The sequence below is a fragment of the Pinus tabuliformis genome, chromosome 5_2, assembly GCF_031772625.1.
Source record: "Pinus tabuliformis cultivar Carrire ecotype Pingquan chromosome 5_2, CPIR1, whole genome shotgun sequence".
Taxonomy (NCBI): Eukaryota; Viridiplantae; Streptophyta; class Pinopsida; order Pinales; family Pinaceae; genus Pinus; species Pinus tabuliformis.
This window is the reverse complement of record NC_142306.1, coordinates 342,193,914-342,338,092: the sequence shown is the minus strand read 5'-3', so window position 1 is coordinate 342,338,092 and position 144,179 is coordinate 342,193,914. Positions and strand designations below refer to the sequence as shown.

The window sequence follows — 144,179 nt, the reverse complement described above, 5'->3', positions numbered from 1 at the left end:
TAGGGTTTTTGCAAAGGTGATCTCAATGTTCCTTACTTCATTTACCAAAACTCTGATACCATGTTGATTTTCTAGTGCAATTAGGGTTAGTACAATATTTATGAAATTATGATAATCGCTTTTGATGTGGATATTCTTTTACTTGTTCTAATATATCATTCAACAATTATACTTCATAAATTCAACAATAAAGAGCAATAAAACAATAGATATCACAATTCACAATAAAGAGACAAGATTTACCCTGGGAAAACCCACTACAAGGAAAAACCCAGCAACCCTTTTCAATATAGAAATTATTCTTGTGCAATGAGAGACATGCCTAGACCTATGGTCAAACCCGGTCTTCTCCTCCAAGTCAAGTCACCCAAATTGGTCTTGTAATTTTTTCTTGATCCTACACTTCTCAAATTTCAGCCCTCCAACGATAGCCAGTTGCCCCAGAATTTCAGCCCTATAGCAATTACCCCAGTAACCCACAAATTTTGGCCCCCTGCAATAGTTTCCCCAGGAAAATGTGGACCACAAATAGATAGATTCATTCACATGTGTAAGTTTCTAGAGAGAGAGAGAGAGAGAAGAGAGAAAACTCATCCTTCTTTTTCATCCTTCTTTGTCCTTATTTTCCTTCGCTCACTTGCCCAGAAATCGTCTTGTGTGGGGAATGAAAATTTCCCAAACGAGGAGGTCAAGTTGCCTTTATATAGTAGTTTTTCTAGGGTGAGTGGACATGCCTCTTGGCTAGGGACAACTTGACTTGGAGGGAAGTCGACTTGTCACTTTTGGAGCCAAAATTTTCATTTGAAAATTTCAAATTTACATCTTTTAAAAGTCGCAATGGGAATTTGACTCAAAATAAATTTTCCTTTGACTCAAGCACTTGGAAATATGCTTTACAATGATAATATAATTAAATAAAGTTACCAAATGTATATTATGAAGAACAGTCATATTTATAAATTCAACAAAAATTGGGTGCAACAATTGTAACCAACAATTTGAGTCCCTTCAATAGGAAATCCTGGATATTAATTGGAAGATGCAACAACAAATGAGGACCTTTATCAATATTATGGAGGAAATATAGGTTTTGAAATACAAATTACCCTGTCATGTTGACGAGATGGATGCTCTTCATTAGCAAATTGAAGGACTGCAAGTGCATCTCTCTGCCAAAGACAATCAAACTTCGAACTCCAATGTTTCCAATAGGCATGTTCATCGATCTCTCCTGGATCTCAACCAACCTTTTAGTGATGTTACTTTCCCCATACTCTAATATATTCCCATTGTAAGTGTGGTCTGTTATTGGGTCAGTTTTGCAAGCTCTACTTGTTTTGTCATACAATAATAGTAAAGAAGTTATACATGATGATATTTGTCTTGATATCAACCATACTCATATCCCCATCATTGATCTCCACCATAAAACAATTACAACTACTATATCCAATACTATTTATGATCATTCCCTTAACCCTTCATTATTGCTCATTACTCATAAAGGAGGTTGGGTTTACAAAGTCAACTTTAATCTTTTGATGAAGGACCGATTGATACAATCAACCGTAATCCCTCTTTACTAGGTTTAATCAATCAATTAATAGAACCCCTTCCAATAAGGTTGTTTCTACACCAAACACTTATCCAACCTTGAAATGTTTGGTAAAATGCTTGAGTATCTTTAGTTTCACAATTTTCTCATTGGCTTTTTTCTTGTCAAGTTTACTAACTTATCAAATATATGAGGTCATACCCTTAGGATGACAACTTACTAAAATAAATCCACAGAAGGTACAATTTAACCCATAGGAAGTATCATACCTTTTGGAATAAATTAAAAAGGGAGGAAAATTATTTATCCACTATGTATAAGTATTGTATATACCCTAGGATTAGACTCCAAAAAAAGTCTTTGATTACCCACTTGGAATTCCCATAGATCCTTAATGGCCACACCAATCTTCTATAATTCAGTAGATACAAACTGGTAATGACAATAGCAATTTGTGTAGTCACATCTTAAACCACACATTTAATTGGAGGTCAATGGTGCCCAACCATGTTAATATTTTGATATAATAAATTTGTCATTGGCCTTTTTGAAATGAATGGAGGAAGAATTGGACACCATTTCACAAATATTATAGCAGTTGGTGGAAATCCAGAAGGAAAACCTATCGAGAAAGCATAGTGAATGACTAAAATTGAAAGTTTATAATTTTTGTTTAAAACAATGAAAAGGAGATAAACCATAATTTGCTTTGTATATGTTATTTTCCTTAAGCAACATTGAGATTTTACTTTTGTAAGACCAAACAAAAATAATATTAGAGTGTAAATGTATTAATGATTGCCTCGTGGTATTTTGATTAAGTTATTCTTCAATAACTCACAACATTGTAAAAAGTTTTTATCCCACATGTATCGCAGGATTTGTTTCCCTTTCACACCCCAATATTTAATAAAGGTGAAGGAGAATCTATTGAGAGTGGGGTGAATGAATGTACACCAATGGAGTGTGATGTGGACATATATAATTTGCTCTAATGCATACTTGGGGGTGCAACCTTATACAGTTGGTCGTTTACATAGAGAATAAAGGAGTTACTTCCATGGATGTTTCCCCAAACTAGGGTTTTATCGCATAACCCCTGTCTCTCCCTTATTTTGTCTAGCATTGTCTATTTACTATTTTTTTATGCTTCCATAGGAGATTAGATCATGTAGATTTTTATCATATGTGAATGCATATTTGTGAAATATAACATGGTATCAAAGCAGGTTATCAAGCTATATCTCCTTAAATAAGTTCATCATTGATTTTTTGCATCGAACTTCAGTAGATCTATGATTTTTGGATCTCCTCTCTTATAGATATGCATTCATATCTAGACAACCACCTAGATTTTCACCAAACTTGAGCAAATCTCACTATTGCAAGACATTTTTTTGTGATTTTGACCTCACCATCAACTTTGGAATAGGGAAATCGGTCAAAATTAATTATTCACTAACTATATTTGGATTATGTTTGCTTGAAATTTAACTAATTTTCCTAGCCTAGCTTAGGTAATTACCAAGCCTATTTTGTTTACTAGGTCTGTGTTTTATTTTGAATCTCATAACTTTTGAACTAAGAGATGCTTTTGGGTGGATTTTTTTTGTTACGTTTGTTTTCTCCCAATTTACATTCTCAACCATTTACAACTCATATTACAACATTATATTGACTTGTACAATTCCATGTAGTCTCACATAGTCATGTACAACCACCATTTCTATGTAACTCCAATTTTTCTAAACAATTTCAAAGGTTCCTTTGCAATTTCACTCAATTTTCCTTGAATCTATGGTTGATTTTCCCCTGAGGGGAAATTTCTATTTTCCTAAACTATGTATAGAATGTACAACATCCAATTTGTAGCGTACAATCCCATTTTTTCTTCAATGGGCCAATTTCTCTACTATATGGCCACATTTGCTCTTTGTAGGGTAATTTCTTTGTTGTAAACCACATTTTCTCCTTGTTGGAATTATTTCTTAGTTGTACTTTCAGTTTCCTTACTACTATGATAATTTATCTACTTTATAGATGCATTTCTCAATATATGGATCAAATTTGCAGTGTAAATATCGGATATTTACAATTGTACGATTATGGGTTCTCTTAGACTAACTATGTATTCAGCCAATTTATCTCTTTGTGATGTTGGTAACCATATGGGAGTTTCTCTCTATCAATTAGTGTGCAACAAGACAAATTGCAGGGATTTAGAAACATTGTATCGATATAGCAGTTTCTCTTTGACTATATGGGAACCTTCATTTAGAACTATGGCTTGCCACCTTTGATTGGCTCTTTCAAAACTTGCACACTAAGATCTAGCCATATTTTGTTGCTAGGCATTTACATTTGGGGATTTTTTACCACAATTGTGATTATTTTTGTAGTCATAATGTAGATATTCCTTGTAGATTCAAACTGCTAATTGTAATATGCTAAAACAATAGACTTGAATCTACTCTACTCATTAGCGGAAACAATTAAATGATTGCGAAATCATGAAGCATACAGGAGAAAGAATTCAATAAACACATTAAACAATGATTTCCCAGGGAAAGCCACAACCAAAAACCCCTACTATCTATATATTGCATAATTCAGAAAATATGAGATGATTAAAATGCTTTTCTCAAGCCGGAGCAACCTTTGCACTATCTCTATTTGTCTCACAGCTTCCTAGACAAGCCTAGGCCAATACTTAACCAATTTTTTGTTTTCCCAAGTCCATATTTCCTTGCATTGTTTCCTTGGGAATTAGCCCCCTATTAATTAGGGAAATTCCTCAATATTAATTGCACAGTCCTCATTGGCCTTCCGCTGACTACATGCACTAATTGTACAATTCAGATGATTATACAACTAATAGTACATTATCCCTGAACTCCAATATCAACTGGGTAACTCTCATATATGACATGCATGATTTATTTATGAGTGAATCATCAGTTAACTGGTTGATCACTGCAAGCAGCACCCCACTCCTAGACCTCCTACTAGTTCCTCCAACATTTGTTACTAGTTTAACTCACTTTAACTCATTTAAACTGAATTAATTAATTACAACTCCAAAGAAACTCAACCAGGGCTCCTATAAAGTAGGAGACACTCTACATGACTCAAGTTAGACCCTCAACTCAAATTAACTAAGCAACCTAAGTCAAATTAACTTAGTTAACTAATACAAGTTGGCATGAGATGTGGAATTACAATTTTATTCCCAATTTAATTCAAGGACAAAATTAAATTAAATTAGGATCCCACCTCTATGAAACTCAAATTTTCATCTTGACAATGCCTTTGTCAAAATATTTGCGTCATGTTCCTTTGTAGGAATGTACTCCAGCAACATGATTCTCCTCTGCACAAAATCTCGTAGATGGTAATACTGGATGTCGATATGCTTTTACCGATCATGAAAAACTAGATTGTCAGAGAGTTTGATACAACTATGATTGTCACATTGTAGGATCCATCTGCTAACCAAATAACCCAACAAGGATATTCCTCATCTAGATAGCCTCACAAGTTGCTTGACTAGAAGCCATGTACTATGCTTCTGTCGAATTGAGTGCAACTGATATTTGCTTCATGTTGTACCAAGAAACTATTGTTGACCCAATATTGAAGATTCCCCATGATGTGATATTTTTGTCGGACGGAATCCCTGCCCAATATGCATATGTGAAACCTTGAAACTTCACTCCCTCTGTCTATTTGTACCAAAGACAAAACTGATTGGTGCATTTGAGGTATCTCAACACATGTTTAGTTTCCTTCTAATAGAGTTTTGTTGGCTTAGCCATTGCTTGACTAAGTTGGTTAACAACAAAACATATGTCTAGTCGTGTGTTCACCAAATACATAAGTGAACCAACAAGATACCTGTAAATAGTAGCCTCCACTACTTCACCTAAAGTAGCATCTTCATTCCTCCAGTTCCCTGCTAGAGGAGTCTCTATGGGTTTGTTGCTCTCCATGTGGAACTTCTTCAGTATCTCGTTGGCATACTTGCCCTGAGAGACAAATAGTTCCTCATCTCCTTGCCATACTTCCCATGTAAGGAAATAATCCATGAGCCCTAGGTCCTTCATATTGAATTCTCTTGCAAGATCCTCTTTGCAAGATTTTATCATCTTCTCATCACCTGTTAGAATTAAATCATTGACATATAAAACTATAATCAACAATTTACCTTCAACCACAATATGGTAAAGGTTCACATCTGCTTCACTTTTGGTGAAGCCCAACCTGGTGAAATAGTTGTCAATCCTGGTGTACCAAGCACGAGGTGCTTGTTTCAATCCATACAATGCTCGCTTGAGTCTGCACACATGTGACTCTCTGTTGAAGGTCTCAAATCCTTTTGGCTGCTCAATATACACCTCTTCCTCAATCACACCATTGAGGAATGTTGTCTTCACATCCATCTGATGTATCTTCCATCCCATCTGCATTGAAAGTGCTAGAATAGATTTGATTGAAGAGTACCTTGATACTGGAGAAAAGGTCTCCTCGTATTCAATTCCCTCCACATTAGAGAACCCTCTGGCCACAAATTTGGCCTTGTGTTTCTCCACTCTCCCATATGTCACTTGCTTTACCTTATAAATCCATATGGAACTCACCACTCAATTGTTTGTTGGTCTTGAAACCACTTCCCAAACATTGTTTCTGATAATGGAGTCACACTCCTACACCATGGCATCAACCCAAAATGATTTCTGCATTGCTTCCTCGAATGAGGATGGCTCAATCTCTACACTCTCGCTTATCAGATCCATGTAGCCAGTGGACTGATATGGTGACCTCCTATGCCTGCGTTGTGATGTGGGCGCTCCCACATTCTCTCTAGCATCATGCATCAATATTTTAACCTCTCTGGTGTGCTTCCTTCAATCTCTAGAAATCTCTACATGAGTGGGTGCTTCCATTGTATGCTCCTCTATATTTGGCTACTCCACATCATCTTGAGGTTCTTCCTTTGGAGCTAAAAGCTCCTCTTCTTCATGCAACTAAAGCTCCCTCTCAAGGGAACATCTCATGGCCATCTCTTCATCAAAATTCACATCTCTACGAACCACTGTCATCCTGTGAGATGGAAATTACACTTGATAGTTGTGAGGTGTATCAGTGTACCCCACAAATATGCCCAACTCAGTTTTTGGCTCTACATTTTTCCTTGCATCCTCGGTAACATGACAGTAAATTGATGAACCAAAGATCCAGAAGTGTGCCACATCTGTTTTCTTACCTGAAAAAAGATTCTTCTAGTGTACTCATCATGATAATCTAATGAGGACTCTTGTTCTGCACATATACAGTTGTGTTGCATGCTTCAACCCACAAGTGCAACGGTAGGCCCTAATCATGTAACATTGCTCATGCAACTCCCACAATATTTTTGCTCTTCCTTTCAACGACCCCACTCTGTTATGGGTTATGGGGTGCTATTAACTCTCATTGAATGCCTTCTGATACACAAAAGTTCTTGAATTCATTCGACACATATTCTCCATCGTTATCGCTCCTGAAATCTTTAAATTTCCTACTAGTGTCTTTCTCAACAAGTGCTTTAAATTCACAAAAATTAGCAAACGTCTAATCTTTCTTCTGCATGAATAAAATCCATAACTTATGAGAAAAATCATCTACATATATTACATAATACATGTGCTTGGTCGTGGAGGTTGTCGAGAATGGTCCACACATGTATGAGTGAACCCTTTCAAGAATTGCTTACGCTCGACTGTCCTTATCATGAAATGTAGCTTTGGTGTACTTCCCTAATGTACACCCTTTTCATGTGTATCTCTACTCAAGTGTACCCTTGGGAAGTCCTATAGAAATTTGTTGCATGATCTTCAAAGCTCCGTGGTGCAACTAATCCAATCTTCTATGCCACAACTCACCAATGTCTCGGATTTGAACCTTCTCTACTTTTGTGCTCAAAGTAGAAAAATCTTCTACATTCAATTTGTAGAGGTGCTTCACCTAAACCTCAATCCACTTCACTTGTCCCGAGGCTATATGACGAAGGAAATCCTTTCCTTTGTTAAATATCACATTATAGCCACTATCCTCCAACATGGAAACTGAAACCAAATTCTTCTTCAAACCCGGAACATACATGACATCTTTTAATGTGAGAGGAGAACCAGACTCCCTCTGAAAGGTAACAATACAAATTTCGGTCGTGTTATACCTCCCATCATCTCCCATTTCAATGTGCATCTGGAGGTCCTTCTCCTCTAAGTCACTGAAGAACTCTTTGTTTTCGATCATATGGAATGACGCTCCGTTATCCAGATACCACACACTACCCATCATTGATGTCACCAAGCAAGAAATAAGGGTGAAATCCAGCTCGAATTATGAAGCAAGGGCTTCACCTGCCGCTCCTCCTAAGGGATTTTTTTCGGCCTTCTTGTGCGGACACTTCGTGGCATAGTGTCCCAACTCGTAACATTGAAAACATTTAATCTTCAACATTGTCCTTATTCTTGCTGCCCTAACTGGAATCTGATTTGGAATGGAATGACTTCCCTTTCCCTTTATCTGCCATTCCAGCTAAGGCACGATTCTCCTCATCATCGTGCTTGGATGAGGATCCATCTCTAGCGTTCCGCAGAATCTCTTTTTGCACCAAGTCAGACCACAAATGCTCCCACTTTGGTAGCTTCTCCCTCCCATTTATTGAGTCCTAGTAGTTGTGCTATCTCTTGGGAAGGCCTAGAAGTGCTCGGCTCACCAAATTATCTTAAGCAACTATAACACCAACACTTCCAAGCTCATCCCGACATCGGGTGAACTTGGTCAAGTACTTTGGTATTGTGTCGCCCTTCTCCATCTTGATTTTCCTAAGTTTTTTCTTCAATGCTATCTTCCTGTAGAGTCTCCACTTTACACTTGGTTATCCATCATTTCCTACAGTTTTCCCTCACTCATCTCTCCCTTTTGCTCTATTTTGCTGCATAAACTCACCCAGATCATTACATATGATGGCATTAAGCATGATTTAGGGATTTTGCTAATGTGTGACTGTTTTGTTTAGATTTTGACATACTTACAGGCATTCCGCAGCCATCTGCTAATTCCGCAGCCATCTGCTGATTCCGCAGCCATCTGATGATCCCGCAGCTTTTTTGTTAATCTCAAGGTTCCACGTGTCATTTTGCCAAATGAGCCACATGGGCACTTAGGAATCAAGGTGCTCGAGGTTCCTGTGCTATCTGTTCAGCCATCCACGTCATCTGTACCTCCGGTCAACGAGGGTCAAGTTACGGTCAATAAAGGCAGCTTAACGGTGATACATAAGCTGTTGGGTCACGTCAGTTCAAACGGTGACTTGTCCGTCTTATGCAGGCCGTGGGGGACATAATCCAACTCTGGATTCAATGCCCATAACGACCAGAACCTCCAGCTCATCCACGCAGACTTATGACGTGTTTTGATCCTTAATTACGCATGACAGTTAGTTAGTTTTCCAGTTTCAGCTGTACGCATTAGGCCGTCTTTCAGATGCCTATAAAACTAGCGTTTGCATACGCTGAAGGTTACTTTTTAATTGCTGCATTTTATAAACTTGTTGTTAATTTAGAGCATTCGAAGACTCTGTTTTTATAGTGTTGTTCTAGCACTCTGGACTGTATTTTTCTGCACATGGAGTAATAGAAACAGTGTTGTTTTGAAGTTTCCAATTCCTTGAGTCTCTTTTGGATGATATGAATGGAGGGACCCTATTCATGTTAGCCTTGTAAAGTATTTTATGTGCAGCATTTCCTTATTTCTATTCAGCATTTCTTTTAGTTGAAACATGTACAGCGTAATTTACTTTCTTGTTATTTCATTTCCAGCCTTTCTTTTTAGCTGATCAGCATTGTTCTTTTGCAGGTTTTTAAGCCCGGGATTGATTTTGTGTTTGTGTATTTGCTTAAATATCTAGTGGTAGTTTCAGTTGACAGATTCAAGTTGCTGCCTTTACTTTATTTTCATAGCTGATTTTTAGTTTTATTTCTCAAAGTGGTTTGCTAACATGTGAATGATCTCTTTATCATAAATTGTCTATCTTTTAGAGATCAGAATATTAATAACTTGCAGCTGGCTTTGGGTGCTTTTTTAGACTAATCCTTAACTACTTTCTAATCGTGTCTTACACAGTACTATGTGTTAGAGGCAGAGAGTTAGAGAGAGCTGAACACCATAACTAGTCTTTAAAGTAGATTTTTCTCATTTTTATCATTTCTTAGACTTATCTTTAGCTACTTCCTAATCGTGTCTTACACAGTACTATGTGTTAGAGGCAGAGAGTTAGGAAGAGATAAACTTTATCATTGGTCTTTTAAGTGATTTTCTTACCTTTTATTTGCAGCAGCATGAATGGTGTCTAATGCCATTAGAAAGTGGTTCTTTGCTTTCAAGTCATTTCAAGTTATTTATTTCATTCAAGCTTTTCCTTTTCAGCAAGTAGTTAGAAATCACTAATCACACACTCTCACTCATCTAGAATTCACTTTACACACACCATCACTCATCTGTTTATAAATCACCACTCCATTTTAGGAAGATAAATCAACCACAAACAACACCCCCAAACGACAAAAACTCTAAGAGGTTGCTTAAGTACATATAGTACACCTTCACTTCATCAGCTTACGAGCCCCGGGTTGACAATTAATGACATCAATTTAGGAACACTAAATTGACTAAACATTTTGGCGCCGTTGCCGGGGAAGTGAAATTAAGTAGCCATATTCTTAGAAAAAAAAAACATAAAAATTTCAAGGAAAGAAGTTGATAACCTATCAAAGTATGCTCTCCTCTTGCACTGCAAGGTGATCTGGAGGATCAGAAAAGAGAAAGTTATTAACTCGGTAGTTTCTTGAGTATGCTCTCTTCTTGCACCTAGAGTGAACTGGAAGATCAGAAAAAGAACTATTAACTTGACTTGAAGAAAATAATAAAAAATGACATGCATAGAGCTAGAGATTCTAGGGGAAGGTTTTTAGCTAGAGCTCGAAGTTCAATTTTTACAAGTCCATCTGCTTCAAGGGATAGACAAGAGACACCCCCCTTATCTCCAACCGAAACTCCTAGTCCTAGAATTCCTGAAATTCAAGAGCCAAGAGTTGACTCTCCTACACCTTCTATTGAGTTTGAACCAGGAAGAGACTCTTCTCTTTCTCCTACAGGAAGACCAATTGTAATTGAGGAAATAGAATCATCTGAAGAAGAAGGAGAAATCTCTTCTCATTCACCTTTTGTAGAGGAACCAGAAGATTTTGAAATCCCTAGGAGAATCATCATGGCAGAAGAAGAAGGAGGTGGTAGGGGTAGAGGTAGAGGTAGAGGAGGAGGAGGAAACAACAATAACAATAATGGAGGTAGAGGTCCCCTTGGAGGAGGAAATAGAGATGGGGATAATTCATTTGGGTTTCCCATTGTTAATGAGGATTCCCGAGCCACCATGAAAAACATATCACCATCTGTCCTCCCTAACTTCCATGGGTTAAGAACTGAGGACCCTGAAACATTCTTATTTGAGTTTGAAGTTGTGTGTCGAACTTATGACTATCTGGATGATACTCAGAAACTCAAATTGTTCCCCTCAACATTAAAAGATCAAGCTTTGAAATGGTTCATGGGGTTACTCACTCAATCCATTAGGACTTGGGATGAGATGAAACAGACATTTTTGGATAGGTATTTGGACTATTGTATGCCTACTAATCACAAGGACGAGGTTTTTAAAATGATACAAAAAGAAGATGAGAGTTTAGAAGATTTACTTGAAAGATTTCAATATAACTTGAAGAGAGCAAAAATGAGTACCTTGGATGAAGAGACCTTAAAAGCCCTCTTATTAAAAGCCATTAGGGATGAATGGATAGACATCTTAAACATGATGGGGAAAGGGGATATTTCTCAACTTTCTCTCAATGATATAGCAGAACTTTGTATCCATCTCTCAAGGGGCAAATCAAAAACTCAAAAAGGGCCTAGAGATCCTTCTCTCCTTAGGGCAAATAAATCTGCAACAGGATCAGTGAGTAGGGCTGAAATCGGCAGTATGCTTGATGAATTTAAAACTGACATCTTAGGGAGTCTCAGTGAACAACTTGATACCCTTAAGATTCACAATAAACAAAAAGCAGAAGCTGAGGCTTTGGCTATCTTTTGCCCGAAGTGTAGAAAGAAACATGCTTTAAGGGAATGTCCCTTAGATGCACACGTTGTAGAAACATGTGTAATTTGCTCAGAAACTCATGAGACCAAGGATTGTCCTTCAATTCCTGGCCTCAAAGCAGTCTTTCAAGAGGATCCAGATACACTTGAATCTCTCTGTTTTATTGCAAGGAGACCTTGGCAAGGACAACAGAATCAAGGGTTTAACAACTCTATGAATTTTCAATCTCAACCAAATTGGAATCCTTGGCAACAACCTTGGCCTCAACCTCAAAATGCTTTTCAAGCATGGATGCAAAGCATGCAAAATCCTTATGCGAGACTTGCTCAATTCTATCAATATCCTCCATCATTTCAGAATCAGCAAGCTCCACAACTTCCAAATCAAGGTCAACAACTATCATTGCCATACCCTCAACAACAACAACCTCCTCCACAAAATCAAAATTCTCAACTCTCCCAGCAGAAGTCAAATCAACTTCCCTCTCAGCCATTACCAAATCCAAATAATAGGAACCCTCAAAATGCTTACATGATGGAAGGTCAACCATTCCCTACCTATATGGTTGTTCCTCTCAATGAAGTACAACTCAGATCAGGTAGAATCCTAGACCAACCTTCTACAAGTGTTCAACAACCAAGCATTTTTGAGGAAGAATCTCTCAAAGCCAATAAAGGTTCTGAAGTATCACTTCAAAACCAAAATATCCAAAAAGAAAAAGAAAAAGAATCAACCTCTACAACTCCCATAGTTGAGCAACCTACATCTTTAGCTACACCTCCTTTTCCTGAAAGGTTACAAATTGACAAAGGAGTGGAAAAGCAGATATGGGTGCCTGACTATAATTTCCTAGATGAATTGAAGAATGTCTGTATCAAGATCCCCTTGTTACAAGCCATTAAGGAAATTCCCATTCTAGCGAAGACAATAAAGGAGTTGAGTTTGAAGAAAACAGTAAAAAGAACCAGAGATACCAAAAGGATACATCTAGTTGGAAAAATCGCAGACATAATGATGGGTAAGATTACCATGCAAAAATATGTGGATCCTAGTAGCCCTATTGTCAAAACTCATATTAATGGGGTTGAAATCCCAAATACTTTGATTGACTTAGGAGCCGCGATCAACATCATGAGTAGACAGACCATGGATCAGTTAAAGCTTCCTAACCTTCTCTTTACACCTACTTTGCTGCAGCTTGCAGATAGATCAATCATTAAACCTGATGGTGTATTGGAAGATATTCCAGTCTCTCTAGATTCTTGGGAATATCCAGTTGATTTTATGATTTTAACTCCCAAGAATAATCTAGGAGGACATCCTCTTATTTTAGGAAGACCTTGGCTGGCCACAGCTGATGCTTTCATAAGTTGTAGGTCTGGGGACATGTATATCTCAGATGGTAATTCCACCAAGAAATTCAACTTGTATCCCCCAGCAAAAGCTATAACAGAAATAGGAGAAGATGAATGGGTAGAGGATGAAGATACTATTCAACCTGTTCTAACCATCTCTGAGATTAGTGAAGACAGTCAAATTCTAAATACATTAGAAAATTTTGAAGTATCTTTAGAATATGACTCTACACATTTTCAGATGGATGCAGATATTGAATATCTCTCCTCTAGACAGATGTCTCTCTTCTCAATGGAAGAGTTTGGTAGTTCTACAGTTGAAATCTTCCAGGAAAAACATTGAACATTAACAAAAACATGGGAAGACCACAACAAGAAGAATTAACTAAACTGTTGCAAAAACATTCCACTGCTTTTGCATGGGAATACACTGACATGAAAGGAATCGATCCTAAGACTTGTATTCATCACATCTACATTGAAGAAAATAGCAGACCTATTAGGCAACCACAAAGAAGGATGAATCCAAACCTTAGGGAAATCGTGAAAGAAGAACTCCAGAAATTGCTCAAGGTAAACTTCATTTACCCCATTTCAGATAGCCAATGGGTTTCTCCCTTGGTTATAGTGCCCAAAAAGAATGGTAAATGGAGAGTTTGCATTGATTATCGAGAATTGAACAAGGCAACCTTAAAGGATCATTTCCCTCTACCTTTTATTGATCAGGTACTAGACACTTTAGCAAGTAAAAAGTATTTCTCATTCTTGGATGGTTTTAGTGGGTACAATCAAATTCAGGTAGCACCTGAAGATCAAGACAAAACCACATTCACTTGTCCTTGGGGAACTTTTGCTTACCGAGTACTCCCTTTTGGATTGTGCAATGCACCCGCTACATTTCAAAGGGCTGTACTAGGAATCTTTTCAGATCTGATTCATGATTGTGTAGAGGTATACATGGACGATTTCACAGTTTATGGTAATACATTTGAAGAAGCTTTGGAAAATTTGGAAAAAGTACTGGTAAGATGTAAGGAAACAAATCTTTCTTTAAGTCATGAAAAGTGTTTTATGATGTTTACTGAAGGGATTGTTTTAGGACATCATATTTCAGGAGATGGGATTAAGGTTGATAGATCCAAAGTTGAAGTCATCTCTAAGTTACCTGTTCCAAATTGCCAAAAGGATGTTAGGAGTTTTCTTGGGTTTACTGGGTATTACAGAAGATTTATTGAAAACTTCACTAAGATAGCATCCCCTCTTTTCAAATTGCTTACCAAGGACTGTGAGTTCAAATGGGATCCTGAGTGTCAATCTGCCTTTGAAGCTTTAAAGACTAGAATATCTGAAGCACCCATCTTAAGGGGGCCAAATTGGAAACTCCCTTTCCACATTTCTATTGATGCTTCAGATACAGCTCTAGGAGCTGTTTTGGGACAAAAGGATTTGATCCCTTATGCCATTTATTACACAAGTAAAAATTTGACTCCCACTGAGTTAAATTATACTGTTACAGAAAAAGAATTCTTAGCTGTGGTACATGCAATCAACAAGTTTAGACACTACATAACCGGCTATGAAACCTTTGTCCATACTGATCACTCTGCCATAAGATATTTAATGAACAAACCTGTCACTAATGGTAGAGTTACAAGATGGCTTTTACTTTTACAAGAATTCAACATTACTGTGTTAGATAGACCTGGAAAACAAAACACAGTAGCTGATTTATTGTCTAGAATCCAAAACACTAATGAAGATTCTCCAGTAGAAGATAAGTTTCCAGATGAATACTTGTTTGCAGTGACTACCAAGACTCCTTGGTATGCAGATATGGCTAATTATCTTGTTACAGGGAAGCTTCCTCTACACTTATTTCCTAATGAGAAAAGGAAAATCATTCGGGAGAGTGCACATTATTCTTGGATTTCTAATGAATTGTTCAAAACAGGGCCAGATTGTATAATCAGAAGGTGTGTTCGGGAAGATGAAATGCCTGACATCCTTAAGGCATGTCATGATAAACCATGCGGCAGGCACTTTGCTGACAAGAGGACAGCCTATAAAATCCTTTCTCTAGGATATTATTGGCCTTCTCTCTTTAAAGATGCAAAGCAGTATGTTAAAAGGTGTGACAGCCGCCAAAGAGTTGGGAAACCAACTCCTTCAAATGAAATGCCTCTACAGCCTCAGGTATGCATCGAACCCTTTGAGAAATGGGCTCTAGATTTCGTTGGACCAATTAATCCACCATCAAAGCAAAAGAAGTATATACTGGTTTGTACTGATTATGTTACTAAGTGGGTAGAAGCAAAAGCATTGCCTTCTGCCACTGAAAATTCAGTTGTTCAATTTCTTTTTGAGGATATTTTCACTCGTTTTGGTGTCCCAAGGGAAATTGTAACAGATCAGGGCAGCCAGTTCACATCTAAATTGATGGAGAAGCTGATGGAGGAATATAAGATCAAGCACAGAACATCTACTCCATACCATCCGCAGTCAAATGGCCAAGTGGAATCTACCAATAAAGTTCTTGAAGGCATTATCACCAAGACTGTTCATCTTCATAGAAGAGATTGGGCGGAAAGGCTCCCTGAAGCCTTATGGGCCTATAGAACTACATGGAAGAACACAACAGGACATTCTCCCTATGAACTTGTTTATGGGAAGGAAGTCCTGCTCCCCATTGAGTTCCAAATCAAGACCTTCAAGATGGCAGTCCAATTGGGAATGAGCCTCTCAGAAGCTCAAAGACACAAAATGGACCAGCTAAATGAGCTAGATGAAATAAGACAAGATGCAATTCTAAGGACCGATCTAGTTCAGCACCAAAGATCTAAATGGCATGATCGTCATATCAAAGAAAGAAAGTTTCAGAAAGGAGATTGGGCTCTATTGTTTGATTCAAAGTTCAAAGACTTCAAAGGAAAGTTTCAAACTCATTGGCTTGGGCCATATGAGATTGATGAAGTCTTTAATAATGGAGCAGTTCAAGTGAAAACTATTGATGAATTTCATACTCCTCTTATTGTGAATGGACATCGCTTGAAAATCTACCAAAAGCCATTCTCAAAAGAAGAGTTTGTCAAGTTGTTTAAAGAAGATTCTGCAATCAGGTTGGTGGAGAAGGATTCTTCTCCTCCATCAGCCTAATCTTTGGTTTTTGAAAAAAAAAAAAAAAAAAGAATAAATGTATGAGCCTGAAAACCAATCCCTGATTGGCAGTCTCATGCAGAAAACCTGAGGTGAAAATCAGGGTCACCTGACACCTCATGTTTTCCAAAAGAAAAAAAAAATTCTCTTTCTCTCCTTATTCCATCTCATTTTCATCATTACCACCATTTCATCCACCATTTCATTCATTTTCACTCCACTTCATTTTTTTCATCCATCCATCCGTTCACTACATTCCATTCCATCAATAAAGTCATTTTTAGATAGCTAAAGTTGTTTTTGTGCAGCCGGAGGTTACCACTGCAGTTTCCGCAGCTGTTTGGCAATTCTGCAGCCATTTAGCCATTCCGCAGCCCTCTGCACCTGCATAAGAAAAACACAGTCTGTTTGAAAAAAAAATTTACAGTTCAGAAGTCATCAACAATAAATGGGAAAGAGTCATGCAACAGCAATAAATCAATGAAGGGTTAGTGGCAAATCATCAAAAGCAAATCCAAGCACGGATCTGAGGTATGATTTAAATCCTAAACTTACGGTTATCTCATTTTGCAAAGTTTTCTGGGTTATGTTTTTTGCCACTAAATGTAATGATTACCAGTTTCCCCTATCATGCGACCATACATCCACGTATTTCCCAAATCTATCAGTCCTTGATTACCACGATTTTGAAATTCACTTACGGCTGCTTCTTTCATTAAGGCTTTCGTACCTAAGTGACGTAGCCTACTGTACTACGTCTCTCTATGACATAATCCCGCAGCCAAGTGTAAATCTACGCCCGAAACCTAAGGACCTAGCCGTTTCTACTCATCATTTCATAACCCTTCTACCCTCCTACGCTCATACCATTCCATTCATGCTGTTTCATTTCCACGTTGTTTCATTCCATTCACGCTGTGCTCACTACGCTGCCACCATTAATCATACTCTGTTTTATTCCTCTCTGCTAATTCTGATCACCAGTGAAAGTCTGTTACGGCTGTATCAAGAGTCAAGAGCCGTAATCCTCTGTGTTAAGGCCGTAAATCCACTATGTCAAGGCCGTAAATTTACTGTGTTAAGGCTATTGCTGAAGCCGTGTAACCTCCTTTTCCACAAAGTTCTAGAACAGAGCCGTGAATTTACTGTGTTAAGGCCACTATTGAAGCCGTGTTTTAGAACAGAGCCATAGAGCCAATGGGGAAACTCTTAAGGGCAGAACCAGAGGGTTCAAAATTTATGGAGGGATATCCTCAGGTTAAAGAAGCGTTGCAAAAAGCAAACTGGCTACAATGCATCCAGAAGTTCAGAGGTTACCACAAAGAAGTTACGAAGGCCTTTGCACGCTCCTTCAGAGATAAAGATAATCAAGTGGAGATAGGGGATTTAAAGTTCACAGTCACTGAGAGCAGCATAGCACAAGCTACCTCACTTCCACAAACTGGAGAAATATGGTTTAAAAACCGATCAGTACAAGACCAACAGTGGAAGCAAATCTTGAAGAACCCAGGTATGGATACCAGCATCTTTACAAAAGGGATTCCTGTTTCTTATGTTAAGGAAGAATGGACAACTTTACTCTTATTAGTGCAAAAATTCTTCACTTGTGAGGGAAGGTTTGGAGTCTTATATGTTTACCATGCCAAAGTCATGATGCATTTCTTAGGAGATGATATTAACCTTCCATATTTTCTACTCTCAAGTCTTAGAAAAATGTGTTCAATGGCCCAAAAGAACCCAACAAACATTGAATCACATCTATGTCATCATGGTCTTGTTAAAATGCTAGTTGAGGAACAGTTGAAAGCAAAAAGAGATACCTGGGAGAAATTTCTTGTGAGAAACCATTTTGAGGAAGCAGGAGAAACCTCTGTGCCTAGAAAGAGTAGAAGAAAACGAAAGGAGGCTACCCCTGAAACTGTTGTCCAAGAGGAAACTGTTCAAGAGCAGATTGTAGAAGAAACTGATGTACATCATTCTGAACATGATATTGATCCTGAGCCTGCTGTGGACATTGGTCAAACAGCTCAAGGAATTATCACAGAAACTCTTTCAGAACTTGCCCAAGAAATTGCTCAAAAGAGAAAAGAGAGTAAGAAGAAACAAAAGAAAGATAAAGGGAAATCCATAGCTCAAGAAACTTACCTCACTCCTGAGAATTCTAGTGAGGAAGACACTCAGCCCTTAGCACAAAGATTGGCTCAACTCCATAAAACTGCCCTTTCCAAAAAGGTGGAAAAACAAAAGCAAAAAGTACCAAAAGAAAAACAGAGTACCACCTCTGTGAGAAGGAGCAGCAGATTACAAAACAGAAAAATAGGGGCCACAAAGGGTAAACAGTCATTCTTCATTGACTTGAGCACACCTCAAAAAGGTGCTACAAGTCTTGACTTGGAGAAAAGTCCTTCACACGCTGAGTATGTAGAGACCAGTCCTCCACATGAGGAAAGTCCATTTGAGCATGGGCCTGAATTTGAACAAGGATCTGAATTTCAGTATGAGCATAGCCCAAGGAGGTCACCTGAGGTTGACCCTGATCAACAAGAAGTTTATAATTACCTGGAGACGCTGGAACAAGCAGTGGCTGGGCCAAGCACTGCTTAACCCTTGGAGCAACAAATCCAATCACTGAAGCAGGAAATATTTGAACTAGAGGTACTAAATCGCCACATCAAACAAGAAAATGAAAAACTGAAGATACAGAGCAATGTGGACAAGATGGTCCAAGATAACACCATGCTTCATATGGGCTTGTGGCAAAAGGAAAACAAAAAGCTCAAGAAGAGATGCAGAAAATTAAACAGAGCTTTAATCAATCTGAAATTCAGGTGTTTGATGAAAAGACCAAGGGTCAATGTGGCCACACAGAGAAAGAAGAGAAGGCTGGATGTCCTAGCAGAGGCATCCCAGCAGGTGGACTGAACCATGTTTTTGATTGCATGAGGACATGCAATACCCTCGCAGTGGGGGTATGTAGAGTCTCCACTTTACACTTGGTTATCCATCATTTCCTACAGTTTTCCCTCACTCATCTCTCCCTTTTGCTCTATTTTGCTGCATAAACTCACCCAGATCATTACATATGATGGCATTAAGCATGATTTAGGGATTTTGCTAATGTGTGACTGTTTTGTTTAGATTTTGACATACTTACAGGCATTCCGCAGCCATCTGCTGATTCCGCAGCCATCTGCTGATTCCGCAGCCATCTGATGATCCCGCAGCCTTTTTGTTAATCTCAAGGTTCCACGTGTCATTTTGCCAAATGAGCCACATGGGCACTTAGGAATCAAGGTGCTCGAGGTTCCTGTGCTATCTGTTCAGCCATCCACGTCATCTGTACCTCCGGTCAACGAGGGTCAAGTTACGGTCAATAAAGGCAGCTTAACGGTGATACGTAAGCTGTTGGGTCACGTCAGTTCAAACGGTGACTTGTCCGTCTTATGCAGGCCGTGGGGGACATAATCCAACTCTGGATTCAATGCCCATAACGACCAGAACCTCCAGCTCATCCACGCAGACTTATGACGTGTTTTGATCCTTAATTACGCATGACAGTTAGTTAGTTTTCCAGTTTCAGCTGTACGCATTAGGCCGTCTTTCAGATGCCTATAAAACTAGCGTTTGCATACGCTGAAGGTTACTTTTTAGTTGCTGCATTTTATAAACTTGTTGTTAATTTAGAGCATTCGAAGACTCTGTTTTTATAGTGTTGTTCTAGCACTCTGGACTGTATTTTTCTGCACATGGAGTAATAGAAACAGTGCTGTTTTGAAGTTTCCAATTCCTTGAGTCTCTTTTGGATGATATGAATGGAGGGCCCCTGTTCATGTTAGCCTTGTAAAGTATTTTATGTGCAGCATTTCCTTATTTCTATTCAGCATTTCTTTTAGTTGAAACATGTACAGCGTAATTTACTTTCTTGTTATTTCATTTCCAGCCTTTCTTTTTAGCTGATCAGCATTGTTCTTTTGCAGGTTTTTAAGCCCGGGATTGATTTTGTGTTTGTGTATTTGCTTAAATATCTAGTGGTAGTTTCAGTTGACTGATTCAAGTTGCTGCCTTTACTTTATTTTCATAGCTGATTTTTAGTTTTATTTCTCAAAGTGGTTTGCTAACATGTGAATGATCTCTTTATCATAAATTGTCTATCTTTTAGAGATCAGAATATTAATAACTTGCAGCTGGCTTTGGGTGCTTTTTAGACTAATCCTTAACTACTTTCTAATCGTGTCTTACACAGTACTATGTGTTAGAGGCAGAGAGTTAGAGAGAGCTGAACATCATAACTAGTCTTTAAAGTAGATTTTTCTCATTTTTATCATTTCTTAGACTTATCTTTAGCTACTTCCTAATCGTGTCTTACACAGTACTATGTGTTAGAGGCAGAGAGTTAGGAAGAGATAAACTTTATCATTGGTCTTTTAAGTGATTTTCTTACCTTTTATTTGCAGCAGCATGAATGGTGTCTAATGCCATTAGAAAGTGGTTCTTTGCTTTCAAGTCATTTCAAGTTATTTATTTCATTCAAGCTTTTCCTTTTCAGCAAGTAGTTAGAAATCACTAATCACACACTCTCACTCATCTAGAATTCACTTTACACACACCATCACTCATCTGTTTATAAATCACCACTCCATTTTAGGAAGATAAATCAACCACAAACAACACCCCCAAACGACAAAAACTCTAAGAGGTTGCTTAAGTACATATAGTACACCTTCACTTCATCAGCTTACGAGCCACGGGTTGACAATTCATGACATCAATTTAGGAACACTAAATTGACTAAACACTTCCTATGGTCATTGTTGTTTTCAAACAAGTATGTCAAGGCCTTCCAAATTTCATATGGAGTCTTCTTACCGTGGAGGTTTGAGACAATATGATCTCGAACTCCTTCTAGGATAACCCTTCTCACCTTGGCAACATATTTTATCCACTCTGCCAGATCTTGAGCATAAACTGCTGGAGGCTTAGGAATATCTTTGTCTATGAATTCCTTAAGCACGTTGTCTTCCAACATTGCCTCTATCTTGTCCTTCCAAGCAATATAGTTTTAACTACCCTCAAGGGAATGCTCAAGTCTTAATTCGTAGAATGACATCCTGTTGGCTCTGAAGTATGATACTGCAAATTTAGTTTCACCTACAAAATACAAACTCGTATTCTCCTCTTCTAGAGTGATTTCTACTCTGATACCATGTAGAAATTCCTTGTAGATTCAAACTGGTAATTATAATATTCTAAAACAATAGGCTTGAATCTACTCTACTCATCAGTGGAGACAAGCTCAGGCCAATAATTAACCAATTTTATGCTTTCCAAAGTCCCTATTTCCTTGCGTTGTTTCCTCAGGAATTAGCCCCCTATTAATTAGGGAAATTCTTCAATATGAATTGCACGATCCTCATAGGCCTTCCTCCAACTGCATGCACCACCTATACAATTCATATGATTATACAATTGATAGTACATTATCCCTGAACTCCAATCTCAAATAGGTGACTCTCAAATCTAACATGCATGAATTATTTATGAGTGAATCATCAGCTAACTGGTTTATCACTGCAGGCAACACCCCACTCCTAGACCTCCCACTAGTTCCTCCAACAGTTGGAACTAGTTTAACTCACTTTAACTCAGTTAAACTGAATTAATTAATTACAACTCAAAATAAACTCAACCAGGGCTCCTATAAAGTAGGAGACACTCTACATGACTCAAGTTAGACCCTCAACTCGAATTAACTAACCCAACTAAGTCAAATTAACTTAGTTAACTAATGCAAGTTGTCATGAGATGTGGAATTACAATTTTATTCCCAATTTAATTCAAGGAAAAAATAAAATTAGGATTTTCTTGCTGCATTTTCAACACATAGTGATATATTCAATTCTTTTTAGATTAAGAGGAGTTCTTTTGCTATGATCTCTCACATCTTTTGCAAATCTGGCTTGTTGGGCATTCTTTTTTTGTGAGAACTTGAATTCTTCATAGAAGTTTCTTGAGATGAGTGGTTGATTTATTTTCCCTAGAGCCATAGGAAGTTGTTATCTCGCCTTATTATTGCAAATATGATAACTCATTAGATGCATCCTTCATTGGATTATGGGATTGTTTCAATATATCCATGCATGATGCTTCAACCTTGACAATTTGTTTGGTTACTAACTCTATGTGGGTGTTTCACTTATTGATTGTAAACCTAGTACAAAATTATTGAACAAGAGCACATTTATGAGTATTTTCAATACTAGTAATGGTACTTCTCTCAAATTGTTTAGCTATGTATGATGTTGACAAATTTACTTAGAAGTCTTTCTTTGTTATTGGTGACAATGTTTAGACTTCTTTAGAAATGTTTCTTGTTGTTGGTGAGATTGTTTAAGCTTCTTCACGGGTGTTGCTTATTGTTGGGGACAATGTTTAGACTTCTTTAGGAATGTTTCTTGTTGTTAATGCTAGTGTTCATACTTCATTAGAAGTGTTGCTTTATTATTGGAATTAATGCTCAGACTTCTTTACAATTGTTGCTTGTTGCTAGTGACCATGTTTAGTCTTCCTTAGAAGTGTTGCTTGATTACTGGTGATAGTGTTTAGAATTATTTGGGAGTGTTGCTTGTTGTTGGTGATAATGTTTATACTTCTTCAAGAGTGTTGTTGTATTGTGGTTGATTAGCCTTTACAGTTAGAACAACTTAAGGGAGAAATTTTTGTTGTGTACTTATCTTTTCCTCTAGGCTAAGTTTATAGAGGGGTGTTTGAACCAAAGGTTCATTGAGAAGCTAAAGAAGCAATGTCGCCCCATCTCATTTAAATTTCTCCCACTAAGCTAAGATGTAGTAATCAAGGGGCTTGCTTGAAATTTGATATATTACTATAAGACCAAACACATTAAACTTAATACTAATTCGAGATCTGGTAGCTAATGATGTATTTTGTCTCTGAGAACGAATACATTGATCTTGATACCCATTCATGATATGATAGATGATGGTTTTTTTTATCTCGGGATTGTCCTACTGTAATAGAAAGTTGTGAATACCTTCACCAAATCCGTCATAGTGATGAAGTATCTTTGACTTTGTAACTTCTTGGGGATGCAAGAAGTTGCCATCAAGGGGGAATGTTAGTTAATGAAATCTTCCTCCTCTTATTCTAGCCCTCTAGTCATCATTAAGGGGGAATGTTAGAATGTAAATGCATTAATGATTAAATAGTGGTATTTTTTATTCTTCAATATCTCATACCATTCTAAAAAGGTTTTATCCCACGTGTATCATCGATTTGTTTTCCTTTCACTCTCTAATATACAATAGAGGTGAAGGAGATTCTATTGAGTGTGAGGTGAGTGATTGTACACTGATGGAGTGTGATGTGTACATATTTAATGTGCTCTAATGCATATGTGATGGTGTAACCTTGTATCATTGGGAGTATACCTGAAAATTAAAGGAGTTTTTTCCGTGGATGTTTCCCCACACTAGGGTTTTACCATGTAATCCCTATTTCTCCCTTCTTTTATCTTGCATTGTTTATTTACTATTTTTTATGCTTTCATAAGAGATTAGATCATGTATATCTTTATCATAGGTTAATGCATAAATTCCTTTATCCCTGTTTTTTCTTGCATGTTTAATTGTTGTGTTTTCTAATGTTGTCATAGAAGTTTAGACCATGTATATCTTTATCATATGTTAATGCATATTTGTAAAATCTTAAAAATTAATACAAATAATAGTTGGATGAAACCATTTTGAAATGCAATCTCTATCTTTGATTTATGTTATATGGTTTGTTTGTTTGTTTTGGTATAAACAAAATATAAATAAAATAAATCCTTTGAAATTATTATTATCACAATAAAATATAATATTAAAAACTTTTTGACAATTTGGGTGTTCTCCATCTCCCTATTAAACCAAGTAGACACTAGTATTATCACATTATCAAAAGGATGAAGAGAAAATAACACTTATCTTGCCTAAAATTTATGGTTATTTGACCTAGTTGTTCCTAATATGGATTTTATATTGTTTATAGGATGATTCTTGGATGGTCGAAAGCATAGCCACTTAATCTCGATATCCCTAAAAAGATATTAGGTATCAAGTAGCTATTGGCTCGTACTAACATTAGTTTGAAAAATATTTCTAGTCGGAAAGGGCCCATAATGAGATTCTTGATGAAAATAGATAGTTATATGGTATTCCTTTGACATATTCTTGGTATATCCAAACAAAGGAGTTACATAATGGTTCTTAGTTCATTAAATTGTTTTAAGATATCTGATCAATGTTGTATGTAGCAAGGTCTTCGTTATATATAGCTTGATATATTTTGTATCATATGGCTAGATTAGTAATCTTGTATGACTAACTTTTCATGCTAATAAATAATTTTCATTACGAGAAGGCCTATTTCAAAGAATAGTTAAGGCATAATATGAAGGGACTTACATAAAATTCCACTAAACATATAAGAAATATCATCTAACCCAAAAAACAAGCTTACACACACAATATACTTGTCATGAGTTCTTTTGGTAGTCACTATATGCAACAACAATATGAAATATTGTGAAACTAGGTCGTTTAACAAAATGAATAAGCACGATGTTTTTGAAATAACCCAACGTCTAATAAGTTGAGTAAGTGTTTATGTGGCTTGAATGGGTGCAATTATCATGCTTGTCATAAGCATGACCTTGATTCACCAAACCAAGATTGAATCGATAACATTGTTCGCATAGGTGTGACTATCATAAATGAGACATGTGTTATAACCTAGATTTGCCTCAAGCTGAAGAAGGCAAGCTTCTAGGGTAACCACAAACCACTTAACCTCGTAGCTAGCCCTACAAGTGATCAGGAGCTCATGACCAAGTGTCGTAAAATGGTCAAAATTTAAAGTGTGTAGAACTGGTTCAAATTTAAATGAATGGAAAGTGCTCGTCTTCCCGATTCCGGTGCCGCAAACGGTTTGAAAAACGGTCGTCGTATGAGGAAGTTATGGCAAAAAGAAGAATTTGTCCATAACATTAGAAATTTTAATTTTTCAAAAAAAAATTAAAAAAGGAATATTCCGCCTGGCACGAAATCCAAGGCAACCACCAAACATTAAATGTAACTGCAGTTAAGTTGGCATAATTTTGGTAGGAGCGCCAAATTTGGCGGACCCGCCATAATTGGCGGAGCTATCTAGAGTTAACTAAAGTTAGCTGGAGTTTTTCTAGGGAAAAACTGGAGAAACTTTAAATGGCCATAACTTTGGCTAGGAAAGTCGGTTTTGGACGAATTTTTTTTTTTTTTGGGTATTTTTGACCTTCTGAAGCCATGGGCATAGGTTTGATAGCCATCTGAGGTCATTTGTAGGTGTTTTTGCTTCGTGGAAGTTCCAGGAGCCACTAGGGCCAAATCAGTTTGGGAGCTGCATTGGGAATTGTGCAGCCAGTGAATGTGGAACGAAGGTCATTCCTGAAGTTTTCCAGCCTTCTAAATCCATTTATTCATCTCGTTTTTCCATTTGAGGCATTCTTTTCACTGTTTAGCTTCAGGGAAGCTTTCAGGGCCACCAGGGCCATTTCAGTGTTGGAGCTGTTTGGGGGCTATATTCATCCATTTTCGGTGATTCAAAAGCCTATGTCTGCTATTTTCGACCTTCTGAGTCTAATGGTAGAGGTTTCAGAACCAATTGAGGTCATATTCACCTCTAAATTCTCCATGCAAGTTTAAAGGGCCACCAGGGCCAATTGGGGAAAGTACTCTATAAGGTACAAAATTCACTGTTTAGTGTTTGGGAAAGAGCATGTTTGGCTAATTCCTATCTTCTGATTCTGTATTTACAGTCAGATCAGATGGTATCAGAGCACTAGGTTTGCTTGACTGACATCACTAGCTTGATTGTGTAGCTTGAAAGGTGTCTTAAGCAGTGTTGAAGATTGACTGCTTTACTACTTTTTGTTTGAGTTTGTTGAAGCTCTTTTGTTCATTTCTATAATGACAACTTCCATAAGTGAGTTCTCAAAATCGTCCTCCTTCACAAGATTCTTTTATGAAGGCTTGAAGAAGAATTTTTCATCATGATGAATATGGTGAGAGAAATGTATGAGGATGAAAGAAAGAGCTCTAGACTTCAAGAGCAGTTGAATTCCATGAGGGAAGAGAAGCAGTTGCTTTCTAACCAATTGCAGGAAATGGAAGGCCAACTTCATATTGCAAACATGAAGCTGGAAAGGATGCATGAGTTGAAGACACAACTCCTTGTTGACAAAGAAGCCTTAGCCAAGTATCAGCTTGAAGAAGAGGTAAAAAATTCTAGTTTGTCTTCAAATTCTGATAAGAATGTTTATGTTGGTTCTTTTGAGAAACATACCAGAGGCATAGGGTCCAAGTTGATGTCCAAAATGGGATATGAAGGAAAAGGATTGGGCAAACATGCACAGGGTATAGTTGAGCCAATAATGGTTGAGGTAAGGCCTAAGAATTTGGGTCTTGGCTATGGACAATCTTATGGAGAATGTTCTAAAGCAGCCATGAAGGCAATTGAAACAGTTCCTAGAAGGAGTTTCATTTCAGGTTCTCTATCTCAAGGTTGTAAAGGTTGTATCCTTGAGGAATGCAATAGTTTGAAACATGCGTTGCAGGAAGAAGGTGTGCATAAGCATGCACTTGAACAAGGAAGTGGTGAACGCTCTAAAACCATTGAAGGGATTGATGGTGTTCCAAAAGGAGCTTCTTCTTCGTTTGATTCACCTCCTCATGAAGGTAATGAAGGTGAAAGGGAAAGGTATAAATCTGATTTCAATCATATTTCCTTTGATCATGTAAAGCATGGAAAATTTCCACACAAGCATTGGAAAAGAATTGCATGTTCTTTTTGTGGTTTGGTTAACCATAGTGTTTCTAGATGTTGGAAAAGAATGGCAACATACAGGAAACTTTTGAAGGAAAGGAGGCAAGAAGCCAAAGTTCCAAGGAACAATGCAAATCATGCTATCAAGAAGATGAACATGTGTTGCACTTATTGCCATAAGCAAGGACATACTGTTGAAAGGTGTTGGACTCTGAATCCAACAATGCTTCCACGAAAATTGAAGAAATGGGAGAAAGAGTATAGCAAGAATAGGAAGGAAGTTTCCATCATTGATATGTGTCAGGATGATACACATGTTGATATTGATGTGGAGTTAAAGGAAGCGCCTTTGAAATGGATTGGTAAGAAATGGTTAGAATTCTTATCCAATTAAAGTTGCATGTCTTTTGATTGAATGCATTTCTTTGTTACGGGAATGCAAGTTGCAGGATGGAAAAGCTGAGTATGAGACTCACTCTATTGCAGCGAAAGTTATATTCATTTCAGCTTTGAAAGTACATGTACATGTGATCGAGGATCTTGTACTTATGATTGTACTTAATAGAAAGTTGAAAGATAAACTGCATGCATGAGAATGATATGCATGAGCACAGGGATCATGATGATTTCCTTGTATTTTAAACATGTATGTGTGATTAACTTGAAGGGTTGATTACTTTGTTTTTAACCATGCATGTAATGTAATATTGACTTGGAAAAAGTTAATTTGATCTCCAAGATTGTAAAGAGGAGAAATGATGAGGTGTTTCATCTTTGTAAAAGCCTTCTCATTTGGGAGGCAGCTCTTCTTCTGGAGTGGAGGTGCCATGGATGGGCATCGTGACAGTTGGCAAGCCCACATGTTCAGGAGAATATTTCAGCTCATATATCAGCAATTTTCATTGCTGGTTTCTGCAAACTTTCAGTTTGTCTGGCGAACAAGCTTGGTCGGGACTCGACGAGTACTTGGTTTATGCAGCGACATTCGCCATGACGACAGTTGATAAGGCAGGACATTTTGGCATCAGTATGCTCTTTTGGCTGAATGGAAGAGGATATTTCTGTTCCTCAAGTGCTGTACAGTTCAGTTCAGAAATTCAGTGAGCTTTTGGGGACCAAAAGCCTTCTCATTTGGGAGGTGTGATCAGGAGCTCAGGACCAAGTGTCGTAAAATGGTTAAAATTTAAAGTGCATAGAACTGTTTCAAAGTTAAATGAATGGAAATTGCTCGTCTTCCTGATTCCGGTGCCACAAACGGTTCGAAAAACGGTCGCCGTATGAGGAAGTTATGGCAAAAAGAAGAATTTGTCCATAACATTAGAAATTTTAATTTTTCAAAAAAAAAAAAAAAAAGGAATATTCCGCCTGGCACGAAATCCGAGGAAACCACCAAACATTAAATGTAATTGCAGTTAAGTTGGCATAATTTTGGCAGGAGCGCCAAATTTGGCGGACCCGCCATAATTGGCGGAGCTATCTGGTGTTAACTAAAGTTAGCTGGAGTTTTTTTAGGGAAAAACTGGAGAAACTTTAAATGGCCATAACTTTGACTAGGAAAGTTGGTTTTGGACGAATTTTTTTTTGATTTTGGGTATTTTCGACCTTATGAAGCCTTGGGCACAGGTTTGACAGCCATCTGAGGTAATTTGCAGGTGTTTTTGCTTCGTGGAAGTTCCAGGAGCCACTAGTGCCAAATCAGTTTGGGAGCTGCATTGGGAATTGTGCAACCAGTGAATGTGGAACGAAGGTCATTCCTGAAGTTTTCCAGCCTTATGAATCCATTTCTGCAGCTCGTTTTTCCTTTTGAGGCATTCTTTTCACTGTTTAGCTTCAGGGAAGCTTTCAGGGCCACCAGGGCCATTTCAGTGTTGGAGTTGTCTGGGGGCTATATTCATCCATTTTCGGTGATTCAAAAGCCTATGTCTACTATTTTCGACCTTCTGAGTCTAATGGCAGAGGTTTCAAAACCAATTGAGGTCATCTTCACCTCGAAATTCTCCATGCAAGTTTAAAGGGCCACCAGGGCCAATTGGGGAAAGTATTGTATAAGGTACAAAATTCACTGTTTAGTGTTTGGGAAAGAGCATGTTTGGCTAATTCCTATCTTCTGATTATGTATTTACAGTCAGATCTGTCCTTTGAGACACCCATATTCTTGTATTAGCCTTTGTTGCAATTTTAATACAAGAGGACAAGCCTAGTTGGAGAGGTTTGGTCCAGCAGATGTAGCCGAGAGGGGGGGTGAACTGCTTTATTATTTTGATGTCTTTATTTGCTGAAGATGATATGCTAAACAAAACTGATATAAAGTATTAAAGAGCAAATAAATATAACTTTCATACACACATAATCACTTATTCAGCTACAGAAAGTTACTTGTCTTATTCCGCAAGACCTTAACCTTCAAGTATGTGTATGTCAAAGACTCTAAGTGTTTACTTTGTTATTTCTTTAGGCAGAGCCTGTAGAGGGCCAGGTAGCCTCTAGAACTCATCCTCTTTTTAGAGGTGACATGTCCGGTGAATGCCCCTACAGTCTATCTCTGTATAAGAAATAAGAAGTTTATACATTTTTAGAGGTCATTTGGAGTGTCTAGCTCACAATTGAAATTATTGGAAATGGATACCTTGCACCCTTAAACAAGTACATTCCATTTTCAGATCAACAAGGTCGGGAGAGGGCTCTCTCATTTAGAATCTCAGTCAAGGTGATTGGATTAGATAGGGATTTTAGGCTAGGTAGAGTATCTTGAAAGGTTTTGATTGAATTTGTTGGTGTTTGCTGGATCAAATGGAGCTGGGCAGTTTAGGTCTTGGAAATTAGGTCAGAATGCAAGATGTTCTATGGCGTAAGGAAGGTATAGGCATTAGCACTTGAAATTAAGTGAGATGAGGTGTCTAAGACCAGTGAGGAGCTGAGGAGGGCATGTGGAGGAGGGCATGTGGCAATCATGGATCCTTCTCAAACAACAGAAAACATAGAATATTGAATGATTTCCCAAGGTAGAGCACTGCAAACAATGGATTCTACCTATCTATCTTGATATCATTCAATTAGAAGCAGTGAAATAGATGATGACATACATAAAATATGTAAACAACCGATAACAAAAGAAGAAACCATGCTAAAACACCATACCACATGGATCCCATAAAAATAGTTGCAATTCCTATTAATTTCCTTGCTAAACCACTTACAATGGTGTACAATCAAACTCAGAGCATCCAAGTGAATCCAACCTCACCAAATGACCAAGAAAACACATAATATAGACATCTAAACTACTCATCCTAACCTTCAAGGGTCGAATCCATGAGAAGAGGGGCTATTTCAGCCATTTCCCAACTAAGAACTCGAATAGTCAAACAACCTGCCTCTAAAAGAGTGGAAACAGATTCATTTGCCTCAAAACCACCTCTAACTAATGAATATACCCTCTAATACTATTTTACTATTACATTTACATTCCATGTCATCAATTACATCAGTGAAATCATCCATGAGGAGAGAGAAATCCAATTCACAGTCAAAACAGGTGAATTTTGGTTTCCTGAGCAAAAAAGGCCATAAGCGCAGTGCCACTGGCCAGAAGCATAGCGCCACTTTCAGGTCACTTTTGGAGGCCTTCCCGGCATCCAAATTGAGCCCATGATAGCTCATTGGAAAGGTCTTCAAGTCTAGTTTCTGGAACACTTGGAATTTTTGAATTTGGAGGTCATTTCCCCCCTCAAAATTTGAATCATCCAAGACTACTTCTATGTGTCCAAAAAGAGGCAGAAAGGTCATTTTTTGGTAGTTTTTGGACCTTTTGGTGAACCAGATCTACTCCAAAACTTCTGAAAATTGCTAGGGTGCATGTCCTCATCATTTTGAATCCAAAAATTTCAACCTTTTCTCCAATGGATGCCTTAAGAAAAAGCGCAGCGCCGGTGGCACTGTGCTTCTGGGCAAATTTTCTATGTTAAGAATTTCAAATTTTCAAAAATGCAAAAACTCCTCAAAATTTGCCCAAATTTGGCATGGAGCACCACCATCAAGTGCTTTGGTTGGCCAAGGAGGCTTCAGCCAACATCTTCAACCTATCTTGCTCTTTCTTGCCCTCTAAGGCTCTCCTCAACCTAGCTTTTAGCTTCCTGATCCTCATGTTACAAATTTTGTTACGAGCCATGTAATGGTATGCCATGTGTCAAAGCATTTTCTTATCCCTATTGGCCTTATCAATGAGCCCTTTGAGATGTAGGTTGACTCTTTCAAGCCAAGTTTTCCTATCTTGTTCAATTCTTGCTCAATGGGAGTCAAAGTGACATGAGCCTCTTTGTCACTTTGCCTCTTTATCTTCAGTAGCTCAAGTTCCATGAGGACCTGTTTATGACTTAGTTGTTTATTTTCTTGCTCCAGGTAAGTGATGAAAAACTTATCTCTCTCTAAGTTGTCCATCAAAGCTTGTATTTGGGCTTCTTTCTCCTGAATAATGACATCTTTGACATTTTCCCTCTCTTGAGCCTCTCGGTCAATGATCTCAGTGTCATGCTGCTCGGGCTCATCATCATGCTCCTCCAACTGAAATTCCCTTTCTTGGTCATCATCCAAGTCATCTTCTTGTACCTTTCCTTGCCTTTGCTCAGCTGCTCAACCTGTACCTATTTTGTCAATGTAGAAGGCAAAGCACCTTCCACACCTTGTGGAGATAACATTTGCCTGTGGACTGATGAAGAAGGCAAGGTCCCTTCCACTTCCCATGGAGCAAACACTTGCCTGGCAGCTGCAAACAACTTCTTCGACTCTCTCTGATATGTTAAGAACACCGGTATCTCAGTAGTTCTAGTCTCTTTGGTCTTCTCATTTGTCTTCACCTGAGCACTGCTAGAAGGTCTTCCTTGTCCATGTTTGCTAAGTTTTGAAGTTATGTACCCCTAGAGAAGGTATGGAAGGAGTGAGTATGGGTGATTTAGGAGTGAGGGGATGGGAGATGACCTTATGGGCTGGAAAATGAATGAGGGAGTAGGAATGATAAAAATAAAAGGGAGGGCTTGTTTTGTTTGAGAAATTGCCCTTTGGGAAGAGGGATAAAGGGATAGGAATGATATGGAATAAGGATAAAGGAATAAATGGATAGGGAAATAGGGATAGGGAAAGAGTTTAGAGTTTTAGTGATAGATGATAGGAGGAACAATGAGGGTTTAGGGTTTTAGGCATACTAGGGGCAAATTTAGGGTTTCATATTTACCATGGGAAATGATGCTTAAAAGTTTGATTTGCAAACCAAAATTGAAGTGAGGGAGGTCAAATTACTTGAAATGAAGGTAAGAGAGAGAAATTTTTAAGTTTCTTGAAGTTTTGAGGGTTTTTAAGCTCTCCTACCAAAAGTGCAGCGCCACTACCAAAAGTGCAGCGCCACTACCAAAAGCGCAGTGCCACTATCAAAAGCACAGTGCCACCCTGCCAAAAGCACAGCACTACCTTCAAGACAACTTTTGACTGCCTTACCGGTGTCCAAATTAGTAGTGGGATAGCTCATTGGAAATCTTGTCGAGTCTAATTTCCAAAACATCTTGAATTTTTAAATTTGGAGTTCATTTTCCCTATCAAAAGCTCAATCTCCCAAGACTGGTCAAAATGTGCAGAATGAGGCTGCCAAAATGCATAGTGTTGTTGCAGTCAACTTTTTAAGGTCTTCCTCAACTCCAAATTGAGCTCATGATAGCTCATTGGAAATATATTTGTGTCTACTTATGAGTTGACTCATCAAGCTAGTCATTTAGTCATTACATCTAGGAGAAAATTTGATTTTTCCAAGGTCACTCCAGAGGTGCATTAACCCTCCTGAGGCAAATGATGTTTTCGACATTTCTCCCAAACCATGAAACTTGTGTAAAAACTGAAAGAGTTTTTTCTTCTTGGGTCAATTATGGACAAAAACCTCTCTCATGTTTGTCAAATTCATCTTTTCTTGCTCAAAAACACAGTTTGAAGAAAAATTGTCCCTTATGTGTGGTGAATGACTTGTTCCTTGGAATGACTTCTCGACAAATGATGGAGACCTAATGTTTGATGATATGAAATGGACTCATACCTTCTGATATCCCTTATGCCTCCTCTACTTATATATCTCTGATCCCATAGCCAACCCTAGCTCAGTGGGAGAGGAATTTATGGTTTTAGTGCTAGTTTCTCTTTTGCTTTTGTAGGTGAATTGGTGCTCATGATGACCTGATTTTTGCAGTGGCAAGTGCTTGGCAACATCATTAGATGCTTAGGAGCAGTTGGGAACCAATATTACATATGGAAACATAAAATTACGTAAGAAATGAAGATAAAAACAAAATACTCTGTTTTCACCTCAAAACAAGTTTTGAGGTGAGAACTACATTAGGCTTTTCAATATCATAAATTATGGCTTTACCTATCATTATTGGCCTCCTCATGTCCTTGTTAAGCATTATTGGCATGTAATTATTGGATTTAACCATGGTGGGACCCTAAAACCTAATGAGACCAAACCCTAAGACCTAATGAAATGAATTGCAAAGTGAACATGAGCCATGACTGAAATATATGAAAGAGGATCAACAAGTACAGATCATGAGGGAAAAATTTGAAGAAAACCCTACCATCATTGAATCCATGACCTAATGGAATGCAAACTCATCAGTATGGGACTCCTACTATGAAAAGCAAAAGAGTAGATTTTGATCATTGATGGCAATGTGAAGACACTGACACTAACAACATGCAAACAAATTTAGTGAATAAAATGATTAGAGTCATGGAGGATCAGGATTTTAACTCATGAAAAAGTGAACTCCAATTAAGGTGACTATGACACGAAGTAATCACAAATGTTCAAAATATATGAGACTTCCATCAAAACCAACTTGGAAGAAGCTAATAGAAGTAGGGGAAAAGGAAATTCATATCCAATGGAATGGGATTTGATGGGTGAACATGGTCACATAATAGTTTAGACATAGAGGTTGTTGATGGAGGAAAATTTGAGTTAGAGTAAACTATTAGCCCAATGAATTGTCCTCCATCATACAAAATCAACCATGGGCATTATTAAACCTCCATTACATGAAATAATCCTAGAAGAATCCATGGTTTAAATATAAAAAGGATCCCAACACATAGTACATGGGGGGTTATCCTTGGAGGACATATGTTGACGCATGGATTGTCATTAGCTAGAGACACCTAGATGATTCCATTGCAAATATTTAGATAGATGTTGATGGACAACACTATGGTTTACGTAGACATGGCCCTACAAAATTGATAAACATACTTGGAAGGTCAAAGTGTTGAAATTTAAAAGCAAAAGACTAGTAAGGGAAAGGCCCATGGCACAAATAAGGCATTGATTACATCATGCTAGGGTGTACCATAAAAATAGGATTAGAATTGCATATGTTTTCCTGCAAGTATTCCTTTCATGAAAACTTATTAAGGGACATAGTAAAACAAACTAAGTGTCAATCAAACCCACCAAAAAATAAAGGAACTAAATATTTCATTATTTGTTAAAGCAATGAGATATCCTTTGGCATCCATGCATAGATTCAAAAACTTAGGAAAAGATAGAGAAGTCCTGCTATGAATAAAGCCTTGATAGGCCTAAGAATGATGACAAATGCACCAGGTGACCAAGGCTCCATTCCAACTAAGAGATGTATTAATGAAAATAGCCTATGACGTGTGAGGACAAAAGCTAATGATGAAGACTGCAAAGGGGACATTCCTTATGTGAAGGTATAAGAAGGAGGTTGATATAAAAAACAATAAGAACAAGTTTTTGTATATTAATTGTAAGGGGAGTGAGAGTGATGGTGTAGTTTACTAGGGTTCATCTAGGATGCAATGACAAACTATGTGTTGTCGCTCTGTGCATGGGATGTGTGAGTCTCTTTTAGCTAATAACATCGGCTATGGAGGTTATCAGTCAGTCCCTATGGATACGTTTTTTATTTCCCTATATGTAGGGTCAAAGGAGCATAATGCCTATGGGAGACTCAACCCTTTGAAAGTTTTCTCTAAATTGGTTCGCTCAAATTTTGAACCTGGACTCAAAACCGACCTAAGGAGAAGCACCAACGATATTAATGGAGTACCTCTTTCCCTGGCGTGGATAAAGGAAGAATATCCCATAGGTATAAAGTCATCCTCTTACACTGCCTATGGATATTTTCCTCTGACTATATCATTTCTCCAATACACCTTGTTCTCTCAGACCCTGTGGTAATGGGGCCTATGCTGAAGTTGCGATCATTTACCCTCCAAGGTCTGCCCCCCTATTGCCTAATCCCATTTATTCAAACAGAGTGGGTATAGAATGAAACTTTTGAAATTTTTGTATAAAACTTTAGTGGGAAAATTCTCTCTTTTTAGATCAAAAATACAAATTCAGTCTCCTCTCTAATGCAATCTATAATTTTGAAATAGGGCATACTCACATCATATCAATGTATGCAATTCGATGGGAAGGTCCTACAAGATTTTGCTCAGATACAAAATGACAATATCACCAAGGTTATGTGGGGGTGCTCCTGGTGCCAAGACATAAAATGGAACCTCAGTTTCCTTTAAGAAATCAATACAAGGGAAGGCTACTGCCCCTGAAAATCTAAGCCAAAATATTCCAGGACCCTACATAGTGGGAAAAAAGGAGAAAGCTCCATCCATGGAGATAAATAACTCAAAGGTATCTTCCCTCTTTTTGTTTTCAATCTAAAGCCATTATTTGCATATTAAATGGATATTGGCCTAAACCTGATGCTTTATTTCAGTGGGTGTTCACCTCTTGGACACCAAATTGTGACATTTTTCTATGTTCTAAAGGATTCTTCATAGTCCAATTTGAAGCTCAAAAGGATCTGGATTTTGTACAAAATGAAGGACCATGGTTTTGGGGTAGAGATAGTTTATCTATCACTCCATGGTTCCCTAGTTTTGACTCCACATCTATGGTGGTCATAACCATGCCAATATGGGTAAGGCTTCCAAGCCTCCCTCTTCCTTTCTGACGTCACAAAGTTCTTGAAGACGTAGCAAATACACTGGGAAAAAAATTAAAAGATGGATCTGGAGAGAACATAGAATGGCCTCTTCACCTTTGCCAGAATTTGTGTGGAGATAGACCTAAGTAAGGGGCTACTAGATCACATAACATTAAAACATGGAGACTTTCAGTGATCTCAATTTTTAGATTATGAGAACATGACACTCTGATGTCGAGTATGTTTTCAAATGGGTCACTTGTAGAACACATGTCCATTGGCTAATAAGATTCCAAAAAATAAATAGGCCAAAAGGATGGATTTTTTTTTCGAGCTTCCCCCTTGAGATGATGAAGAGGAAGAAAACAAAGAGACTCAACAAGTTCAGTCATATGTTAAAATGGATGAGAACATCATGGCAAAGAAAGAGGTAAACAATCTTATTCAGACGGGTTATGTACCAGATTGTCTTGAGAACTCGTCATATCATCAAATAAATATGACATATAAAGACAATGGCATGGTGGGCACAAAACATTCAGACAGGGAGCATCCTTCCAAGGTTTTTGTGAGCGACTTGGATCTGGTTCTAGTGGATCACAAAGCTGGGGAATGGCTATAGGTCCAAAAAAAGAAAGGAAAGAAGGACAATTGTCTCCATTACTGGATCTTCCCCCTTGTATTTTAATTTTTTCTTATTAGTTTTTAGTTTTTTTCTCCTTTATTTGGCTCTTGGCTACTTTTTCTGAATTCTTTTATGCATATTTAAATGGAAAATTTTGCCACAAAAGGATCTAAGCATATTCTTAATGAATTCTTGATGAATGCACGCAATTTTAGTTTGCATATACAAAATTTATTTTATTTTCAATTATGAATGAAAGTACGAGTTTCTTTTCACATAAAAAAAAATGAGAATCATTGCTTGTATATGGAAAAAGTAAGGAATATTACCTGAAGCCAATTTGAGATCATATACAGTTGTATAGGTGTTGGATGGAGTAAGATGATAGCACTAGAGCATAACAAATACTCTCAAAATAATTGTAGTTAACTCCAATACCATGGGACAAATAAATTTAGAACTCTTACATGGTTAACTGTGGGTTGGATATACCCACATAATGTAACCGCAAATGACATGGATAGAAAAGGGCTTTAGATATTGTGTATACACATAATGGTTTGATACAATAATTCAACTACACAAAAAATTATATATGTGTCCCAACAAATGAAATCAACACCCAACTCAAGTGAAGCAACTAAAAAGAGGTATAAAAATACATATTTTCATGATATTGCATATAATAAGATCCCATGTAACCATGTAGGGGTTGGATTAAGTAACCAAACAATATTCCCAAATAAAAATGTGTTTTTAATGGTATGTCCAACATGTCACATGCTATGATAGTTCAAGATAAACCAATAAAACATGAAATCATAAAGGAACCAGTCAAAGGAATAATATTGATTTATTTAAGAAGCAATGAATGAGAGTTCTATGAGATATCAAATTTCATACATGAGTATAATATATTAACAAGACCCCCTTAGAAGAGGCAATTCTTGTGGTTAAGGAAGTGGCTAATCTAGCAATAGCCAAACTTACTGAAGTTTTCCTAAGATCTACATTTTTTAGCTTTAGAAAGGAATTTTATGAAAAAACTAGTGGGGTGGCAATGGGATCTCCGCTCTCACCAGTTGTGGCCAACCTTTACATGGAAATTTTTGAAAGCAAGGCCCTTAATATTTATCATATCAAACCTAAGATTTGGAAAATATTTTTGGAAGTTACTAATGCAATATGGCCTCATGGAAAGGAGGAACTAGCTAATTTCTACATCATCCTAATAACATCTCAAAAGACATTCAATTCATTGTGGAGGAAGAAGAAAATGGATGCATTCCTTTCCTTGATATTATTATCATAAGGAAACCTAATGGAAATCTTGATTACAAGGTCTATCGAAAGAAAACACACACTGAGAACTACCTTCATGCAGACTTTCATCATCATCCCTCACAAAATATTGGGGTCATTAAGACTTTGGCTTTTATAGCTCTTAGAATTTATGGAATGGATCATAAAGATGATGAAAAGGAGCACCTTATTAAATTCTTCAAAAACCTTGGATATAGCATGAAAGATATTAAGGATTCCTTCCAAAAAGCTCTTATTCATGACAATAATCCTCCTAATTCTAACATCCATAACCCTGGGAAGATTGCATACCTACCTTACCTTAAGGGAACCACTCACAATATTGCCAAAGTCTTGAAGAAAAAGGAGATTAGAACATGTTTTAAACCCCATACCACCATCATACAAATGATGAGATTTATAAAAGATGACATGGACCACTTTCAGTGCGTACAAGATAGAATGTTCTTGTGGTAAATGCTACACCAGAGAAACTGGACATTCCTTGAAAGAAAGAATTAAAGAGAACAATGCAGACATAAGACATGAAAGGACATAAAACTCAACTATTGCAGAACATGCTAAGAACACCAAACATCATGTCTGCATAGAGAATGCAAAAATCCTTGCTACTGAAAACCTTTCTTACATGTGCAAGATAAGGGAGACTCTCGAGATTAAAAAGAACCCTAACAATGTTAATGGAGACAATAACATAGAAATCAATAAAAATTGGTGGCCCCTTCTAAACACAAATAAAATAAAAAATAATATATTAATATTTTTTCACATATAATCTATATATTATATTATTATTCTATATGAACATTCTCATATACATAATATATAAGGCCATATATTATAATTTAATAAATAGTTACATTATAGAAAATTTATTTATTATTAATATTATTAATAACTATTATAGCTTGTCTAATAATTTAATATATATTAGTCATATTATCTATATATATATATATATATAACTTAGTTTATAGATTAAATCATTACATTGTTTAAATTGTGACTATTAAACTATAATATCCACTTTACATTAATTATTTTTTATATATTAATTAGTGATCAAAACACTAATTAATTAATTAATTAATTAATTTTATATATATATATATATATATATTTGATCACTAATTAATTAATTAATTAATTATAGACATATATAACTTACTTTAAAGATTAAAACATTACATTATTTAAATTATTAAAGTATAATATATAAATCAATTTTCACATAAATTATTTTATTTGTCACTGTGAGTCGTTCAGGGTTTCACCTATCTTTATTTATTACTCTTCGTGATCTTCTCATATTCATTAAGTCTTGAAGATAGATTTGGCTGGAGGTTTTGAAATATTGACTACAATACTTAAATTTGTGGATCTTCCTTTATATATCAACAATCCAAACCACAAAAATATTAATACAATATTAACAAGATCTATGAACCAATCAAAATCATTAAGGATGATGATAATCGGAAAGAACATGATCAAAAGAAGATTAGGGGAAGACATAGAAAGAGAAACATAGTAACATGGTAAAGAAGCCACCCAACAACATAGAGTCCACACAAGGTTGATAACATAAGCTTCAAATGTACATAGGAAAGCATATCAATCTAAGGTAAATAATGATGAATTAAGAAATGACAAAAGATGATCAAGCCAAAACCACCGTCATGAAAGCCACTTTAACTATCTCCTGGAAAGAGTTGGATAATAGCAAGGAAGAGAATAAACCAATTAGGCCATCTTCCAAAATGGTTAATCATCAGAAAGGATTAAGACTATATTAAAAATGATAATACAAAACTAAAAACATTCACATGCTATAACAAAGTATTTGATGGCATGGGTAGTAGTGCAAATTTACAAACAAAGGAACACGGCAAATCTGATTTGAAATGTAAAGGAAACTCAAAAGAAACCAACTAAAATGAAATGACTACCAAAGGAAAGGAAGGAGAATAGTGTTTCAAAGATATCTTTAAGTGGCATGTACAAATAAAAAAAAACAAGGAACAATTAGTAAATAATAGTCAAGGAGGCCCACGGGGCTTTGGATTGACGGTGAATGGGTGCGTTGTTAAGGCACTCCTTGCGATAGGTCACCGGTTCAAATCCCCCGTGGGTACTTAGGTTAGTCTTAACTAAAAATAATAATAATAATAATAGTCAAGGAGAAAGATAACCAATCAATAAACAAGGTACTTAGGTGGAAGTCGAAACTAAGTAAAAAATAGTGATTGATAAACCAAAAGACAAAGAAACAAAGGTACTTGTGACAATAGTTGATAGATGAAATGGATAAGAAAGAAAGTAAAGGAAAAATTAAGAAGACAAAAAAAGCAATAAGAAGGTCATATTAACTTAACAGAGAAAATATATTGAATAAGAAGACAAGGCGAGAGGAAGTATTTGCCAAGTTGAAAAGTAGCACTTGGGATAAAAATAACAATTAAAGAAACACATCATTAGAAGGCAAGACAATAGTAAAAGTTAAGGAAGATAGTAGTTTAAGCTAAGGAAGTTGGAGGAGTCCAAAGAGCTAAAATCAATAGTCAAGGCTAATAGAATTGAAGCCATTGAAAATACAACACGAAACATGGATGAGGTCGAATAAGGCAACAAATAAAGGCAAAATAAAAAAGCTTATAAATATATACTCATGTAACAACTAAGGAAAAAGAGATAATCCAAGAAAAAGAAAGACACTCAAATCTTAGATTGTAAGGGCAAAAAAGGCAAAGAAAGACAATAGACTAGGAAATCGATTAATGAGAAAATTACAAACACAAAGACACTTAAGAATTTACTTGCCTTCATTTGATTAAAAATGTGTAGCCAAAAGGCTATTACAAATTTTATTGTTACATAAATCATGTAAAATGTCGAAAGATCTTCATTGTTAATTATTATATTAATTGTTAATGAGAATTATCGGGAAATTGGAGGGTGTGCTTTATGAAATATGGTTGTCGGCAGCTAGGGTTTACTTAGCCATTGAAGGTTTCTTGCATGTCTGAAGTAGGATTCGAGCTAGTTTGAATGGTGACACCGCAGATGTGTGGATCATTGTGTTGGATGTGACTCTGTTGCTTTGTGTCCCCTCAAACCCGTAGCTCCACTCGTTTCCACTTTCAATCTCTGCTCTTTGGTTGAGTGTTTACAAGGAAGCTATAGCAATTAGAGCGACTCATGCAAAATCATGCATGGGAGATAATGTTGAAAAATCCTTCTCCTCGAATGCAGTGGAACCACCTCTCACAAGCGGCCAGAAATCTAATAAAGAAAAGTGATAATGCGAAACAAATTCTAACTTGGCTTTAGGATCCCAACTCCGCGTGGATTCTGTACTCCAAAAGCCTCCCAAATAACTCAATGCATTGTTTTTGCATCCTCTTATGCTCGCAATACATAAGATTTTACTCTTGTAAACATGTAAAAGGACTTAGTTGCACTACCTACAGAAAACACTGAGATTCGTCACCCATGAATTTAGTCATTACATTAATAGAAGATCCCATAGAAAAATGACATGTATTAAATTCCCTGTATATTTTTATGACTAAGCGCAAATCTAATAAATTCACTACACATTTGTGTTAAAAAAATTATATTAATTAATTTAATTAACTATAATGAAAAACAATAATAATAAAAAATGATTAATTAATTTGATTAAATGAATAGATCTCTTACTAAATAATCAAAATTAACTATGTCAACCCTACTTTGTTAATTAAGTGTTAAGAGAGTGATCGCAAATAACAAACTACATAGCAGTTGTAGTTGCATGCCAAAGATTAACAATGGATATTTGAGCATGGTTGATATTGTCACGGATATAAGTGTTCCTTTTGATAGAGGAGAGAGAGTTACTTATTGTGCCATGCTTTTTCATCTCGTTTATGTGATGCATATGTACAGATTTCACAAATATCTGGTTGATCATATTAGCATCGTTTATAATCACTATGAACTGAACTAATACATAACCATTTAATCTAAAATGCATGAGTTAATAAGTTGTTTATTTAATCTAAGTAGAAAGTATGGTTTATGTTGGGTTAACGAGTCAGGTTAAGGTACGTTAGGAAAGAAATAACTACATAATATGGTTTAGTTCAGTTGGAAGTACTTTTAGTCCTCGGCTTTTAGTCCTAGGCATTGATCATAATGAATGTGGATGATTGGTTCCTCAATCCATGGAATCAAAGTAGGTAGGGTGCATGTTGGGTCTTTTTAATTTGATTATTGGTGTGTATAGTTTAAACTTAACTAATCAACTTTAATTACCTTGAGGTTACTTGAAGTGTGTGTTGAACCTTTTAATTTTGACATATCATTGAGATAGGTGTGATTTTATTCCCATAAGCAAATTAGAGAACATCTTTAATAGATTGAGATTTGATTAAGTTAAAGATGGGAAAGCATAATGAGAATGAAGTAAATAAAATATGTAAAAGTAATTTTAAAAGTAACAAAGTTTGTATTATTATGTAAAAGTTATATATAATGTTTTACGATTAAGGAGAATAAAAAAATATAGTTTTTATTTATATATATATATTAAGGTGGAAAAGGTTATCATAATTTAGTTTTTAATTGGTAATGGGAACACCCATTATTCGTTGTTATCTGTAAATGTAAGTTGATTCATCATTATTATTTATAGAAAATCATGCCACTTGAAATAACTTGTTAGTGGTTGGTAATGAGTTAGACTTTTGCTCCTATTAGATGTCTCTAGGTCTTGGTCCATTGACTTATTTTCTTGCATTTGAGGAAAGTGAGCTCTTAGCCAATCAAAATTATGTTTAAGTCTTACTCCAGGAACAAAAATGTGGTTTTGGCATAAACAATATTCATAAGAAAGCTAATATCCCTTGTGGTTATCTTTAAAGCTACCTCCAATGGGATCACTTGTTGTCTAGTAATATCTAAACTCAATCCCATATATGAAAGTAGATATTACCCCAATTACAACTTGATCTCTTACCCTTATGTGTGTGTATGTGTGTGTGTGTATATTTATTATGCATAATATACACAATTCATAATAATGTTGTGAAGAACCAATACAAGTAGGTCGGTGTTTTAGTTTTGAATATAACATAATCCTTATATTATAATAATAATTTAATTTTAAGGTCACAACGAGACTAGATAATAATTTGGTATATGAGACCCCTTGTTTGTGGGACAAGGGACTTGCCTCCTCACACAAGTTTGATTGTCGAAGCCTATGGAGGTGTACATATTCTAACCCCCTCTAGATTTGAACTTGTGACTTAGTAGTATGAAACACATGTTCTTAATCATTAGGCCCATTAGGCCCACTAAAACTAAGCTAGACACCAAATTGGTGTATGAGACCTCTTTGTTTGTGGACAATGGACCCCCCTCCTTGCAATGATTTGATTGTTAAAGTCCACATATGTGTACATACTCTAGCCCCCTCTAGATTTGAACATGTGACCTTTTAAAAGGAAACACATGTTCTTGACCATTAGGCCCACTCAAGTTGTACAAATAATCATTTATTTTTAAGATTATAACCAAGCTAAATATCAAATTGATGTATGAGACCCCCTTGTTTGTGGGACAACGGACTCTTTTCTGTGCAACAATTTGACTACTAAAGTCTAAATAGGTGTACATGCTCTACCCCTTTAGATTTAGACCTGTAACCTCTTACAAAGAAACATATATTCTTTACCATTACGCCTACCCAAACTATAATAGACAAAATAATAAAAAAACACAAACCAATCAAACATTAAATTTGTGTGTAACCAAATAATTTATATCACAAGGAATTAAAAGATAAGAACACCTTGTATATAACATTTTATAAAAATGTAAATAATATTCAAAGTGAATAGCCATTCCAAGTAGGTGACTTGGTTTAGAATATACCCTCGTTGACTTTTTTTAATAAGAGTAACCTGCAATATCTCTAATGTATAGCGTTATCACGCTTTATGGATAAGAATACGACCCGGTAAATTAAAGATAAAGAGTTGTATGGACCTAACAATTATTTGTAAAACTGTGGTGTGATCAAGGGGTTGTTCTAGAGGAACCATGATGGTGTCCCCACAAATTGATTGTGAAAGAGAGTTGGAATAAGGCATAGAGTAGACATCTTTTAATTTTAACTAAATCGGTATTAGTGTTAAATATAAAATGAATTGAGTTCTTCTCCACTCAATCAAAAATGCTTCACGAGTGATTCATTATAATGCTTAACAACCTTTCTATATCTCATCACGGATATGAAAGCTATTTACGATGATTATAAATATGAGAATGACGAAATCATAAATGCGAGAATGACGTTGTTTATCATCTTTATTGATGTTTAACGATTTATTTATTTATGGTTATAAATAATATATTTGCAATGATCTTTATTTTTTAAAATACTATAAGCTAAAGAATAGTAAAGTATTTTTTATTTTTTATTTTTTTTTAAGAATATCTTATTTATATTTTGAAAATGATATTTAATATAAAATAAGTGATGTAAATTTAATACCAAGTAAATCACATGAATTTTAAGACGATATTTTGGTGGTAAAGATATTTATCAATTAAATTAATTTTTAAAATTATAATATTTTTTTTGTATTTTTGTGATTTCATAATGAATTAAGCAAAGTCTTTTGGTAGAAATCACATAAGAGAAATTTTTGGTCCACACTTTTTGAACTAATAAGTGTGGTTCATCATGGCAAAGGTAGACCATGGCAAAGGCTTATTTTTATTTTTTTTAAGAATATCTTATTTATATTTTGAAAATGATATTTAATATAAAATAAGTGATGTAAATTTAATACCAAGTAAATCACATGAATTTTAAGACGATATTTTGGTGGTAAAGATATTTATCAATTAAATTAATTTTTAAAATTATAATATTTTTTTTTGTATTTTTGTGATTTCATAATGAATTAAGCAAAGTCTTTTGGTAGAAATCACATAAGAGAAATTTTTGGTCGACACTTTTCGAACTAATAAGTGTGGTTCATCATGGCAAAGGTAGACCATGGCAAAGGCTTAAATAAAGAGTAATTTAGAGACATAATTTTAAGTAACGGCTATATTTGAACAATAATATTTAAATTATGATATTAATTTATTAATACATTAAAAACAAATATTATTAAGTAATGGCTATATTAAACGACTAGTTTTTGAAAAATAATATTTAAATAATGATATTAGTTTATTAATTTATTAAAAATATTAATAGGTAATGGCTATATTAAATGGCTAGTTTTTGAAAATTAATATTTAAATTAATTTATTAAAACCAAATATTATTAGTTTTTGAAAAATAATATTTAAATAATGATATTAGTTTATTAATTTATTAAAAAATATTAATAAATAATAGCTATATTAAACCGCTAATTTTTGAAAAATAATATTTAAATTAATTTATTAAAACCAAATATTACTAGTTTTTTAAAACAAAAATTTAGTGTATTGAAAACAAAAATTTCCAAATTATAATTAGTTTTGTAAATGAAGGAATATTGAAAAGTAGTCCACGATTTATATAATAGGTGGCGGTATGGTGTTTTGTTAGGGCACTCTATGGCGAAAAAATACTAGTTCAAAACCTCATGGGCATAAATCCAACCATGAGTTGGGTTGGTGTGGCCCTAGTTGGGTACAATCCTCGAATGATTTTAATGACATAGATGTCTTTCGGTCATGGCTTTAATCTCACCGATTTCCAGAGAAACTAACAAAAAAGGGGAAAATTAAATAATTATATTTTTCTTTTGTAAGTTGGACAACATTTATATTACTTCGCTACTAAAATATATATAGAGTTAGCTATGCATACTAGTTTACCACTTTGGAAACGAAACCAATAGCAAAACTTTTGTCTATATAAAAGTTTGAATTTGATGACAAAACTAATCAGACGATTTAGTCTGTGTTTATCTAACACTTTACTATAAAACATATGGTTAACTTCATCCATGATTGCAACTTGTTACTAGAACTATATTAACAAAAATGCATCTATTTGGGTGGACTATCAACCTAAATAGTATCAAGGAATGCATCCTCCTATCTGGAGGTAGAAAAATCCAAATATGCAAGCTTCTGTAGAAATTTTGAATAATAAACACTTATTCACAGAGATTATCCCGATTATACACTATTGCGGAATACATGCACAATACATAATCTCCTCTACGTTGATCATCAATTTAGCAGCATTAAAAACAATGAAACATCAATCGCATGCACACATTAACACAGTATGTAACCCGGGAAAGCATACAGCTGAAAACCCCACACTATCTGTATATTATAATGATTGAGAACATGTAACAATACTCCTCTCAAGTATCCATCACTATCTCCACCTATTACACACAAAACTAGCTCAGATCCGAACAAGTCACAGGTTCAAATCTTCTCCACTGTTATGCCTGCCTCCACTGCACAATCCTGCAAGAGAATCACGTGAGCACAAGCTACAATTGCCTTGATATTGGCCCACACTGCGCAATCCTCATTGGCATTACTCAATCCCATGCATGTGCAAATCTCATGCACAATTGATAGTCACAATTCACCCTTTCACTTACCTTTAACACCTGTCTCTGTTGAACTGTCCATGCACTGAGTTAACTGATGTATTCTTTAGTTTCTTTATGAGTTAATAATTAGTGAATTAATTAACAATCAATTCACACAACTCATCACTAGTGTATTCTTTAGTTAGACTAAATACAACTAGTTCAACTAAGTCAAACTGAACACAACTCCATCAACTCCACATCCAACTCCACAGAACTCACATGCATGAGTTCTAACTGAAGTCCTCCATGCAATAGCTCAACTAACACATAAGAAACCACGTGATTCCTTTTGTCAGCTGCATGTGCCACATCCGTAGCTTGAACTGAAGTACTCCAAGAGAATAATTTAATGTTTATAGTCTAAATATTATTATGAGACAATAATATTTGACTTTTCTATTTTTTTAGCCTGGCAGTCTAAAAATAGACTCTGATCACTCCGTTGTGAACCAAAAATAGAAGTCCATCTATTTTTCCCAACATGACCAATCATCCATAAATAACATCTTGCAACTCATAGACCATGATCCATATGTCTACAAATAGACATAGTCTAAAAATAGACTGTGCGCCAAAAATAGCCTGCGGGCCCACTTAGTGAAGGCAACTCCTTTCCACTAAGCTACATAATCTTGTTGCATTTTCAACACTCCCTCTCAACAAGATATGGATTATCTGCAACCCCTATCCTGCCTCTAGAATGTTCTGCATGCAACACATTTGCCTGGTCCACTTGCTCCAACAACACTCCCAACTGACCACTCTGTTGGGCTAGGAACATACTCTGATGTTGAAGCTCTACCTGCTGCTAACAAGTGCTCCCTCTCTGACATCTGCGCTACTGCAACATCTCCATGCATCTCGCACCATTGCATACTTCTCTGTGCCACCTAGCACTGTGCAAAACACTTGTGCCTCTCGCATTACTGCAGCCTGCTAGCTATGCGTTGTCATGGGATTCCCTACATTGTCGCTCTCTCTGCCGCTCCATCTGCATCTATCTCTACCCAATCAGTCAATTCCTGCTACTCCACATCGAGGCTCCCGTAGCAAGGTCTCATCCAAGAGGTTGGGTACCTCAAGGATCCTGCCCCTCCTCCTTGGGACGATCAATCCACATCACCCCACCTCCTACCTGGAGGTATGGCTGCATGCGATCCCTCAGCCCACCTGGCTCGAAGTTTCCCCCTACTGGAGGTCTCTGCATGAGTAGATGTCTCTACTCGATCTCCTCTCAACTTCCCTTGTTGTGGCTGCTCCACAACCTCCTGAAGCTGTTGCACCAATCGTGGCTCCTCCACAATCGTTTGAGACTTCTTCTGGCTCTGCATGTTGAGAGGTAATATACGCTTCCTCTCAACCACCAAGTCTCCATCAATTGCCTTGCTGCTCAAGGCTTTTCATGCATCTACATGCAACTGATAAAGGTTCCTGACTTGAACCCCTATCTTCCGGGTTTCTCCAGTTGTCTTGCTGCGCAGGATAGCCTTTCCCTCGCTGAAGACAACATCATATCCCTTGTCTTCTAACATCGCCACAGAGATCAAATTCTTCTTCAATCTTGGAACATGCATCACTTCCTTCAATCTGAAGGGTTTACCAGACTCCCTCTCAAAGGAAATGGTACCGATACCGGTCGCACTGTATCTACCATCATCGCTCATCTCGATGTGCACTCCAAGATCTTTCTCATCCAGATCAGAAAACAAATCTCGATCTCTTGTCATGTGAAAAGACGCACCACTGTCCAAGAACCATACCGATCCCATCACACTTGAAACCAAGCATGCGATCAATGAAAAATCAAGCTCAAACTGCGAGGCTAGAGCCTCTCCTGTTGCAGATCCAGCAGCTTGCTTGTTCATCTTCTTCTGCGGACAATCTATGGCATCTCCATTCTCAGCTTTGATGTTTTTGAGTTCATCCTTGAGCACCATTCCACCAGCTCAAAAAACTCAACCGCCTCTGATCTAGAATTCGTGAGAACTAAGTATTTCTCGTACAGAGATTGACTGTATGGGCATTCACCGGATATCTCACCTTCCAAAAGAAGGATGAATCCAGAGGCTACCTGGCCCGATTACAGACTCTGCCTGAAGAAATAAAATGTAAACACTTTCTGAATAGTAGATTTGATGATCAACAGCTCTGATACCATGTAGAAATTTTGAATAATAAACACTTATTCACAGAGATTATCCTGATTATACACTATTGCGGAATACATGCACAATACATAATCTCCTCTACGTTGATCATCAATTTAGCAGCATTAAAAACAATGAAACATCAATCGCATGCACACATTAACACAGTATGTAACCCGGGGAAAGCATACAGCTGAAAACCCCACACTATCTGTATATTATAATGATTGAGAACATGTAACAATACATAGTACAATACTCCTCTCAAGTATCCAGCACTATCTCCACCTGTTACACACAAAACTAGCTCAGATCCGAACAAGTCACAGGTTCAAATCTTCTCCACTGCTTTGCCTGCCTCCACTGCACAATCCTGCAAGAGAATCACGTGAGCACAAGCTACAATTGCCTTGATATTGGCCCACACTGCGCAATCCTCATTGGCATTACTCAATCCCATGCATGTGCAAATCTCATGCACAACTGATAGTCACAACTCACCCTTTCACTTACCTCTAACACCTGTCTCTGTTGAACTGTCCATGCACTGAGTTAACTGATGTATTCTTTAGTTTCTTTATGAGTTAATAATTAGTGAATTAATTAACAATCAATTCACACAACTCATCACTAGTGTATTCTTTAGTTAGACTAAATACAACTAGTTCAACTAAGTCAAACTGAACACAACTCCATCAACTCCACATCCAACTCCACAGAACTCACATGCATGAGTTCTAACTGAAGTCCTCCATGCAATAGCTCAACTAACACATAAGAAACCACGTGATTCCTTTTGTCAGCTGCATGTGCCACATCCGTAGCTTGAACTGAAGTGCTCCAAGAGAATAAGATAATGTTTATAGTCTAAATATTATTATGAGACAATAATATTTGACTTTTCTATTTTTTTAGCCTGGCAGTCTAAAAATAGACTCTGATCACTCCGCTATGAACCAAAAATAGAAGTCCATCTATTTTTCCCAACATGACCAATCATCCATAAACAACATCCTGCAACTCATAGACCATGATCCATATGTCTAAAAATAGACATAGTCTAAAAATAGACTGTGCGCCAAAAATAGCCTGCGGGCCCACTTAGTGAAGGCGACTCCTTTCCACTAAGCTCCATAATCTTGTTGCATTTTCAACAGCTTCTTGGTCTAGATGGAGACCCTATCAGTGAATTTCCTCATCCGTTTTTGCATCTCATTTATGCACAAAAGTATCTCCTACTCAGTTTTGGAGCACATGACTAAAAGTTTTCCCATGATGGCCTTTGATTGCTAGTAAATCTAAGTAGTTTGTATATCTCTAACCTGCCCAGTCCTTGCATTTCCTATGTCAAGGTCCCAACCTCCAACCTCCTCCTTCGTAGGTTTTAGCCCTATATAGATAAACATGTAAACAAATTCTTGAAACTAACAAAAAAAATATAACAACAATCACAAAAAATATAGACAAAGATTTTTCTCCTAGAACCCAAAATCGAGAAAACCAGATTGATTTTTCATTATGTTCCTTTATAATGTTACAATACATTATGTACATGCATTCATAGTAGCACTCGACTAAAAGTTTGCCCATAATGATCTTGACCTCCCTTTTAACATCTTGTATCTCTTGCTTAACTTTAAGTGAGATGGATTGAAAATAAATAGTTACTAAGCATTCTACAAGGGAGAGTGATGTTTTCTTCTCCCTTTACGACCCCCCAAGCGAGTTGTGGGAACTATATTAACAAGGATGAAAACGAAAGGCACTAAGCTTGAAGTTTTGAAAGGCACTAAGATATTTGTTTGGCAACTAGACATGAATGGAGGAAGATTGGGGTGAGAAGGGGAGAGAAGATTATTAATAGGAGAGGCAAGATCACACAAAACCAAGGAACTCAAACCCAGGGCTAGAGATCTCCCACCAAAACCGAACTCAACCACAACTCTAACAAACCCAGTCATAGTGTAGACAACAAATCACAAATGCTGGGAGATAAAAGGGAAGGTTAATTTATAGAAGGAAACAACCTTGACTATTGCAAACACCTCCTATAATATAGAGACTAAACAACACCAAGGAAAGGAAAAAATAATAACATTAAGATTAACTTGCATGAGGAGATCATAGTAATAGCTAACCCGAAACACAAAGCATTTTTTATGTGTTTGAGACTTCGCTATCACCAAAAATCTCGAGATCATATTAATGTCATTAATAGAATTGCTAAATATTTTGTTGACCCTTCTAACTGAGCTTCTTGTCTGCATAAGTGAGGTGTCAACCCAACTACATGTATCCAAAGTTAAAGATATCACCAACTAGCCTGTAGAACCACCATAGCATGAAAATGAAATAGAACTGAAAAATCAAAGAGTTCTTGTTACCAAAAGGTCTTCCAAATATATACACAATGAACCTATTAATGATAACCCACAAGCACTTGATTACTAAGGAATTCTAGAAAATTCCATGTACTTCTGTTCGCACCCCTTCTTCTACCATGGAAAAATAAAAATGCTTTAGATAGACATTCCCCTCTTCACAATTATGGTGCGTTGATGGGAAAGCCACCAACGTAACCCACCACACCATGCCTACTAATTCCCTCCACCTTCTCTCGCTTGCATGGGAATCACATAAACATTATTACCAAATGAGAGCTGGCACAAATCTTCACCACCCCATCCATCCCATCTCATAAATACTCTACATCCCTTTTCCATGATCACCCATAAATACTCTACATCCTTTTCCATGATCAACCATCTTAGGGAGAAAAATAATTAATTATAAACTTTAATAAAATTATATTTTTTACTATTAAAAATAAAATGATGTTTATTTTAAATTTTTTATTATAAATTTTGAAAAGTATTTATTTTATAATATTATTTTTACATAATATAATTATTGATTTTATTATAAATTTATAAATTTATTATTTATAATATCAGCAAAATTTGCTATAAAATTATATAAATTATGAATATTAGATTTTATATTTCTAATAAATAATATTGAAAAAAATTAAGTATAACTTAAAAAATAAAAATAAAATTATTAATTTATAATTTATAATATCAATAAAATTATATAAATTATAAATATTGATTTTATATTTCCAATAAATAATATTGAAAAAATAAATTATAACTTAAAAAATAAAACTAATAATGTAATATTTTAACCCACTCATCGATTTATAATAAAATAGCTTATTTGTAAAAAATAATTAAAAAACATAATAAATTTAAAGCCATAAACAAAATACTTCGTAAATGAAAGGTCCTTCTTTGTATAAACAAGGGAAGCTGCGAGGCAGCAAGTCCCTACATCAAGTTAAAACTAGTTACTTGTGCTGAAGCGAAAGCATCTAAGCTTTAATACAGTCATAGGATCTGTTGAAAACAAGTGAGTCCCCTGTGCATAAAGGAAACTAAGTTGTGCGTAAAGGAGACTAAGTTGAGCCAACTAATTGCAAACTACTAATAAGCAACGATAAGGGCAACTTTAGTGAGCTTTAAATTCTTGGCATGGTGAGCTGCGAATTTAGTTAAACATCTTGGCAACACGGGTCATTAAAATTGCCATCCAAAGACATTGAATGTACATGCTATAAACTCCAAGCAAAATCCTGATAGCTGCAGTGACTAATTGAAAAACAGTACCCACAGAAATAGTCTTCAAATCTTGAGCAAATGGATTAACTTAAGCTCCACTTCCTGCTGTCCAGTCAAAAACAATAGCATATTACTGCCTGAATTTGTCATTCTTAGAATGTGGTTATTGTATGTTTTTTAAATTTTTTCCAAAAACAATTATGGCATGCTTTGACATCAATATTTCAACTATTCCATTAACCTTGCTATTTTAAATTCAGACAAAATGTTTGAAGTTTAATAGTGGAATGTTTTGCTAATAAACAGGTTAGAAATGTTATCGGAGACAAAGGGTTAGAAGTTGTTGCTAATACTTGCAAAAAACTGAAAAGACTTAGAGTGGAACGAGGAGCAGATGACCCAACTTTGGAGGACGAACAAGGTTGGATTTCCTACAAAGGGCTTTCCTTGGTAGCTCAAGGCTGCCCCCTTCTTGAGTACATTGTCGTCTATGTTTCAGATATATGCAACTCAACCTTGGAGACTTTTGGTCAATGTTGCAAAAATCTCAAGGATTTCCGGTTGGTCTTGTTAGATAAAGAAGAGCACATCACTGATTTACCGCTGGACAATGGAGTCAGGGCTTTGCTTTTCTTTTCATTTGGGCAATTACACCAGCATCTGCAAGCAGCATCTCTAAAGAAAAAAAAGCACACTGTAGCAACATATGTAATATTTAGAGAAGGTGAGGGTAGTGTGTCCGCTATGGTGTGCCAATATTTGCAGGTAGTTTGTTCATCATTAGTGCCACTCCTTCATGGATTTATATCACGAATCAATACCTTGAATAAATCTATTGAGGGACTGTTGTTGCGTATCATCTCGGCTATCAAGTTCTTCTGCTCGGTCAATTGGCACATTCACTGCTCCAGAAAAAAGGAGCACAAGAATGGCGCAAAGAGAAAGTAAAATCATCCTAGCAATATACGTATAATTACTTAGCAGTATTGCATGTGATAACTTTACACTTGAGATGTTATATGTGATGGCATTCAAGAAAATATATTCACTCGTTGATTTCCCTTTCAACATGATTTTGTGATTGCTATTTGGTCACAAATTACAACGTGTTTTCATCATTTGGTTATTGTATTTATGTCACCATTCATCACAATATCAACATTTTTTGACATGCATTTTACCGCAATATAAACATTTATCATCACATTTTTGGTGTTATTAATGCGAGGTTAATCCTAGTTGCAATTCCAATATCTGTCAACTGGAATAATCACTAAAGTAGTGCTTACACACCACTCCACCATAGCATTCTCGTAAATTGAGAATGTTGTTTTAATAATAATGTATAAATGAAGAATTAAACAAAATTAACTTTCCTGCTACCTCTTTTTTCATGATTTTTGCTTATGGTTGCAGAATCCCAGAGATCTTGACGCAAATAAATTAGACTCCCGCTGGCAGAAGAAACCACATGGTCAGAGAAAGAAAATGAAACGTGGCATGCTCATAGAAAACGAAACATGTCTTCATGCGCCTAAGGAAAATGAAACATGTCGAATGAAAATGAAAACTGTCTTCATCTCTCTGAAGAAGACGACCACGTGGTAAGAGAAAATAAGAACCGTAAAAACATCAGCGTATCAAAATCGCAACACCAACAGTTGTTTCAACTTGCCTGCCCTGGCATTTTTTCAGCTGGATATTTAGGATCTGCGCTTGGAATTCGATCATGGCATTTCTATGTCTGGATATTTAGGACCTGCGCTTGGAATTTGACCAAGCATTTTTGCCTGTGGATATTTAGGATTCGCGCTTGGAATTCGATCAAGGACTGGGAATAGGACCTTCAGGGACTGGGAATAGGACCAGAAAATACGGGATTTGCCACCTTTGTTTATGCCACTCCTCCTCTTGTGTAAGGTTTTGCAAGCTGGCTGGTTATTGCCTTGCTTCCAAAAACACTCCTCATCTAGACAACCACTCGCGCAGCCGCAGTAAAGGCAACAACAGAGACAGCCTCACCAGCAACAAAGATAGACACAGAGCAGCGTCAGAGGCCTGCACAACAAGAACCCCCGAGGAATCGTGGCCAGCAGAGGCAAGCTCACTAAGGGCGCTTGACCGAAGGGAGAGGTGGTTTGGTAGTTTCTTTTATATTTTAAATGCATCCCTGTATGTAAAGTTCAATTAACACATACTTACAATGAGATTGCAGTTCAAATTCAATTGTTGAATTTGAGTGTATTAATCTAAGACGCAAATACTTACAGTGAGATAGCGGTTCAAATTTAATTGTTGAATTTGAGTGTATTAATCTAAAACACCGAGACAGTGCTGAAACAGGCTGATATTTATGTAGAAATTTTGAATAATATGACACATATTCAACAGAGATTATCCTGATCATACAATTTAAGCGGAACATGTATAATACATAATCTCCTCTACGTTGATCATCAAATTACAGAAGCAGAAACATCCACAGGCACACATAGAAGCATCAATCAAACTCATCAACACAGTATGTATCCTGGGGAAAGCATCTCGCTAAAAACCCCACACTATCTGTATATTATATTGATTGAATCATGTAACAATACAAAGCATAATACTTCTCACGAGTATCTCCACCTGTTACACACAATACAGCTCAGATTTGATCTCCAAATCTCTCCCGCTGCTTGCATGCCTCCACTGCTCAAACCTGCTCGAGAACTGATGAGAATAGCTTCCCAAACTCGATTTTACACTGCAAAATAGTCACCCACACTATGTTGGACGTGAGCAACAGCTATAATATCATGAAGATATGTGAGCAAACTCATTGGCATACTCAATCCTTTGATTGTGCAAATCATCATGCACAGCTATAGTCACAACTGATAGCAATCTGATCCTCTAACACCTGTCCCTGCTGAACTGAACATGCACTGACATGCAACTGAGTTAACTGATGTATTCTATAGTTGCATTATGAATTAATAACTTGTGAATTAATTAATAACTAATTCACCCAACTCATCTTTAGTCTATTGATCAGTTAGACTAAATACAACCAGTTTAACAAAGCTAAACTGAACACAACTCCATCAACTGTACCTCCAGTCCACTAAACTCAACTCACTTGAGTTCTAATTGAAGTCATGCATGCAACAACTCAACTGACTCATAAGAAAAACGAATTTCCTTCTGACAGCTGCATGTGCCACTTCCGTAGCTCAAACTGAAGTGCTCCAAGAGAATAAGATTAAGTTTATAGTCCAAATATTATTATGAGACAATAATATTTGACTTTTCTATTTTTGACAGCCAGTCTAAAAATAGACTTTGATCACTCACACTGTGATCATTCACATTTTGATCAAAAATAGAAGTCCATCTATTTTTCCCAACTTGACCAATCATCCATAAACAGCAACCTGCAATCCATAGACATGATCCATATGTCTAAAAATAGACATAGTCTAAAAATAGACTTGCGCCAAAAATAGCCTGCGGGCCCACTTAGTGAAGGCGACTCTTTTCACTAAGCTCCATCATCTTGTTGCACTCTCAACAAGCATTTCTTGTTGCACACTTTTCAACACTCCCTCTCAACAAGAAAGGCTACCTCTCAAACCCGATCCTGTAACTCTGGAATGTTCTCCATGCAACACATTTGGCCGGTTCACTTGCTCTGTCATCAAAGTCTCTGACTGCTATTGCCTCTGTCAACTGAAACTCTGCATCTCTGTGCTCTTCAGTATCTGACTGCTCTAGCCTCTGTCACTTTGATCTCTGACTGCATCTGTGCTGCTGTTGGTTCTATCTCCCAGCATTGCATCCGCACTGCACCTCCCAACTGACCTCCCTGTTGGGATAGAAACATCCTCTGATGCTGAAGCTCTACCTGCTGCTGACAAGTGCTCCCTCTCTGACATCTGCGCTACTGCAACATCTCCATGCATCTCGCACCATTGCACACCTCTTTGTGCCACCTAACACTGTGCAAAACACTTGTGCCTCTCACATTGCTACAGCCTGCTAGCTATGCGATGTCCTGGGATTCCCTGCACTGTCGCTCTCTCTGCCGCTCCATCCGCATCTGTCTCTACCCAATCAGTCAGTTCCTGCTACTACACATCGGGGCTCCCGTAACAAGGTCTCATCCGAGAGGTTGGGTACCTCAAGGATCCTGCCCCTCCTCCTTGGGACAATCAATCCACATCACCCCACCTCCTACCTGGAGGTATGGCTGCATGCGATCCCTCAGCCCACCTGGCTTGAAGTTTCCCCCTACTGGAGGTCTCTGGATGAGTAGATGTCTCTACTCGATCTCCTTTCAGCTTCCCCTGTTGTGGCTCCTCCACAACCTCCTGAAGCTGCTGCACCAATCGTGGCTCCTCCACAATCGTCTGAGACTTCTTCTGGCTCTGCATGTTGAGAGGTAATATACGCTCCCTCTCAACCACCAAGTCTCCATCAGTTGCCTCACTACTCAAGGCTTCGCATGCATCTTGAACCTCAAGAGCATACAGGTTCCTGACTCGTGAACCAATCTCTTGACAACGAAAGCATCTCACCTTCGACTTGTCAACCTTCTTCCCATCACTGGAAGAACAAGATTCGAAAAGAGAAACCTTCTCCTTCCCCTTCTTCGCCTTACTCGCTAAGGCACAGTTCTCCTCATCATGCATAGATGAAGAACTGTCTCTGGTGCTTCGTCTAATCTCCTCCTGCATCAAATCCGACCATGGTCGTTCCCAATTTGGCAGTTTCTCCCTTCCATTCACCGAGTCCTGGTAGCTATGCCAACTCTTAGGAAGGTCAAGGAGTCCTAGACTCACCATCCTCATCCGACAGTCACCCCCACACTTCCTAGCTCATCCCGGCATTGGGTGAACTTCGTGAGATACTGGGGCATACTGTCTCCATTCTCACACTGAATGTTTCTGAGTTTCGCTCTTGCTTTGGAATTAAATTCGAATTCCACCAGCTCAAAACTCAACTGCTTCTGATCTAGAATTCGTGAGAACAAAGTATTTCTTGTACAGAGATCGACTGTATGGGCATTCACCGGATATCTCACCTTCCAAAGGAAGGATGAATCCAGAGGCTACCTGGCCCGATTACAGACTCTGCCTGAAGAAATAGAATGTAAATACTTCCTGAATAGTAGATCTGATGATCAATCCTCGCTTGATATCCTGTAAAAATCTCTTCTACAAATCAAGTAGCTCTGATACCATGTAGAAATTATTTCTACAAATCATATAGCTCTGATACCATGTAGAAATTTTGAATAATATGACACATATTCAACAGAGATTATCCTGATCATACAATTTAAGCGGAACATGTATAATACATAATCTCCTCTACGTTGATCATCAAATTACAGAAGCAGAAACATCCACAGGCACACATAGAAGCATCAATCAAACTCATCAACACAGTATGTATCCTGGGGAAAGCATCTCGCTAAAAACCCCACACTATCTGTATATTATATTGATTGAATCATGTAACAATACAAAGCATAATACTTCTCACAAGTATCTCCACCTGTTACACACAATACAGCTCAGATTTGATCTCCAAATCTCTCCCGCTGCTTGCCTGCCTCCACTGCTCAAACCTGCTCGAGAACTGATGAGAATAGCTTCCCAAACTCGATTTTACACTGCAAAATAGTCACCCACACTATGTTGGACGTGAGCAACAGCTATAATATCATGAAGATACGTGAGCAAACTCATTGGCATACTCAATCCTTTGATTGTGCAAATCATCATGCACAGCTATAGTCACAACTGATAGCAATCTGATCCTCTAACACCTGTCCCTGCTGAACTGAACATGCACTGACATGCAACTGAGTTAACTGATGTATTCTATAGTTGCATTATGAGTTAATAACTTGTGAATTAATTAATAACTAATTCACCCAACTCATCTTTAGTCTATTGATCAGTTAGACTAAATACAACCAGTTTAACAAAGCTAAACTGAACACAACTCCATCAACTGTACCTCCAGTCCACTAAACTCAACTCACTTGAGTTCTAACTGAAGTCATGCATGCAACAACTCAACTGACTCATAAGAAAAACGAATTTCCTTCTGACAGCTGCATGTGCCACTTCCGTAGCTCAAACTGAAGTGCTCCAAGAGAATAAGATTAAGTTTATAGTCCAAATATTATTATGAGACAATAATATTTGACTTTTCTATTTTTGACAGCCAGTCTAAAAATAGACTTTGATCACTCACACTGTGATCATTCACATTTTGATCAAAAATAGAAGTCCATCTATTTTTCCCAACTTGACCAATCATCCATAAACAGCAACCTGCAATCCATAGACATGATCCATATGTCTAAAAATAGACATAGTCTAAAAATAGACTTGCGCCAAAAATAGCCTGCGGGCCCACTTAGTGAAGGCGACTCTTTTCACTAAGCTCCATCATCTTGTTGCACTCTCAACAAGCATTTCTTGTTGCACACTTTTCAACAATTTAGGCTTTCGCTCTGGGGCCTTAAGTTCTGGGGATGAGTTGCCAACAGCTCCATATCCGGGTGCTCTGCCAACAACACCGTAGCTCTTGGACGAAGTCCATGTGCTGGTCCGTAACTGTAGTTCCTGAAAAACACAAAGCAAAACGAAATTATGCAAAGGAAGAGGTCAACTCGTTCTGTGTCTTTGTATTGCATTAATACTTTCTATGTCTCAAGCCCAATTGGAGTGCTTAATAAGGTCTTCACCTGGAGTTCCCCTTTGGTAAGCCCTGTAAATGTAGGGCCAGTTTCCTGTAAGGCAATGGAAGATCTAGTACCTGTTGCAGAAAAAGGCTTCTTCCTGCCATCCAACCGCAGCTAAGCCCATTAAGTTCCAGTCTTCTTTTGGTCGGGAGTCCTAAGCCCTGGGAGCAGTCTCAGGGTAAGCCCCATAAGTTGCAGCAAACAAGTCAAATGGCAAAGCAGGAAAGACGGCAAGCGAAGCAGCACCATAAGAACCCGTTCAGGGTAAGCCCCATAAGTTGCAGCAAACAAGTCAAATGGCAAAGCAGGAAAAACGGCAAGCGAAGCAGCACCATAAGAACCCGTTCAAGGCTGTGAAATGGGGACGAAACATGACACCTCCCGTGAAATGGGGACGAAACATGACACCTCCCGCCATGCATGGACACCTGCAGCACCTGCTGCACAACACCTGGTAACATGCTCAAATAGCCTAACCTGCAAACCATTGTGCTAATAATTTAGCCTAACCTGCAAACCATTGTGCTGATAATCCAAACTAATGTCAACATTAACATGAAACCGTTGACGGTTAGTAATAATAAACAGGGCCTAAAGCAAAATAGGCTATGCTCCAGCCTCTTCCGCCTCGGGAAGAGGCCAAATAAGATGGAAAACTAGAATAACTTCGAAGACTTTGGTTATCCCGGCACAGCGCGTTTGAGAACTTTGTAATAATCACCGTATAACAGAGTTGAACAAATTGAAACTAATGCTAAAGCAAGGCTTTTCGATTACTATAGTCCCTGCCCATTGCCAGATGGCAGGGACTAATAAGGATAAAAGAATGTCTATGTTGGGAGATATGCATAATCTATAGTGGATCGATTTTCAATCAATCAAATTGTTTGATGAGGCAACACTAAATACAAAATGTTTAGTTATATATATATATATATATATAGAGAGAGAGAGAGAGAGAGAGAGAGAGAGAGAGAGGGACATATTTATTTTTTTTGGAATCAAATCTTAAGTTCATTCATGAGTTTTTCCAAATTTTTTTTCTTTTAAACATATATCCATCACGAAGGGTTATCATGAAAAGATGTAGATGAAGCAATAATGGTATTTACTTGAGACATTTCCATAGTGGAATGCTCTAGCATATTTGTTGTTTCCTTGTCACTATTTGAATGATATGATTCGTGGGTACGTTTGTGCCCACTCATTGATGTTGCCAAAATTATTGTTAAGTCACTTTACATATTGATCAAAGGGTGAGCTTCCTCCATTGAGGGTTGAGATGACTCAACATGAGGCTAAGATGAGTTTTAAGGTGCATATTTAGCAGTAGGTGATTGTTGTTTCTGTGAGTTATTCTGATAGTGAGCCACGGTGGTCTTAGATCCTTTGGTTCCTTGTCAATCTTGCCATCCATGATATTTTTCTTAAAATTCGGGTGTGAATAAGGTCCTTGCGAATAGGGCAGACATTCTAAAGGTGATTGGGCTACTAACAAGTCTTACGACGAAAAGCAGTGTTTTCATTATCCACATATTGTGAATAAACCCTACCTCTCCATTTGAGGTTAATCTTCTCCGGCTATCATTCACTGAGGTCCACTTCAACACATATCCCAACAAATGAGAGGATGCCTTTAGTAATCCTATCATAGTCGATTTTGATGAAGTGGCCTAGTAAGTTTCCCACATCTTTTAAGATATATGGGTGTGTCAAACGTATGGGCAGATTGGGGAGCCTTACCCATACCAAAGTTGCTAGAGCCGACATAGAGAGAGGATTAAAATTTGGAAACCAAGGTTGAAAGGAGACACTAGATCAACCCCAAAACCAAGGTCCTTGATCAAAACATTCAATTGATCCTCTAAATGGCTGAAGAGCACAACAAATAACTTTTTTGAGTAAAAATGAAGCACAATATTCTGAGACCAATTCTGGTGTGCCTAGTCTTGAAGAGTAGATGTTGTAGGCCAAAAACCATTGAAATGACAAATAATTGCTTGATGTTCATAATCTGCAGTTATGACTCTACTTATAACATTTTCCGCTCCAAGACAAGGGGTTTTTGTTTCCCGCTGCACCACAAATGTTGGTTGAGAGAGATCTTTAACGTTTGGAAGTGGAGGTCTTGGTTGTAGAACATCCATAAAGGATTTAGGTTGGGATGAGTGTTGAAAAATGCAGCAAGAAATTCTCAATTTGATTTTACCTTGATTAAATTCATTAAATTTGAATTTCCACATCAGCATACAACTTGGATATAGTTAACTTGTGTGACATGGATTGTCTCACCCAGTTTCCTTAGTAAATTCGAGTTGGAGTTCAATTAAGCATGTGTGATTTCTAATTTCTAGCAACCAAAGTCAATTATCTCAAATTGTTTTCAGTTAAACTAGTTCCAACTGTTGGAGGAGCTAGTGGAAGGTCATTTGTGTAGTGGGACTTCAGTCAAACTCAATGATCATCTAGTTAACTGATCCATCAACCCAAAATAGCTAGTGCATGCAAAGAATTTGAGTTCTCCAGCTGTGGTGGAGATTCCAAGGCAGTGTAACATCAGTTGTAGTCTAGTCTTGAGTGTAGAGGCATTGCATGCAGTCAAATGATCAACCTTGGGAATTGGGCAATCTATTTTGGAAAAATTCCTAAATAATAGGGGCCTAATTTCACAAGGAATTGCGCAAGGAAATAGGGGCTCAAGCAAAGTAAAAAATTGACTAAGTCTAGGTCATAACTTCTTAGTGAGAAAAGAGATAGGTTATTGACTTGCAAGGTGTGCTTAGTTGAGTAAATCAATTGTAATACATCTCTATTCATCAGATTAATCCAAGCGAGCATTGAGTTTTTTAGTAGATTGCTTTCCCCAAGAAAAATAATTTGTGCATGTGTGTTATTTCTCATTGCATGTCTGAATTTTCTGTTCTGAATTGTGAATTAACTTCCAGAGAGCAATAAAGTATGTTTGCGTCTTGTGATTTTGATTAAAACTTCATGAACAGTTGCAAATCTACACCATAATTTCTACATGGTATCAAAGCAAGATTCACATTAGAGGAGGAATTTCGAAGTTGTTTCTTATGAGGTTCAAATTTGGAGTTCAATGCAGCAGGATCTCTTCAGAGTTGAGAAGATGTCCTTTAATGGACTTAGGCTAGAGCATGCCTCGGAAGGGAGCTCTAATTTCATCACATGGAAGGATCACATGGAGGCGGTATTGGATGACAATGGATTGCTAGAATACATCAAGACAAATGTTGCAAACCCACCAAAATCTGATGCCTAGAACCTTGCTTAGTGGAATAAAGATATATCCAAGGTGAGGAGAATAATCTTGAAGGGAGTACAAGATCACATTGTCCCAAATATCCACGAAAAAAAACTTTGTTTGCAGTGCGGAAATAATTTAACAGAATTGTTCGAGAATAGTAGTGACCACAGGAAGCTGGCACTCAAGGATAAACTTTGAAGTATCAAGATGCAGAAGAATGACATTATTTCACAATATTTGAGCAAGTTCACACACGTGATGAACTTGGCATGGTTGGTGTTAATGTTATAGAAGATGACTTGGTAAGCCTATCCCTTCTAGGCCTTCCCAAGAGTTGGCATAGCTACCAAGATTCAGTGAACGGAAGGGAGAAACTACCGAATTAGGAATGCTTATGGTCTGTTTTGGTACAGATGGAAATAAGGTGGAATACCATAGATGGGACTTCATCCAAGGGTGAGGATGAAGAAAATTTTGGATTGGTTGGAAAGGGAAAGAAGGGAAAAGGGAAGAAATCTCAATCCAAACCAGAGTCCAGCCAAGGGGGAAAGAAGACAAGTTTTTCCAAAATTAAATGCTTCCATTGTCATGAATTCTGGCATTGTGCCACAAAGTTTCCACACAAAAAGGAAATCAATAATACCTCAAGAGGAGCAGTAGGTGAAGCCTTGGATTCATATTCTGAGCTTGACTTTACCCTTATCGCATGCATGGCCAGCGCAGTGATGGGGAGTGTGTGGTACTTGGCCTCAGGTGCATCGTTCCACTTGACATGGTGTAGAGAGTTTTTCAGTGACCTGGAGGAGAAATACTTGGAGATTCACATTGAGTTTGGGGACAACATAAGGTACAACACAGTTGGGATTGGTACAGTCATCCTTCAGAGGGATTCGAACTCCCCTCTCAGGCTTAAGGATGTCATGTTCGTTCCAGTCCTAAAGAAAATTCTCAACTTTGTTGCAGTTTTGGAAGACCTTGGTTATGATGTGATCTTCAGAAAAGGAAAATCATTCCTGAGACACATAGCCATGAGATAGGTGAAGCAGATCAGTTTTCGTGTGAAGAACCTGTATAAGCTAGATGTGGAAGATTGTGTTGCATTAAGCACAAAGGAAGAGAAGGTGCAGAGCTGTGATGTCGGTGAACTTTGGCATAGAAGACTTGTCCATTTTCATCATGGAAAACTGAAGATTATGTAGCAAATAACCATAGGCCTCCCCAAAGGAGCACTTGAGCAGCATTATGTATGCAAAGGATGTACTTTGGGGAAGTACACAAAATCCACATTCCATGATCGGGACAACAAAGCATATGCAGTCCTTGAAAGGATCCACTCTGATGTCTATGGACCTTTCTCGACAGCCTCCACTGATAGACACAAATATTTACTTCTCACTGAAGTGTTGGATCTTCTTCATGCGGAAGAAAGATGAGACATTCTCCAAGCTCGTAGAATTCAAGGCACTGTTTGAGAAAGAAACCGACAAGAAGGTGAATGATCTTAGGAGCGATAATGGAGGTGGGTACATGTTGAATGAATTTAAAAATTTATGTGCAAAATAAGGCATTTGACGAGAGTTGACAGCACCCCACAAACCACAATAGAATGGGCTAGTTGAGATAAAGAACTGTAGCATTGTGGGAGCAGAAAAGGTGATGTTAAATGACCAAGGCCTACCTCTATGTTTGTGGGCTGAAGCATGCAACACAAAAGTCTATTTGCAGAACCAGAGTCCTCATCAGATTCTTGCCATGATTACACCGGAGGAGACTCTCTCAGGGATAAAGTCAGATGTGTCGAACTTCAAGATTTTTGGAACCTCTGTTTATTGCCATGTCTCTAAAGAATCAAGGAAGAAGCTTGAGCTAATTGCATAATTGGGGGTATTTGTGGGTTACACAAAAACTCCACACAACTACCGTGTGTACTTGCAATCCCTAAGAATGAAAGTTGTGTGAAGGGATGTAAAGTTTGATGAGGAGAAAGTGATGTGGTTCTCTCTTGAGAGGGAGCTTCAAGTCCCACCGGAAGAGGAGCTTTTAGCTCCAAAGGAGGAACTTCAAGAAATTGTGGAGCAACCAAAAATTGAGGAGCAAAGAGTGGAGACAACCACTCAAGCAAAATCATCCAAAGATGGAAGAAAAATAACCAGGGAAGCTGAAAGACTTGTGCAGAATGCGAGGGAGAATGTGGGTGCTCCTTCAAATTAGAGCAGGCAAAGAAGATCTCCTGATCGGTACACTGGCTACATGGCTCTAATGACTAAGCTTGTAGAGATTGAGCCATCCTCTTTTGAGGAAGCAATATAGAAACTTGTATGGGTTAATGCAACGGTGGAGGAATACAAATAGATTGTAAAGAACAATGTTTGGGATGTGGTCTCAAGACCAATAGATAAATTAATTTTGGGTTCTAAATGGATCTTCAAGATGAAGCAGGCAGAAAAAAAAAGCATAGAGAAGTATAAGGCCATAGTTTTGGCCAAGGGGTACTCTCAAGTTGAGGGAAATGACTATGAGGAGACATTTTCTCATGTAGCAAGGTACTCATCCATTAAATCAATTCTTTCACTGGCTACACAGATGGGGTGGAAGATCCACCAGATGGATGTAAAAACAACCTTCCTCAATGGAGTTATCTAGGAGGAGGTGTACATCGAGCAACCAGAAGCTTTTAAGACATTTGATCAGGAGTCTCATGTGTGCAGACTCAAATGAGTGTTGTTTAGTCTCAAACAAGCACCCCGTGCTTCGTATACCAAGATCAATAGCTATCTCACCAGTTTGGGCTTCATCAAAAGTGAAGTGGATGCAAACCTTTATCATATCTTGGTAGAAGGTAAATTGTTTATTATTGTCTTATATGTTGATGATTTGATTTTAACTAGTGATGAGCAGTTGATCAGATCTTTTAAGGAGGACCTTGCGAGGGAGTTTCAAATGAAGGACATGAGCCTTATGCACTACTTCGTTGGGTTGGAAGTATGGCAAGGTGATGGGGAATTGTTTGTCTCTCAAGAAAACTATGCAAGTGGGATACTACAAAGATTCTGCATGGAGAGTTGTAAACCCATGGAGACACTTCTAGCAACCAACTAGAGGAAGGAGGATGCCACTTCAGGTGAGGAAGTGGATGTTACCATTTATCGATAGCTAGTGGGTTCACTCATGTATCCTGTGAACACACAACCTGATATGTGATATGCGATCAACCAATTGAGTCAATCTATGGTTAGGCCAACCAAATTATTTTGTAAGGAAACTAAGCATGTTTTATGGTATCTAAAAGGCACTACCCAGTTTGGAATATGGTACAGACAGACAGAGGGGGTGAAGCTATTTGGCTTCACAGATGCAAATTAGGCGGAGGGTCAATTAGACCGAAAGAGTACATCAGGTGGAATTTTCAATGTTGGGTTCGCAGTTTTTTCCTGGTACAACATGAAGCAAATATCTGTGGTGCTCAGCTCGACAGAAGTAGAATACATGGTTTTAAGTCAAGCAACATGTGAGGCGATCTAGATGAGAAAGATACTTGTTAGATTGTTTGGTCAGATGATGGATCCAACTGTGATCTACTGTGATAATCAGATTTGCATCAATCTCTTTGAGAATCCTGTATTTCACGATCAATCCAAGTATATAGATATATGGTATCACCATTTATGGGACTGTGTGCATAGGCACATAATGTTGCTTCAGTACATTCTGACAGAGGAACAAGATGTTGAAATTTTGGCAAAGCCCTTGTCAAGAGGGATGTTCAAGTTCCACGAGTGTAGGATAGGGATGGTTGATAATCCCTATCTTGCTGAGACGGAGTGTTGAAAAATGCAACAAGAAATTATAGATTTGATTTTGCCTTGATTAAATTGAGAAAATTCGAATTTCCACATCAACAAACAACTTGGATGCAGTTAACTTGTATGTTATGGCTTGTGTCACCCAATTTACTCAGTAAATTCGAGTTGGAGTTAAAGTCCAGTTAAGCATGTGTGATTTCTAATTTGTAGCAATCAAAGTCAATTATCTCAAGTTATTTTCAGTTAAAGTAGTTCCAACTGTTGGAGGCACTAGTGGAAGGTCAGTTGTGCAATGGGACTTCATTCAAACTTAGTGATCATCCATTTAACTGATAAATCAACCCAAAATAACTAGTGCATGCAGAGAATTCAAGTTCCCCAACTGTGATGGAGATTCCAAGGCAGTGTAACATCAGTTGTAGACTAGTCTTGAGTGTACAAGTGTTGTATGCAGTCAAATGATCAACCTTGGGAATTTTGCAACCCATTTTGGAGAAATTCCTAAATAATAGGGGCCTAATTTCTCAAGGAATTGCACAAGGAAATAGGGGCTCAAGCAGAGGCAGAAATTGACTAAGTCTGGGTTAAAGCTTCTCAGTGAGCAAAGAGATAGGTTATTCACTTGCAGGGTGTGCTCAATTGAGAAAATCAATTGTAATACATCTCTATTCATCAGATTAATGCAAGTAGACATTGGGATTTTTAGCAGATTTCTTTCCCCAGGAAGAATATTGATTGCATGTGTGTTATTTCTTATTGCATGTTTGAAATTTTTGTTCTAAATTGTGAATTAACTTCTGCAAAGTAGTAGAGTAGGTTTGTGTCTTGTGATTTTGATTAAAAATTCATGAGCAACTGCAAATCTACATCATAATTAGGCCGATAGGCCTTCCTTTGAAAGAGACTTTCGTCATCCTTTTGTTTCTGAGGCTGACACCTGGCGTCCACATTCAGCGGGCATAGCTCTTCCTGTACGCATTTTCCGGATATTCGTCATGGTCTTCATCCTTCAGTTACGGGCAAGATCCTTCAGTTACGGGCATCATGGTCTTCATTTACTAGCGGAATGGTGGGCATTTCTGTTATGGGCAGAGAGCTAGAGAATCCACATCTGCATTGTGCGCTGTTACAAGTAAATGTTATGCTGATCGTCTATTTTACAGTTACGAGCATCATGGTCTTCATTTACGAGCGGAATGGTGGGCATTTCTGTTATTGGCGGAGAGCTGGAGAATCCTCGTCTGCGTTCTATATACTGAAGCAGACTTTGATTGGATTCCTTTGCATTGATTTGGTTAGTTTTTGGGTTTCTTTGCTATTTCCTGGAGTGTGTTGGAGTGTTGGAGCAGACTTGTATATCATCCAAGAGTTTAAGCTACTGCAGTAATGTAGAGGTAAATTCTCCAAGCATTGTATTGACAAGCCTATCAAGAAATTATATACTTCCTATCAACTGAAGTAAGGATCGGGATTTGCATTAGAGTCTACTTGTAATCATTGAAAAATATCCTCAATAAAAATCAGATTTTTGCCTTAGTTCTTTAACTGAAGTTATTTATCTGAAATTTTCCTTGAAGTGTTTGACGAAATTTCTGAGTTATTTGTTGAAGGTGTTTCCAGACTTTGCATTCAAATTGCTTGTAGAAAGGTGCTAAAGAGAAATTTTAATTTTTTTGGAAAAGTTTGTATGTAACTTTTGTTGGGTATATTATAGTGGTATTAGAGCATAACTCTGGCCAGCTGTGGGTGATATCAAGGAGAAGAATTTGAGGGTTAGAATGGAAGTTTAAAGATAAAAAGCTTCCAAGTCAAAAATTTGAAGATTACAACCAAGATTTCACAAACATGTTAAAACAATTGGAAACATGGTTGTCATTAAAGATGGCAAAGAAAGGGGAAAGCAATTACAAATATGAAGACGAAGATATAAGCATAAATGAAGATTCAGTACATTTAGTTGAAGATACAGTTGAAGCCTTGTGAAATACATCTGAAGCGAGCCAAAGGGTAAGTGTTAATCCAAATGGTGGTAGGAAAAAGGTATTAATTCATGTTGCAAATAAAGAGGTTTCCAAACCAGGCTTAGAAGAAATATATGGACTATTTTCATTTGAATTCTTAGTCGGAAAGACCCTGAAAAGTTTGTCCCATGAAAAGGTTCAGTTACCCACTAAGTCTGGCAGTGTCATGATTGAAGGTATTGTTCATGTCAAAGGCTCAGCAAAATATGGACACAAATCTTGTGAAGACAATCTGAAGCATCTTGATGGCATCATTCTCATTTGCAGGGGATAAGATCCCACTCAAGATGTATTCAATATAAGTAAATTTCGACATCAAAATATGGATCAGTTTACTGGAGTCTTTGTAAGGCCACTGGAAGTTTGCAATGATGTTACAAGGAACATGCTCCAAGAAGAAATTGAATTCCTAGTGGATGGTACAGCTGAAGACAACAAGGAACATTCTCTAATGAAACTAAGCTTCCACACTCCAAACTCCAATACCATGTTTGCTGAGGACATTGCTATCCTTACACCTGGGATTGTTGCTAAAAGGAGGAGAGGTAATTCTGTTATGTGTATCTTGCCTCAACCATTTAATGAATTTACTAGGGTTCTTGCAATGTGCGGTAATGTGGAGATTCAACTAAATAAAAATGTAACATTAGCACATCAAGAAGGATTGCCAACGAAAAATTCCCTTTAGAAATAAGGTAATAAAGAATATTATCAAATATCATCTGCAGCTGGAATTTAGTCCCCCAATGCATTGTATTATGTTGCACATGAGATATACATTTCTCGATTCAGTTCAGGAATCTCGGGGAAGATGTCAGGAAGGAAAAGTGAGTGGATTGATGCTCCCGTGAACCATGCTAGAGACTAGCCAATTGCTCTTTGTTCCATGGAAAACAAGGTTCAGGAGCATGTGAGAGGACTTTTAGAACATCATATAAAAGAAGCTTTCCTTCCACGCTACTCCACACAATGGATCAGTGCCAAAGAACCAGAGCAGGGGAAGCAATGGTTAAATGACAATCCTTATCTGATAAAGTTTGAAATGAAAAATTCCTTCAATTAAGTAGGACCTGGAACATGCAAAGGAAGCAATTTTTAGGCATGGAGTACGTGGCCTAGTGAATGATCCATACAATGAGTTAGATCACCAACATCCTTCTAAACAAATGTAAATTAAGCATGTCAGAGAGATGCTTACAAAGGTGAGGTGCCTTGCCTAATACCATGATTACCATGTCTGGTTTGTTGCTCACCAAAAACAGTTACAAGATTGGCATGGTGATGCTCCCAGTCTCCACGATATTAATGGCAATTCACATTTTATCAATACGCGTACCAAAGGAATTATAGTTCATGGAACTCGGGATCCTGTGGCTAGCTCGTTTGACGTAGTGCAAATGCTTAGAAGGGAAGTCCTAATAGGGTGGATGACTAATAATAAGCCAACATAATTACCTTTCATATCAAAGGGCTTGAATTCAAATAGCCACATTTACTCTGACCAACTTCAATTGAAGGCTCGAATTCGAGGTATTTATTTGGAAATTGAAAGCATTTTCAATTTTCCAAAAGAAGTTATCAAGCATATTTAGTTATTGAAAAATATTGTGATCTTGAGGCTATGGTATTACGTGGGAAAGTGGAGATAACTGAGTCAGACTTTGAATTTTGCTTTCTACATGTTTCTTGCATGCTTTGAGCAGAAAGGCCATATAGGGAGCTTCCAAACACTTCAACATGAAACCTTAGTTACTTGTAGTCCTCAACTTTTGACTATTGTTGTGTCTCTTCAATTGCAAGATCCTGTAAATATATTGCTTACACATCATAGGAAAACTACCTCAGTTTCAATTGATGGCACAATCAAGCCTTGGAACCCGACAACAAGCACAAGAAGTGTACTTTGCAACCCTGTTCTGACATATTCTGGGCATAGATATGAAAGGAGCCTTGTGGGGCTTTCTGTTGCTATTGGTTCAGAGTCAAATGAGGTATTTGTCTATCATAAATCTATTCCAATACCAGTGGCACCGTACAAGTTTAACCATGTAGACCCAGTTAATGGTAAAGAGGTATATGTTGTCGATGGATAGTTGGCTTCCTCTGTATGCTGGAAAGGGCAGATCCAAACCTGGGTTGCATCATCAATGTTAACATTTGGAGGCCTCTATTACCCTTGATGTCCACAATGGATTGGATGTAAGGTGAAAGGAAGACTTCTTGCAACTCATGCGATTTCCAAGACATATGCATATTGTTGCATAAAGAATAGGCCCAACATTACAGAGTATCAGGACTTAGTACCATTTTTGTCAAATGACCCAACCTTCCTTGGACAATGATAGATTGGGGTTCTCCAAAATAATATGTTTCTACATATATGTGTGCTATCAAGGGAGGAGTACAAGCCATTTCTGGATGGCACTCAATTAACAACCATTGGATTAGTTGTGCAACCATATCTATGTGAAGAGGGGCCAGCTATTCTTGAGGCTGTTACTTTGGATGCAACCCCAGTGAAGTTTAGGCATGGAGATCCCTACAACCACAATACCAAATAAATGAATTCCATGGATACAAACATGTCTGGTTGCATCATAATTCAATTGGGAATACGATATTTTAGTCTTTTTTGGGGTTTTACGATACTGAATTTGTGTGAGTGATGCCATGCAAAATCATTGCAATCCTCCAGCTCCTGCATCGACATCATAAATGGAAATCTAGCCCAAGAAATCCATACAAAAGTCACATCTTCATTTATTGGGCTCCTTGACATTATACCTGTTTCAAGGGTGAATTTTTGGATGCATATTCCAGATCGATTTTTTGTTTTAAGAGACACAACTTAAGTTAATGTCCATGCTTGTGTTATCTACCCGACTTTGTCCCAATGGCATCGAAGGCACTGTCTTTCCTTTCCTGATGTCAGTGTCTAACTTTGGGAATACATATGGTTCTTGGTTTAGCGCACTTCTACTCTAGTGGCTTCATGTCCAAAAAGATGAATACAGTAGACTTTGGATAACAGTTCTTATATGCAGCTTGATGAGATTGTCACCTTTCCTATTTCTCTTTCTTGTGCCAGACTGTACAGTGGAAAGCATTAAGCCCCCAAACATTGCCTTATCATATGATTCAGAAATATAAGAGAACCCAGGAGATAGGAGGTATGAATGTAGATCATTTACAATTTGCTTTTCCTAATGGAAAATATCATGCAACAATACTATTTTTTCCCGTCCAGATTATTAAAAAAATGCAGCATCAGTGTGAACAACCACTGCCAACATCTTATACAATGGTATTACATAGAATTTCTATGTTGAGGGAGTGAACCATGACTATACATTTAATTTGAAGTCAGAAATAGTGCCTTGGAGGATCTAGATGACCATTTTTCCCTTGCTTAGTCTGGAATCAGTTAATGTTCAAAATATTGTTTGTGGTAGTAAGCATGCTGGTAGAGACATGAGAAAATGAGAGATCTTCGGCTGGAAATGGGTTTTCATTCTGTAATATGATGGGATTTCCCTCTGCAATATTAGCTACTAAATTTTACTTGTATGGAAAGATTACTACTTTCTTTGTTCAATATATTATTTTAATTTTATTCATTCCAGTCTATTATATTATATTTTATTACAATTTTGTTCATTTCAGTCTATGATATTTTATTCAATTCTATCACATTGTTTTTCGAAATTATAAAAGTAAAGGCAGCTTCTTGTTTTTTGAAGTTAGAAATTATAAAAGCGAGGCAGCTTCCCTTCTCTGCCATTAAAGGTATCTTTTGATGCAGAGTAAATATACCATTTTTAAATATTAAAAATTCAAAATATTATTAAATGCTCGATCCACAAGTGTCATCCAGCACATGGATCCACATTAATAAAGTGGATATAGTTATGACAGGTATATGGTATATGATTTCATATTGATAAAGTATTTCCAGTTAATAGAGGAGTATAATTTGAATTTAAACTTGTTGTTTTTCCATTTTCAAATAGGTATGTAGATACAGAACAATATGCACAGAGATACAACGTTCTTTTATAATAAAGTAAATTTAATTGGAACAACTTTTACTTTGGCATTTTATATTTCTTAATCTTTTATCACATAATATCATAATTATAATCATGAAAAATTAATTCAACTTCAACCTTTACTTTCTCACCCACCACATACGCCCCATAATGATTATATATTTTCAATCTCAACCTCTCCTCAGCAACTTTTTACATATGTCCAAAACTGTTTGTCAACTTTTTGCATAGGTAAAAACAAGGTTTGACATGATCAAATCAACTTCAACTTTCTTTCAAAGTTATGCTTATCCTTAAAATGCCTTTACTATTAAGATGTCCAATTGTCAATTTGCAAATTGGGTTGTTTTGGTCATTCCTGTGAATCTTTATATTTTATCATTTCAATTATATTATTATTAATTATTATTTTAATTATATTATTATTATTATTACTAATTTTTAAATAAAATTAATTATACATCACAAATTTAATTGTATTTAAAAATTAAAAATCACATATGAATACAATAAGTATTGGTTTAAGAATATTATATTTTGACTTTCTAATCGCACTATACAATTATGGCTTTCAATGTAGTATCATTCTATATATGTATATTATTCTTTACAAAATATAATAATAATATCATGGTTTCTAATGGAATTAACTTTTTAATAACAACATATCAACATGTTTTCTAATATTATGTTTTGACTTTCTACGGGTGGTTATTGCCTTCGTCACTAGCAAGCTTTGGATATGCTTGGCCATCTATAAAGGTTTCTTGATTTTGGGTAATTAATTTAACCTCTTGATTTTGGGTAATTAACTTACTCTAAAATGAAAAAAGACATTCAATGTGTTCTTTGTAATATAGATATAAACAAAACATCTAAAGAAAAGTTATTGCACAATGATCCAGTCCAAGAAAACAAGGTTTTCGACAAACCAATTAACTCTTCTATAAAAATTCAACAATTCCAATTTAATATTCCTATCGGCCTCTCTTTGTACCTTTTGGGACAATTGCTAGTTTCTATAATGAGGAGGAAACACCCCAACATTTGGCTCCAATTCTCACTCTTGATACCATATGAATCATGGCATCCTTGACTATGTTTTATCATAAAGAGATTGTTGATCCTCAAGTTGTCGCCCTCTATATATGAGCCAAAAATTGCCATATGAGTTTCTTACCAACTCCTGTATCCTGGTCATGAGTGAGGAAACGGTAGATGTAGCTTTGCCCTGCAAACAAAGAGAACCTCATGAGATTGGTTTCACAAAAATTGTAAGGTTTGCTAGATCTGAGGTAAAATCCTCATCCTGAGAATAGAAAGAGCCTAGCTGAACAGGGACCTTGAGATCTATGATTTCCTTAAGCCTGGGGAAGGGTCTCCAACTCTTTCGTTGTAAATAGAGGCCTAGCTGCCCGTGACCCATGAGTGTTACGGGGGTTTCTCCTTTACCTAACCCAAGTCTCGCCTCTTCTATGTTGTCTCACATCTAACATGCAACAAGAACAACAAATGTGAGATGCCCTATATTGCAGTAAAAAATCCTAACAATCAGCATTTCTAAAGGGAGCAGACGCCATCGAATATTGTGGAATCCATGGACACGATTGAAACTTTGGAGTGGAGATGCTCTATAAAGTTGAATGCCCATAATCTAAGTTGGGGAAGAGCATAGTTCTCAAACTTCAGGTTAATGTGATTCTTGATGAAAATTGTGGTCTAGCTCGTCATGTGGAGGGAACCTGTGCTCTGGGTACCCTTGAAGGGTTGAGCAACACCAAACACGTCTCGACAAACCATTATTCTGACCATCTCAACATCGACCAACTCGATCTCCAACCTCCCAAAGGTTGCCGGAGGCCTGATCGTAACTTTGTATTCATTTCCAGACATTTTTTTTTGGATATACACGTAAAAAATTATTATTTAAATGTCAATTTTTAAATTTAAATATTAAATAAATATGTATATTTTAAATTTAATTTCAAATTTTATAAAAAAAAATATATTAAAATAATAAAATCAAGTATTAATAAATATTTTATCAATATAAAATAAAAATTATAATAATTAAAAATATAAACTTAAATCTAAATTATAACATATCAAATTTAAAGGAAAAAAACAACTTTTACTGTGAACAAAAATATATAATTATTTATCGAAAAACTCAAGAATGAAAGTTATTGAATAATCTCTTAGAACCTAGATAAATAACTAATTTTTTCCTTTTAATTAAAATTTTAATTTTTTTAGCAGTGGCTGGCTAGAGGGGGAGGGATATTACTTAATCCAAATGGAATAATAGAAATCAAATATACATGGGGCCTAGGAAGGAAAACCAACAATCAAGCTGAAATGTATGGTATCCTTCAAGGACTTCTCATTGCCAAAGACAAAGGTATCAAAGATAATATTGTTCTTGGAGACTCATTGAATGCAATCCATTATCTCATTAATGAAGGCATCCGAAAGGAAAATTCCCTTGCCCTAGTGTTTCAAAGAATCAGAGAACTGGTCACATCCTTTCATTCCAAAGGGTTCTTCCACATTCTCATAATTAACAACATGGATGCTGATTCACAAGCAAATAAAGCTTTCTCTATGGAAGAGACAAAGTTAGAAATCAACGACACGAATTGTTCCTTCCAAATCCCATAAGTCTATATGTCCCTTTGCTTTTTGGTTATACTCTTGGACACTCCCTCTGAATAATTTCCCCCTTGACTATATCTTACGCCCTCATTACCCCCCTTACTTCCTTTCTATTCCCCATCCCCTTCTATGTGACGCCATTTATTCCCTCAACAAATACATTGAAGACTTAATGTTATGGTTAGTTGATCAAACATGAATTCCCCTTAACATCGCAACGCACGAGATACGCCACCATGCATACGTAGTGCCTTCCTCCTTGCATGCTTTCCATTACAATTTTCATCTACCAGGATCTTGGAATCGATCTTTGCTTCAAACCATGATAGATCTCTTTGGAAGTTGCACTAGATAAATTAATGACATAATGATGAGAATCACATGGATGGACAGGAGAATTGGTGATAAATTTGTCCCTCATATGGCTCCTGCCCCATTCATGACTGAGTTTGTTTTGTGGATCGATCCACCACCTTTGTGGCCTGTTAATTTGGTTATAGCTCTGTCTTTGAATTTCACTGTGGCATCCAGGCGTTCATTTTCCAAGTAGCTCTGTGAAGAGCTTCATCTCTGTTTCAGACTCTTATCCTTTGGATAGTGAAATTGTGGGCTCGACACTCCATCTTGTGGGAAATTTGGCAAAAGGGGCCCTTTGGATCTCAAAACACCTTGGGAGTGCTTGGACTCTCCTCCATAGTTGGTCTTAGACTGACTCAAGCTCCTTTGTGCGAAGGTAATTCTTGGTTCCTAGTTTTTAATTTGGAAACTTGCAATAAACAAAGCTTAGATGGAAACCCCATCAAAGTAAGCTTCTATCTCGGTGCTCTGGGTTCCACTTTAGGCTTTTTTAGAGTTGCTAGAGGCTCTGCTAAACATATCCCCAACATTTTATAGGTATTTCCTTTCACAAGTTTTGAGGAAGTCTCTAGTACAAAGGAGGTCTGTAAATTTTGGGTCTTTAGGTTATTAGTCGGGTTTTCTCTGCCTTGGAGACATGGAGGAATGTTTATTTGATCGACACAGTGCGATATTGATTGGGATATCAATGATTAGAGATTTTTCATTGTTATTCAGTATCCTCTTCCAGTACAGGTGAATTGCCTACTCTTTATAGTCAAATTGGGGAGGTCAAGTTCATTCTCTCATGAAGCTTGCAACTTTCGCAGACTTTGCCAGCATAACATCAAGAACCCCAAATATAATATTGACTCCTGATATTTCTTTAGTTGCAAGCCCATTTTCTCATCGCCTATCTGCCCAGGAAGCCCTGCAGAGAGATGATTATGAATTGCAAGTCAAATTTTGTCAAATGTATCATTCATAGGTAGAACATGATGATAAAATTATGGCTCTCCAACATCAGATCTCATGGTTGGAAGATGAATTGGATGCACTCAGGGTTATTATAATGGATCTCAAGCTCAACAGAGATGCCCCTACAGGTCAAAACTAGCTTTACAAGGATCCAGGAAAGCGAGACATCGATCTCAATAGGCCAACAACTGAAAATGATTAATTTGCATGCAGAAGAATGCTCACTATAGGTGTCTTTTCGTCCTTTTGTGGTTTTGTAAGCCTTTTGAAAGGATGTCTCTCCATGTTATGGGTTTATGGTCAATCTGCCTATGAGTCAGTACTGAAAATGTAATGGATTTATGGTCAATCTGTCTACGAGACGGTAACGAAAACGGGAAATGTAATCACCCATGTATTTGTTGCGGCTGGGTGCAGACTTAATACCAAAGCTACTCATTTTTATTTAAAAAAATTATTATTATTATTATTTTAAATCATTTTGAATCCTAATATGTGTTAGTTATACTAGGAATTTATGACTTAGCAAGAGCCAACTCCATTAGGGTGGGGGAGCCTACTCCTTGAGCCTTATCACAAAGGGGCCATAAATATATATGTGGAATTTGAAATCGAAAGGAGGAGATAACATCTCATTATGCCAACCACTTAATCATCCCACGAGAAAACAATTAAAATATTAAATTAAGAAACAAATTATAACAAACTTAATGCTTGAGCACCATCCTTCACATAGATAAGACATCCGATGAGCCTCTCATTGTTCACTAGAAAACTTTTAGAATATAATCTTTAATTTAATACTTATATGGTTAGGATTATGTCATTATTACTTTATCGTTAGTAAGTTGTTAGGAATATGTGATCTATTATTGAATGTTATTTTTGTTGTGCTAATTTCAACTTCGGATTTATAAACAAATGCTTGTCAATTGCTTCATGTGCATGGTTCTCTTATGGTGTTTGTGATTGGAAACAGGTAAATTTTATCAAGTTTTATGTGAAATACATGAGCAAAATAGCATGAAAAACAAGTGTTGAACAACAACAATGAAAAGTACAACAAACCATCAACATGAACACTTAACACAGTGTTTTGATGAAGGAGTTCACCCCTCTTGGGCTACATCTCCTTGGTCCAGCTTCCATGGTTTGGGCCTCTGTATTAGCTCAATATGCAAAAAAATTATGTTTACAAAGCTCTACTACTCCTGAAACCTGCTTCAATGTGTTCAAAATGCTCAAATTAGCCAGGAACACATTTTTCTGAGCTCCATTTGGTCGAATTTTGCTCCAGTTATGACCAAAAATGCTTTCTCCTAGAAAACCTCCTCTAAAACTAGAGGAACACCAGTTAACTCCACTAAAACTGGAGTTGGGGCCAATTTTGGAGGTCCACCTAATATGCCGCCAAATTAAATTGTGGGTTAATTAATGCTAAGCGCGGTTAATTAACGAATAAGTCGAATTAGTGCTTAATCCTCATTTTAATGCAAACAGTTAGCTTAACCCAATGATCTTTGCAATGGTGGACACATGTCATGGCTTAGTCGATGGTTATTTCAATCTCTGCGCAGTTTCACTAACTTGGCAGTTTATAAATAGCAGACACATGTCAGCATATAATTTTACAATTATGTTTTTATGTTGTGGTTTATGGTTAACCGTTAACCGTAACCATTACCACCGGAGGGGTGTTCACATGGGAGGGCTGGCCCTCCTAACCCCCAACCATAAACGCATTAAACTTTAAATATGTGCAGAGAGCAATACGGTTAAGAAACAAACCGTGGTGTAGTGGTATGGCATGTGGTTTACGCGGAGCAGGTCCTAGGTTCGACCCCTTGGCCTGCCATAAAATTTTATCACTGCCCATAACCGATCCTTTAGGGAGGGACACGTGGAGCGACACGTGGCAGCCTCTAGGCTTGCCACTTGTCCCCTCCTCATTGGACCACCTTCAATAATCAAAACTTGTCAACACACCACACTTGCAAACCAATCACCATCTGACACTTGGTGAAGCTTGATTGGACCGTTGACCACTGTTGACCTTGCACAGTCACCTGCCACGTCAGCAATACGAACTGCTGACTGTGCATTTTTTTTCCAAAAATTCTTCTATTTGGCAAAGTGAACAAAATGCAATATCTTTTTCATACGAACTCAGTTTCAGTGAAACTAGTTGCATTGGGATCGTTTTTCGAGATGGACACGATTGTTCAGGTTTCGAGTCATTCTGGGAACTTTGATTTTTGAGCTAAATACTGAGTGCCTGATCATTCCTCCCCACTAAAAGCCTTTTGGACCCCAAAATATACTATCAATTGTTTAGCAGGTGAGGGTACAACTCCCTCACCTTCTCGATCTGCAACCATTTGGATTTATAAGGATTTTGTCCCTTGAGTCCCACTCTAAGGTATTCGACATTCCCTCTCTTCGAAGTTCTGGTTCTTCTATCAAGTATGAGATCCCGCTAAAGTTCATCAAGGTATTCTGGCGAAAAATCATCTATTGATGGCAGCTGAACATGCTCTCCTTGATCATCAATCAAAGGAGGCTCAAACAATCTCAAATTCTCAACATTAACAACATGGTATATTTGCATATAAGGAGGAAAATCTAGCTTAAATGCATTGTTACCAATCTTTTCCAGAATTTTAAAAGGACCATAACGGATTGGCTTAAGATTTTTACCTTCTCCTTGAAGTATCCCTTTGCTAATATATAACCAAACTTCGTCTCCAACTTGAAATTTATGATCGACCTGGTGTTTGTCATGCCTTGCCTTGTAGCTGCTCTGACTCTTTTCAAGTTGTTCCTGCATTGTGTGATGTATCAATTGAATTTGCTCTATGAACTTCCTTGCCTTATCAATGTCACTATGACGATCAATGGCAACATCTTTCTCAAAGATGAAGTCCAATTGCGATCTTGGCAAGTACCCAAAACATGTCCCAAATGGCGATGTATTTGTGGAAGAATTCTTTGCCCTGTTGTATGCATGTTGCATGTAATGCAATTGTTCATCCCACAACTTGAGATGTTTGCTGCAATATCCTCTAAGAAGATGAATGACTGTTCTGTTGACCACCTCGGTTTTTCCATCTGTTTGTGGATGAAAGGTTGTACTCTTCTTCAACTTAGTGTCCATCATGTCCCACAAATTTGACCAAAAATTCCCAACAAATCGAGAATCTTGATCACATACAATGGAAGTAGGAAGACCAAAATTAACCCAAATGTCTTGGAAGAAAAGATGAGTTGTTTGTTCAGTTGTAATTTTATTTTTACATGGTGTTATTATACACATTTTGCTGAACCTGTCTACAACTACATACAAGTAATCATGACCTTTCCTTGACAAGGAAGACCTCCTACAAAATCCATTGAGATACTCTCCCATGCATGTGAAGGTATCGGAAGTGGAGTGTACAATCCTATTTTCCTATTGCTAGGCTTACTTGTTGCACACAAAGAAAACCCTCTTATAAAACTAAATACATTATCAAACATGTGTGGCCAATAACAATACCTTTGGAGATTCACTATTGTCTTGCCTACACCAAAGTGTCCATCAATCAATGAAGTGTGCGCCTCCCTTATGATACGGTTTCTTTCTCCCCGTGGAATACATAACTTGCCCAAGTGATACAACAAACTGTTATGTACATGGTAATCTAACTCTTCAATTTTGTTTCCTTGACTCAAGCTTACATAAACATCTCGAAAGTCATTATCATATGCATATTGCTCAATGTAACTTTCATGCAAAACAAAATTGTGTTTGAGTATAATAGATGAATTTACAATAGACCTAGAAAGCATATCAACTACCTTATTGTAGATTCCCTTTTTGTACTTGATAACCAAATTAAACTGTTGTAGAAAACCCATCCATCTGAAGTTTCGTGATTGCTACAACTTTGACTGTGACTGTAAGTACTGCAATGGTTGATGGTTGGTATGGATAATGGTTTCCTTCCCCATCAAGTAGTGTTTCCATTTTTTGACACTTTGTACCAATGTGTAAAGTTATTTGTCATAAGTGGGATAGTTAGTCACAACTCCATTAAAAATTTTAGAATGAAATGAAATGGGCTTACCATGATGCATAGGAACTGCTCCCATGGCATAATCACTAGCATCCGTTTGAATCTCAAATGGCTGTCTAAGATCCGGAAGAGCCAATACCGGTGTTGAACTGATCTTTTTCTTCAAAGCATCAAATGCTTTCTATTGTACATCTCCCCAATGGAATACTTTCTTGACACTAGTCAATGCATGTAATGGAGCTACAATGGAAGAAAAATTAGCAATAAATTTCCTCCAATATTGTGCTGCCCCAAGAAAGCTTCTTACCTCTGTAACTGTATTGGGCTTGGGCCAATTCAGAATGACTTCAACCTTAGAGGGGTCTATCTTCAGCTTACCTCCTCCAACAATGTGTCCCAAATACACTAAAGAAGTATTGCCAAAATTCACACTTTGACATCTTTAAAAACAACTGTTCTTTTCTGAAGGCATCAAGTGCTTTGTTTACATGCATGACATGTTCATCTCTAGATTTGTTGAATATGAGAATATCATCTAAGTAAACAGTGACAAATTCATCTAGAAATGGTCTCAATACGTCATTCATAACTCTCATGAAAGTAGTTGGAGCATTTGTAAAACCGAAAGGCATAATAAGCCACTCAAACAATCCTTGTTTAGTTTTAAATGTGGTTTTCCAAATGTCCTCTTCAACTATTCTAACTTGATGATAACCACTTCATAGGTCTGACTTAGTGAAATAATTTGTATACCTCAACTGATCAAGCAAACCATCAATTCTTGGGAGTGGATGACGATTCTTTACTGTTATTTTGTTCAATGCACGGAAATCCACACACATGCGCCAAGTCCCGTCCTTCTTTGGCACCAAGACAATGGGCGAACCACATGGAAAAGTAGATGGGCGTATGATACCTTTGTTCAACAATTCTTGAATTTGCTTCTTGATTTCCATGCTCTCCATAATCGACATGCGATACATGCCAATGTTTGGAAGTGGAACATCCTGCTGCAGCTATATCTCATGTTGAATTCCCCTCTTGGGAGGTAACCCCTTTGGTTCCTAAAACATCTCGCCATGCTTGCTTACCACATCAAACAAATAAGATTTTAATTTTTCATCACAACCTTCAAAAGATTCATAATCAATATCATTCTTTTTCTTGATCATGAGAAGCACAGAATTTTACTTGCATTTACTAGTCTCTTCATCTTCCCTCCATTAACCAAAGAAATGTTTAGCTTTTTGTGATGGGATCTCACAATGTACTCCACTCCATTCTTGAGTAGTAAGTGTTTGTTCTTATGGCGATAAAATACTATTTCCTATCATACAAATATGGACTACCCAAAATTATTCCTAAGATGTCAAGTGGAACTACATCTAACTCAACTTCATCAATGAACTTTTCAGTAATGGCAAACTTGAATAAGCACTTCCTTGTAACCTGTAAATTTGCATTATTGACTATCCAACCCAATGGATATGGCTTATGATGAGGTACAATTTCAAGGTTAAGATTTTTGACCAAATCTTCTGAAATTAAGTTTGATTGTGACCCACTATCAAATAATGCATCAATATTTGTATGATTTGAAATTACCCTTACATGGAACAACTCTATTCTTGATTCTTCATTTGGAGTGTTGTTGTGACTATGTGAGGAACTAGTGCTTACAACAACTTCTTTTCCTTTTGTAACCATGGCTGAAATCTTGGTCTCATCACCAGAATTTGATCCAAGATCATGTTGTGTGGTAGCGATCGTCTTTTGTTTTCCCTTATTGTTTGTTTCTTAGGCCTTAGTTCGGGATGTAATTTCCAACAATGGGTTTCATCATGCCCAACTTTGGAACAATGTTGGCATATAGTTTTCTCCCCTTCTTTCTTCACACTTGCATTCTTCTTTCCCTTCCATTTTCCTCCCTTCTCTTTCTCCTTACCCTTGAATGGCTTCTTCTTACTACCCTCTTCCTGAATGTTCTTTCCTCTTGCTTCAAGGTGCGTGGCTTGCACACATACCTCATCCAAATTTCTTGGATTGAACATAAGGATAGTATGTTTTAAGTAGGAATGTAAACCCCCAATATATTTCAACAGTGTATCTTGGGAATTCAAGTTTACTCCTAACAACAAAGCCCTCTTTCTAAACTCCTGGGTATAGTCTTGGACTATTTGGCCTTTAAGTTGCCTAAAATTCTGCCAACTCATAATGGCTTTTTGCATATAGGCTAAAGGATAAAACTGTCTTTTAATTGCATAAACAAATTCAACCCAAGAAATGGATATCTTACCATGAATTCACATTTCCTCTTGAGTCTTTGCTTCCCACCAGACTAATGTTGCTCCTTCTAGCCTCAATGAAGCCGACTGGATCTCTATGTCATCTTCTTGAAGGTTCTGAATTTTACAGTAAACCTCCAATTGTCGAATCCAATTTTCTAACCTTTCTGCATTCACCTCACCATTGTACATGGGAAGTTTAAACTTAATGTCCAATTTGAGTAAGGGAGTTTTTTCCTTTGGGGTTTTTAAATGAGTATGGACAGTTTTTGTGGTGGAAGTGGAAGATGTTGTTGTTTGAGATGTTGAGGATGATGAATATGATGAGGAAGATGATGAAGATGGTGGAGATGCAGGAGGCTTTCCTCCATTACCGTCTGAATCCTTCTTATCATCTTTTTTTATCTCTTGAGCTTCCCTCTCCATGTGGAGGCTTAGAACTCTCTCCAACCATTCTAGTGTTCCTCTCTTCATATAGGACTCTAATCATGTCAGTCAAGTCATAGAAAGCTTTCTTGAATGCTTCCTCTTCTAAAAGATCTTCAGTCTTTCTTGCTTCAGACATGATGGCTTTGGATTCAAGCTCAACTTCTAGTATTGCTTGTACCTCCTCAATATCAATTGAAGGTAAAATTTGAGGTGCTTCAAGTGCAACTAGAATTGGAACTTTGGGTGGAGATTGTGGCCTTGTGACTCTCCTTCTTCTAGGCATTACCTCAGGAGTTGCAACCAACAATTTCCCTTCTCCTCTCTGCAACTTTAACCTTGTAAACATCACAATTTTGCAACCATTAAAACCCTATGCACAGAACTCAAGCAATCAAGAAAATAAACCTTTGCTCTGATACCAACTTGATCTATTGTTGAATGTTAGCTTTGCTGTGCTAATTTCAACTTCAGATTTATAAACAAATTCTTGTCAATTGCTTCATGTGCATGGTTCTCTTATGGTGTTTGTGATTGGACACATGTAAATGTTATCAAGTTTTATGTGAAATACATGAGCAAAATAGCATGAAAAATAAGTGTTGAACAACATCAATGAAAATTACAGCAAACCATCAACATGAACACTTAACACAGTGTTTTGATGAAGGAGTTCACCCTCCTAGGTTACATCTCCTTGGTCCAACTTCCATGGCTTGGGCCTCTATATTATCTCAATATGGAAAAAATGTTGTTTACAAAGCTCTACTGCTCCTGAAACCTGCTTCAATGTGTTCAGAATGCTCAAATTAGCTAGGAACACCTTTTCCTGAGCTCCATTTGGTCGAATTTTGCTCCAGTTATGACCAAAATTGCTTTCTCCTAGAAAACCTCCTCTAAAACTGGAGGAACTCCAGTTAACTCCACTAAAACTAGAGTTGGCACCAATTTTGGAGGTCCGCTGAATTAAACTGTGGGTTAATTAATGCTAAGTGTGGTTAATTAGCAGATAAGTCAGATTAGCGCTTAATCTGCATTTTAATGCAAACCGTTAGCTTAACCCGATGACCTTCGCAATGGTGGACACACGTCGTGGCTTAGTCGACAGTTAGTGCAATCTCCGCACGATTTCACTGCCTGATGGTTTATAAATAGCATACACATGTCATCATATAATGTTACAGTTATGTTTTTATGTTGTGGTTTATCGTTAACAGTTAACCGTAGCCGTTATCGCTAGAGGGGTGTTCACATGGGAGGGCTGGCCCTCCTAACCCCCAACCATAAACACATTAAACTTCAAATATGCGTGGAGAGAAATATGGTTAAGAAACAAACCGTGGTGTAGTTGTATGGCATGTGGTTTACGTGGAGCAAGTCCCGGGTTTGACCCCTTAGCCTGCCATAAAATTTTATCACTGCCCATAACCGGTCCTTTGGGGAGGGACACATGGTGGCCTCCCGGCTTGCCACTTGTCCTCTCCTCATTAGACCACCTTCAACCAATCAAAACTTGCCAACGCACCATACTTGCAAACCAACCACCCTCTAACACTTGGTGAAGCCTGATTGGACCGTTGACCACTGTTGACCTTGCACAGTCACCTGCCATGTCAGCGGTACAGACTGCTGACTGTGCATTTTTTTCAAAAATTTCTTCTATTTGGCAAATCGGATAGAACACAATATATTTCTCATACAAACTCAGTTTTTAGTGAAACGAGTTGTGTTGGGATTGTTTTGCGAGATGGACACGGTCGTTCAAGATTCAGGCCATTTTGAGAAATTTGCTTTTTGAACTAAACACTGAGCGCCTGATCAATATATCATGTATAAAAGATAATATACTATTAGACATAATTTGATAGTAAATATTTTTAATATATTTATTTTATTAATGATTTTATAACTACAAATAAAATATAATAATAAAGTAATTATCCAAATTTTATTATTTTATTATTTTTATCTTTGAATGAAAGTGAGTTAGTGAATGGATTTTGATTTTTTTTTTTTTTTTTTTATAATAAATGAAGTGAGTTAATAAATGGATTTTTTTTGGTTAGTATCTATTTGTTTATTTTTTAATAGGTAAATTTTGGTTTTGTATTATTTGTTTTATTTTTAAATTTAATTATCTAACTAAGTTGAATTATTATTATTTTATTTTATTTATTTTTATTTTTTTAATTTAAAGGATTTAAAAAAAGAGCTTATTAAAACAATCTTAAAAACAATTAAACAAGAATATATATAGAACAATTTAAATAATAATGCAACTTAAATTATAAAGTTTTCACTTTGTAGGTGAGAGATACAAAAGTTGATATTCCACGTTTTCACTATTTTTTCTGTAAGGTTAAATTTCTATTGATTAATCGAAATAATATATGATAATAAGTTTTGGGTTTCCATCAAGGAAATTAGATCAATGGAAAAACCATAATTTTCTTAGCATCCATACATAAAGATTTAAAAGGAGATAAAAAATAGCATATTATCTCGTCTTCAGGCCTTTATTATTTGACTCATTAGCTATCATATGACTATCATTTAAACAAAAAAAATAAGAAAGTAGCAGAAAAACCAAATAGTAGAAGTCGATCACGTTGACTTGGATGTGTCAGAGAGATCCACCACAATTGGCTCTTTTCCATTACTAGGGGTTTTTCCTAGATTAGGGCTTAGATGGTCTTCTATCCTTTTTAGGCACTAGTCCAAAGTCTTCAGATTATGTTGTCGGTTGTTGAGCATAAGGAGGATTCCTCCTTAGCTTCATTTATGTCCAATAGAACTTTGCCCGATAATGTCTTCATGTGCCAATAGATATCCCTAATGTACATACACTGATTATGCCCGCCTTTGGTGTGATCCACATCAAGTACCTAGTTTGCAACTTCACCAACTATATCAAAGTTGAGAAGGCAACCTTATTCTCCTGCTATATCCCTCTTAGCCTCTACTAGCTCTGTGTAAATATTCTCTGGAGTTTGTGTGTTGTATAGCTAAGATTTCACTCTTTGTCGAGTGTAGGATCCTCCCCTCCTCTCATAATGACCCATTCCATGAAGACTTCTAGCCCTTTGCCGCAACATCACTGACCAACCCGAGACTAAGACTCTTAAGGTGAAGATTAACAACATGAGTGACAAGATCATAGGGAGAGTGACAAGCCATAATACAAAAGATGAAAGAAGTGGTTGGACCCAAGCGCCATAATTTTTGAATTAATATGCTCAAAGCTTTAACATAACACAAGACAAAGGAAGGGTGTCGAAAAAAATGAGGCAGAAGTAGAGGGATTACCCAATGATTAAGAACAAAATGAACCCATGCACACTGCGACTTGAAGATGAAACAATAAACTAGAGTAGAAGTGGCAATTGAGAGTCTCAGAGGTGATGTTGAAGGGATTGACCACTCCGAGAGTAGGGGAGACACTATGCTAGAATTCCCAAAATGAGAAATCTAGAGGATAATCATAATTATGTGCAGAGCTTGCTTGTCCATTTTCCCCCCTGCATGATGATCACAGTTGATTAACTGTGATTTCATATCCAAATAATGATTTGAGTTGGAAGTGTATCCGCCACCCTGTAGGATAATTAACATCGGGGGGCTACCTAACATGTCCTCTTCCATTAATATTGGGTGGGATAACTGGCATGCCACCCCCTACTTGTAGCAATACCTCCCACCTCATACTAAGATCCCACATTTCTAGATCACTTTGCAAATTTTCATTAATTAATATTTACATTTTGAAAATTATATCATAATCAATTTCTAAAACTATTACTTTTACATATTATTATACAACATGGTATTACACATTCAATTTTGCTTTGACCTGCGTATTAGTTTGAGTTTGTCTTTGACCAAAAATTTATGCCGCTTATCCATAGTTTAACATTATAAATTCAAATTTTGTTATTGTTTAAATTTATTTATTTGTAAAGTGATTGGTTGAGGTGTTATTATGGGGCTCTTTAATAGCTTCCACTTTTGCTTTGACTTTTGTTTTTGACCAAAAATTTATGCGGCTTATCCATAGTTTAACATTAGAAATTCAATTTTTGTTATTATTTAAATTTATTTATTTGTAGAGTGATTGGTTGAGGTCTTATTATGGGCTCTTTAGTAACTTCCATTTCTGTTAGTTATTAATTTTTTGTTTTTAAATTTATTTTCCTTTTATTTATATTTTGATTTTGATTTTTCTATTATTTCAATCTTCATGAATTATATTTTTTTCTCCATATTTTCAAGTTAAAATAACTTATTATATATATATATATATATATATATATATATATATATATATATATATACAGCACATAAATAATCATATTTTTAATTTTTGGTGATGACATCAACAAAACAATATTTTATTAGCTATTTTATTTTTTGTTTTTAAATTTATTTTCCTTTTATTTAACATTTTGATTTTGATTTTTCTATTATTTCCATCTTCATGAATTATAATTTTTTCTCCATATTTTCAAGGTAAAATAACTTATTTTATATATATATAGCACATAAATAATCATATTTTTAATTTTTGGTGATGACATCAACAAAACAATATTTTATTAGCTATTTTATTTTTGTGATAAATTTTTTCTTCATTATAACTAAATTATATTTAAACACTACTATATAACACTTATTTACATTATAACACAATTATAAAAATAATTTTTGTTAATCTCATTCCATTCCTAATATATTTATTATATTTACGAGATGTATTTTCATAATTTTATTGAAAACCGTTAAAAAAATTAATAATTAAATTTATATATATAAAAAATATAATTAAGATAACTTAAAATCAGAAATCCACTCTATGGTAATTAAAAGTCAAATTATTTATTTTTCCCAGATAAATGTCATAATCAATACTTTATATACAAATATTTAGTAACCATCTTAGCATCCACGTGATCATAGAAAAATACGTACATTTCTTCACCATCTTTCATTTTAAACGACAAATTTCACGTAACTTCTACCGCACTCGTTCATTGAATAAATCGTCCTCAATTATTTGCGAATTCACTCTCTGTAACATTTATATAAAAATCTGGTGGTCAAATTCCTTAGACCGCATATAAAAAATAAATTATTTTTAAAATAAAAAATAAGTGATTTTAAAAATAAAAATAATTTATTTTTAAATAAAAATATGATTTTTTTCTACAACCGTCCATTTTCCAAGAATAATTAATTAATTAATTCTTTGTAACCTAACCTGCTAAAAATTTGTATGGACGCGTTATTTATTTAAAGATAAAATTCCATGATATTATAAAGGTTTATCTTTCAAGCAACCGGTTAAGCTTTGCTTTCAGTGCTCCGATTGTGACGCGATCCGAACCGCCGACCTGCGTTAGTCATTCCCACGACTTTTTCCGTCGCAAAAGATAATCTTCTATCTACATATGCGTTCGCTCGTTCTTCCCGTCCATTGACGGGAAATAAGCCTTGGTAAAGCCAAAAACGGAATAGCACGGTATTATCCGTACACTACTGTCCTCCGTTTCCTTTGTGTTACAGAGCATGAGATTCCGCTGGAAAGCGAAGAAACTGCAAAGGAATGCAAAGAATTCTTCCCAATTCATCCATCTCATTAATAACTCCTCCTTTCAATCAACCGTCCAGTCCAAGGATCGAATCTTTATGTATGCAATTTGCTGGTTGGAATAAATAACACGAATGGATTGGCTCTGTTCTGACCAGTTCTTCAAACTCTAATTCTGTGGAGAATTCGTGGCATTTTCAAAGTTATTATGGGCTCTTCAACGATGAAATGGCTCAGGTGCTTGTGAATTTATGGTTCTGGAAGGACTCGATCTCTAGACCTGATTTAATAATCCGTCGAACTTATCGAGCTGGGGGTGGTGTGTGAACTGCGAGTGTGTAGGGGTGAAATTTGAGGTTTTCATCGGTGAGAAACGATGTCGATGGATAAAAATTTGTTGGACGATATAATAAGGCGGTTGCTGGAGACGAAAAACGCCAGAACAATAAGGCAAGCGCAGGTGACGGAAGCCGAGGTACGGCAGCTCTGTCAAGTTTCAAAAGAAATATTTCTCAATCAACCGAATTTATTGGAGCTCGAGGCGCCTATAAAGATCTGCGGTTAGTAAATATAATTATTTTTACTTCAATATATTGCTTATTTTCCATTCATTCAATTCTAAAATTTTTATGTTACTCGTTTACGGTATTATTTTTGGTTCCGTCTTCTGTTTTTTTCGTCTCGATGTCTCGTTTAGGTTTTTGAATGGTTTTCTCCGCCCGGTGGGCACTGGTTCGATTCCTTTGGAGTTAGATCTGTTCCATACACATCATTGCATACTGCCTGACACATTTGAAGGATCTGCTGGAAGAATAAGGCTTTAATTTCTCCGGAAACTCGACTAAGAGCGGTTTTTTTATTTTATTTTTTTTCATAGTTTCTCGTCTGAACTCTTGTTTCCTCGTTTTCTTGAATGTCTGCAATAGCAGTAGTATCGAATTGCAAATTTGGCAGTAATTTTTTTGTTTGATGACCGATCTTTGATTTGTTCATTTCACTTTGGGCACAGTTCCTCCTCGTAGCTATTGGCTTTTTTCATATGTGATTGGATAGTTGTGTCCGCACTAAGAGTAGAATCGAAAAGAATCTCTGAGAAGGGACGATTCTTCATTTGTCTGATCTTTTAAATATGATATTGGTTAGTACCTCTGTATTAGGACTAAAACGGAAGTGATTTCTTATTTGTTCTTTCTTATCATAATTCGGATGGCCCAAACTGTATAAGGACTACAGTGGAAACGTATTTTCCTTTATTTAGGTGGCTGGTTTTTGATGTATGTATGGATGAGTAATACAATTTTATCTTCTTGGTGAACAATTGCTTATGGACTCATCAAGAAAGTTATGTGTTTACTTCCAATGATAAAATAATTGCAAGTCTAAGCTTTAGGTGGTTGGTTTTAAATTTTAATTTGTGGCTGAATTTTGAATTATGTGGGCCCTTGTTATCTAAGTTTTTCGTCACGTTGCTGAAAGCTGTAAAAACTGTGGTTTGTCCACATATGGTAATGGCTGAAATAAGCACCTTACCAGCTTACTACACTTCGTTGTTGCAATACATATCTTGTTCTGCTGTAAACCTCTTAGATGTTAGCTCCTAGCATGATATTGCTGGCTGCTGTGTATCGTTACTGCAATATCTAGTGATCTGTGTAATGTTCTCTCTTGCAAGTTTTATTCTTGTCAGCAATTCTGTTTAGAGGTCCTTATACGTGCTTATCACTGTTTCACATGGATTAATGTATAGTATTCATCGTTATTATTAGATTCAGTAATTTACCATATATTATACCTTTATGATTTTTACCTCAATTTCTGAATTTTCTAATTATTTGTCATGTAGAATTACTTAACTCACTTATTATTGTTGCCTGTGAATTATCGGGCATACCTGACATACCTGAACCCAGGTTCGAAAACAAAGATTGCTGGCCAGCAAGGCTAGTTATATAACCAATCCTATGTACAATCACCGGTGATTTACCATATCGAGGGTCAAATGACAAACATAACAATTAAGATCTGTAAGAAGTGTTACTGGTTTATAATGGTTTTTTCCAACTGTATCTTTTTCTTATATTTTTCTTATCTGTGTCTTTTTGTTACGTGTAAATACTAAATATAAGGCTGCGCCAGTGCCTACCAAACCCAGCATCAAAAAAATCTTGTATCCACATTTGCAGTTGCACCTACCCCTGCATTTGCACCTTCAGACCTCGATAATTATGTTTGTATGTGAGACATTGATTTCCAGATATGGAACATTGACTTGCAGTTAAAATTGTATATTGTAATGGACTCGATCATAATATTTTGAGATGAAGGTGATAAAGAGAGTTATTGTGTTGTTAGGGTGATAGTGGCACAACTGATCGAAGGCTGTGCCAAGCACTGCAAAATGCAATGTGATGTCTGCAAGGTAAGTGGCTGTCAGTCTTTCAGCTTGAAAGACATGACTCAAATATGCCCATTTGCTTTCATTCACTGTCGAGATAATGAAATGTTCAAAAGATGGATTAACAGGTGAATGGATTAGGGTGTGGTTTACTAATGATTGCAACTAATCATGGTCAGCTTCTTGTTCCCACGAAATTTTTGAGAATCAGTGTAGAGTTCATGATATGCTACATAAATACTAGAGTTGGACAGTTTGTACAGATGTAACTAAGCACTTAAAATTGCGAGCGCAAACTCAAAGAAAAATTCAGAGGTTAATATAAAGTATTCCCGACCCTATTTCTTCTAAACAAATCTGATGCAATTCAAGATAGGCTGAATTGTATGTTCTGCAAGTTCTAAAGAAGAGAGATCATCCATGCCAATGATTGTAGAGCAAAGGTGTGGTGAACCCATCCACTTCCTGGGGTAGCAATGCACAACCACCTTCTTGGACAATGGATATATATGCTTAATGGCAATGTTTTTAAAACCGGAACCGGTGACCGGAACGGTCCACCTAATGAACTGGTTTACCGACCGGAACCGGTCTAACCGGGACTGGTTTGGTCTAAACGAACCGGTTTTAAAAAAATACATTAAATAATTAATTTTTAATGAAACAAAACTATTTTTAAGATGTAAAACCATGATTCCAAACCAATAGAGACAAAATATGCAAAGTTTGCTCATTTATATACCATGTAAAGGTGAATATATCAAAATGGCACCGAGTACAATACATATCATCGACAAAATAGCAAAATACATAAGAAATGAGGCTCTAAATGGCCTATAAAGTCCAAAAACAATGCTGCAAGCTATGAGGCCATTGGCCTACTACAAGTCTACAGTGTACACATGATCAATCATCAAGTCCATCACCACTACTAGACACAGGATCATCATCAGGAGCTACATAGACATCATCTGGTTCAGAGTCTGAGGATGCCACAGCCTGATCTGCAACCTCAGTATCAATGCCACCAATGACAATAGAAGTGGACCTAATGGAAGCACGAGTTTGTCGACCTGCACGACTAGTGCCTTCCATTGGTTCCTTGCCTTTCCTTGATGCCGCTACTGATCCTGGTTCTGATGCCGCCACATTATCTGCCTCATCCCCCGTTAAAGCCATGTCGATATCAAAATCAGCCTCAAACACAGGATCTTCAGTCTCCTCCACCCATTTTGATGTTGGATCAATATCGTCCAACGCAATGGGATCTAGATCAGGTGATTTGCTCATCATTTGGTTCCTCCTCAGTCGAAGGTTGTATTGCACAAAAACAAGATCATTTAACCGTTTTTGTTCCAAACGGTTTCTCTTCTTCGTGTGTATGCGCTCAAAAACAGACCAATTGCGCTCACAACCTGAAGCACTGCAAGTTTGACTGAGGACTCTAATTGAAAACCTTTGCAATTGAGGGCACTGGCCACCAAATGACTCCCACCAATGTGCTGCAAAGAAAAAGGCATTAATTAGTAACTTAGTTTATAATTTGAATTGTAAAGATTCAAGAACGTAAACAATTTTAACTTGAAATGAAAAACAAAATGGAAATTGGAATTGCTTACCTGGTTGGTCCACATCTCTTGCCATCTTTGCCAAGTTTTTGCCAAAAGTACCACTTGCCATATTGAAAATAGTAAGCTGTCTATGTATTTCCAACTGGTCTACATGGCTAGGGACCATGCGCTCCAAACAATCAATCAATCCAGCTCTGACCTCCCCATCACGCTGATCTCCTAGCTGATTTTTATAGTGATACTTTGGGTTCAAAAAATACCCGGCTGCATGTATAGGACGATGGAGTTGATTGTTCCATCTGTTATCAATGATCTCCCATATACGGCCATATTTAGCTAACCTGTCCTTGTAAGCTGCCCGTATCTGCTCCTTTGCCTGATCCATAGCTTCATAAATGTAGCCCATGGCCAATCTTTCCCCAAGCTCTACAGACCTTTTCCAAAAATAAGTGTCTAACACTTTCTTTTTGGTGTCTTTTCCATCTGGTCTACGAGCCCACCGAGATTCAGACCATTCATCAGAGGAAAACATTTTCTGCAAGTTTTTATGTTGACCATTGAGACATTGCAACGTGAGGAAGTGAGTTGCAAATCTCATAATTGCAGGCCTAACAAGCTCTTTGCCTCCAGTGTGTTTCCTCATTAGGTTCAATACCCATGAGTGGTTGTAAATGTATTTTGTAATGCACTTGGCATGCTCTACAGTGTTTTTTACCCACTCCACTTTGCCTATATCCTCAAGCATGAGGTCTATGCAATGTGCAGCACATGGAGTCCAAAATATGGTCTTATATTTGGCCTCAACCATCTTTCCAGCAAGAACATAGTTTGAGGCATTATCAGTGATGACCTGCACAACATGCTGCTCCCCAACTTCCTGAATAACGTTATCCAAAATCTCAAATAGAAGGATTGCATCCTTTACCTTATCAGATGCATCCACTGATTTCAAAAACATGGTTCCTTGAGGGCAAGAAACAAGGAAATTAATGATAGTGCGGTTCTTTCCATCGGACCATCCATCTGACATAATGGAACAACTTGTTTTGAGCCATGAATCTTTAAAAATCAACCAAATACTCATCAATGGAAGATATCTCTTTTTGCAAAAGAGCTCCCCTCAAGTCATGTATATTAGGGCCTTTGAAGCCCTTTCCTGTAGCTATAACAGAGTCCCACATAGCTTGGTAATAAGGTGAGCGAGCAGCATTAAATGGGATATCTGAATCATACCACCATCTAGCAATGTATTGGTGAGAAGTTTCTTTGCATTGTCTTTTCCAATGTTGATCCAAAGTGGGTTGAGAACTTGGCTGGGAGGAAGTGGGATTAGAAGAGGCAATGTTGGCAGAAGATGAGAAATAACTTTGGATGTTTGTTCTCTTTGTTCCTTTTGATGGTTGGCCAATAGAAGGATGAACATAGTGAAAGGGGTCATTGGTGGAAGGGATAGAAGTGGAGTCTTGAATCTCATAATCATCATACCCACTCTCTTTCATGGCTTCAAATAATTCTCTCTTCCTTGCAATGTCATCTTGGATGGCCTTCTCCCTAGCCTTATCCTCATAAAGTTTTTCAAGCTTGGAAATGTATTCTGCCCTAATAGGACCTAACAGTGCATTTGGTGCATCACATGGCTTTACTTGGCCTCTTATCCCAGCCAAGTGTTGTTTCAACCTAAGAATACCCCCACCTCCAATAGATTTATGGCATAATTTGCATATCATTTTTCCATCAATTACATCACAATGAGCCCATGCACTGTCCTTTCCTTTTGGAGCCATGTTTGCTTGAAATAATAACAATTTGCAAAGAAATCTGCCATTTAAAAAAAAAATTGCAGCTAAGCAAAATGGAAAACCAAAGATAAATGTAGGAAAACAAATGCACATGCAAGGCTCAAGCTACAAAATTTGATAGCATAGAGCTAGAGAGTTTATAGCATACATGATAGATCATAGAAGTGAGAAGTTTATAACTCAAAAAAAAAATTCATGGACAACAGACTCAAATGAGGAATTATCAAGTGCAAATCCTTACCTGGAAATGCAAACTATCTCCCTTAGCGTCCTCTTGAAGATGGCAACTCCACTGACAGCTACACACTATCTCCAAAATAGCGCCAACTCCAACTCCAAGATGACTACTTCAGCAAAAACTCCACACTCTCCAAGCTCACAAACACTCCAAATCAGTTGTGTGAGACAAATGAGAGTGAGAGGGGTCTCTTATAGCTTGGAGAGGGTGTTTTTGGAGGGAAAATACCTTTACCTCCCCCCCAAAACCCCTAAACCACAAACCACCAACGCCTTTTTGCATGATTCGGTGGGCATGCCAAAAACCGGCCGGTTTAGGACGAAACCGGCCGGTTCCGTTCTAAACCGGCCGGTTTTCACCGGTTAGGGCCCAAAAAACGGCGAAAGGCAAGGTCTAACCGGGTTTTTTGGCCGGTTCGGACCGGCCAGCTTGCTAACTGGCCGGTTTGACCGGTAACCGGTTTTTCAAAATGGTTTTTAAAACACTGCTTAATACAGAGATCAAGCCCTTATATTCTTTGGGACACAATGCTTTGATCAATGGCTCTGGCTGAGGTCCGATTCACGCATTTGCCTTAGACACTAGCAATTGTTGGCCTCAAGCTTTTGGAAGCTCTTTAGCCAGTCTGATATGTGTGCAGTGTCCTTGCTAGACCCCAGGATACTCAAACCATTCTACTGAATACAAAATAACAATTTGCATCATGCAGTCATGAATTGTACCAATTAACCAACTAAACAAGAGGTTCAGTCACAGAAGCTGAACACATCTATAACTTATGCAGAAGCAATCATCAATTACATTACACTGAAAGAAGGAGAATTTACAAGGAATAATTTGCAAGTACTATAAATCAAGCGGATCAAAGAGTACAACATGTGAACTGCAACATACAAACAAAATACTTATCTACTAAATATTCTTGCTTGATGCAGAGATCAAGCCCTTATATTCTTTGGGACACAATGCTTTGATCATCAGATCTGGGTGAGGTCTGATTCACGCATTTGCCTCAGACACTAGCAATTGCTGGCCTCAAGCTTTTGGAAGCTCTTTAGCCAGTCTGAGATGTGTGCAGTGTCCGTGCTAGACCCCAGGATACTCAAAGCACTCTACTGAATACAAAATAACAGTTTGCATCATGCAGTCATGAATTGTACCAATTAACCAACTAAACAAAAGATGCAGTCACAGAAGCTGAACACATCTCTAACTTATGCAGAAACAATCATCGATTACATAACACTGAAAGAATGAGAATTGACAAGGAATAATTTGCAAGTACTATAAATCAAGTAGATCAAAGAGTACAACATGTGAACTGCAACATACAAACAAAATACTTACCTACTAAATATACTTGCTTGATGCAGAGATCAAGCTCTTATATTCTTTGGGACACAATGCTTTGATCAACAAATCTAGTCGAGGTTTGATTCACGCATTTGCCTCAGGCACTAGCAATTGCTGGCCTCAAGCTTTTGGAAGCTCTTTAGCCAGTCTGAGATGTGTGCAGTGTCCGTGCTAGACCCCAGGATACTCAAAGCACTCTACTGAATACAAAATAACAGTTTGCATCATGCAGTCACAGAAACCGAACACATCTCTAACGTATGCAGAAGTAATCATCGATTACATAACATTGAAAGGAGAATTTACAAGGAATAACTTGCAAGTACTATAAATCAAGCAGATCAAAAAATACCACATGTAAACTGCAACATACAAACAAAATATGTTGAAAATGCAACAAGATGATGGAGCTTAGTGAAAAGAAGTCGCCTTCACTAAGTGGGCCTGCAGGCTATTTTTGGCGCAAAGTCTATTTTTAGACATATGGATCATGGTCTATGAGTTGCAGGATGCTATTTATGGATGATTGGTCATGTTGGTGAAAATAGATGGACTTCTATTTTTAGACATATGGGCGGAGTCTATTTTTAGACTGCCAATCTAAAAATAGAACAGTCGAATATTATTAGCTCTTAATAATATTTGGACTATAAACATTATCTTATCCTCTTGCAGCACTTCAGTTCGAGCTACGGATGTGGCACATGCAACTGCCAGAAGGAAATACGCTTTTCTTATGGGTTAGTTGAGCTATTGCATGATGGACTTCAGTTAAAACTTAAGTGATTGAGTTTGGTGGAGTTGGTTGAGGAGTTGATGGAGTTGTGTTCAGTTTGACTTAGTTGAACTAGTTGTATTTAGTCTAACTGCCAAATACACTAGTGATGAGTGGTGTGAACTAATTATTAATTAATTCACTAATTATTAACTCATAAATCAACTAAAGAATACATCAGTTAACTCAGTGCATGGACAGTTCAGTGGAGACAAGTGTTAGAGGTGGGTGAGAGGGTGAGACTACTATCAGTTGTGACTATCGCTGTGCATGAGATTTGCACAATCATTGATTGAGATTGCCAATGAGGATTGCGCAATACAACCAAAGGGAATTCGAACTTGGATCAGATCCATTCTCAACATTGGATTGCGCAGTAGAGGCAGGCAAACAATGGAGGAGATTTGAACCCGTGACTTGTTCAAATCTGAGCTAGTTTGTGTGTAGCAAGTGGAGATGGTACTGAGTACTTGTGAGGAGTATTGTACTATGTATTGTTACATGTTATCTATCATCATAATATACAGATAGTCGGGGGTTTTCAGCTGTATGCTTTCCCCATTACATACTGTGTTGATATGTGTGATTGATGTTTCAATGTGCGCATGCGATTGTTTTTAATTCCTCAAATTGATGATCAACGCAGAGGAGGTTATGTATTATGCATGCATTCCACAAATAGTGTATAATCAGGATAATCTCTGTGAATAAGTGTTATATTATTCAAAATTTCTACAAAATACTTATCTACTAAATAAAGCTGAGATGCAGTCACAGAAGCTGAACACAGATCTAGCTTATGCAAATGCAATCATCAATTACATAACACCGAAAGTTTGAAAAATTAGAAGGAACAACTTGCAAGTACTATAAATCAAGCACATTACACAACATGTGAAATGAAACATACTAACAACAATACTTTTATCAGCAAATAGAATCACAAACAAGCTTCCTGAGGAATCATGTACCAACCAGCTATAGGCATTCACTGTAAAGACCACCCTTGAGTCAAGGCATGAACTGATGAGGGCAAGTTCTTTACACTCATAGGCACATTCTTGTAAGCAACACTCAATAGCTACGCAATGAACCAGATCTTATGTACTAGATAGAGGAGTGCAACAACTTTAGATCCACAAAAACAGTGCTGCTGCAATTAGTTGGCTAGCTTGCTAGCCTACTCCATAGAGCAAACATGACTTGCGGGCCTTCTCAGCCCCTATCCTGCTAGCCTACTCCATAGAGCAAACACGACTTGTGGACCTTCTCAGCCCCTATCCTACTAGCCTATGCACTAACTTAGGATACCATTAAACTGCAATATCAACATGCTGTAGCTATGCCCATCACTGCTATCCCTCTGCCAAAGTAGGAAAAATAGCTCAACAAACAATCAGCCAGTTGCAAAGCCTTTATCTCTGCATGGGTGTTCATCCTCCAATCATCAAACAGTGAGAAAACAATATCCCATGACCTCCTCTGCAATGCTGACAGATACTCACATTCTGATCAAATGATGAAAGAGAACAAAACCATATTAAATGCAATGAGCAGAGGGTGTTGAAGGAACAAAAGGAACCTCACCTAATTTCAATAGATTACCTTTATAGACAAAGGGTGTTAGGTGTGCATGAAGAATGAGCTGTTGACTTCTCTCAAGGTTTATATGCCCAAGGCACTTGTCAAATCACGAAGGAAGAATTATAAGAGTGCCATCCACCCCTTTTCCTCTCTCCCTTTTCCCATTGCCACTTGTCAAGTCATAGTCTCTCCTCTCCCTCCTATTGTAGATAGGTGTGTGTTCCCTTCTATATGAATTCATTTGAATGATTACATCATGTTTACTTTGTTAAAATTGGAAACTAGGGCCAAACTCCATGTGGGTCATCTATGGCAGCTGATATTTTTCTTGGATCCCTCTCATCGAGAGGTGTTGGATTGATGTAAAGATCATCCGTTTCCGATAAGTATGTAGAAATTTCTCATTTCCCACCCCGGTTTTCAGTTTCACCTTATTTTTCCAACATAGTTAAATGCCCTTTCCCATATCTATACATTCAACAACAGGAAAATAAATTTTGTTGAAAACACAAATTCTGGAAATATAACATAATGCTGGAAAATGCAGAAATAAATATCAGCACATACAAACAACCATTTAACACATTTAAACAGTGATTTTTGGTCAAGATGACCCTGGAAAAACCCCCTACAACTCTTGGGGAAAACCAGTTCGAAAGCTCCTTATTTCTGGAAAATGCTTTTACAGTAAGAGAAATATTCAACAAAAAATCAGCAAGCAAACTTTTACAACTTATCTCATTTTCCGTGCCTCACAACCAACTGAAAAACTTGCAAACAGCAAAATAGAATAGCAATAAATGCTGTACGACCTCATCGATTTTTGTGCCCAAATTTCAGTGTTAAATGCTGCTGTATAGGCTGCCTAGAAAAGCATGCATGCTGCCATAAATGCTGCTGTACAATTTTCTTCGATTTCTGTGCAGAAAACAACAATATGGCTATACGGATTTCTGCCTAGAAAAGCATGCCAAGGTACAACCACTTGCTGTACGGCCTCCCTCGAAAAATGTGCCAATAAACTTCAGTTTTTCTGCTCCTCGATTTCTGTGCTAACTTGCTGTACGACCTCCTTGGAATCTGAACCAAAACTGCTGTACGGCCTTCCTAGAAAATCGTGCCCAAAACCTGCCTTTCACTGTGTGCTAACTCAACTATATGGACTTGCTGAAACGTTACCTTGGAATGTGTGCCAAGCTGTTGCCTCCTTCTCCTCGCTGTCCAAAAATCTCCCTTGCTCTCTTGCTCTCCTTCTCTCAATCTGCTCAAGAAAGAATGAATGACCTTTTCCTCCTTTCCCTCCTTTAATCTAACCGTAAGTGACTTTTGGGGAATCCCTAAATCCAATGGCTGAAATAGATTGAGATCTAGGGCTGAGATTAAATGCTCATTTAAATCTCACTTTCTATTTTTTTTAATTCACCCCACTTTAATAAAGACCCACTTAGTCATTTATTTCCAAAGTCAATTTTCCTTTCTAATTTTACATTGACTTTATTAAAGTCACTTTAAAATTAGACTTTAGTAACTTTATCACTTAAAGTCACTTTTAAATTAGATTTGACTTTATAAAAATTATAAAGTCACTTTAGGAGAAAAATTAAATTCTTTTGGACACTTTTCTCGAGGCCAAAGATCAAAGCCTTAGGGAACCACCTGTCCTCCGGTACCAAATTTCAACACTCCCTCTTACCGAGGAAGGTGTTCCTCACCACACCCATCTTGTCTCTAAAGTAGACATGCTTGCTCCGTGGTAAGGCTTTGGTAAGAATATTTGCAACCTGCTCATCAGTGGGAATATACTCAAGCTTCACAGCTCCCTTCTGAACATAGTCTCTGATGAAATGATATTTGATCCCGATATGCTTTGACCTGTCATGAAATACTGGATTCTCTGTGAGTTTAATGCAACTCTAATTATCACAGTAAATCACTGAAGGTCTCAACCACTGACCAAATAAGCCAAACAACATCTTGCGAAGCCAGATGGCCTCACAACTAGCTAGACTGGCTGCCATATACTCTGCTTCCGCTGAACTCAATGCTACTGACTGCTGCTTCCGGTTGAACCATGACACTACTGCCGAACCCAACCCAAAACAGCACCCTGAAGTACTCTTCCTATCAGAAGCACAACCTGCCCAATCAGAATCAGTATAACCTGCCAATCTCACTCCATCCCCCTGCCTGTAGTCCAGACCATAATCCACTGTCCCCTGCAAGTACCGCAAAATGTGTTTTGTAGCCACCCAGTGAACCTTCCTAGGCTCACACATAAACTGGCTCATCGTGTTGACAACAAAACAAATATCTGGTCTAGTGTTGACCAAATACATCAAGGAACCAATCAGCTGCCTGTACAATGTGGGATCCACCAACTCGGAATCCGAAGCATGAAGCTTCTTCCAGTTGGTGATCATTAGTGTCGACATGGGTTTACTATCCTCCATGTGGAATCTGCCAAGGATGTCCACAATATACTTCCCCTGCCCCAGGAAGAAATGCCCCTCCTCCTGCCACACCTCCAAACCCAAAAAGTAATGCATCAAGCCGATGTCCTTCATCTCAAACTCCGCCGCAAGATCTCTTTTGCAGTGCTCTATGAGTCTCTCTGCACCTGTAATTACCAAGTCATCCACATACACACCAGAATGAGAGGCTCCTCACCTATCACAATATAGTAAAGGTTCGGATCTGCTTCACTCTTTGTGAAACCCATCCCTTGCAAGTATTTATCTATCGTGGAGAACCAAGCTCTGGGAGCTTGCTTTAGGCCATAAAGGGCCTTCTTCAGTCTGCACACATGGGACTCCTTCCCATGCACCTCAAAGCCCTGTGGCTGCTCAATGTACATCTCCTCCTGTATGAAGCCATTGAGAAATGCAGTCTTCACATCCATCTGGTGGATCTTCCAACCCATCTCTGCTGCTATCGATATAATGGAGCGGATCGAAGTATATCGAGCCACGAGAGCGAAGGTCTCCTCATAATCAACTCCCTCTACCTGGGAGAACCCTCTAGCCACAAACCTCACTTTGAATTTCTCAATGCTGTCATCTGCAGCATGCTTTACCTTGTAAAGCCATCTGGAAGTAACCACGGATTTGCCCTCAGGCCTCGGCACCACCTCCCAAACATCATTCTTCATGATAGAAGAATACTCCTCCTGCATGGCCTCTCTCCAGCCCTGCTGGCCAGCTGCCTCCTCATAGCTAGAAGGCTCAGAGTCAAGGATGCTAGTAGCCATTGCCATATAGCTACAAAACCTCTCAGGTGGTCTACTCTCTTTGACCGGCCTCTTAGGCTCAACAACAGATGTGGCATCTCTCAAGGTGTCCTGAAGCCACTTGGGCTTCCTCTTCCTTGAGTGTACTTCTCCCATTGGAGAATGAAACTCCTCCTCCTCATCATCATCAGGAGCCTGAACTCCTGACTGTCTGTCTGTTGTCCTCCTGCCTGCACCTGAACCTGTAGAAGCTGAGGTACCGTGTGAACTATCCATCAGTGGACTCCCTAGTGAACTGCTCTGTGGACTGCTCTGCATGCTGCCCGGAGCACCAACCCTCTGGCTCGGCGAGCCACTGCTCACTGACGGACCTGACATCCTCATAGATGTATCTCCGGATCCTCCTGATCCCTGCCCACTGGATCCCTACGACTGACTCAATTGTTGCCGAGGGTCTGGCTGATCCAGATTCTCTAACTCCCGTGACCTCCTAAAGGCCCTGTCCTCCTCGAACTTCACATCTCACCTGACCACAACTTTCGTCTGTGCAGGAATGTAAATTTGAAAGGCCTTTGAGGTTTCACTGTAGCCCACAAAGATACCCTTCTCTGCGGTGGGCTCTAGTTTGGTCCTCTTTTCCTTGGGTATGTAGGAGTATGTAATGCACCCAAAGATACGAAGATGACCAATATCAGGCTTCTTCCCAGAAAAAGCCTCCTCCGGAGTCATGTGCTCCAAGGCACGATGCGGACTCCTGTTATGCAAATAAACAGCTGTGTTGCAGGCCTCTGCCCACAAGAACAATGGCAACCCCTGATCATGTAACATGGCTTTGGCAGCCCCTCCGATGGATATGTTCTTCCTCTCCGCAACCCCGTTCTGCTGGGGGTTGTAAGGAACAGTGAACTCCCTCCTAATGCCTGCCTCCGCACAATAGTCAACAAACTCTCCAAGGGTGTACTCTCCCCATTGTCCGACCTTAGGGACTTGATATTCCGACCTGTTTGTGTCTCCACAAGAGCTCTAAATTCCTGAAACCGCTTGAAGTCTTCACTCTTGGTCTTCAAGAAATAAATCTAGGTCCTCCTGGAGTGATCATCAATAATAAAACATAGTACTCATATCCACTCAAGGAAACATGAGACATCCGACCGCTCACATCGGAATGAATCAAATCAAGTATCCCAGTCGCTCTGCTGTCACTGCTGGGAAAAGGGGATTTGGCAAACTTGCCCATCGCACATCCTCTGCAAGTATCAATGTGATCAGTACTGAAATCTGGCACACTTGTAGTGATCTCCCGCAAGTTCCTCAAGGCTCCATGATACATATGCCCCATCCTACGGTGTCAAATCTCACACAGCTCAGAACTGCTAGCTCTGCTGTCGGTACTACTGCTCAATGCCAAAAGGGGCTGGAATGCAAACTTGTACACCTTTGCATGGCGTACACCTATCACTCTAGCTGAATCAGCTGGAGTGCCCATGGGATACATCAACACCTGTCCTCCCCTGAACAGTACCTCATATCCTTTGTCCTCCGAAGCTGAGACGGATATGAGGTTCTTCCTCATCCCTGGAACATAAAGAATATCTAACACCTTCAAGGGAGGTTTGGACTCCCTCTGAAATGTCAGTGTCCCCACACCGACTGCTCTAACAATTCTGTCATCACCGAGTACTACCTCTATATCAGTGCCACTCTCTGAAAGCTCTGAGAAGTACTCACGGACTCCTGTCATGTGACGTGAAGCCCCACTGTCCACATACCAGATGCCCGAAGATGCTTCGTTAATCGAGGGAAAAGCATGCTCCCTCTGAACCTGTGGCAGGTGATCCTGCACTAGAGGACTCACAAGCAGTGAATCCAAACTCCTGGTCAAAACGATCTGCAAAGTCCTCAACCTCTGCTGAAGCTGCCAAGCTCTGGTTCTTCCCCTTCTTCTTCTTCTTCTTCTCCGGACACACAACTGCATAGTGTCCCATCTTTTGACAATTCCAACACTTCACCTTGGAATAGTCCTTCTGTGTGTTACCCTGTTTACCTTTACCTTTGCCTTTGCCCCCACCATTGCTTGTGAAAGCCTGCTTCTTCCCTTTGCCTTTCTTGCCTCCTGCCAACAGTGCTACATTCTCATCCTGCCCAACTGGCTTGGTTGCCCCAAGCTGACCTTTTCTGATCTTTGTCTGAATGCAATCATCCCAAAACCTCTCTCATGTGGGAAGGGTCTCACGTGCACAAACCCCATCAGCAAAGTTCATCCATGTACGGGGGAGGCCATTCACTGCAATCTGCACCAACTCAGTGGGTGGAATGACCTCTCCAACTGCTGCCAACTCATCTCTCACATTAGTAATCTTTGTGAGATACCCAGTTGCACTGTCATTACCCATTTTAATGGTCTTCAGCTTCTCCTTCAGGACCATTTTCCGGTTCTCATTTGTACTTTGGTAGAGATTGGACAATGCTGTCCACATCTCATGGGCATTTCTCTTTCCTCTCACATGAGGAATGCAATGGTCTTTGACTCCATCTAGAATCAGTCTTACCCTTGTTGTTTCTATTATAAGCAGCCAATTGAGTAGCATCAGTAGGCACAACAACAGGGTTCTGTGTGGTATGCACCATAATGTCCTAGACTTCTGCCTTCTCAAAGATACTCTGCATTCTCTCCTTCCAAACGTTGTAATTGGTATGCCCATCCAACCTATCCTCCACCCTCAATCCCAATGACATCCTGCTGTCCTAAAACTGAAAAATAGCACTGCTGTAGTAAAGATAAAACTGCTGTTTGTGAAAATTCAGCTTGCTGGAATTTTCTGAGTGAAAAATCAGCAGGTTGTAATTTTCCTCCTTGCTATCCCAAACTGCACTTCAACACTCAAGCTCTGATACCATGTAGAAATTTCTCATTTCCCACCCCGGTTTTCAGTTTCACCTTATTTCTCCAACATAGTTAAATGCCCTTTCCCATATCCATACATTCAACAACAAGAAAATAAATTTTGCTGAAAACACAAATTCTGGAAATATAACAGAATGCTGGAAAATGCAGAAATAAATATCAGCACATACAAACAACCATTTAACACATTTAAACACAGTGATTTTTGGTCAAGATGACCCTGGAAAACCCCCTTCAACTCTTGGGGAAAACTAGTTCGAAAGCTCCTTATTTCTGGAAAATGCTTTTACAGTAAGAGAAATATTTAGCAAAAAATCAACAAGCAAACTTTTACAACTTATCTCGTTTTCCGTGCCTCACAACCAACTGAAAAACTTGCAAACAACAAAACAGAACAACAATAAATGCTGTACGGCCTCCTCGATTTTTTGTGCCCAAATTTCAGCCTTAATGCTACTGTACAGATTGCCTAGAAAAGCGTGCATGCTGCCATAAATGCTGCTGTACAGTTTTCCTCGATTTCTGTGCAGAAAACAACAGTACGACTGTACGGATTTCTGCCTAGAAAAGCGTGCCAAGGTACAACCACTTGTTGTACGGCCTCCCTCGAAAAATGTGCCAGCAAACTTAAGTTTTTTTGCTCCTCGATTTCTGTGCTAACTTGCTGTACGGCCTCCTTGGAATTTAAACCAAAATTGCTGTATGGCCTTTCTAGAAAATCGTGCTCAAAACCTGCCTTTCACTGTGTGCTAACTCAGCTATACGGACTTGCTGAAACGCTGCCTTGGAATGTGTGCCAAGCTGCTGCTTCCTTCTCCTCACTGTCCAGAAATCTTTCTTGCTCTCTTGCTTTCCTTCTCTCAATCTGCTCATGAAAGAATGAATGACCTTTTCCTTCTTTCCCTCCTTGAATCTAACCCTAAGTGACTTTTGGGGAATCCCTAAATCCAATGGCTAAAATAGATTGAGATCTAGGGCTGAGATTAAATGCTCATTTAAATCTCACTTTCTATTTTTTTAATTCACCCCACTTTAATAAAGACCCTCTTAGTCATTTATTTCCAAAGTCACTTTTCCTTTTTAATTTTACATTGACTTTATTAAAGTCACTTTAAAATTAGACTTTAGTAACTTTATCACTTTAAGTCACTTTTAAATTAGATTTGACTTTATAAAGATTATAAAGTCACTTTAGGAGAAAAATTAAATTCTTTTGGACACTTTTCCCTAGGCCAAAGATCAAAGCCTTAGGTAACCACCTATCCTCCGGTACCAAATTTCAACAAACTATTCATGGAGTTATGAATTTATTTGTGTTATATCTCCACGACTCCTAGTCGTTCTCGGAAAGTCAAGAATTTGACCTTTCCCAAGGGCTTCATCTGAATATCGGCGACCTGCACATTAGTCTCAGGATGATGGAGCCTTCTTGCTCCCTGTTGTACCATATCTCAGATAAAATGATACTTGATGTCTGTATGCTTGGAGCGATCATAGAACACGAGATTCTTCAACAATCGAATCCCCATCTGGTTGTCACAGAAGATCACAATGGTATCCAGCGCGTGTCTAGACTCTAAACAACTCACTGAAGAGGTTCCTCAACCAGACAACTTCACAGGAGGCCATACTCACAGCTATGTATTCGGCCTCATCAGTGCTCAAAGCAACCGACTTCTGCTTCCTGCTCATCCAGGATATCGAAGCAGAACCCAAAGAGAACCAGAACTTAGAAGTGCTCTTGCGATCCTCCACACTGCCTGGCTAGTTAGTGTTCGAATAATCATGTAGCTTCATATTTCTGGCAGTGTGTCTCAATCCATGAGAGATTGTGCCCTGAAGATATCTTAAATGATTCTTGGCACCAATCCAGTGAGGCTCAACCATATATGAACTCAACATGCTAACTGCAGAACATGTATCCGGACGAGAGTTCACCAAGAAGATCAATGCTGTTATGAGTTTATGAAACTCAGAGGCATTTCCCAAGTCAGGTCTGACATCACTACCGCTTAACTTCTTAAAGTTAAGCTCCACCGAGGTAGTCACAGGCTTGTAGTTCACCATTCCAAATCCGGAATCCAACTCCCTCTTACTTTTGTAAATGAGAGGGTTTGTACCTGCCAGAAAGAGATCGTCTACATAAGGTGCCAGTATGAGAGGTCTATCATCCACAACCTTAAAGAAATGGTTTGGATCGGCTTCACTCCTAGTGAATCTCAACTTCATCAGATAGCTATCAATCCTCTCATACCAAGCCCGGGGTGCTTGCCTCAAACTATAGAGAGCTTTCTTCAACCTGCATACATGAGATTCCCGATCATGAATCTCAAACCCCTCGGGTTGTTCCAAATCTGTGGACTTGCTACATGAGGGGAATGGTCCCCTTGTAAGTTTTCCTTTGGTACATCTCGGACATGTACCTCCATGCTCTTCTTGAATTCAAGCATCCCTTTCACCATCTGACTCACATTGGGTAGGGCCCCATAATGAGCAGACCTCTGGTGCTATAGAAGAGATGTGTCAACTGACATGGTCCCCAATGGACTTCCTGCAACTTGATACAAATTGCCAACCCTGAACTCAAAAGCATCTTTAAAAATTCCTTATCCACACACGTACCTTTGCATTGATGAATGCCACCTTTGTCTTCCATTGCCAAAGTGGACCCCAAGTTCTTCTTGAGATTAGGTACACTACCTTGATCTAATTGAAGAGTAATATTCCCTACATACTTTACGGGATAGGTGGCATCGTCTCCAAGAATAATCTCCAAGTTTGTTTCCTTCTCTCTTAGATTAGAGAGAGCTTCCTTGTGTTTGGTGAAGTGCCTTGAAGCACCACTATCAATGAACCACTTTTCCAAAGTGTCCGGAGGAGAGGTAGTGAAGAGGGCTGATATAAGATTACTCCTCTTGCTTATCTGAAACAACATTTGATTCTTCATACCTGGAGATCCTTGGCCATTTTACTTGTAATTCCTTTGATCATTGAAGATGCCCCTGGAATGATTGTAATTGTCATCAAGTGATGTGTCCCTTCTATTTGGACACTCCTTCGCATAATGACCAAACTTATTGTAAGCAAGGCATCTACCTTTCCTTCCACCCTTAGTGTACTTGTTCTTTGTAGCTGGAGCATTTTATGGAGGCTCAGGGATTTTATCCTTCACTAAGGAACCCATTGAGCCTTTTCGTCTTTTCCAACCGTCTTCGGTGATTTCTCTTTCACTCTTGCTTGGGCTTTGTCTTCACCTCACCTCTAATAGCATGTTAATTTTAGGTATGTTCTATGCTGAGAGCAAATTTACTTCAATTTTCCATATTAGCTTAATATCAATTCCAGATAAGCAATCACCTTTAGCATGATAGTAGAATGCAGATAGAACATAAACATAAATCGCAGAAGACAAGCCAAGACAAGAGGACACAAGATGTGGCGCCAACCAGGGACAAACCCCAATGTGGGGAAACCCTTGATCAATTCTTCTTATGTTCTTCAATAGTTCAATAGAGAGAGAGATAGTACATATACATCAGAAGTAAACATTTTGACTTGTTAAAATAAGAGCAGAGATCTTCTCCAAGAAGATGATACATGAGGTAGCCGATCTAAACACATGTGATTCCATCACCATGCTGTACCCATCACTGTGTTGCACCCATCACTGTGCTGCACCCATCATGCTGCACTTCATCATCACCATGTTGCAACATGCTGCACTACGCTGCACCATTCATGCTGCATCCATCATCACTGTACTGCACCCATCATGCTGCACTTCATCATCACTATGCTGCACCATGCTGCCCCATTCATGCTGCACTTCTCACTATGCTGCACTGTGCTGCACCCATCATGCTGTATCAAACTTCAATCCATCCTTGATAGAGTCAACAACAGGCCTTCAAAGGCTGCAGTGATCCGAGAGAGGTTCCAACACTGCCACACTGATTTGTGCAACCCTTAATACTCTATGTTGCTAGCTATGGCCTGCGGCCTAGCCCAGCAACAAGTTAAGTCTACACCAAGCACCCAACTAACTTGACCCTTGAACAGATCATCCTAGAGAAACTTGTTTGACCTTCACTTTGAGGCTACACCATTGTCAGATCCCATGCTGTCATTGGCTTCTTCTATGACAACACCTAATCACCGGGATCCTACACCCAACATTGCAGCTATGCCGAGACTACCGTACTTCTTGTTACAAGTCTTAAGGTCTTCGGCTCTATCCATTTGATTGTGAAGACAACACCTATAGGTATGCTGTCTATACATATACCGAGGTAGGATACTGCTCCTTGTCACGCTTCAAGAATGTATCCAGACCTGTTCCATACATCCGAGTTTGTGACTGCTCCTAGGTCATCTCCATACCTGTGATAAAGCTTCTCCTATGACTACGTAGGAGCCTCCTTGTCAATGTGATGATCATCCTTCATTAGGACAACGTTCATAGAGCTCCTTTATTAACAACGAAGAGCTCTCATTATTATCTGCGGCTAGGGTATATTCTCTCTTTTGGACTGCATCTAATTGTGTGAGAGACTACAGCTAGGGCTCCTTTTGGAGCATCCATTGGCAGCATATATAGGCTTCTCCTTGCTGCGTATAAAGGTATCCTTTAGGACAGCATGAAGGGATCCTCCTCTTGTTGCATAGAACCCTCATTTCACTGCGGAAGAGACCTCTTCTTCCCAGCATATAAGATCCTTCTTTAATTGCGAATGTAAGGCAACTTCTAGTGTGGAATAAGGCTGACAGTTAGGACATATTTGAACTATGACTAGGGCACAAACATAACTGCGGTTAGGTCTCTTTCCATGACAGTGTTAGGTTCACTTCCATGTCTGTGTTAGGGCTAGGGCATCTCCTTTTTAGGGCAGCGTATACTCTTGGTGACTTTTCCTTCCACCAAAACCCAAACGAGTGGAGAGGAAGAGATCACAAGAGGTGTGAGTGTGTGTCTCAAATGACTTGCAAAGCTCTTCTATTTATAGTAAAACGTTGAGGATAGATGGGGGCAATTTGGTTGCTGGCCGACCTTGATGAATTGTCGCATAACATAAATAAATTCATATCTCCATGAATACATGTTAGAATCGGATGGTCTTTAGATCAATCCTACACCTCTCGACGAGAGGATTCTAAGAAAAATATCAGCTGCCATAAATAAGAAGAGCCACATGGAGTTTGGCCCTAGTTGCCAATTTTAACAATCTTGCATACCCTCTCATCTTGCTTCCATTCTATCCTTTCTTCTTCCATCCAGTTAGATTGTGGATTGGAAATAGTGCATAGTAAACCCTTTGTGTCTCCCTCTTTCCTTGAGAGTGCATCTGCCACAATATTTTGTTTTCCCTTTTTGTAAATAATTTCAAAGTCATAACCCAAGTTCTGTGTAACCCATTTTTGTTTCTTTTCTAAAGATAGTCTTTGTTCCAATAAGTACTTCAAACTATTATGATCTGTTTTTACTTTGAAGACCTTCCTATTAGGTATTGATGTTATTTCTTCACTACATGTATTATGGCCAACATTTCTTTTTCATAGATGGATCTAATATGGCTACTTTCAAAGTTAAGGGACCTTCTTTCATAAAAAATGCTCGAATGCCATGGACTGAGGCATCACACTCCACAATGAAGGTTTTTGTGAAGTTAGGTGTTGCCAAGATATGAGTTGTACACATAGCCTCTTTAAGTTTTTCAAAATCTTCGGTTGCTTCTTTAGTCCAAGAAAATGCTTCCTTTTTAATAATTTTGTTAGAGGTGCTTGTATTTGACCATAATTCTTGAAAAAATTGCAGTAATATCTTGTCAATCCTAAAAATCCTTTGAGTTTCTTCAAGGTATTGTGGATTGACCATTCCTTCATAACTTTGATTTTGCTAGGATCCACTTTGACACCCTCATGGGATACAATTTAACCCAAATATTCCGCTTCTTAAGCCCCGAAGACACATTTGGAAGGCTTTGCATATTAGTTATTGCTCTTGAATAGTGTTAAGAACCTGTCAACATGTTGTACATGCTCTTCCCAAGATTTGTTGTAGATTAGTATTTCATCAAAAAATACTAACACAAATTTTCTAAGGAAGGATTTGAAAATATATTTCATCAAGCTTTGAAATGTTGAAGGCGCATTTGTAAGTACAAATGGCATAATCAAAAACTCATAATGACCTTCATGCATTCTAAAGGTTGTTTTGGGAATGTTTTCTTGCTTCATTCTGATTTGATGATATCTCGAATGAAGATCCAATTTAGTAAAGAAAATTGCTCCATGTAATTCGTCTAATAATTCGTTAATGACAAGAATAGGAAAGTTGTCTTTCATTGTCATTTTGTTGAGCTATCTGTAATTTGGACACATATGCCATGAACTAGCCTTTTTGATAACCATTACCACTGGTGAAGAGAGTTCTCTGGCTAGGTTGAATGACACCAGTGTCTAACATTTCTTGAACCATACACTCAATTTCACTCTTTTGTGCATGTGGATACTTGTAAGGCCTAATATTAGGCGGTACACTTCCAGGTTGTAAATGAATAGCATGGTCATGATGTTGAGTAGGTGGAAGACCCTTAGGCATCTCTCCAAATACCTTAGAGTGATTGTTGATAACTTGTTGAAGGTCCATTGGAGCAAAGGATATAGATGTTTGAACGTCTAATGAACACAATTGTGTGATTACACCTTGGTGTCCCTTTTTTAATCAATTTTGTCATGCTATTAGAGTTTATCACTTTACTAGGTTTCTCTTGCATACCGCTAAGCTCAATTTCCTTTATTTCTAAGAAAGATTAATGTGAACATTTTGAAAATTAAGGGCCACTATTCCTACTAATTGTAAACATTGGACCCCTAATACAACATTAGCTCCACCCTTTTGGATTGCAATCATGGGACTATCCAGCAAAAACTCTCCCATACTCAGTTTAATTCTATGGCACTTCCTTGAACAATTCATGGTACCTCCATCTGCAATCATTACTTGAAATTCTAGTGTTGGATATACAAAGCAATTAAGAAGTTTTGCCAATTTGTAATTGATTAAGTTATGGGTACTACTTAAATCAATCAATATTGTTACCTTTTTCTTTTTGATATATCCTTCTATCTTGAGGTTTTGTGGAGAATTGATGCCAACCAATGCATGACAAGATATTGTTGGAGTAGTCTCTTCTAGCTCTAGATCTTGTGATGGTTCCACATCTTGATCTTCATCTTCACAGAGTATGTATAATAATTTCTTCTCACTGCATTTATGCCCCTTGGAGTCAACCTTGTTGGTTTCAGAGAGGGAGCATGATTTTCTCTATAGTTATTAGTGACCAATTTCATGGGAAACAATCACGTTTTTTGCCAATTTTGATTTTTTTGATATATATCACTTGGAAATTTAAGAGAATTTTGGATTTCTTTACTTAGTTTGAAGATTGAAGGCAGGGGATTAAGAACAAAGAATTTACTCTCTATTACATTTGCACATAACATGGATAGAGGGAGGGGAGTTCTTTAGATGTTTACTCTTTTTTAAAATGAATGTTTTAGTATTATTAGAAGTTTGCTAGTATTTTTTGATGTTTACCTTGTTGTTATTGATAAGTTGTAATCCATAGCCTCGGTGTTATATTTCCCAACGCAATGTTTGCAACATTGACCTCATCTTTTGTAAGATTAACATTATGGTCTTGTAAAGGCAGGATATGCTCAATATGTGTTTAGGTTTTAAATGTTGATAAATAGAATTTGGTAGGAAAATCTCCTTAAGCAGTCCAATGCATATATTCCCTAATCTTGACCCCTTTGGTCTTGTACTCTTCAAACCCATGCATTTGTGGTTCCCTCTTTGTGACCTTTTGTTGACATTGTTTGTTGAAGGGGTCCAACTTTAATTGTTGTCATGCAACCTAAAGGCGGGTACAAGCGTGGGTGGCATGACCCTTCCTAAGACGCACAAACATCCAAACACAACCCCAAAGTAACTTAGCTGTGTGGAGAATCATTGACTTCCACCTAGAAAGCCAACTACTCCCCTTGACGGGGGTGGGAACCAAAATCCAAACTTATGTAACGACAACCCTACAATTGTCAGATTCAAGTAAAAAGACATTGAGCTTGAAGGAAGATTGAGCTTCATAGGGACAATTTCTACCTATATGTATTCAAGTAGCATGTCATGTCCCCATTTTTATTTTCCTCTATAGTCCAATCGAGATGGGTTTCTAGGATATGTGATGGTTAGGCCACAAGAGCAAGATTACATTGTCAAGGGTTTCAGATGAGTTTTTCTGGGATTCGATGGCATTCGCTTGACATATTCCATCATCCACACATCTTGGCTTTCGTTTAGTTGCATTTCGACAACTTTCAAAAAAAAACTTTATTAGTGGGCCTGACTTAATTAATTACGCTTGGGGTGGCATTCCGGGAGGATCATCTGATGGAACGCCTCAGTGTAATAGCTCGTTGGAATCAAAATGAGAGGATCTATAGGATGGGACGATGAGAAGTGACTTTTGATGGCCGAAGAAAGTATGGTGGACGATTTACCATTTTCCCAGATTAAAAATGACTTTAATTAGTCATTTAATTAAAAAAGAGAAAAATACTTGATTGGAGGAAAAAGGCCAAAAGTGACTTAAGTGAAATAAAATAAAATTAAAAAGTCAAGAGAAGAAATTTTAGAATAATAATAAAATAATAAAATGAGATGCTTCTAGATGCTTGGAGATCTATCTATGGAGTCTTTAAAAGGAGGAGATCATTTAGGACATCTTGGAATTGAGTATGTGTTTCTTGTGGAGACGTTTGGAGAACCGAGAGTTCCTAGTTTCAACAGTAGCCCCAAGACGGAAACCCTTGGGTGATTCAGCGAGAGTGGGTGTGTACCCATCTCTCTCCTTGATGAGTTCATCCAGAATTCACAGGTTGTAGCTTATTGATTTTCAGTACAAATTTTAAAGGCTCAGTTTCAACTTGTAGTAGATATTTGTGGGAGGCCATTCTCTCACCCATTTCCAGTTATTGTATCAGCATATTTATATATTAATAAAATAAGGCTGAGTTTTGCTGCGTGTGTATTCTTGCCTATTCTTCAGTTGCAGTTTTCATTTTCAGTTTTTGTTGTTAAATTTGTGGCTCAATATTTGTAAATGGTTTAAGAAATTAGCGACTTGAATTTTTGAAGTTATTTTCTGCTAAATTTTTAATTTGGAACATTACAATAGTATTAGAGCTGAGTTGCAGATTGATTTTCCAGTTTGCCATTAAATTGATGGTTGAATTTGTGCAAATTGTTATTTAAATTGACAACATAATTTTCAGAAGTTGTTTTCAGCAAAAATTATATTTGGGAGATTACAATGGTATCAGAATTGGCTTTTCATGCCATCTTGAGATTTTTAATTGCAGATTATTTGAGAGTTTATATTGGAGGTGTCGAAAGAAAAATTATTTCCAAAGGAAGCAAGATTAAATTCTTCTATTTGTTGGAGATGTGATTTTGTTGCAGTAAAATATATTTCGCTGGAGAAATAATTTTTGTGGATTAAAATTTTTAATCTATTTGCTGGAGGATAATTGTTGCAGGTGTGTCAAAAAAATTAAATTACCGGACCAGATTTATTGTAGGTGAATTTCTAGTGATTTGCAAGTGCCAAAGTGGCACATATTGCCAGAGCCAGATTTGTCTATTTTATTGGGCCAAATTTATTTGTGAAGCCGAATTTATTTTGCTAGGCTAAAATTGTTTTTCTGGGCCGAATTTATCTTTCTAGATCGAGATTATTATGCTAGGCCAAAATTAATTGTTGTGCCCAATTTCTCTTGATGGCCCGAAATTATTTTATTGGGCTGAGTCTTACTGTGCCAAATTTCTCTTGATGGGCTGAATTTCTCTTGTTGGGTCGAATTATTTGCAGCAATTGAATTTATTGGAGCCCAATTCATTTGCAGGAGCTAATTTATTTATTGGGGTCGAGTTTAATCATCAATTCTTTAAGGCTGAAATAATTATTCTCAAAAGGAGGCTGGGATTATCATTTCAAAGACTGAATTAGAGCTGATTTATTTATTACTAGGGTTAGAATTTTATGTATTGAGGAGCCACTAGTTGCTGGGTAATCTCCAGGAGAATATCAAGGTTCTTGATATGATATATTGCTTGTATTCCTTTTGATCAGATTAATATTTCCGTTGAATTTTATATTTTGCTCTTGAAGTGTTCGAAGAAATGTTTGCTCATAAAATGTTTGACAAAATGCATCAAAGAAAATTTTAAATTTTGTTGGGATTGGGAAACTCGCACTAAATTGAGGCTTTTTGGGTCAGCTAGAATTTGCCCAAGAATTTTCTGGGTTTTTTTGGCCTTTGTGAGAGAAGTTTGTGGTTAAAATTTCAGAATTTTTTGAGCGATATTCGAACTGTAAATCAACATTCCTTTGTTAGGTTTTCCATTACACGAAAACCCACTGGCGTTAGTAAACTTCCAAACCATTATCATTACCTTTTTAAGTGGTCCTAGGGTGGATCCCAAAGTGGCGGTTAGTCCACATGATTGATTCCCAATGGGTGAGTGTGAAAATCTAACACCCTCCCTCAAACACAAATCGGGGAATCGAACCTAGGCCAAGGCTCTAATACCATGTTTGGTTTTCCATTACACCAAAACACGTAGGCATTAGTAAACTTCCAAACCATTATCATTACCTTTTAAAGTGGTCTGAGGGTGGATTCCAGAGTTGCGGTTAGTCCACGTGATCGATTCCCAACAAGGTGAGTGTGAAAATCGAACATCCTTAAACAGTATGTTTTATTGGTAAACTGGGTAATTCACACCACTTGGTGGGCTTGATCTTGGTTTGTAGTTAAGCCAAACCATTTTTAGGTTTTTATGGGTTTGGTGTGAGGAGCTCTAGGTTAAATTTTCAAAATTTTTGGAACAGTATAGAGCGCAGAAACACCAGTTCATCTTCAGCAGTAGCAACAACAGTAGTATTTTTTGGGCAACGTGTGCTACTTGTTTGGGTCATTTTCGGCACCTGAGTCTACATGAGGTGTTCATATTATATTTGGACCTCTAGGTAATTGTTGAATGTGACTTGTGAGGGAAGAGTATGTCTTGATGTGAGAGGTTTATGTATTGAGTCAGTTGGCCATGTAATCAAAGTTTATTGTTGTCTTGTTGATTGAACTAAAATATTGATCAAACCTTCATAGATTCCCTTAATAAATTAGCAACAACAAACAACAAACCCTTCTCAAAGGGGGTCTATGCCATTATTCAGAAAGAACAATCGAGAGATGTGTAGAAGGGGCAAGAAATAATACACAAAATATTTTCACTTGGGACAGATTTGAAACACATGAGGGTCACAGCCTAAGCCCTTTTCAAACTAGAAGAACTAGTTGAATTTCTTTCCGAAGTAAACTAGTGAGAGGGGAAGAAACTAATTTGGGCTCTAATACCAACCATGCTTGCCCTAATACAAAACAAGTTCTTGGATTACCCTTGTGAAGGGGTCACACTTCTAGTTGCCTCGTCTCCGTAACATTGAGGCTCACTGCACCTATACCTCCTTACAATGATGACATTATGAGGAGAGCCTTCAGGTTGATAGTGGAGACCTTTTAGGATTTGGATAATAGTAGGGCCCCACCTTTGGGAAGAAGCTCGTGATTCTAGAAGTCATGGCCTGGGTTAGATCTTATGACCACATGTTTTACTTAGAGTGTGATGAATTGATTCTCCAAATGTTCCAATGCTTCTTCAACATTAGGAAACATCATCCCGACATAGTCAAAACACATATGCATTCCATTTTGTCTTCATGCTTGGGAGGTCATGATGCCATTTGTAGGGAGTTATAGTCTATATTGTTGGCCATTTGGAGGAGAGAACAATCGGTCTCACCTGTTGTTTATGATCTAGCCGAAAGGTTGGTTGAGCAGAACATTGGGTTGTTTAGGGGACGGTTGACCCAGGAGGAGTTGTGGTGTATTTGTGGTGACCAACCATGCACCAAGAATGAGTTGAGGAGGAAGGGTCTTTGCTTCACCTTCATGCTTGAGTGATGTGAAGGAGATAGCAAAGGTAGAGCAGGAGGAGATTCCTTTGACTTTCAGGATGAGGGTTCTTTGGACGAGTCCATGGGGTCATATGAGGATTCCTATGGGGAGCATGAGCAGTCATGTGGAGTTGTTGACAACATGCTAGATTTATATTCTGGTGTGTATGGTGAGCAGTCAGTGGACCCTATGGGAGACATTCGGGATGATGAGTCACTAGTGACGATTCAACATGAGCAGCATAGGGTGGAGCATGAGTCAACTGAGGAGGATGATATGCACAATATGGTGAGACTTTTGTGGAGAGATAGTTAGAGGTTCATGTTGAGCCCATGATAAAGGAGGATGAGCAACTAAGTTGCAGGAAACGTGGGTCCAGGGTCTGTTTCCATACGGAAATGAAACGAAAACAAGGAAACCCGTAGGGTACGGCCTGGAAACTCGTTTTCGGCCGTACTGGCACGTTTCTCGAGGAGGAAACATAGCCAGTATGGCTGGAAATGAGTTTCCGAGCCATACATCAGAGTTTCCTCTTGTAACTTGACTTTTTCTTGTATTTTTTTTTTAATTTTTTCGCTTCTAATTTTTTATTGGGCGACTCAAATATCCTCTAGATGCTTCTAGATGTCTCTCAAGTTATAAAAAAAGGATTTTTTTGAGTGGGGCAGCGGAATGTTCAAGCCTATGGCCCTAGTGTTGATATGCAGTTCATGGTAATGTTAAATTCTTAAAGTAAACGTGATATTCTCCTTTATTTTTCATTTTGATTCTTTTACTTAAATTTTTAACATTACCATGAAATGACTCAAAATGTTTGAGAGTGGTTTCGCCCTCATTGGATTTCATATGGAGAAAGTAGAATTTTAGATCTCACTCAAAATCCAACAGACTTATCTGTTTTTCAGGATTTCAGGATTGGGGGGATTGCAATGTTTCCATTAGATTTTGTCATGTACTAGGGTATGGAACTTATATTTAATCAAGAGAACCAAGCCCTCTATGCATGGGAGATTCCCAATAATCAAGAGCATGTAGGGTATTAGGGTATGAAACTTGTATTCTATGTTGCAGGAAACGTGGTATAGAGGCCCGTTTTTGTACGGAAACGGGTACGAAACGCGTAAACGCGTTTGATACGACCGTGAAATGCGTTTCCGACCGTACTGCCATGTTTCCCGAAACGGAAACGTGGCCAGTACGGCCGGAAACGCGTTTCAGGGCCATAAGACCCATGTTTCCTCATTAACTTGTGTGTTTTTTTTTTTTTTTTAATTTACTTTTAGGGTATGTTAGTGACTTCTTGTTGCTTCTAGATGCATGTCTAAAGTTATAAAAGTGAATTTTTGCCCTAGTGTTGATATGCAGTTCATCAGGAAGTTTGAGGGATATGCAGTTCATGGTAATGTTAAATTCTTAAAGTAAAAGTGATATTCTCTTTTATTTTTCATTTTCATCCTTTTACTTAAATTTTTAACATTACCATGAAATGACTCAGGATGTTTGAGAGTGGTTTCGCTCTCATTCGATTTCATATGGAGAAAGTAGAATTTTAGATCTCACTCAAAATCCAGCAGACTTATTTGTTTTTCAGGATTTCAGGATTGGAGGGATTGCAATGTTTCCATTGGATTTTATCATGTACTAGGGTATGGAACTTGTATTTAATCAAGAGAACCAAGCCCTTTATGCAGGGGAAACTCCCAATAATCAAGATCATGTAGGCTACTAGGGTATGAAACGTGTATTTAATCAAGAGCACTAAGGTCGTTCGACTATGTAGGAGGAGACTCCCAATACAACAATAGTCCTTCTAAAGAATGGGATGTGGATGCAGAAAATCCTGATTTGGATCTCTCTCTTGTAGCCTTATAGTCTTTATTGTACTTGAAACCTCATATATTAATATAAATAAATGCTGATTTTGAGATTTGGATATATAATAGAGGTTGCTTTTGGATATTCCGATATTTTTATTTTCATTATGTGATCATTCATGAGTAAATGTGATGTAAATTAAATCTTAATGTTTAAGTGTAATAAATTATAATGTATCATTTATGCTTTATGATTGCACATATATATATATTTAAATATTTTCAATATATATATATATATATATATATATATAATATATATATATATATATATATATAATATATATATATATATTCGCGTTTCCCCGTTTCCAAAATTTGAGGAGGTCGCGTTTCGTATCGCTTCCCGTTTTGGAAACTCGTACCCGTTTCCCCGTTTCGTGCAACTTAGCTTGTATTTAATCAAAAGCACTAAGGTTGTTCGACTATGTAGGAGGAGACTCCCAATCAAGCACAAGACAAGAAAATAGAAATTTCTTGTGGCTGATTTTGGATATTTCTATTTTCATTATGTGATCATTCATCAGTGAATGTGATGTAAATTTAGAGACTTATAGTTTATGCATTGACAATTGACAATTTAATCATAATGTAATAAATTAGAATGTATCATATATGCTTTATGATTGCACATATTTCTTAAATGTCCTAATATATATATATTGCGTTTCCCCGTTTCCAAAATTTGGGGGGGGGGGTCACGTTTCGTACCTGTGCCCGTTTTGGAAACTCGTACTCATTTCCCCGTTTTGTGCAACTTAGATGAGCAACCATATTTTGGACCAAACATTGATGAGGAGCAGAAAGATGCACAAAAAAGCCAACAGGGTGGTAGTATTTGTGGACACTTGTTGTCAGGAGGTGTTGGAGCCTGACAGGTTAGTTTTGTAGGAGGGTAGCAAACCAGAGGAGCATGGAGTTTCTGGTCAAATGAGAGAGGATCTTTTGGAGATGGTGGTGCATCTATCTTTGGGCCTACCCACTGATGAGGTGTAGATAGGTGTAGTGGCAGCTAGCAGAGCTACAATATTTCCAAGCAGCAGCCCTCTCCAAGAGTACATAGACAGGGCGTGCAACACAGTTTGGCCACTTGTACCCATTATAGGGAGAAAGGTAGGGTTTTCTCGATGGATATTGTTGATTGACGAGACAGAGTTGCGTGAGTTGGGCACGTCGCAACATAGGGGACTTATCTCATATACAAGTTCCTATGAATTTGATTCTTACCATAAGATGGATTTGCGAGAGATCATGAGTATTGATGGAGTATCATTCTTAGTCATGGGCATAGTATAGTAGGGGTCCTTAGAGATGAGGGATACTACATGCTCTAGTTGGCAATAGGATGTAGGCCGACAATTCATCAACATTCCATCCCAACATCAGCAGAGCAGGGTTGACCTCGACTTATGCCACAGGTCGGATTGGAGAGAGGTGATGAGTTTGTATTCTATTGGTGGAGCATCATCTACGACCAAAGATAGAGCACAACCAAATCCATGGGGTATTGACGATGATGATTGGCCTTGGTGGCTTTGGGATCTAGGTGGATCCATTGATGATAGGTTGAGTCGGAGATGGGTTTGGGATCCAGGTATTGAGAGATCCATTCATGATTAGTTAGCATGGGGGCATGGTGTAGCACAGTGGTTCATATGGGATCCTGGTATCAGTTTGCAGATGCCTTTGCAGTGGACAAATATAGATTGCTTGAGGGCAAGCAATCTTGGGGCGAGAGGCTTTGTCATGTCCCTAATTTTATTTTCCTCTATAGTACAACCAAGATGGGTTTCTAGGGTATGTGATGGCCAGGCCGCAAGAGCACGATTACATTGTCAAGGATTTCAGAGGAGTTTTTATGGGATTCGATAGCATTCACTTGGCATATTCCATCATCAGCACATCTTGGCTTTCGTTTAGTTGCATTCTGACAACTTTCAAAAAACAACTTGATTATTGGGCCAGACTTAATTAATAGCGCTTGGGGTGCATTCCGGGAGGATCATTTGATGGAACTCCTCAATGTAATAGCTCGTTGGAACTGGAATGAGAAGATCTATAGGATGAAATGCTGAGAAGTGACTTCCAGTGGTCAGAGAAAGTATGGTGGGTGATTTACCATTTTCCCAGATTAAAAATGACTTCATTAGTCATTTAGTTAAAAAGGGGAAAATTACTTAATTAGAGGAAAAAGGCCAAAAGTGAAAAGTGAAATAAAATAAAATTAAAAAATCACTCAAGAAAAAGTCAAGAGAAGAACTTTTAGGGTAATAATAAAATAATAAAATTAGATGCTTCTAGAGGCTTGGAGATCTATCTATGGAGTATTTAAAAGGAGGAGGAGATCATTTGGGTCATCTTGGAGTTGAGTATTTGTTTCTTGTGGAGATGTTTGGAGAACCGAGAGTTCCCAGCTTCAGCGGTAGCCCCAGGACAGAAACCCTTGGGTCATTTAGATAGAGTGGGTGATTACCCATCTCTCTCCTTGGTGAATTCATCTAGAATTCACAGGTTGTAGCTTATTGGTTTCTAGTACAGATTTTGGAGGCCCAGTTTCAACTTGTAGCAGATATTTGTGGGAGGCCATCTTCTCAGCGATTTCCAGTTATTGTATCAACATATTTATATATTAATAAAATAAGGCTGAGTTTTGCTGCATGTGTATTCTTGCCTATTCTTCAGTTGCAGTTTTTATCTTCAGTTTGTGCCATTAAATTTGTGGCTCAATTTTTGCAAATGGTTTAAGAAATTAACAACTTAAATTTCTGAAGCTATTTTCTGCTAAATTTGTTATTTGGAACATTACGGTGGTATTAGAGCTGAGTTGCAGATTGTATTTTCCAGTTTTGCCATTAAATTGATGGTTGAATTTGTGCAAATTGTTATTTAAATTGACAACATAATTTTTAGAAGCAATTTTCAACAAAATTTATATTTGGGACATTACATAGCAATGGGGAAGTGATCAAACCTAATACTAGTCAAGGCAATGTCCCCTGAATGTTCACTAGTAGAAGAAAATAATGCAAGATGTGAATTTGCATAAAACCTTAGTGGAGCCTGTATGTGGTGGGTAGTAGGTACAACATTGCCAATTAGACCATTTGTCCTACCTTGCTAGTGCAAGATTTTTTGATCCCCAACAATCGACGAGACACTAAACACTCTTTTAGTATCATGTCTGTTGCTGATCACCATGAGAACCTATATCACTTCCTCCAACATGGTCACCATCTTAAACATATTATAATCTCCCTCAATGACCCACTCCACTAGTGGGAGAGACTCTCGCAACCAATCCCACATGTGTGTGTGGTCAATGGGATCATTGGGGGCATAAGCGGAACAGAAACCCCACACCTTCCCTGATAACATCACATCGTCCAGCAACAAGAAGACATGGCATCCACCCCTATGTCTCCCTGCTTACGCACTGCAGAAGAATTGTGGACAGGTGTTTCCTTGGTAGCAGCACACCCATGAGTAAAGCTTCTCAAAAAAGGAATGAGGTAGAATAATGGAAGAAGGAGAGCTGGAGGCTGCCACGGAAGCCGCAGTGGGAGGCTCTGGACAAGGAACTTCAGCAATACCTGTAATAGCATCCTGTGAACCTAAAACCTGCTGAGACAGACCACACAAACCATAATCTGTGTTTACATCAGTCCACAGGATCACGTCTTCTAAGCCTCTGACTTTCTCAGATGGATCACACAAACCATAATCTGTATTTAAATCAGTCCAAAGGATAACAGATCCTTGCTTATTACCTTCATGATTCATTCAAGACAATGCTTCTGCTATCACAATCTTTGTTTTTTCAAAACAGGATATGACCAAGATTCCCACTCCCACTCCCATCTTGACACTATGATAATACATAACAATTTTATATGAATATATGAATAATATATGCTGGAGTGGGGTGGATCCATGCTTCTTGGCTGATGAAACCCTTAAGTTTGGTTTGTCATACCTTTCCAATTTCCTGTTCTGTTACTCATTTCCCTTTTTTGGTAACACAGCTATTGTATAGACTGTTCTGTACAACCTAAAACCATCAATTTCTTTTTTTGTCATCAAGTTTGTGCATTTGTTATTTTGGCACATGAACATAAGTAGTACAATCAAAGACCTTTAATTATATTATACTAGACATCCTACCAAACTGAGCCTCTTCAACAATTGTAGTTTTACAGCAATATGAACTGTTTCACCCCTCAATTCATTTGTGTCCTGGGACATTATTATGTGGGTGAATTGTATTGAATTGAATTTTTTAACTTAATTTCCTTAATATCTATTATCTAATATAATTTCATTAATTAACATCACGTCAAACAATGTTCAATACAAAATTAACTGAAGTTTCTTTTATTTATTCGGAATTACAAGTAAATTAGCTTGAAGCCATCCCACTAAAAGTACTTGTATTGGTACACAGCTTTAATTTACTTGTACCTACTTGTAACTCAAGCCTTTAGTAAACTTTTATTTGTAACAACTTTTTTACTATTTTTCTTGTGTATACTTTCACATGGCAATGTACTTTCTTGTACAAAACATGGCCCTTCATACTTTTCCATATCTCAATCCAATCCGATGCCATCCAATCCTGTAATCTATACACACTTTAACCAAAAATAAAAAGAAAAGAGTGTTTTTCCCATATGCATGGAATATAGATAGATAGATTTAAGTACCAGATATAGATGTGGGTATATTCTTGCATGATGCTTATTCTTCCTAAATTTAAGCTGTGATTTTGTTTGCTGTATTTATTATTAAATCCATTTATGAAATCAAACTTTATTGAATACATTTGCCTGGGAACATTTGCAAATACTGTGATCTGTGGCATTGGTAGATGTTGTCCAATAAACTATCTACAGCCCAAAACCGAAACATATAAGGCTGCAAATAATGTGACTTGAAGGGTGTGCATCAGCCACTTAGATATCTCTATTCAGTCCTTGTATTCCTGGTTAATTTGGGATCTCTCCTTAGTTCAGTTTTTTTACAGTAAACCAGTAGCCATTGAGTCAGGTGTTCACTCAGAGAAGTATCACTATCAATAAATGAATAAAATAATATTATCAGTGGTAGATATTTAAGTATAGGCTTGTTGGTCTTAAATTGCACCTGAATATATGACATGAATAATTTTGTTGTATTTCTTATTAAACATTTCTCATTAATTTAGTGTACAAGATCTAATTTCGCAACTGCTGTGAGTACTGTCTCAAAATGTATCTACAGCCCCAAGCCAAAACATAGAAGGCTGCAAATAGCATGCTTTGGAGGCTGTGCACCGGCCCTTTGGACCTCTCTATTTATCACTAGCACCTTGTGAACTGGGGTCTCTACTTATTTTTAAGTGTTCAATAACTCAGTAGACAGCTGTCTCACAACTAAAGAGAGTCTCTGCAAAATGCATAAATACACCAACTGGTTTATATCCAATGGCAATGAAGGTTAGCTGTACTTCTGATATTGTTGGAATGGCCAAATCATTCAGATCATGGTTACAACAGAATCAATTAATTTGAACTCTGTAGTCATGTTTTATTATGTGTTGAATCAATTAGTGTTTTGAAGTTATGATCTTGTAACTGGCTGATTTATCACTGGTTTGAAATTGAAGTTACCAATTGTTAATTTCTTTAGAAACTTGCCTTGCCATGCTGAGATCAGAGGCTGTCACAAATTATGTTAGAAATAATTCTCTGAATGAGTATGTTTATTGGTCTACAGGTGATATACATGGTCAATATTCAGACTTGTTACGGCTGTTTGAGTATGGTGGCTATCCACCACAAGCAAAATATTTGTTTTTAGGGGACTATGTAGATCGTGGAAAGCAGAGCATAGAGACAATATGCCTTCTTCTGTCATACAAAATAAAATTCCCTGAAAACTTCTTTCTCTTGAGGGGAAACCATGAATGCGCTTCAATCAACAAAATTTATGGTTTCTATGATGAATGTAAGCGGCGGTACAATGTTCGGATATGGAAGGCTTTCATAGAATGTTTCAACTGTTTGCCTGTTGCTGCTCTTATAGATGAAAAAATTCTATGTATGCATGGAGGTCTATCCCCTGATTTGAAGGACTTGAGGCAGATCAGGGATGATATTACGCGACCTTTAGATGTGCCAGATCAAGGTCTACTGTGTGATCTTCTTTGGGCAGATCCAGATAAGGATATTGAAGGCTGGGGTGAGAATGACAGAGGTGTCTCATACACCTTTGGAGCTGATAAAGTTACTGAATTTCTACAAAAACATGATCTTGACTTAATATGTCGTGCTCACCAGGTTTTTCCCTTGAATATTTACTGTCTTCCTGATTTCTGTCATTTTATCGTGATTCATGTCCTTTACTCTGGAAGATATTGTTGTGTGTTGTACAGGTGGTGGAGGATGGCTATGAATTCTTTGCCAAAAGGCAGCTTGTAACTATCTTTTCAGCTCCTAATTATTGTGGAGAATTTGATAATGCTGGTGCTCTGATGAGTGTTGATGAAAGTCTGATGTGTTCTTTCCAAATTTTGAAGCCAGCTGAGAAAAAGGGAAAGCCTGGATATGGTAGTAGTGTACCACTGCAAGCCACACCACCTCGCAAGGTGAGCTACTATAGAAGCTAGTTTGTTATTCTTGGGGATGATACTTTTGTTCATCGGTATTGAACAAATGTTTGCTTTAGGAGCAAAATGTTATATGTTAAGTATGCTTCATTTTTATTCTACCTTTTGGATATCTCAATAAGTTGGAAGATTGCATTCCAAATATGGCTTTGTTTATATTATAATTTATGCATGTGCAGTCTTTAGATCAGTATTTCCAGCTTTAGAATAAATTTTTGCATTGACACTGCATCAAGTGTGACAAATATACAGGTTCTTGTTGAAGTTTCTCAAGATCTGTTTGCAACCTTGTGTAGAGTAAAATTGAAATGAGTATTTTTAAAATATGTAATAATTGGCACTTCTAGAACAATGGTAATATGCAAGTATTCATAAGAGGGGGGAATTTTCAATCTTAACTTCCTCCTTTTTTCCTAATTTATAGTTCTGGTTCATCCTTGCTTCAAGTAAGGGAGGACATTTGAAGTGCCTTGAAAATGTGTTTCAGGTGTTTTGCAGTAAAGAGCTGATATTTTATTTTCCCATATTTATTGATAAGACATGTCTGCAATTTAGGGGCCCAAAGGTTAGAAGATGAGAATTTGTCACTCCTGTTTGGGTGCAATGGCTATGGAGTTGGCTCATCAGCAGAGCTATTGAAAGGAAAAGAATGTGCATACATGTTCCATTGATCTGGTGGTGTCAAGAATACATAATTTCTTTTTATTGATATGACAATATATGAGCATAGGCAGTATGGAGACATTAGGATATAAGAACTGTATTGGGCGAACTGGAAGAAACAATGGATGCATGAGTCCTGAAATTCAAATGTACAATATTAAGCACAAGCTTGGCTTTTAAGAAGGCATTCCATCAGGCCATGTTTATGTTTGTAAAAGTGGGCTTCCATCACAGGTTCAATTGTGCAACAGATATTTCCTATGTCCACTGGCTTTTGCTTTCCTAAATTATTATTTTGAATATTCTATTGAAATTCTTCTTGGGTGTTGTTTAACGGAAGTTTGTTCTTTCTTTGGTGCATTGTCTCCAACCACATGGTACTGCAAATGTTAATGCCTTGAACAAAGTGGATTTAATGTAAAGCTTCAGATGTTTTTGAAGGCTTTGTACACAATCAAGAATCTTTTCAGAGTGATGCATAATATGTAAAGTTCTATATTTCATTTGTAGAGAATGCTTTCAAAATTCTGTTAATATGGAAGAGTGTGTACATAGCACACCAATTTTTACAGAAAGGCAGGCTGCACCAGCAGCCCTATTACTAGCTTGAGGATATTAAATACCACATTAACTCTCTATTGGATTATGATATTGAAATCGATAAAAGTTGAGTGCTACATGGTGCAAGAAATAAAGTTCTTATGTCCAGAAATTTATCACTGCTATCCTGATATGTGCACAAATAAAAATTATAATTAAAAAAATTGACAAGGTCAAGCTCATGTGGGGATCAATCCAGTGGCAGAAGTCACTGTTTGACAGCTCTCCCCAATCACGGATCATCCTTGTCATTGTTTGGCAACCCTCCCCAATAGCAGATCAACGGGTTGGGTTCAGGGACACTAGCATCTCAACTGTCATTCTCCTGTTTTAGATGCTTCTTTTGCTTCAAATATCAACAATGCCAGTGTGGGAAATTAGTCCTGTGGCTGCCTGGACAGAGGGCTACCTGACCAGCTCTGTCAGTGCTCATGACATTTCCTCATTACCTAGTTTGCATTGTGCTGAGGCCTACCATCACTGTTGTGATTGTTGAGAATAAGCCATGCTTGTCGGAGACTTTGCAGGATGCTCCCTAGGTCATGATGCATGGGGCTCAACCTAAGGTGGGATATATGCCTCATTTGACCTTTTGGACTGGAACAGTAGTATGCAAAGAGATTAGCACACATTGTGACTGTCCTTCCATGGAAAAACTAATCTTACGACTTTTGACTAATCTAACGGAGGTTTGATTAAATACAATATTATTTCTTTCTTCCAAATAAGAAACAAAGTCAACAAGCTGCTATGCTGAACTGAAGTCAGTAGGAGCACAATTGTTATCTCTCAGAAGAGTAGATTTCCAGATGAGACTTGGGGAAAAGGTGATTGCACAACGTCAAAAGCCGCTGCTACACTTATTTTGCAAAAACAAAAAACCAAAATAGATATCCACTGAGGGCTATTACATAAGGGGCTTTTATGGTGAGGTATACCTGAATGAACAAGGCAGAGGCTAGCGGTCAAGCCTCCCAATATAGTGACTAGGAAAATAATGTTTTCTTGACTCAATTAAAGATTTCTAGCCACTTAAGGGAACAGCCAAGTCTTCTGTTTATATTTCAAATGCTAGCACATATTCAATCACATACCAAGGATATTGGCCTCTATGTAAGCCACCGATAACCATTGACAGGCTTATACTTACAAAAGGCTTAAGACATGTTCCACTTCCTATCCCTTCACCAAGTCCTTATTGGACTAATGCTCAACCTAAGACGGAAAGGACTTCCTATCCTTCCACCAAGCCCTTTTGGACTAAGGGACTAATACTCAACCTAAGACGGAAAGGCTTCCTATCCTTCCACCAAGCTCTTTTGGACTAATGGACTAGTGCTCGACTTAAAATGGAAGGGATAAGGTGCTAGACTCTCCATTTTGTCTGAAATATCCTTATCAACTTTTTTGAGTCTGAATCTCTCTTTAAGCTCAGACCAAGGGTTTGACGCTTTGTTAGAATTGAACAAGTCCAGAATATTTTTGTTGAAAAATGTACCGAGGTGTTTCCTAGTGCTTTTTGCCTTGGCCTAGGAAAACAAGTGAACCCACCTTTTTAGTGTGACATTATTTGTTATTAAAGTCATGTGACTTTTTAGTCACTTTATGAGGTTCTAAAAGTACACTGTACTTTATAATATTAAAGTTACTTTATGTTTACAAAGTGACTTTATGAGAAAAAATATATGGTACAAAAAATTATTAAAGTGATTAGAGGGGCTCATTAATGAAGGGGGAGACATGAGAGGGGGTCAATGGGAGATTAGATCTCCACCCTTGATCAAGAGAATCTGAGATTTAATCTCAGCCCTTGATCTTAGGGATAGGGCTTCTCATCATTAGGGAGTCTAAAAAGGAGGAAAAAGGCAAAGGAGACATTCTTCTTCATGTGTAGTGTTGGAGAAAAGAAGAGAGGAACAGGAGGAGAAGGCTGAGATAGCCATTTTTGCTGAAGGAGAGGCCTATCTACAGCAAGGAGAAACCACACACGTCCGAGTTTCAAGGCTATGACTGTGGCATGTAGACCGAGGTACAACAGTCAAATCCCATCATGAATATCGAGGAGAAGATAGCCTGCTTCAGTGAGTTTTTTGAGGTAGATCTGTCAAAACAACAGCCTGAAACTTGAGGAGGAAAAATCAATCTGATAGGCCTGAATTTCGAGGAGAAAATTCTTGGCAGAAAGCAAGAAAAACAAGGAGAAAGATTCAGTCTGACAGCACAGATTTCGAGGTAGAGATTTGTTAGACAGGCACAATTTTCAAGGGCAGATTGTGGCATGATTTTTGGTGCAGAGAAGAGTTGGCAGTGGCACAATTTCCAAGGAAGTGATTGCTAGACAGTGGCACACATTTCCAGACAATGGCACGAATTTCTAGAGGACTGACCCGAATTTCAAGGGAGAGATAAATACCGTGTTATGTATTTAATGCTGTAAAAAATTCTCTGAGATAAAAGCAAATAAAATCCCTCTTCCAACTGGTTTTCTCTTCGGGGTTTTTCCAAGGTCTAGTTGACCGAAAATCAGTGTCCAAAATTTATGTGTATGCATGTGAATTTATCAGCTGAAAGTGAAGAGCAGTGATAGCCTTTTACTGTTTTAATTGCAATTTATATTCAAGTTTAATATCAACAATGAACTATGAGGTTTGGGCATTAAACTTGACATTCAAAGCAAATTGAAACCAGGTGGTGTTTTACAAGAGACACAAAATTTCTACATGGTATCATAGCACCAAGTGAACCTACAGTTGATAAAGTGCAACCAACAAGCATAAACCAGCCTATATACCCAGAGATTTGTGGTTGAGAGCGAGAGTGGTTGCTCATTTTTAGTGTTCAGAAGATGTGTTGGTTGAGAGGGTCAGATGGCTACTGGTTTGAGGGTGGAGGATAGGTTGAATGGGGCTAAAAATTTTGGTCCCTGGAAGGAGAGGATAGTCTTGTTGCTTGAGGAGTTTGAGTTGTGGGATATTGTAGAGTGCAATAGTACCACCTATTGATCCTATTCAGTTGGCAGAATTCAACAAGCACAATGTGAAGGCTAAGAGGATCCTTCTAGATGCAGTTAAAGACCACCTTATACCTCATGTATCAGGGAAGAAGTTTGTCTATGAGATGTGGGAGTCCTTGATAACACTTTACTAAAGCACCAATGAGAACAGGAAGATGGTGTTACATGAGAAACTAAGAAACACCAAGATGACCAAGACTAACATAGTGACCTCATACCTTACCAAGATCACACAGGTGAGAGATGAGTTGGCTGTAGTGGGAGAGACTATCCTTGATGACCAGTTGGTCAGGACAACACTGAGTGGTTTTCCCAAGAAGTGGGATGGATTCATAGATGGCATTGTTGCTAGAGAGCATCTTCCAGATTGGAGGAGGATGTGGGATGATTTCATCTAAGAGGAGTGCCAAGAGTGGCAACCAACATGGTGGGGTTGATGAGGAGGAGAATGTTGCCCTCGCAGCTAAGGGCAAGACGAAACTCAAGAAGGGGTCCTCTAGTGGGGCCAAGCAGCAAAAGCGGAAACATAAAGCCCAAGAGAAGGACATGAGCAAAGTGAGATGCTTTTCTTGTTAGAAGATGGGTCATTATGCCTTCAGTGTCCCAATAATAAGGGGAAGAAGAAAGATGTTGCAGCATTAGCCCACGTGGATGAGTTTGCTTTAGTGGTGAGTCTTGCCACTAGTGTTGTCTGGTATGTTGACAGTGTAACTTCTTGCCATATGATAGGAGTCAGAGAACACCTTACAAGTCTTAATGAGACTGATATGGATTTGGAGGTGGTGCCAAAGTTTCTACAGATTCATGTTTCAGACTACCAGAGCCATAGTGTCAATGACCAACAACAATGATTTGTGCGAGTTATGGCACATTTGGATGGCTCACTTGCACCATGGAGCACTCAGGGTACTAAGGGAGATAGTTACATGCTTACCACATTTCAGTACTGAGCATCATGATGTGTGCACAGGGTGTACTTTGGGAAAGTATATGAAGACTCCTTTACCGAGTAGTGACATCAAGGTAGTAGGTGTTCTTGATTTGATTCACTTTGATGTATGTGTTCCTATGTCTTTTGTATCATTGAGTGGATATGAGTACTATGTCACTTTCATCAATGACTACTCCAGGAAGGCCTAGATTTTCTTTATGAAAACCAACGATCAGGTCTTCAAGAGGTTCCAAAAGTTTAAGGCTCTTGTGGAGAACTAGATAGGGAAGAAGATCAAGGTCTTGAGGACAAACAATGGGGGTGAGTATATCTCCAATGAGATGAAGGAGTTTTGTATGAGAGTGGGCATCATGAGAGAGTTTACAGTGCCATATAACCCCCAACAGAATGGGGTGGTAGAGAGGAAGAATAGGGCCATTGGAGGGGCAGTGAGAGCCATGCTACATGATCAAAGGCTACCTTTATTTTTATGGGTTGAGGCTTGTGACATTGCAGTATATCTGCAGAACATGAGTCCACACAAAATGTTGGGAGTAAGACTCTTGAGGAGGTTTTTTCTTGGAAGAAGCCTAAGATTGGGCAATTCAGGATTTTTGGGTGCCTTACTCATTCACATGTCCGTGAGGAGAAGAGGACAAAGCTAGAACACACTGCAAAGAAGGGCATCTTTGTGGGTTACAACAAGACCTACAACGCCTATCATATATATATTCCTACCAAGAGGAAAGTTGTCTTGAGGTGGGATGTGATTTTTTTGAGGAGAGGCCTTGAGGAGGTCACGGGATGACGATCATGTAGAGCAACAAACTCCTCAGCAGGGGAGCACACCACAAGTTTTAGGATTGTCAGGTTCACTAGGGTTAGGAGGATCACCAACTTCTGGGGTGACAGGCACATAGAGTTCAGGATCACAAGGCATAGATTCCCAGAGTATAGGTTAATAGTAGGCCAAAGGGGCATCTTCATGATGATTTCAGGCTCCAGGGGAGGATGTTCCCACACCAGTTCAAGAGGCTACTTCAGGGAAGAGGAAGCCAAGATGGCTTTATGAGACCTTGAAGGAAGCACAGGAGACAGTGGGAAGACCCAAGTGGTCAATTAAGGAGAGCAAACCACTAGAGTGGTTGGGTGGCTATGTGGGCAGTGTTGTGGAGACAGAGCCATCTAACTATGAGGAGGTTGCGAGCCATCAGATTTGGAGGGATGCCATGGTGGAGGAGTATGCTTCCATCATGAAGAATGATGTTTGAAAGATAGTGTCGAGACCCAAGGGCAAGTCAGTGGTGACTTCCAGGTGGCTTTACAAGATCAAACATGCTATGGATGGCAGCGTGGAAAAGTTCAAAGTTCGATTTGTGGCACGAAGGTTCTCACAGGTAGAGGGAGTTGATTATGAGGAGACCTTTGCACCAGTGGCTCGATACACCTCGATTAGAGCAGTGATCTCCATTGCAGCAGAGATGGGGTGGAAGATTCACCAGATGGATGTGAAGACCACCTTTCTCAATGGGGTCATACAGGAGGAGGTTTATATTGAACAACCATAGGGCTTTGAGGTGCATGGAGAGTCTCATGTGTGTAGGCTTAAGAAAGCCTTATATGGTCTGAAGTAGGCACCAAGAGCATGGTACAATAGGATTGATTCCTACTTGTAGTAGATTTGTTTCCACAAGTGTGATGCAAATCTGAACCTATATTTCATTGTGGTTGGCGAGGATTCACTCATTCTTGTACTGTATGTGGATGATTTGTTTATTATAGGAGAGGAGAAACTCATTAAACACTACAAGAGAGATCTTGCTTTAGAGTTTGAGATGGTTGATATAGGACTGTTGCCCTATTTTCTGGGGTTGGAGGTTTGGCAGGAGGATGGGCATATCTTCTTGGGCTAGGGCAGATATGCAGGGGATATATTGAGGAGATTTTGTATGGAGGACTGTAGGCCTATGGCCACTTCAATGATTACCAACTAGAAGAAGTTGCATGCTTTTGATTCTGAGTTGGTAGACCCCACTTTATATTGTCAGTTGATTGGTTCATTGATGTATCTGGTCAAAACTAGACCAAATATTTGTTTCGCAATCAACACGTTGAGTTAATTAATGATGGAGCCTAGGAGGGTGCATTGGGTGGCCGCAAAACATTTGTTATGGTACCTTCGAGGCACACTGGATTATGGACTAGACTATATCCAGGGGGATGGAGTCAAGTTGACAAGTTGTACAACTACAAACTCATATTACGCAGGTAGTGCTAGTGACATGAAGAGTACATTTGGATATTGTTTCAGGTTGGGTTTGACAATGGTGTCATGGTTCAATAGGAAGCAGAGATAAATGGCACTGATTTTCGTGGAGGCTGAGTACATTGTAGCAAGTTAGACTAATTGCGAGGCTATTTAGCTTCGCAAGATGTTGTGTGACTTATATGGTCGGCGACTGAGACCAACTATGATATACTGTGATAATCGGATTGTATTAAACCCATGGAGAATCCAATATTTCATGACAAGTCAAAGCATAATGAGATCAAATACCACTTCATTCGAGATTGTGTTCAAACAGGGGCAGTGAAGCTAGAGTACATACCAGTGATGATCAGGTTGTAGTCATTCTCACCAAGTCCTTGCCAAGGGAAATCATGTCTACTTCAGGGACAAGATGGGAGTGCTGCTAAACACCTTCCTTGGTAGGAGGGAGTGTTGAAAAACTAAGGAGGTGTTTCCTAGTGTTTTTTGCCTTCACCTAGAAAAACAAGTGAACCCACCTTTTTAGTGTGACTTTATGAGTTATTAAAGTCATGTGACTTTTTAGTCACTTTATAAGGTTCTAAAAGTACATTGTACTTTATAATATTAAAGCGAATTTATGTTTTTAAAGTGACTTTATGAAAAAAGGTACATGGTACAAAAAATTATTAAAGTGACTAGAGGGGCTCATTTATGAAGGAGGAGACATGAGAGGGGTCAATGGGAGATTAGATCTCCACCCTTGATCAAGAGAAGCTAAGATCTAATCTTAGCCCTTGATCTTAGGGATAGGGCTTCTCATCATTAAGGGGACTAAAAAAGAGGAGAAACGAAAAGGAGACATTGTTCTTCATGTGTAGTGTTGGAGAAGAAAAGAGGAGAGGAAGAGGAGAAGGCTGAGATAGCCATTTTTGCTGAAGGAGAGACCTATCTACAGCAAGGAGAAACCACACACAGGCCCGAGTTTCAAGGCTGTCACTGTGGCACACAGACCAAGGTACAGCAGTCAAATCCCTGTGCGAATTTTGAGGAGAAGACAGTCTGCTTCAGCAAGTTTTTCAAGGTAGATCTGTCAAAACAGCAGCCCGAAATTAAAGGAGGAAAAATCAGTCTGAGGCCCAAATTTTGAGGAGAAAATTCTGGGCAGAGGGCACGAAAAATAAGGAGAAAGTCAGTCAGCGCAGATATCGAGGCAGAGATTTCTAGGACGGACATGATTTTCGAGGGCAGATTTGTCAGTCCTGTGGCATGATTTTTGGTGCAGAGAGGAGCTGACAGTGGCACAATTTCCAAGGCAGTGATTGCTGGACAGTGGCATGCATTCCCAAACAGTGGCACAAATTTCTAGAGGACTGACCTAAATTTCAAGGGAAAGATAAGTACCCTGTGTTATGTATTTAATGCTGTAAAAGAATCTCTGAGATAAAAGCAAATAAAATCCCTCTTCCAACTGGTTTTTACCTTCGGGGTTTTCCAGGGTTTAGTTGACCAAAATTCAGTGTCCAAAATTTATGTGTATGGTTGTGAATTTATCAACTGAATGTGAATAGTGGTAACCCTTTAGTGTTTTAATTGCAATTTGTATTCGAGTTTAATATCAGCGATGAACTATGGGGTTTGGCCATTAAACTTGACATGCAAAACAAAATGAAATTGGGTGGGGCTACAGGACACACAAAATTTCTACAATTTTGACCCCTCGCTTGTAAAGCAGCAATGGCAAAACTCAAGGAGTTTCAGTGAAGGAGTTGTTATGAAATGACACTAAAGACCACCAGATGGAATGCTGCTTGAATGAGAAGGCCAAAATGAGACTTGTATCCCTGCAATTGCAAAGGGTTGTATCAACCTCTTTAGCCTTTTAGAGGGTCTGGGCTATTTGATTTTACTTTGGCTGGGATGATGATGGGACTATGCTTAGCTGCGACCATGGCCTTTTTCCATAAGGAGAACCTTGAGAAATGCAGTTTGCAATTAAACTTTCTGTGCCTTGAAACTCACCAAAGCTCTAATGATCCAGTCAGCATACAAAGCCTAGAATTGACTATCAGTATTAAGAATGCCCATATCACCCCAACCTCGTGGAGTCCAACAGAAATTCCAGTTTACTCTGGGAAAACCACCACAACCTTCAAAATTTGCCCATAGAAAACCTATGAACCTTTTACAGGCACCGTGAGGGAGGCCAACATGATAAATGGTAAATATCTATGACAACATAATCGAATATCCGAATTCAGACTTACAAAAACCACACCACAGAAATCTACAAACCATTATATGCACACTAACATTGGCTTAGGTTTCCTTTCTCTGTTACATAAATTCATTGGTAATATGACCTTTTTATCTTATCTTATGTTGTGTCAACCATATTAAACTGTGTAAACAAGCTATTGGGCTCATGTGTAAACAAAAACACAATTGCAGGCAAGCAAACTAAAACTTCCTGGAGCTCTGTCTTAAAAAACAGTAACCTTGCTACTCCACCTAACGAGTGCCTTTACCACAGTTAGTTCGTATGACAAGGAGAGGATACACCATCTTAAAACGTGCTCAGGTGAGTGGGGTGTGTGAAGCAACTTATCATCTCCATAGTGGCGCATTCTAATATAAATTCACGCCTTACAACTAAAATCTCATTTGTATGTTTGTTTTGAATTTGATGTGAGACCCTACCTACATTTCACATTATTGCACACAATATTTACAAAAGGTAACTAATAACATTAAAGTTTAGTCATATAACATTTATTTTTGTCATTATCTGTGCAAGTCTCTGGCTGAACCCTACTGCTAAAATTCGATGTATTGCCTTAAGGCTTTAAAGAAACTCCTCCATTAAGCCCCATGAACTTTTGTGTCTCGTAGTGCTCTTCGAGAAGCTAAATTTGGAGGATACTTCAATAATTAGAATTGATGCTGTATTATTTACAGGGAGAAACATTTTTGCAGGATTCACATGTTATTCACACACTAGGTTGTCCTTGACATTCTTCAAATATATACGATGACAATTTGGTCCATAAGTTGTATCTCGACCCAATTGGTAAGTCCTTGTCATGGATCAAATATAAATGATCACAATTTGGTCTGTAAGTTTTATCTCGACCCAACTGGTAAGTCATTGTCATGGAACTTGGATAGAAAAGGTTTAATGCAATTACTTTTGGAAGAATAATTGCTCTATTTCATAGCTCAATGATCCTTGAATTAGAGAAATTGCATAGATGACATGAGCGCTTAATAAAAAGGGATTAACATTTACATTTTCTTTTCCAGGCGAGGAAAAGAGAACAAGGTGTATGGTATGTTATCGAGTAATGTGACTAGGCAACATGAGTAATTCCTTGTAACAATTGGTTAAATATTGGGTTTATATTCAACAAGGTGTATGGTATGTTATCGAGTAATGTGACTAGGCAACATGAGTAATTCCTTGTAACCATTGGTTAAATATTGGGTTTATATTCCTTGCTTCATTCGTCTCATGAGATTTCATATGATATTACTCTTTTATTTTGTTTTAGTACAATATAGATAGCTCCACCAATGGCATTTGTCTAAATTATAGAAAAAAGTTTGAAATGGTTTGAAGGAATAAACCCAGGGGTATTTGTCAATTTTTTATGTAGATTTTTGCCCCCATTGTCTATATAAATGTCTTTTTTTTTTGTTTGGTGTCAGGAGAATCGTTACATTTGTTGTCTATCGTTGAGGAGGCTCAGGGTTGAGTCAGAGGAATTGTCCTTGTACTGTTGAGCCCAATGCAATTGCCCAAAAGTCACACTAGGCAGGTTAACCAAGTTTTGAACTTGGGCAAGGCCCCAATATTGGTCAACAAACGCTTTCTGGTGTGTGACATCCATCATGTAAATGTTTTCGATTCCATTAACAATTTGCTAGGAGGTGTTGTTATCTAATAAAATGTTAGTATATATTCCTTAATGGGTAAATTCATAAAAACATGTGATACATTGAGTTGGTGGAGGTGAATGGAAAAGCCTTTTTTATTGGAAAAGATGTCTTTCAGATGAGATAGTGTAAATATGTTTATATCAAAAATAAAAATTAATTGAACCAAGTTTTAGCGAAGAGTTAAATGTTAACTCGATAGATTTTTGGCTATATGTATGGAGATTCTTGAATTCCCAATATTCACTACAGATAAAGGATTTCTAGCCGAAAATTATTTTTAGTGAAAAAACATGTTCATATATAAATTCATGTAAATGATGAGACACTACTTTATTCTCCCAAACAATTCAATCACCTACTCTTATGGACCATAATTTTTACCCAACCTACGATTTTTTCATCCATTGGAGTGCTACCCAAGATACCCATTGTTAGGATATTCCGACACATAGGAAATAGTCAAGTACAACTTGGTCTAGTATAGAGTTAGGTAAAGTGTGTTTCTTTACTATGTACATTTTGTAACTTACAATCCTACGGTCACGATATGTAGTGATCCGACGGTTCATTCTCTCCTTGGTATTATCGACACTTGATCCGTGGCTTAACACCCGATTGGTCCATGATCTCTATTTAAAGAGCATGGAGGGTCATTTGTAGCGTAATCTGTCTATGAGAGAAGCATATGTAAATTTTCATGCTTTTATTAATAAATTCCCTGAAGTGGCCGCGTTGGCTCAGGCCGTGGATTGTTTCCCTCTTTGAGGGTTTTAACCACGTCAAAATACTGGTGTATTGATCTGTGATCTGTTTGTGAGCGGTGTCCTTTGGTGTTCTGTCTGAGGAACTTACCCTGTAAATTCCTACATGGTATCAGAGCTTGGACCCAGGTTCGATTCCCCCGAGTTGCATTTGAGGGGGGGTGTTGGAAGAATCACCGCACCTCTATAGAATCCGTAATTTCCACCCTGGGGATCCTAGTCACTGTTTGTTACGTTTACCAACACCTGCGGGTTTTGGTGTAACGGAAAACCTCCACATGGTATCAGAGCACTCTTCAATTTCAACTTTAAGAAGATGGAAGCCGTGGAAGCACATTTTTTTATGTTAATGTTTTTTTTATTTATATTTTGTATTTTTGTATATTTTGTCCACAGGGTCTTGGATAGATGGTGATCAAGTGCTATGTTAAGACATTCCTTGATGTGAAGTCACCAGTTCAATTCCCCACCCCAATCAAGGTGATATATTGGACACGATGATGATGTAGTCTTGCAACTTACGAAAAAATATTTTTGTATATTTTAAAATGTTTTTATTTATTTAGTTGTCAAAATTATATTTGAAATATATAAAGATTAACCACAATTTAAACATTAGAAATTGGTGTTCACAAAAAATTCACCAAACTTATCAACTCACATTAAAATGTATTTACATTTATTTCATTAACAATATCTTTAGCTTGTGATACTCTTTTGATGATTCAAACAAGTAAAAATGCTATCAGAATTTTCAGTGTCAAGTTTGCCATGAAATTGAACTAGGCTTATGTCATTGAGATGAAATATATTATGGTTTGGTCTCCCTTTACATTACAACCATGACTTTGAATAAGCCCTATTCAACCTCTTTCCTTTGTGTTTTTAATAAGTTAGTCTAGTCTATTAATCTATGGGTGAATAGTACACACTCAAAAGAGGGTAAACCCCCATAGAACCAACTGCACCACTTTAAGAGTCGTAAAAAATAAAATGTGATTATAAACCAAAATTGGGCCCAAAGGCCTTTGTGATAAAAAATAATTGTGATTAAAGTTCAAAGGATAAAGTGGGCCTAAACATCATTCCCGGCCTTCAATATCTTGGTGGAAAGGATTTGTAGGGTCCTTACATTCATTATTTTTAGCCACAATAACTTCATCCTCTGATTTAGCTTTGTCTTTTGCTCCTTGTCCTCATATGAGCTGAGAAATGCATTGATGAAGTCGTCACATCTATTTACCATTTGTTCAAGCTTTACTAAAATTGGACTAGCCTCTTGTGTTTCGATATTGGATGATACCATTTCTTTCACATGCCAATAGAGGTCAACCATCATGGCATATTCAGAATGTCTTCCTTTGTAATGATTGGTTAGGAATAATTTGACCTACCTCCTCATCAACCACATGGTCTAACTCTTTAGCCTCCTTTGCATTGGTTTCTCCTATTAACATGGTGTGTCATCCTTGAATTGTCGATAAGTGAAAGTGCATCTCCATTTTGAGTGACTTTGTTTCCCTCAAGCCTTCTCTCACTTTTTTCTTTTGTCAAATTTCTTCCTAATACTTTCGTCATTAGAATGAACAAGGGATATACAGTATCTTGGAAGATCTCTTGGGTGGGGTTAAATTGGGTATATGTAATGCCATAAGTTAGGATAGAAACGAATACAACAAAGACTAGGCTTTTGACCCATTTTGTCCACTCACTAAAGCCAAAATTAACGAGCAATCTTTCCATAAATCCCTAATTAAACCTATTAAAGGACTTGGACATATCCAACTTGATCATCCTTCCCATTTTTTAGTGATTTTGAGAGAGTCGATCACCATATGAGCTATTGTAATTTCATCGGATATTGATTCCCTTCTATGTATCCTTTGCTCCTTTGAGGTTGTTTTCATCATTATTGGTTGTAATCTATTAGCAAGCAATATATTTAGTGATAATTTTGTACGTGACATTGCTCAAGGAAACTGGGTGAAATTTGTCCATTGTAGATGTTTATCTTTCCTTGGGGAAAGGCTTGGAAAGGTGTCATTGAGCACCTTGATCACCCGTATAACTTCTCTCAGGTCTTATACAACTTCTCATACCACCTTTTCCATGGTCTACTACTAAGCTTTCTTAATTTCTTTAAACCTAGTTACAAATCTATTGTCTCAACAAATAATCACATAACAGAAATAACCAACACTTTTTAATTTGATTTATAATAGTAAATATTTTTGGTTTTTAATGATATAGATAGCATAAGCAAAAATACACGAAACCAATCACATGTAATTACATGCAAAAGAGAATAACACACATATACCCTAGAAACCCTAGTGTGGGGGAAACCAACAAATGTTGGGTTTCTTATTCAGCTTCAGGAGAAATATTTTTTACGATAGACTTACGAGGATTTTCTCCAGCAACTACAAAACAAAAGATTGCGACCCTCTCTCTTACTCGGCCCTTGTACGACCCACACTCAAGTCTCACTCGACCCACACATGCGACCCAACAAAAGAACTTATGCATACAAAAAGAATCTTGACCTCTCAGCCCAAGAGAAAACTCAACTTGCTCACTTTGAGAAACTTGGTGTGCTCGGTCCAAGTTAACTCATCGTCTCTACTGATCTCCCTCTACCTATCTCGATTTAGCCACTTCTTGCTCTCACTGCGAAATATTGTGCTCCACTGAATCCAGACTCATGCCAAATTGATAATCGTCTCTCCTTTGGCTCAAACCCCCTACTAAAAGATCAAAACCTAATCTCAAGTGAAATCCTTAATCTCAACATTTGAGATTAGATCTCACTTTACTGAGATCAATGTCATGACTTTTTGTCATTGACTTCTTTTCCCTTTAACAAAATGGTACCTAGCAATTAAATTAATTTTTTGTCTAAAGTCTTGACTTAGGAAATTAAGTAATTAATTGTCCTAGGAGACTATTAAAGTGACTCACTACATGTCATGGCCCCTGATCCATGTAGAATCACTTCGAAGCTACAATCTCAATACCCCCTCTTAGCGAGGAAGGTGTTATGCACAACACCCAACTTATCCTCGAAGAATACAAATCGCCCTTTATCAAGGCATTCATCAAGATGTCTGTTACTTTCGCATCTGTGGGAATGTACTACAACTTTATTGTCCCCTTCTACACACAATCTCTGATGAAGTGGTACTTGATCTCGATATGCCTTGACTTGTCATGGAATATTGAATTCTCAAAGAGTTCAATACAACTCTAAGTATCACAGTGAATGATAGTCGGATCTAACTCCTAATAAAAAATCCCAATAGGAGTTTCTGACGCCAAATAGCCTCGCATGTTTCCATACTAGCAACCATGTACTCGACATTTGCATAACTCAGTGAAACTAACTTTGCTTCCAGTTGTACCAATGATAATGACTTGTGACTGATATATATGTTTCCTTTTAGCATTTATTTTATTCAGTTATGTCACCAAACAATTATGCATTCAAAAACATAAAGAAAGTAGAGATCATAGTACACAAGAGACAATAGACACCAAATATTAGGCTAGTGGCCAGGACAAAACCCAAAAGGGGAAAACCCAACAATCATTTCCTTATAGAATCTTTGTCAACAAGAAAAATCCAAGTCACATCTAACCTGACCAATAGTCCAAGTGCCAAGTCAACACTCCATTAATAGTACAAACTCTGTCACAACTTTGTCAATAAGTCTAGTCCCTAGATGCCACATTCCCGTCCCTAGATGCCACTTCTCATAGAGAAAGAATGTCTCAAAAACTTTCATAACCACAAAACAAATAGTGCCTTAGATAGTTCGCATTCCATAGAATTATATTACCTCAAATAGTTTGCGTTGAAAATGCAACAAGAAAATCCCGATTTAATTTTGTCCTTGAATTAAATTAGGAATAAAATTGTAATTCCACATCATAAGACAACTTGTATGAGTTAACTAATTTAATTTGACTTAGTTGGTTTAGTTAATTCGATTTGGGGGTCTAACTTGAGTCATGTAGAGTGTATCCTACTTTATAAGAGACTTGGTTAAGTTTATTTTGAGTTGTAATTAATTAATTCAGTTAAACTGAGTTAACATCAGTTAAACTAGTTCCAACTGATGGAAGAACTAGTAGAATGTTAGATAGTGGGGTGCTGTTTCATGTGTTCAACTAATTAACCGATGATTCACTCATAAATAACTCATACATGTCAGATCTGAGAGTTACCAAGTTGAGATTGGAGTTCAAGGGTAATGTACTATCAGTTGTATAATCATCCAAATTGTACAGGTGGTGCATGCAGTCAGAGGAAGGCCTATGAGGATTGTGCAATTCATATTGAGGAATTTCTCTAATTAATCGGGGGTAATTCCCAAGGAAACAATACAAGGAAATGGGGACTTGGACAAGCTAAAATTTGGTTTAGTATTGGCCTAGGCTTGTTTAGGAAGCAGTGAGACAAATAGAGATAGTGCACAGGTTGCTCGGGCTTGAGTAAAGCATTGTAATCTTCTCATATTTTCTGACTAATGCAATATATGGATAGCAGGTTTTTTTTTAGCTGTGGCTTTCCCCAGGAAATCATTGTATAATGTGTTGATTGAATTATTTCTCTTGTATGCTTCGTGATTTCTTGTTCGATTTATTATTTCCGCTGATGAGTAGAGTAGATTCAAGTCTTTTGTTTTAGAAAATTATATAAGAAGTTTGAATCTACAAGGAATTTCTACATGGTATCAAAGCAGAAATCACTCTAGAAGAGACGAATATAAGTTTATCTTTTGCAGTATCATTCTTCTAAGCAAGCAGGATGTCGTTCTACGGATTGAGACTCGAATATGCCCTTGAAGGTAGTTCAAACTATATTGCTTGGAAGGACAAGATGGAGGCAGTGTTGGAAGACAATGGGCTGAAGGAATTCATAGACAATGATATTCCTAGCTTCCAACACCAATTACTCAAGATCTGGTAGAGTGAAGGAAATGTGTTGCAAAGGTGAGAAGGATTATACTAGAATGAGTTCGAGATCATATTGTCTTGAACCTCCATGGGAATGATACACCATATGCAATGTGGCAAGCCTTGATCGACTTGTTTTAGAACAACAGTGAGCACAGGGAGCTGGCACTAAAGGACAAACTTCAGAAGATCAAGATGGAGAAGGGCGACACAATATCACAATACTTGAGAAAATTCACCCAATGTTGGGATGAGCTTGGGAGTGTCGGTATTACAGTTGATGAACATGATCTGGTCAGCCTAACACTTCTAGGCCTTCCCAAGAGTTGGCACAACTACCAGGATTCAGTAAATGGGAGGGAGCATCTACCAAAGTGGAAACATTTGTGGTCCGAATTGGTGCAAGAAGAGATAAGGCGGAGCACCAGAGATGGAACGTCAGCCAAGCATGATGATGAGGAGAATTGTGCCTTAGCTGGAAAGGCGAAGAAATGGAAAGGAAAGAAATTCCAATCCAAAGGAGATTCCAGTCAGGTCGGCAAGAAGAAGGACTTGTCAAAGATTAAATGTTTTCATTGTCATGAGTTAGGACATTATGCCACTAAGTGTCCACACAAGAAGGTCGGGAAAAATCCCTCAGGAGGAGCGGCAAGTGAAGCTTTTTCTTTACAATTCGAGTTGGATTTCACCCTCATTTCTTGCATGGTGACATCGGTGATGGGTAGTGTGTGGTATATGGATAGTGGAGCCTCATTCCATATGATCGGAAACAAAGAATTTTTCAGTGACTTGGAGGAGAAGGACCTCCAGATGCACATCGAGATGGGAGATGATGGAAGGCATAGCACAAACGACATTGGTAATGTTACTTGTCATAGGGAGTCTGGTTCTCCTCTCACATTAAAATATGTCATGTATGTTCTGGGTCTGAAGAAGAATTTAGTTTCAGTTGCTATGTTGGAGGACTTAGCTGTACTTATACTCTGATCAGCTTACAAAGCCAGTGCTCATCGATAGTCAGCCTCGTTTACCTATTATGAGAAGGATATGAATTGCTTAAAGAGAAATGTAGATTAATTGAGGAATCAAAGAGCTCCTCCTTCGCCCACACAAGCAACAAAGGAAAGGCCTTCCTTCGCCACAGACTCAAAACAAGTGAAGCAGATCAGGTTTGGGTGAAGAACCTCTACAAATTGGATGTAGAAGATTGTGCATCATTGAGCACAAAAGTAGAGAAGGTGTAGAGCCGAGACATCGGTGAATTATGACATAAAATATTAGGTCATCTTCACCATGGAGCTTTGTAGATCATGCAACAGATTTCTACAAGACTTCCCAAGGGTGCTCTAGAGCAGAGAGATACATGAAATGGGTGTACATTGGGGAAGTACACCAAAGACGCCTTTCATGATAAGGACAATCGATCGCAAATGATCCTTGAAAGAGTTCACTCAGATGTGTGTGGACCGTTCTCGACATCCTCCATGACCAAGCACAGGTGTTATGTAATATTTGTAGATGATTTCTCACGTAAGTGTTGGATTTTCTTCATGTAGAAGAAAGATAAAATGTTCTTTAAATTTTGTGAATTTAAAGCACTTGTTGAGAAAGACACTGGCATGAAAGTGAAGGCTCTTAGGAGCAATAACGATGGAGAATATGTGTTGAATGAATTCAAAAAATTTTGTGCATCAAAAGGAATTCGACGGTAGTTAATAGCACCCCATAACCCACAACAAAATGGGGTGGCTGAAAGGAAGAACATAAGTATTGTGGGAGTTGTACAAACGATGTTACATGATCAAGGCCTACCGTTGCACTTGTGGGCTGAAGCATGCAACACAACTATATATGTGCAGAATAGGAGTCCTCATCGGATTCTCAAAATGAGTACACCAAAAGAAGATTTTTCAGGTAAGAAACCAGATTTGGCACACTTCAAGATCTTTGGTTCATCAGTTTATTGTCATGTTACCAAGGA

General features: G+C 37.8%; 1 protein-coding gene across 4 annotated transcripts; it reads left to right on the top strand.

The window, feature by feature from the left end:
* Nucleotides 1–88,413: 88,413 nt before the first annotated feature.
* LOC149158895 (serine/threonine-protein phosphatase PP1 isozyme 6-like) lies at nucleotides 88,414–136,377 on the top strand. 4 transcript variants are annotated; one of them, XM_089436343.1, is made up of 4 exons: nucleotides 88,414–89,203; nucleotides 124,193–124,755; nucleotides 124,851–125,063; nucleotides 136,248–136,377. In XM_089436343.1, the coding sequence occupies exons 1-4, from the start codon at nucleotides 89,020–89,022 to the stop codon at nucleotides 136,320–136,322; spliced, it is 1,035 nt and encodes a 344-aa protein (XP_089292469.1). In that variant the 5' UTR covers nucleotides 88,414–89,019; the 3' UTR covers nucleotides 136,323–136,377. The 4 variants fall into 4 exon arrangements, with proteins under 4 accessions (XP_089292469.1, XP_089292468.1, XP_089292470.1 ...); XM_089436342.1 differs by lacking the exon at nucleotides 136,248–136,377 and adding an exon at nucleotides 125,572–126,096; XM_089436345.1 differs by lacking the exon at nucleotides 136,248–136,377 and adding an exon at nucleotides 125,640–126,096 and having other exon boundaries at nucleotides 88,419–89,203.
* Nucleotides 136,378–144,179: the final 7,802 nt, after the last annotated feature.

Bases quoted from the DNA above. Each gene is read 5' to 3' on its own strand.
- LOC149158895 (XM_089436342.1), top strand. From the start codon at position 89,020: ATGTCGATGGATAAAAATTTGTTGGACGATATAATAAGGCGGTTGCTG. The intron at 89,204-124,192 runs GTTAGTAAATAT...ATTGGTCTACAG, and splicing joins GGCGCCTATAAAGATCTGCG to GTGATATACATGGTCAATAT. The intron at 124,756-124,850 runs GTTTTTCCCTTG...TGTGTTGTACAG, and splicing joins TAATATGTCGTGCTCACCAG to GTGGTGGAGGATGGCTATGA.